At 36.5% G+C, this 144,179-nt stretch overlaps 1 protein-coding gene across 5 annotated transcripts; it reads right to left on the bottom strand.

Annotated features, from left to right (window-relative positions):
• Positions 1–12,499: 12,499 nt before the first annotated feature.
• Positions 12,500–120,055, bottom strand: LOC149571521 (bidirectional amino acid transporter 1). Of its 5 annotated transcripts, none has more exons than XM_089813026.1 (9): positions 119,296–120,055; positions 118,703–118,854; positions 70,982–71,242; positions 54,296–54,314; positions 53,860–54,079; positions 53,580–53,761; positions 41,786–42,075; positions 41,478–41,607; positions 12,500–13,037 (listed from the first exon to the last, which is right to left on the bottom strand). In XM_089813026.1, exons 2-9 carry the CDS (start codon positions 118,822–118,824, stop codon positions 12,690–12,692), a joined length of 1,572 nt encoding a protein of 523 aa, XP_089669152.1. In that variant the 5' UTR covers positions 118,825–118,854; positions 119,296–120,055; the 3' UTR covers positions 12,500–12,689. The 5 variants fall into 5 exon arrangements, with proteins under 5 accessions (XP_089669152.1, XP_089669154.1, XP_089669151.1 ...); XM_089813028.1 differs by having other exon boundaries at positions 118,703–118,851; positions 119,296–119,852; XM_089813025.1 differs by lacking the exon at positions 119,296–120,055 and adding an exon at positions 118,972–119,207.
• Between the last annotated feature and the right edge of the window lie 24,124 nt (positions 120,056–144,179).

Here is a 144,179-nt window from a genome sequence, read left to right on the forward strand (position 1 = left end):
AAAACATTAACTATCTAACTTAACAAAAACTTTATTAATACTACTTACTATTAGCAAATTATAACTTACTAACTAAATCTAATTTTAATCTAACACTTAACTACCCCTATCCCTACCTAACTAACCTACCCACTTGCCTAACCCCTAAGGCCACTTGACCACCACCTCCACTCCTTCCAAGAACCCTACGTGCTGTCCAAGAATTCAAGGCACTGACTCCCCCTATGGTGAAGGTGACATGCTTGTAGGGAGTGTCCTTTTCTCTATGCACCCCTTTTCATCACTCCTTCCAACCTCCTAGGTTTATGTGCCCACCAAGGGGGAAGTGGAAGTGTTTTAAAACAGCAACCAAGGCAACATTAATACGTGTCTTGGCTTAAAACTTTACCTTGCCCAAGCGTGCAACGACCATAATGGAGGAGCAAGGGACTGACATCAGCTATGATGTCAGTGGGGGGAATTAAAGTTTATAAAGTTTAGTGGGTGAAAATGTTGATTGGATAGACATAGGATAAGGTAAGACCCAAGTTAATAGGATTTATTTATTTTCTTTTTCTTTTTTTCTTTGTTTATATAAATTTATAATATTTATTAAATCAAAATAAAGATATTTGAAGGAATCTTTATATGCTCTGTTCAAAGGGAGGGAATTAAATTTTTTCCCATACAAAAGGCAAAGAGTTTTTACTCTTAGGATGGTTTTTTTTTTTTTTTTCTCAAGTCTTATTTATATTTCTAACTATTGAATTTGAATGCAACTTATATTTTCATGGCAAGGGGAGTATATTTTTTTGTCCCTTATTTTTTCTAAGTAGTGAGTTAATAAATCTATTTAGTTAACCAAAGGGGACATCTTTTTTTCCTAATTTGATTTATAACATAGAATTTGATGTAATGCTTGAAAATTTGAATAGGAGTATTATGCTTCCTAATAACTACGAAGATGCAAAATGAAATACCATTCATACACTCAATTTTTTTCTTAACATAGTTTGAAATCAATTTTGCATAACTCTATTTATCAGTATTTCCCCTAATTACAATTTAATTCATGAATACAAATTTGAACCTTAAGAATGTCAAAGGAAAGGTAAAATACTATTGCATCCATTTTCAAATAAACACATGCATATAAAGTTAATCCCATGAAATATCATATGAGCGGAAAGCACTCCATTTTTATTCATTCATCTGATTCAAGGACTCCCTCGGGAAAGAACCAAGGAAGAAAACTAGAGATCATAATCGTTTCAACAATAAGTTTAACAATAACATGATTGTATCCCAAGGGAAAATCTCCCATCACATTTGAATTTAAATAACTCTGAATTTCTTGCTTGGCTCCATAACAAGGTAGCCATCACAAAATCTACAACACATCAAGGTAACCATGGAGAGAAATGAAACTGATCAAAAGACAAACATATTAACACAAAGGCACATTCAAACCATTTACTCCCAACCTAGGTTTACAAAATAGGCTCATCATTGAACCAGACTAGGGAGAAGGTGGATTTTTCCAAATAGGAGACGTCGATCACAACACCATAACAAATGCCCTTTCAAGGCTTATATCGCAAGAACTTTTGTTCTTTCATAGATGCTCTTTTGAGGCTAATAACACAATTTCTCAAAACACAAACATGGTTTGTACTTACGAGTAGGGGCCCATAACACCCTACTTTCTCCCTCTCCTCGTCATGAGGAGAGACTGCACTATCGGAGTCCAACTAAAGACCTCTTGTACATGGTCACTTCTGCCCTATCCGAGGGTGAGTGATGCCAACACACCCATACAATACCCTCGAAAATCAAAAGTAAAAAAAAGAAGGAAAAAATTTAAAGAATTACAATCCATCCCAAACATGTTTGTCATACACACGAACACACATATGCAAAATCCTACTTAAGAATTGAAACACGACATGAATATACGAGCTTGAAGGATTCCTACCTTCACAATATGGTTATGGCAAACTAAAATTTGAGAAGAGTTATCCTTCATTCTCCTTCAATATTGAATTTGCTCTCTAAATCTAGAAGTTGGGTGAACAACATTTCACTCTCAAATCCGCCATTAAAATAGACTCCCAACTCAACCACTTACAAAATACAATAACTCCCCCACTTGACTAAGGTTTCTAGAGTCTTCTAACTTAACCTCACCACCAAAGCAAACTTCATGGTGGAGTTTAACTTATCAAACTCATGATGAAACTTCAATTTTCGCAATAAAGCAAAAATAGGATACTTGGGTGGTCACCAAAGTCAACGAAAGAGGCTAGAGGGGTGGAAAATGCCCCCAACCCATACATATACCCCCTAGGTACTTAGTTTTCATAATATTTGGCCTCTAGGACTATTTAGGGGCCTATTAAATAGCTTGAAAATATTTTGAGTTCCTAAAAACCCTAAGAGTGCAAGCTTATCACTAAACCCTAATTAGGGTAAATAATTCTAATTACCCACTAACTAGTATTAGGTTACTAACATAGTCCAACTCAAATTATTGTGTTACTCAGCTAACCCTAATTGTCATGTTGATATGCATATACGGATCCCAAGTGTCAAGTGACACTATCAAAACACTGTTACAAACATTAAACACTTTATGATTACAAAATGATGCATACATTCAATTTACGATACAAATAAAATATGAAACAACGGAGTGTGCATCTTTCATTAGACTCAACCCTGATTTTCATAAATGGTACATAGAGTCTATCTCTGATTCTCTGTTAGATTTCCTGGCTAATGGTCTTCCACACTAAGTTCACACATCAGTAGTTCAAGAAAAATCACATGCATATATTCAAAACTCATCAAGATAGTTACATAAATCTTTCATATAATTAATTGTTTAGTTCATTGATACTCACATTTAATCATCAATAATTACATAATCAATATAACATAACTTATTCATTAATTCAAATTAAAATACTAGAATAATCATCATTAAGCATGCATATACCTAACATCATAAATATCACCAATAAAGGAATATTGAACTATCTGAATGCGTATAACCTAATCATCGAGGTACCATAATCAACATCATCATCATCGAGTGAAAACACCTCGTATCATCGTTAGTGCAATTTTAATATTTAAACAATTGAGATAATGTAGTAGTTCTTGAATTACTGAGTATTAAAACATGGATGTATCAATTAATCTCAATTTTCATTAGGACATTTAGAACATAAAACATTACTTCATATCCGTTTCAATCTCCTATAACGGATTTAACAAATAATTTCATATTCAATAAGTACATACAAGGAGGGACCTTACATACTCACTTTTCATGCAATAATGCCTTGAAAACATTGTCACTTTTGAAATCAGCAATTTTTATTTGCACGCATTCCCATGTGTTTCGCCTTCATGCATTCTCATTCCATTTTCTCACTTTCATACCATTTTGTTTCGCTTTCTATTCCACTGCATATGTGTATGCTTTCTCTTTGAGGTCACTTTGTCAAATTTGTGAAGTCTCCAATCCATTTTCAAATCTTCACTGCTGATCCGAAATTCACTTGTATAGAGATTCCTTCTGATGATGTATTTGTGTTTTGGGATTTTTGTGTTGCAACGCAGGCACAAGACATGTCCTCACCATCCAAATCCGAAGGCAAAGTGAAATATCAATATGATAAGAAATTGGCTCATGCAACACCTTCTTCAATCATATCTATTTTTGATAATGTGTTGGACACAAAGATTGGTCATGCGGATGTGGCTCATTTTTTACAAAGAGTTGAAGCTCTAGCTAGTAATGAAATGAAGCGCATTAGGAGAAGCAACAATCACCTGGTATCTATGTTTCTTATGGCAGCTATAGAACCTGACTTCATTTATGGATGGGCATGGCAGTTTACTCCCAAGACGAAGACTATCAAAGATGCTAATGGCAAGGTTATCATTAGCCTAGATCTTGAGGTTATAGAACAAATCTTCAAGGTTTCACATAAATCAGAATGTGTTGATTTCACTAAACGATCATCATTGGCCTATTGGAATGAGCAAAAGGGTAATTATCAGAAGTATGTCAACCTTTACTAGTTAGATAATAAAAGAAGAAATTTCTCTAGGTAGTCAAAGATTGTTCATCGGTCAAATTTCAAACAAGAGTATAAGGATCTCATCATTCTTCTTAGTCCAATTTGTGGCCTTAAGGATTCTACTGATTTTGAACCATGGATGTATAAGTTCATGTTTCAAATTGTGGAGAATAAAGAACACATCTTTTGGGGAGAACTCATCAGTATTGTGCCTTGTCAGCAAATATGCAATGTGAGAACATCAGTACCCTTCTACATGAATTATTATCTAGTTTACATTGTTGCTTCCATGGGATCTTTCTCTGGTCCTTCTACCAAAGTAGATCGTCTTCAAGTTCCTATTTGGGATTACTATGACCAGATCACTTTGGCAAATAGTAAATTCCACTATAGAAGAGTCCAAGATGCCTTCTTCGGACATTTATGGTGCTTGTTAGATAAGCATTTGTCTATCAAAAGAGTATTTGATGTAGCATGGAAGGTGAACCAATATCGCTATATTTTTCTTTAGTTTCCCACTTTCACATACTTGAAAGTTGGATATTTCAAAGGTGAGTTGTGTACCTTACCTAGGTATGCTACAAATCGAATCATCTTGATGAAGCTAGCTAGACAGCTCATGGACGTATCGTGTGATCAACATACTTTGCAGAGGCCAAGTTTTAGCATTACCTCAGCTAAGCCTTTGGCTATTGGCAATTATTCAATCATTTCTATGCCTAAAGCAAAGAACATGGAAGCAGAGTTGCAGTTGATTACCTTGAAGAAGTTCAAGCCCAGATTTGATTTTGACTCTCGAGAGATGAATTCTCAGATGAAAAGAGCCTACACTCATGTTCATCACATTGAAGACATCTGGATAGATACAAGGACAGAACTTGACACCATGAAGGTGGATTACTGCAAATCAACCTTGTAGCAGATAATTGATATTAACATGTTGGAAATCCCTTCAGATTTCCAAGTTGAAGATGATGGCGACAATCCTTGATCTGGAGTTTCATCAAGCCAGCTTTGATAAGAACTGTCATTTTCCTATCCAAATACAACAAAAGGAAGGTACATCTATTATGGACAGATTTTAATTCATCTTAGTAAACACCAACAAATGGTTGAAAAGTAAAGGCCTTAAAAGACTAAATCCTAAGATGGGTTTGGATTGTGGAAGTTTTGGTCCTCCTGGCAAGAAATCACAACTGGAGATTACAAGGAAAGATGGTGCCTCATCTTTTGATGCCAAGGGTTCCCTCAAATTCAAATTGAAGGGTAGAAAAGGAACTAAATCATCTCGAGTTCTTGAACCGATTCAAGAATCAGAAGAAGAATTAGGAACAAAATCTGACAAAGGAGATTCAAATAAAAAAGCGGAAATCATGATCATATCTTATCTAAAGCTTGCACAAGCCTGTACGTCTTCTATACATGAAGAGCCCTTTTTGCATGAGGTTGATGATGATTTTGATTCATTTTTCATTGTTTTCACTCCTTCCATTCTAGTCTCGAAGGTTAATATCATGGCTCTTCCTATTTATTCTGTTGCTCCTCGTGTCCCTGCACATAAACAATATGATCACTTAGCAGATGTGTTTGAAGATATTCCAACTCTTACCAATGGTCAAGATTCCCAACTTGATACATCTTTGATAGGACTTGAGCTTTTCATGGCAGAATCTTCTCAGCATGTTCCTATGCCTTCAACAGTACAAACTAAATCTTGCTCCATCACTACGGATATACAGTCTGGATCAATGCCAATGGTCTCCATTGTGCCTTTTTCTTTAGATGAAAATTTCAGCCTACCTACATGGTTGACTAAAATAACAACAAAGAGAAGAAAAGTGGTTGTTTCTCCTGACACTCTTCTTGTTAAGAAGACTAAATCCAAATCTTTGAAAGATAAAATTGTTTCTAGAATTTTGGTTGATTCTAATAAAACCAAATTTGTTGAGGTTGTTAAGCCTAAACCTGTTGAAGAGCTTACTCGTTCTTACTACAAGTTTACTAAGGTTGAAATTGGAAAGCAATCACGTTTGAGTTGCTTGCAAGATGCTCAAGATGCATGGGCTAATGTATCAAAGAACAATCATGAGCTTTGGGAAAAGAAGAATCAGCTGAAACAAGAAGTCTCTTGTTTGAATGAGGTTATCCTGAAACAATCTTCTCACAATGTTGTTGTTATGTCTCAAACGTCTAAAGAGAAAAGGTTGATTGAAGCCGCCAAGTCTTGGATACAAAAAACCATTTCTGGAAGAGTTTGAGCCATCACAGAGATATTTGTCGTTCTTAGGCGTGTCAAAGAGATGAATCAAATGGAGTGAAACTTAATTTCTTCTTTGACTCAGGAAGCAAATAACTTGAACAAAACCCTTGATGATTGGGATGAAATGGTGAAATTCGATTTGGATGCCTTGGTCTCATGTGACATTCTTTCGTCGTGTGAAACGTTCTCCAAATTTCAAGGGCTCATTGGTTATAAAGAGGAGACATTAAGGAAGTTGATCACAAAGTTGCAGGTGGCCCTTGGAGATTGTCAAGCAGTTGAAACAAGTGTTACTTGTGATTTGGAACAAATGGGATGTCGTGTTATTGATGAATCTGGTAATCTTATTGCAATAGAGATAATAAACTCAAAATATACAATCAAGATCAATGCTGATGTAGATTCTTAAGATTTTGGTTCACATACGATGAACAAGTTTGTCTTGTATAAATCCTTGACAAAACACTTGTTAGATACTACGGCAACAGGTTCCAAAATTGTGCAATCAGCATATGAAAATGCAGTGAGAGTTGAAACCATATTGAAGACTATGGAAATTGTTGATTTCCCACAATGCGTGACATCATTGTCAAATTCAAGGCACTAAGAAACAATCTCTAAAATTGTTGTTTTGTTTCTATTTCTTGTTAGTAGTTGTAAAGAATGCATTACATGATAAAGCTTAATTACATATAATGCAAGATACGTGTATGTAAAAAGATGTAGTGCGAGTTCGTGTGCAGTTGCATGTAACCCTTTTATTTTCTTATGTAGTTAGACTAGGTCAAAGTTGGTTCAGTTGCTCCCACTTTTTCCTCCACATTTTTCTACTCCTTGTAACCCTTTATTTTCTATGTAGTTAGACTAGGTCAAAGTTGGTTGAGTTGCTCCCACTTTTTCGTCCACATTTTTCTACTCCTATGCCTATATAAAAGAGTGCCCCCTCATTGCAAAATCATCATTATCTTTATGCAAGAGAGCTCTGGAGAAATTGTGTCGGCTAAACTTTGTTTGTGTAAGCACTATTTTGAGAGAAAGTGAATACAAAGGAGCATTTGAGACTTAACTTTGATTAAGTGAGATTGTTATTTGTGCGGGTTGTAAGCTTTGTCTATAATTCATCCAAGTTTTCGTTGATTCATGTTATCTTGTGGTATTGGTAGTTGTATCTTGTGAATTGAATAGAAAAGAGTTAAGAAGCAATTGGAGCCAGAGCTTTGACCAGGAGCAATTGTGGAAGTGTATAGCTAGTAGCTTTATCTGTAGCTTATACTTCTTTCTTAATTCACAAAATAGTTAGGTTATTTTTACTTTTAGGAGTCTTTGTGCCCTAACTGTAAAGATTTTCCATATAGAAGTATGACCGGACTTAGAGCCAAACCGGTACATTTTCAACTAGCCTTTGAGTTAGTGAAGGTTTATCGGTATCATTGTTTTCAGCTCTTGATAGAAGTGTACTTATAGATTCACCCTACCATTATTCGCTCCACTAGTAAGTGGATTCTTTCTTGAAAGTTAAGAAGAAAGGATATTGGTAACACTTTTTTTACAAAATCTCTCGACCTCTTGCTTACCTTGAGTTGATCCAAGGAATGGTGAGAAGGGGGAGCCTTCCCTTTAAGGTAGGACAGGCTCTGTCTCACATGTTGTGGTTGGTCATCCTATTTTGCAACTGAATTTTTACCCGAAACTGTCGGTTGCAAAATATCTACCCAACAAGGCCTGTGATTTTGACATTAAGTACGTCAAAGATAAGAACAATGTAGTTGTTGATGCACTTTCCAGGAGACCCTCACTAGCGAACTGTTGTGCTATTTCTGAGATTTCAATAGATTGTAAGTCTCAGTTGTTGGTTGAGTATTCTAAGAATACTCAAGCATGTCAGATTATGGATGGATAGCTTCAAGATAGCAGGTACAAGGTAATAGATGATGTGATTTACTATAAGGATCGTATTTACCTATACTAGGATCTAAACTCAAAAGTAAGATTATGGAAACTCTACATGATGCATCATCAGCAAGACACTCAAGATTCTTCAAAACCTATAGACAGGTTAGGGAAAGATTTTCATGGAAAGGCCTCAAGGACGATGTCCTCCAGCATATCAGGGAGTGTCAAACTTGTCAACAGAACAAGTCAGAGCATGAGTTTCCAACCGGGTTTTTATAGCCTTTCCCCATTGCGGTGCAGAAATGGGAGAGTATTTCCATGGATTTTATTATAGGGTTACCTAGGGTGCAGGGCAGGGATTCTATTTTTGTGGTGGTGGATAGTTTAATGAAGTTCACTCACTTATCTGCCATAGCAGCAAATTGGTTAGCCTCTCAAGTAGTTGAGTTATTCTTTCAGGAGGTTTTTTGTTTACATGGTCTTCCTCGCACCATTGTGAACAACGGGGATTGCAAGTTCCTTAGCACTTTTTGGCAGGAATTGTTCATATTAATCGGTACGAAGTTGACACCCAACACACGTTATCACCCCTAGACGGATGGACAGATTGAGATAGTTAACAAATGGGTGGAGGGTTATCTCTAAAGATATGTAGCAGGGCAGCAGAGAGCCTGGGTTAAGTGATTGTATCTAGGGGAGTACTGTTACAACTCCTCATACCACATGTCCATTTAGATGTCTCCATTTCGTGCTCTCTATGGCAGTGAGCCCCTTGTCATTTGTGGGCCTACCTTTGCAGGACAACAAGGCACCACTAACCGAGGACTAGATACAAAAACAGCAGGATATCCTCAGATCTCTTAGGGAGAATATACTATGGGCCCAAAATCAGCAAAAGATGTACATTGATTGTCGTCAGACTGAGAGCAGTTTTGAGTTGGGTGATGTGGTTTATCTCTGTCTCCAACCATACAGGCAGAGTTCCTAGTGGGTCTCAAAAACTCCAACCCAAATTTTTTGGTCCATATCGCATTACTAGGAGGGTTGGTGAAGTCGCATTTAAAGAGTTGAGTCTTTATGATGCGCATTTCATAGGTGGCACATCTTTGGGACATTTGAAATATTCCTTCCTTGTCTCTGTAAAGATGTAATGTCCCCATCTCCATGCTAGCCTTAATGGCGCCTAGTTGGTCTACCTTCCCATCTGGATAGGCTAACGACATGTGATTTAAGATGCCAACTAGTCACAAGAGTTCAGGTTTCAATTGAGGAGATTTTAATTGGGAAATTCTAAAGTTTAAATCACTTTATTTTATTGAGTTGAAATGTAAAGTACTTTACTATTTAAAGTCACTTTAGGTCAAAATGACTTAAGTGACTAAAAGATGAAATAGTCTTTTATCCCACATTGCTAAGATGTTTGTGTCTCCCCACACTTCGAGGTTATATAAGAAAGCTTTTACATTGGGATTGACACCATGAATTTATGTTATCTTCTAAAATCCTAAGAGCTACTTAAATGTAATTGGATTCTTCCTAAGGACGAAACCCCTTAAGGAAATCAGTGGGACTTGTTGCAAACCTAGAATCTCACATTTGCACCTTTGAACTGTGTAATCAAATTGATGTATTGAAGGTATACAAGGACTATAAGTTCAGAGACAGGAGAGAGAACACATGTATCTGCAAGCTATTTCAATGGACTGATGCGTAGAGGTCAGTTCTGGTATTTTGTTGTACGGTAGAAGTAGAAGTAAATAAATTACATAGCTGGGAGAATCACAGCAATACCTTGCAGGTGCCCATTTGCAAGTATGATATAATTATGATTATACTGGCATTGGTCTGATATTAACACGACAGTAATAGGGTTTACATATGAGAATAAACATTAAGGTAACGGTGATAGGATTGCACCCAGTTGACAGTCCAAGCTTGGACGGCATCACTCAGAGCAGGACTATATAACTCGCAGATAATACCTAAATGGCATTTCAGTTCAGAGCTATGCATCTCTAATTCATTCAGAACCAATTGGTAGTGTTGGAGTTATCATTTAAATCAGGTTGGAAGTCCGAGAACAATTACAAGTTAATTCCAGACAGTTCATGGAATCACTTACCTGCCGGCAGCATAGAACTTCATCGGTATTGCATAGAAAGAACACCTTCAGCGGCTAACTTCAGGTTCCGTTTCCCTTATTTATGTTTGAAGATTGTAATCTTGTGTGCAAATAATGTTATTGAACTCCATTCATTACTTCATCGTACTTTCAGTTGAACTGTTCTATTCAGTATTAATCTGTTAACATATTTCCAAACATTGCTGATTGTATTGGAGACCCACATTATTCCAATTTCCTTTTACTTGAGCATACATTAGTAAAGTCGGATTTTGTCATGACCTCATAGTTCAAAACAATGTTCACACACCAACTGTTTGATGAAATGTCATCAGCACAAGTCTAAAGTTTCTGACCATATTAGGCAAGGGTTATTACAAAAGATGTTGAACTTCAATGAGAGATAAAGAAGAAACTTTATCAGAAGAACTCACAATCCCCCATCTTATATGAAGGATTTCCACAACACATCTAATTCAAAATCATAAGAATCATCATTGATACTAATGTTCCGATTTATAATGCACATCTGCAATCATTACATTTCATGAGATTCCATATTTAATCTTGGAACAAAGAACCTAATCCTGAACAAAAACCGCAATTTGTAAACTAAAATTGCATATTGAATTTAAATTAATTCAAAGCGATTTAAGGGGTAATATAATTGCAGATTCCAAAAGCTATGGCCAGACATTTGACCAAGATGACCAAATACAAGACTAGACAAATTCCTTGTTCTTGACAACTCTATCTCGAAAGAATAGAAAATCTCTTGACAACTCTATCTCGAAAGAATAGAAAATCACCTATGGAAAATACGGCTGCATTCATCTGTATGAAAACAAATTTGTTTGGCATAAATTTCTTAGAAAAAGCCGACACCCATTGTGAGTGCTGATGCACATACTCAAGATTCATGAAGTTACGTGATTGACAAGGACAACTCATAAAACATCTCTGCTCAATATACAGATCTCACAGATCATTAAAAGATCTATTAAGATATATCGAATAAATATAGTCAGTGTTGAAGATTGATACAGATTCACATTGATTATTCATTGACCAGTTTTGAACTGTGAATACAACCAATGGTATCTGGTTCCCGGTTTGAATGAACGGACAGGTTTGGGCTGAAATGCCCACCTATAATAGCCTATCGGCTAATTATATATTTGTAATTGCAAACCTTGGGGTTGAATCCTTGAACCGTTAAGAATGTCTCAACTGGATTAAATAACTCAGAAATACGGATCTAAACTAGAGATAAAGAAGCTAGTCCTGAGATGTGGATAATGCATGTGTTTCATAAATTACATTGTTTTCATTTCTCTCAGACTAGAATTAATCCTGCCACAAGGTTCTATTTTGTTCTGCTGAGAGTGGAGAATTCTTTAACTAAATTGATAAGTTTGTGTCTTTACGGGAGACCAAGTCAATGGCTCCCTCAATTTGTTTAAACTTTATGTTTAATATAGGAGAATTCTCTTAAATTCTTTGCTCTTGAGGATTATTATTTAATTTCATCTTTTTAAATGTAATTTTGCTAAATATACTCTGCCTAGACACTAGAAATTCTGTAGAAATCTGTTAGGGTTTGAACCAAAGCTTAACTAGACCACACTGGGATGAATTGATCTTTCTTTGTACAAATATTTTGTGAAGCAATGTGTTGTGATTTTTTAATGGCTCTAGATAATATTGACAGAGTGCCAATTCACTTAGGAAGATCTAAATACAAAGTGTCAACAAAATTGCCATTGCCCTGCAAATACCTCTACGAAACATTCAGCATTGAAAAATTTGGCATTACACTCTGAATATCTAAGCAAGATATTATTAGTAGAAGGCATTTCATTGATACGACATGTAAAGTAGTAAAATTAAATATCTAAATGCATTAGTTAATGATCTAATTATATGCAGTGTGTCAACGATTAAGAGTACCAAAGAATTTTTATAGAATTGTGCTCCTCTTTAGGGAGTGGAGAACAAATGTAAAAATACTATATATTACAATATCTCTCAATTTCAAAATAAAAATTATAATGAGCTTTTCATCTTTGCCAACCATTTGATTCCTACATAAGAACGGTATTAAATCAAAGCAAATATCGACTTGGACCTATTTTTTTAAAGAATTGAGAAGGATTAAAACAAGAAAATAGTCATGTATATGCCATTATAAAGCTCAAGTGCATTCATTGATTCATTTATACAGACTAGTATGTGAATAAAACATACTAGTTTTGGTTCAAGATAAATCAATCAGTACCAAATTAAATACTATTATACAACCAGGGACAGAAGTTGGTCTCAATACAATCTGTAAATGTTCTCCTTACAGTTTTATATTTGACACAGGTCCCCTGAACCAGTGCCTTGCATAGATAAGCCAACTCCCACAAACTAACACAAATAAGCCCCCAACTGCTACAGGTGTATAGTTTAGGGTGTCTTTTGTAACCGGATATGCTACAGGGAGAGAAAATAGGACTGTAATGGTTGCAACCCATAAGACAGCTACCCAGCCTATAAACAGACTGAACTTTCCAAGATTGAAAGGGCCTTGCACAAAAGTTCTACGTGCAAGTGTGATACGGAACAGAGTAGGTAAGGCATATGCAATGTACAGACCAATTGTTGCAATTGAAACCATAGCCTGGAATGCAACGAGGCTAACGAGAGACTGCAAAAAAGGAAGTTCAAATTTTAATCAAAAAATAAAGTAAGGAAATAGTAGTTAGGAACATATACTGAAATTCGTTATTTCTTGCACAGGTTTATTTATTTGTGCACCATCTCAGTGTCCCTAAGAAATGGCTTAAACGAATTAAAACATGCATATGAAATAGATGCAAATATTGTCAACTTGAACACATTTTTTTTATCTTGCCCCTTTAGGAACTCCTAATTCATTTGTAAATGCTTTATAATCTTAGCACCTTTTAATATTACAAGTTTAATAGTAGAAGGACGATTGGAAAAAAATGTACCATTTCTTGAGCAAATTAAGTTCGAGGAACTTAAGTGCTAACATACTGACTAGGGAGCAGGAACCTGTTGCTTCTTAAGTAGGGGCAAAAGATATGAGCGCACACAAGGACAATCGCACACACTCAAAATCAGATGCACCTCAGCCAAGTGTGCCCTTAATTGAGAAGAATACCTTGCGCGCTTGCACATTTGGAAGGACAACAGTCACCCATAACAATTACAGAAAATGGAACATATTTGTTATTAATCTCAATGCAGATACACAATTGCATCTACCTACTTTCTTAAGTGGATATAATGAGGGTTTGACCAATTTTCTTGCATTAGAAATTAGCCTCAATTTTTCTCGGAGGTAAGACAATCTCCAGTTTCTCAATCTGACTTCATGGCCAGTTGTAATCTAAGTACTTCTGCTCAGTATGATTAATGGAAGAATTTTAATGCTAAATCTTTCTTCTATTCCTATGTTAAAATACTCTAACACTTGTCATGTTATTATTCTGCACACTGTCTTAAATATTATAACTTATAAATCCTCCTTTCTGAAGTTGCCCTATATAGCAACGCATCCTTGGTTAAGTGGTCCAGATCAGCTATGGTGACTTTTTCAAATGACAAATTTAATAAATTAGAGTCATGTAATCTGCACAGTCCACGATATTAAATGTTTTTTTTTTTTTTTTTTTTCTGGACTAAAATGTGGGAGATTTTTCACCATCAATGTTCCAGATCATACTGCATGATCCACCATCAAGATATAAGCAATTGCTAGAACTTAGTGCCATATTTCATATAAAGCCATAGGCTGTATCAAGGTTTGTTAAGATATAGGGTAAAAGGTGTTTGACACAAAACTCTTCTCTATATTTGTATTCATAGGATTTCACTTAATTGCCACCTATTCAGATTAAGCATCCAGCAGGGGAACTGAAAATGGTAAAGCTTGTTCCAGTCAAAGTGCATCATGGAAGACAAAAGATTTATTGTAGTCAATGCTTAATCAACGCATCTTTCTGATCCCCTAAACAGATAAATTTATGTAACAAACAAATTTTCTGTTTTTATTGGATAAATTCAACAGTGGAACAAAAAACTTTCCCACAAAAGACAGTTATTATGGGAAGAAAACTAGCCTCACCCTGAACCATATGCAAGAAATCCAAAAGGTAGATCGCAAAGGAAGAACTAGCTGAGTGTTAAACAAACCAAGCACTAAATAAGACCTGTAGCTATTATAAAAAAAAAACTTAGAAAGGCATCAGAGCCAAATTAAGAACCTAAAGAAAATAAGTGTGGCTTGACAGAGATGCTGGAAGAAAAATGCACACTCCAAACCATCAAACTGCTGACTCACCAAGCATACACGTGAGAGGATCCTAGGTTCAAGTCATGTCGAGTCCATGGAACCTAACATAGGATTGGAGCCAATCTAGTACCTCATGCCCAGAAATGTCAGTTGAAGGTGGGTAGGGGATAACAGTTGTTGGCAGAAAACAAGGCACACCTTTAACCACATGGATCAGCAGCTAAAGTTATAGTTCCTCTCAACATGGTGACCATAATTATGCAAACGGTTTTGTACTGAGCCCTGTGCCATAGTACCCACTTGGCAATGTTGGTAGCAAACACACCCCCATCATCATTGACACCTTTCACTTACAGCCAAAAACGTAAGCCCCATGACCTCCACTCTACCCCTAGCAATAAGGGCAACTCCACTGGTTGGCCCATAGAAAGCATCCACCAAAATAGTTGTTTACCATGAATGATGGTTTTGTACCTGAAATGGTGGTTTAGTTTTGAAATTTGTGGTTTTTGGGTACAAATGCAATATTGGAATGTTTGATGGCAACAGGTTACATTCCATCATGTGCTTAGAATACTCTATTTAATGACACCACCGCATGTCATCTGACAGTAGCATCTCTTGCCTCTCAGCCTGATCCCTCTCCAATTCAATTTTGAAATGGGCACTTGAACTCCATAGGCTTTGTTCTATGTCATATTAGCTCAATTATTTGAGATAACTTTTATTTTTGCTAATTTTCTAAGAGCTCCACGATGGTGTGAATAGTCTTCTATTTTGGTATGTGGATTTTCCAATATTTGCATATTTTGTCCAAGCGGTTCAGCTTGGTTGGTTGAAGCAATGAGTTCTCATTGTGGAGACCCTGGTTCAAATTCCAAGAGGGACATTTTTGTGGAACTCTTGTGACACTTGGTCTTCCATTGATTATATTTGTCTCATTGTTAAAGGTGAACTAAGTTGTGACTCTTGGTCTCCCAATTGTTGTTTCTAGTGTGGCTTCTCGTAAGGAGCTCGTATTTGTCTTAGTTTGATGATTGAATAAGCTTGTAATAGTTTAATGTTGTTTCTCAAACGAGCAATAGGTTTGTAAACAATCTATAATATATATAAAATATTGCATATTCTCACACATGATATTGAGCAGTTCTCATTTTTTAAACTTCTAGTGCTCCATTCAAGCTACAATGACATTGTTAGGTGAAACAATTTTGGAAAGTGCATAATTGTTCATTCAAGGACTGACGAAGGCACATGATAGCCTCTTATTCCTTTTGTACCTACATCTACTTCTGTGGTGAAAAATTATATATATTTGTGAGTCTAGATACTCAATTAAATCAATGTTCATGTTGATACTTTCAACAAGAGCATCGAATTCTTATCAGCCCAATTGTTTTAGACTCTTTAACTATCGGGAAAACCATGCATCCATGGATAAAATAATTCAATCTTGCATAGCAACTTATTCATCTTATCCTTCCATGTCTCGGTGGTAGATCTACTTGACAGTGGTAGATCTACTTGGCATGTAACATATGGTGGATCTTATGTTTTGGGTCCATCCATGTTGAAGCAATTATTCGTTTTCTGGTCCCAACAGCTAACCTGTAACGTGTTCATCATGATCATTGGCACCGAAGGTCTTGGAGATTGTGTTGTGCATGTTTTGATTGAGGTGGTCCTTTCATTCCTTTACCACAGCAGGAATATCTTGGTGTGATCTATTTTTCAAATCAATTTTGGCTGACAGGTTTTAGCGTAGCGTCCAATATAAGAAGAGTGAAGATTTCAATTGATAGTATGCATGATGCTTGTATGCAAGTAATATGTGATGTAAGTGTTGAGACAGTGATTACATGTTGAGGTAAGTAGTGATAGACTGCTTTGCAAAATATCGACGACTGTGTTCAATGGTGAATTCAATTTCTTATTTACTAGCTATAAGCCTAATTGTATTAGCAGTGAGTCTTTATTGTACTTCTGGGTAGTCAGCCACATTGGCAATGAGCCTACCATCAGTGAGCAAAACAGACAATGAGCCTAATTGTATTAGCAGTGAGCCTTTATTGTACTTCTGGGTAGTCAGCCACCTTGGCAATGAGCCTACCATCAGTGAGCAAAACAGACAATGAGCCTCTTGTAAAAATCACCTTAATCTGTGTCACCCTAACAGGTATTCATTTCTTAAGAATTAGCTTCTCTGTTTTACTAGCTATAAGCCTAATTGTATTAGCAGTGAGCCTTTATTGTACTTCTGGGTAGTCAGCCACATTGGCAATGAGCCTACCATCAGTGAGCAAAACAGACAATGAGCCTCTTGTAAAAATCACCTTAATCTGTGTCACCCTAACAGGTATTCATTTCTTAAGAATTAGCTTCTCTGTTTTTTACCATTTTGGGTTTCCATGTAAATCTTGGTATTCTCTATGTCAATGTTCTTGTCCTTCTCATGTTTACAATTTTGTAGATGTTTAATGTGCTTAACCATTGGATCAAAAGTTGTTATTGATATTGTTTATAAGTTTACAAAAGAGATGTATGAAGTTTTATAATCTGCATGAAAATAACTAATTTATCCCCCTCTCAGTTATTTGACCTGTTCAACAATTGGTATTAGAGCTTGGTTACTCATTATAGAGATTAACCACTTAAGGCAAATTCAAAGGCACACAAATTGAACATTTCTATGTTTGATGGATCCTACTAGAGTTCATGGAAAGAACAGATGAAAAGTTATTTGGTTTTCATTGGTTACAAAACTTGGAAGCATGTGGAGACAAAGTATGCGTTCCCTCATAATGGCCTTCAAACTCAAGATGAAATCGAAGCATATGAGAAGAACAAGAAAGTAAGGTATGTGATCACTAGTGCTTTATCAAAGACAGAATTAGATAAGGTTATTTCTTTGAAGACTGCATATGGAGTTTAGGAAAGGTTAAAAGAAAATTATCAAGGAAATGATAGGGTTAAGTTATCTAAAAAATTAACAACTAAAAGACGTTATGAGAATTTGAAGATGGAAGAGGGTGAAGACATTAAAAGATATTTTCAAATTGTTGAGAACATTATGAACGAAGTTAAGAATCAGCATGGCACCATTACCAATGAAGACTTAATGGAGAAGATATTGATGACACTACTTGACAGTTACAATGCCAAGATCTTGGCTATAGAGGAGGTTTATGGTCCAAAGAAGTTCATGAATGAGCAATTGTTTGGCAACCTTAATGGCATTTGAGCTAAGGAAATTTGCTAGAAATAAGAGAAGATTTAAGACAACATTCAGGGAAACTAATTCTAAAGAAGAAACTGATGGTGATGATGAAGAAGAGCTAGAAGCTAACTTTGCAAGAAGATTGAAGAAAGGTATCGGCAAGTGCAAAAGTATGTTACCTCTAAAATGTTTTAGATGCGGTAAGATTGGTTATTTGGCTATGAGATGTCCAAAAAGAGGTCCTAGAAAGCAGTTTCGGAGGTTCAACAAGAAGGCTTACAAGGTGGCTGAAGATGCTAGAATTTCAAATGATGAGTTAGAAGGAGAAGACTATTTTATGCTGAAGAAGAAAATGTGGAATCAAGAATTGATATTTCTAACATTTGCATTGAAGTTGATGATGATGGTGAAACTTCTTTGTGTGTTAGAAGAAATAAGAATGAACGGTTGATGATAGTGGTTGTTCTCATCATGTGACGCAAGACAAAAGTAAGTTTGTATCACTACACAAGTATGATGGTGTCCTATTAGATTTGGTGATGATGAGGCAGCATATATTATCGGTAAAGGATCAATTACTTTTAATGGAAAGAATAGCACTGACAATGTTTTCTATGTGCAAAGTTTGTGTCAAAATCCTTTTGAATGTTGGACAAATGTTTTAAAATGGCTATGATGTCATATTCAAGAATGAAGGTTGTGAGATCAGAAAAAAGACTAGAGCAATGATTGTAGTTGGCAAGAAAATTGGTAGAAACATGTACCATCTTAAAGGACCAATAGAAGGATGTTTGATATCATGAGTTACTGATAGTTGGCCTTGGCACTGAAGGATGTGCTACATCAACTTTGATAACTTAGTAAAAATAATCTTATATCATGTCGTTATAGATTTACCGAGGCTAAGAAAACCAAAAAACATTATATGCAAAGGATGTCAGGAAGGAAAGCAAAAGAGAGAATCTTTCAAGGCAAAAGATCATTCATCTACTGGTTCACTAGAACTTGTGCATACTAACATTTGTGATCATACATAAACATGAAACTTTCAAGGTGAGATATTTTATACTTTTTACTTTTAGTGACAATTATTCATGACATACATGGGTTGTATTTTTAAGAGGAAAATCAGAAGCATTTGAAAATTTTAAGATATTCAAGGTCAGAATTGAAAATGAATGTGGTAAGAAGATTAAATGCTTAAGATCTAACAAAGGAGAAGAATTTACTTTCAATGAGTTTGAAACATATTGTGAGAAACATGGCACCAGAAGACAGTTGTCAACAATTGGAACACTACAACAGAATGATGTTGTGGAAAGAATGAATTGAACAATACAAGAGGCAAAAAGGACAATGAGCAAGGAGGTAAATCTAATAGAAGTATATTGGAAAGAAGTTTGTTAGAAAGTAAAGTCCACCAACACAAATAAGAAGTGGAGGGGCAGTGAATCAGTTGCGTGCCAAATATAATTTAAACTAATCTTATCAAATCCAATTTCAATAACCAATATATACAACCACCACAAGATAAGAAACATGCACAGCAACACAAGATTTGTTAACTACGGAAATCGTTGATCAAAGGGAAAACCCCAGTGGGAATGATGCCCACAAGAGGATGTACCAATATAAGAATTGATTGTAAGAGGATATGACCTTGTTAGGAGCCAATTACATACAATCAGTACATGTGAGTCCTATTGAAGTTGATGAAAGATCAACACCACAACTCCCAAGAATCACCTGCATCCAAACACCTATCACAGAAATAGAGAAGCAAAAGCTATGGAGGCTGAAATTCCCAGATCCATAGATGAGACATTCTTGATGAGCAAAAAGAGAGATTGCTATTATCAAAAGTGAATGAATAAAATTACAAAGAGATCAATCTTTATAAAAGGAAATCAAAACCCTAACAAGGTAAAACCTAGGTTGCATGATAATAATTAATAAAAGAATTAATTATTATATGTCTAGAGTTTAGCTTAAGTAAACTAGAGATAATAAGTGACTTAATAATTAAATCAAAATGATTTAATTAATAAGGCAATATCTTATTACTCTGACACCACCCCCCCCCCCCCTTAAGATAAACTTAGGGAGTAGCTAAAAACCTAGAAACTATTGCTGAAAGCAAATTTAGGTCCTGGCAACAAGGCCTGATGAGGTACCCAAGCACAACCAAATCTCTGTAAAGAGGAGAAATAGAGAAAACCACATGGGAAAAACCCTACTCGAAAAAAAGATGGAAAGAATGTTTCAGAAGATAGGAACAAAAGATGATCATGAAGAACACCACTGAAGCATGACGCTGCAAACATTGCCAAATTGTTGATCTGAAGAATCTACACTGTATAAAACATGACCAAGTAGAGAAGACTAAGTCTGAAGAGCTGATCAATCGAAGATGGAAGGTATCTCCATGGCCTCCAAAAATAGGAATAAAATAATGTCTATATGGTAAATGATTCATCTCACCGAAATGCATAGGTATCCAACCACTACAATCGCTTAGTACATAGGATCAAAAAATGAATACATAGCTCACTCCATCGAACCAAGAAAGCAATAGAACCAACATAACCCCCCTCTAATGCTGAGAGGTAAGACATGAACACTGAAATCGAATTCAATATCTCATGCAGAAAGAAGAACTAGGAACATCGAGAGTGCAAAAGAAGTACAACCACCTATACTGATGCGTGTCATTGACACATCATAAGGCTAATGTCGTGGAAGGAACACTCACTTGACAAAGGAAGATGGCGAATATGACCAACATAAAACCCCCCAAGGCACTTTATAATGTAGTGCGAGTACAACAAAACACAAAGATGTTCAAGATCCTGAAATGCAATAGAGTGACACTTTATCTCAGTGCGTTTGCAAAAATACTACAAAAGGATGTCAACAAAAGGCTCCGTGGATTTGATTTACATATTTGCTCAAATCCTTCATGGCATCAAAGTCAGATCTGTTGTAGCTTGTTTGGTATTTGGAGAAAAAGGAGAACGAGGGTTTGATAGATCAGATCTGGAATTTTTCGAGTATTTCTTGAGAAAATAGGTCGCTGATTTTTGGAGCAGTTTGAGGCCAAACGGACTTCACAAATGGATTCAGAAGGCGTCAAAACCCCAGTTTCCATATAAAGTTTGTCCATTTTGGACAATGTTGATTTGGGAGGCAAATATTTTTTGCCCAGAAGGCCATACGGCCTCCTACACACAATCCGAGGTGATTTGTTTTTTAAAAAACAATTTTTTAAAAAAATTAAAATCGGCCCGCAAACTGTTTTCCGACACGCAAGGTGCTATTTTCTGGCGCGGGTGCTGTTTCCCAGCACAAACAATTTTCCTGACCTCCGGCAGAGGCTTTCCAACATGCAAAAGGAACATCCGGCTCAAGCTTCGACACCACTCAAACATTTTCCAGTCGCCGCTACCATTCTCCAACCCACCACCGCCTGCAAACACCGCTTCACCGCCTCTACAGCTCAGACTCCTGGCCCTCCTCCACCCACATGGCATCACTGGCACCTACCACGTATCAAGTGCCACGTCAGCACCTGCCACGTGTCAAGTGCCACGTCATCTCTTTTTGGGCCCGCTACCACGTGGCATGCTACATAGCAAACTTTTTTTGGTACAACGGTCGGTAGGCCATCAATTTTAAAGAAGTAAAATGTTGACATCAACATGATATCAGCATTGCATCATCCCTCCTGCCTATCCTTCAGGTCCTCTTTTGACATACTATTGGTTTTTTAGTCGTATCTTGAGTATACAAAGGTCTTTTTTGATCCGAAAGAAGCATTCGAAAGCTGGCTCCAAGACAAACAATAGCGCAAGAACTTTTGGGTTTTGATGCAGTTCGGTTGCCTATTTGTGCAGTCAAAGCCAGGTGTTCTGTTTTTCACTCCGAAAGGCAAATCTTGAGCATCCCAACTCTGTTTTTCGAAAATGTTATATTTTTGGAAAGTTGGTTCAGTTCTCTTTCCAGAATTGTTGGTTTGTCTTCCAGATCTGCTCCAAGCTCTTTCTATTATGGTTTCTTGCTTTATTGCACTATGGTGGATATCTTGGGTGTTTCAGGTCCGAGGAACGTTTTCGTGGCATGAGATCTCTTCTTTTGGGTTGTACTATCTGTTGTAACAGCTCTTTGCCCTTTCTGATCATTGTTGATATCATTTGTAACCATGTTTATGCAAACGCACTGAGATAAAGTGTCACTTCTTGCTTTTTTGGGATCTTTTTCATCATTATGACTTATTGTACTCACACTATATTGTAAAGTGTCATGGGGTGATAGTTGTTTGCCTTTTAGTGCTCTCTTCCTTTGTCAAGTGAGTGTCCCTTCCACGGCATTAGCCCCATGATGCATCAATAACACGTGTCCTTATAGGTGTTTGTACCTCTTCCTCACTCTCAATGTTCTTGGTTCTTTCTGTTTTGCAGGAGATATTGGCCCACTTTCTCAATTGCCTAACACCTCATCCTAGTCTGCATTAGGGGGGTTCTATAGTTTCTCATGCTTCCTTGGTTCGATGGAGTGAGCTATGTATTCAGTTTTTGTTCCTATGTACCAGGCAGATGCAGTGGCTGGGTACTGATGCATTTCAGTGAGATGGATCATTTACCATATAGACAATTTTTTTTTGTTCCTACTTTGGTTGCAGCCTTTTATATTCAATTGATCAGCTCTTCAGGATTTGGTGTTTCATGTCATCTATATTTCCGAGTGCAGTCATTTGCCTTTCTGTGCCTCCTAATTCGATGCAGATTACAACCTTCTCTACCCGGTCAGGTTCTATTTCAAAGAAGGTTTTTCATATCAGCAGTTACTTTTGACAAAGCTTTGCAGCTTCTACATGCTTCAATGGTCTTCTTCATGATTGCTCTTTTGTTCCTATTTTCTGGAACATTCCTCTAGTTGGAGGTTTTTGTAGTCCTTCACTAGGTTTTCAGCTATCTCTTCTTGGAGTAGAGTTTTTCCACTGGGTTGTCTTTAATTCTCCGCTTCATAGAGATTTGGTTGTGATTAGGTACCTCATCAGGCCTTGATGCCGAGATCCAGCTTTGCTTTCAGCATTGCATTGTAGTTTCCTTGCTCTTTTTGCATTGTTTCTAACTACATTGTTGCTCATCTTAAGAGGCGGTGTTAGAAAAAAAGGTTCATTTAATTTTATTAATTAAATTACCTTTTCTCCCTTCTTGAGTTTTCTCTTTATGTGCTTTTTGCATTCTCTATTTAATAATTAATTAGTAATTATTAAATAGCTTTTACTTTTTAGGTTACCCTTTGTAACTTTTAGGTTATCCTTTCAGGGTTTCGATCTCCTTTTATAAGGATTGATGTTTTGTAATAATCTACATTTTTTCTTTATCTGAGAATACAATTTGCATATTTTTAGAGCAAACCATTGCCTCCTCCTGTCTTTTTCTTCTCTGTGATAGGTTTTCTACATGCAGGTATTTGAGGGCTTCGTGGATTGAAGGATTTGAGCAATACGCAATACAAATCCACAAAGCTCAAAGAATACCTGCATGTAAACACCTATCACAGAGAAGAAAAAGACGAAGAGGCAAAGGTTTTGCTCTAAAAATATGCAAACTGTATTCTCATAAATGAAAAAGATGCAGATTATTACAAAAGATCAATACTTATAAAAAGAAATTGAAACCCGAAAGGGTAACCTAAAAGGTAAAAGCTATTTAATAATTACTAATTACTTATTAAATAGACAATACAAAAAGTGCATAAAGTGAAATCTTAAGAAGGGAGAAAAGGTAATTTAATTAATGAAATTAAATTAACCTTTTTCTCTAACACCCCCTCTTAAGATGAGCAACACTGCAGTTACAAACAATGCACAAAGAGCAAGGAAACTACAATGCAATGCTGAAAGCAAATTTGGGTCCCGACAACAAGGCCTGATGAGGTACCCAATCACAACCAAATCTCTATGAAACAGAGAAATAGAGGAAACCCAATGACAAAAACTCTACTCCAAAAAGAGATAGCTGAAAACTTAGTGAAGAACTGCAAAAGCCTCTAACTAGAGGAATGTCCCAAAAAATAGGAAAAACGAGTGATCATGAAGAAACATCAATAAAGCATAAAGAAGTTGCAAACTCTGTCAAAAAGAAATCACTGATCCGTAGAACCTCCTCTAAAATAGAACCTGACCAAGTAGAGAAGACTATAATCTGCATCGAATCAAGAGGCACACAAAGGCAAACAACTGAACTGAAAGATACAGATGGCATGAGACACCAAAGCTTGAAGAGTTGATCAATCGAACCAAGGAAGCATGAGAAACAACAAAAGAACCCCTTCTAATGCTGACAAGGGTGAGGTGACGGGCAATTGAGAAAGTGGGCCAATAACTCTTGCAAAATAGAAAGTACCAAGAACATCAAGAGTGAGGAAGAGGTACAGTCCCCTATAAAGGCACGTGCCATCGACACATCATGGGGTTAATATCGTGGAAGGGACACTCACTTGACAAAGTAAGAGGGCACTAAAAGGCAAAAAACTATCCCCCCATGGCACTTTATAATGTAGTGCGAGTACAATAAGTCACAATGATGAAAAAGATCCCGAAAAATCAAGCGGTGGCACTTTATCTCAGTGCGTTTGCAAGAATGCATACAAATGATATCAACAATGACTAGAAAAGGCAAAGAGTTGTTACAACAAATAGTACAACCTAAAAGAAGAAATCCCCTGTCATGAAAACGATCCCCAGACCTAAACACCCAAGATATTCACCATAGTGCAATAAAGAAAACACAATAATAGAAAGAGCTTGAAGTAGAATCTGGAAGACAAACCAACATTTCTGGAAAGAGTACTGAACTAGCTTTCCAAAAATATAATGTTTTCGAAAAACAGAGTTGGGATGCTCAAGAAGATATGCCCTCTGGAGTGAAAAACAGAACACCTGGTTTTGACTGCCCAAACAGGCAACCAAACTGCATCAAAACTAGAAAATTCTTGATCCATCGTCTCAGTCTCGAACCAACTTTTCGGCACATTTTTTGGATCGAAAAAAGACCTTCGTATGCTTAATTACAGCAAAAAACCCAACAGGGCCCTCAAAAACACATTAAAAAGGCAAAAAAAAAATTTTAAGAAATTTTAAAAGATCACAAAAAAAAACCGCTTGGGCAAAGCAGTGATCGGGCTAAGCCGCCGATGGAGGTGGTGGGCCAGAGCGGCGGGTATGCCAGAGGTGGCAGGCCAGAGTGGCACAGTGTATTCTGGCAACGACAGGAGTTCTAGCAGCAGTGGAAGAAGACCGTCGGCCATAAATTTTTGATAGCAGCCGATAACTTGAAACAACACCCAAAATCCGACTCTGCAACCTAGAATCCGAATCTGCGCATCGGAAAATGGCTCTGTAGGTCAGTTTTCTAATTTTTTTAAATCATAATGCGTGAAGGTCATACGGCCTTTTAAGCAAAACAAATTTGCCTCCTGGATCAACATTGTCTAAAATGGACAAACTTTATATGAAAACAAGGGTTTTGATGCCTTCTGGATCCATCGTGAAGTCTGTTTGGCCTCAAACTACTCTTAAAATTAGTGACCCCCTGTTTTCTTAGGAATTACCCAAAAAACTCCAGATCTAATCTATCAAACCCTTGTTCGCTTTTTTCTCCAAATACTAGACAAGCTACAGCAAATCTGGCTCTGATACCATGAAGGATTTGAGCACTACGTAATACAAATCCACAAAGCCTGAAGAATACCTACATGTAAAAACCTATCACAGAGAAGAAAAAAACGAGGCAAGGGTTTTGCTCTGAAAATATGCAAACTATATTCTTAGAAATGAAAAAGATGCAGGTTATTACAAAAGATCAATCCTTATAAAAGGAGATCGAAACCTGAAAGGGTAATCTAAAAAGTTACAAAGGGTAACCTAAAAGGTAAAAGCTATTTAATAATTACTAATTATTTATTAAATAGAGAATGCAAAAGGTGCATAAAGCGAAATCTTAAGAAGGGAGAAAAGATAATTTAATTAATGAAATTAAATTAACCTTTTTCTCTAACACCCCCCTTAAATTAATAAGGCAATATCTTATTACTCTGACAAGTCCTTGTTAGGAGACTTTAAATCGTTGCTAGAAGATTCCAACCCTCTTAGGAGCTAAGAAGAAGACAACTGAACTCATCGTTCAATTTGCTTTAGAATTGTTACGCAAAACAAATCTTCAGGATAACCTATCCAAGTATGTGAATTGACCAATACAGCAACTTCTTTGCCAATACAATTCCTTTGAGGTTCTCAATACAATCTCATCATCATTTGCTTGCTCTGATCAAATTCGCATCTTCAACATCAATAATACACATTCACATTTTCACACTTACAACCAAGGAAACAACCTTTCCTTTATACCTTGACCTAATAACTAATTGAGTCAACGTTTTTTCCCCAACGTACAATGTAACATAGGACCTCATTAAAATAGTACAATGCACGTTACATTACATTTACTCATCACAAAGGAATATAACCAAAAAGTTGGTTGCCAGTGAATATATCACATGTTATCCTTCAATAACCTTCACAATGTAATCTCTAGAGTCTGCTACCTTGAACATAGCATCAAGAACATGTCTTCATCCAAGATTCAAACCCACTCAACTAAATTCCATCTCGCTCAATAGATGCAACAACTTCTTTGACAATACAATTCCTTTGAGGTTCTCAATACAATCTCATCATCATTTGCTTCTCTGCTCTGATCAAATTCGCATCTTCAACATCAATAATACACATTCACATTTTCACAATTACAACCAAGGAAACAACCTTTCCCTAATACTTTGACCTAATAACTAATTGAGTCAACCTTGAGGCTTCCCCAATGTACAATGTAATATAGGACCTCATTAAGATAGTACAATGCATGTTACATTACATTTACTCATCACAAAAGAATATAACCAAAAAGTCAATTGCCAGTGAATATATCACATGGTATCCTTCAACAGCCTTCACAATGTAATCTCTAGAGTCTACTACCTTGAACATAGCATCAAGAACATGTCTTCATCCGAGATCCAAGCCCACTCAACTGAATTCCATCTCGCTCAACAATTACAGCTGAATTACCAATAAACTATTTCCTACACATTGGCTTGTAACCAATCTTCACAAATCCAACTGTAACTCATGCAATGTTTTATATAACTTTCTACGAACACAGATATAGCATGAAGAAGTATCCTTGAATACAAATCTAAGCCCGCAAAACTTAATTCCTCATACTCTATCCTTGTTGAACAAATTTGTCTATGTGTTTTATTGAAACTTTGTCTGTCATATACTAGAGAAAATATATATATATATATATATATATATATATATATATATATATATATCTTGACATCAATGACAAACCAAGTCATGAATGCAACACATAAGCAATCAATCCAAGTGCCAACCACTCAACAATCTTCCCCTTTGGAACACTCAACATTCATGCTAACAATCTCCCCCTTGGGCATTGATGGCAACATATGATGAAAAATCATCAATTTGAAATGCTCCACCATTAATATCAATTGCTCTTCTGATTAATATTCTCTCCCATTCACATACTATCCACATATCACTCTAGTTTTGGACATGAGTTTTTCATGTACACTTCTCCCCCATTGACATCAATGACAAAGGTGTCACTATGCCAATCTGAGAATCTGAAGTACTCTCATTATTTAAACCATCTCCAATACAATGTGTGAAAAATGTCAACTGCCAGCAGATGCTATCAACTATGATTGCCCAAGAGTTTTCCAATAACTTTGCCCAAAGTGACTACTCCCTATAGGAGCATCACCAAACATCTAGTCCAAGTGTATGAAAAAGTGCTCTAATTATACTAGATTGATGCAATCTTGCTTCAATTACTCTGAATTAGGTTAGGGAATTGCCCCAAGCATACCTCTAAGATACTCAAAAGTATCATTAGCCAATGGTTTAGTGAAGATATATGCTATTTGCTCCTTTTTGCTGACAGACTCGAATCTGATTTCCTTTTCTACTACCTTCTCTCTCAAAAGTGATACTTTATAGCAATGTGTTTATTCTTTGAATGTAGTACTAGATTTTTTGACATACTAACTATGCTTGTGTTAACACAATAAATAATAATAAGTTCTAGAAAATCAATACCTATATCCTTCAACATCTACTTCATCCAAATGATTTGATTACAATTGTTTTTTACTGCTAGATACTCTGCTTCTACTAAAGATTGTGAAATACAGTCCTATTTCTTGCTTAGCCATGAAACCAATCTTCCTCCCAAGAAGAATGCTCCACCACTAGTGCTCTTTCTATCATCAATGTTTCCTATAAGTGTATGCACATAAAGTGAAATCATGTGATTTGTCATACCATAAGCCAAAATTTGATGTACCCTTCAAACATCTGAATATCCTCTTTATTGCTACTAGGTGTGTTTCTTTAGGATCTGCTTGGAATATAGCCACAATACCGATTGCATTTGTAATATTTGGTCTTGTATGAGTTAGATATTGTAGTCCTTCTATCATTGATTTTTATCTTGTTTGTTTGTGTTGCACTAGGAGATTCATCCTTGATAATTTGCATCCTGTGACCATAGGTGTACCATTTGGTTTACAATTGTCCAAACCAAACCTTGTTAATAGATCTTTGAGATACTTTGTTTGTGATATGAAAATGTCATCCTTATTCTGAGTTATTTGCAATCCCAAAAAGAATTTCATTTTACCAATCATACTCATCTCAAATTCATTCTTCATTTCCTCAAAAAATTTCTCAGTAATATCATTATTTCCACCAAAGATAATGTTATCAATAAATACTTCTATAATTAGTAGTCCATTTGAATTTGCTCTTAAGTACATACTACTATCTGCATTACCTTTCTTCAATCCCAAATTTGGCAAGTGTTTGTCTAATCTTGCATACCAAGCTCTAGGTGCTTGCTTCAAGCCATATAATAACCTTCTTAGTCTACAAATCATATCTTTGTCTTTAGTCAATGGAAAGCCATTAGGTCAATATAAGCCTTTTCCTCAAATTCTCCATTCAAAAATACCGACTTGGCACACATCTGATATACCTTGAAATTTTTGTTAGATGCATATCCCATAAACATTCTTACTGCTTCAAGTCTTGCAACAAGGGCAAAAGTTTCCTGAAAATCAATTTCTTCCTATTGTGAATAACCTTTACATACCAACCTTGTTTTGATTCTTACCACTTCTCCTTGTTCATTCATCTTGTTCCTAAATACCCATTTAGTGCCAATAATATTCTTATCTTTAGGTCTCGGAACCAATTCCTATGTCTTGTTCTTTTCTATCTAATCAAGTTCTTCTTTCATAGCCTCTATCCAATACTCACCTTTACATATGCTTTATCTCCAATTTTAGGCTCAACTTGTGATATCAAGAAAATTTCATCTCTTATCTGATTTCTTGTCAAAAATTCTTTGTTTGTGCTTCCAATTATTTGTTCCTCGAGGTGTTTCCTTGCCACATTGATTGGTCTTCTCTAACTTCAAGTCTTGGCTACTCTCTTAGTTCTCCATTCTGCAAATCATTATTAGTTTCATAGAATAATTCATGTTCAGCATTCTAATTGTTAGGCCTTTGACTAATGTGTGTTTCATCATCAGAATCATTAATCAAGCATCCTTTCTTGTATTCTGAATTTCTCATCAACTTTTACATTTGCACTTTCAACTATTGTTCTCAATCTCCAATTAAAACATCTATATGCCTTGTTTTTCAATGAATATCCAAAAAAACATACTTTCATCAATTCTAGAATCAAACTTTCCTATATCATCCTCTCTTTTGTTTTAACATTTGCTTCCAAAAATTCTAAAATATTTCATAGTAGGTGTATGCCCAAACCAAAGTTCATAAGGTGTCTTACCAGTACCTTCCCTAATATGTACTTTCTTCATTCTCTACTCTACTTTTGAATAACTTGAATTTCACAAAAGCTTTTGATTTTTCTCTAAGAAATGCTACCCACATCATCCTTGTGAAATCATCAATAAAAAAATTAAGTATCTTTCATCTAAAATGCTCTTGTTCTTGTAGGACCACATAAATATGTGTGCACAATCTCCAGTTTGTTTGATACAGTGAGTAACTTGTTTGGAAAAGAGTTCTTTTGTTTTGCCCTCACACATTCCTTGCAAACCATGTTAGCGAATTTCACAATCTTAAGTAAATCTCTTACTACGTTAGTAGTATTGATCTTCGCAATATTATCAAAGTTTATATGACAAAATCTCTTATGCCATTACCAGCTATCATCCACTTTAGCAACCAAACAAGTCATCTCAATAAGATTTAATTGAAAAACATTACCTTTCGTCCTTGTACCTATTCCAATTAGTTTACCCCTCTTGTCCTTAATTATGCATGTCTTCTCAGTGAATTGTAAAAGATATCCCTTATCAAAAAGTTGTCCAACACTCAACAAGTTATGTTTCAATCTATCAACAATGTAGACATCTTCAATGTTAGTTTTGTCATAAGTGTAATAGATCATTTTCCCTTAATAAGACATGATACATTGTTACCAACTCTAACTACTCCACCATCATAATTGTTAAATTCAACAAATTCATTTCTATCACCAGTCATATGATGTGAACATCCACTATCTATGATCCAATCTGACTTTTTCTTTTCTACATGTCATAGTAATGCTTTCTCCTCTTTTGTAGGATTTTCTTCATAGCAACAAGTCCTATTTCATCATCTTCATCATCACTTTCTAGGAAATTTATCTCTTTGAAATCAATTCATCATCTTCATCAACAAAGAAGCAATCTTTTGTAATATTTGACTTGTAGGGCTTCCTAGGTTTTACCTTCTTCACTATCTTAGGACAGTGATATGAAAAACGACCAAATTCTTTAAAAATCCAACAAGCAAAAGCTTTCTTACCTCTTTATTTTATTTTTCATGAGTAATGCAATACCTTCTTCTATCTTTCTTTGTCCCTCTTGCTTAACTACCCATTCTCTAGCATTATCTCCACTTGTGCTTGCACTTATGGTTAATTCTCTTTTGTCCTTTTGTACACTGGTTCTAAAAGCATTTTCTGTTCTGATCTGATTTTGTTTCAACCTCTATTCAAATACTCATAGCATCCCAAACAATGTTTCCATGTTAAAGCCTGGTGTGATAGTAATAATTTCCTCTACAACAACTACCTTAGTCTCATAAGCAAGTGGTAATGACTTCAGAATTTTCCATACACTTCATCTTTTGTAATGGTTCCATCACAACTCTTAATTCCTGCAACAATCTCTGATATTTGAAAATATAGCCTAATTGATTCATCTTCCTGCATTCTAGCGCTATCAAGCATATCCGTCCAATTTTATAATTTAAATTTCTTTCATACTGATCACCTTCAAAAAGAGCTTGTAATCTAACCCAATTATCATGAGCAAATTGCAAACTCTTTATCTTAACAAATTATGATTCAAGAAGTGCAAAGATCAATGCTTCTCTAGCATACATGCTGTCCATGAATTGTTCTGTCCAATCTGCAATGCAAGAATTTAGATCTTTTTCCTCCACTATTGCTTTTCTATCCTTTGTGATCATCCAGTAACCAATTCCCAAGGATAGAAAATGAATTTTCATTTTCTCCTTCCAGTTGTCAAAGTTCTCACCATCAAATTTCGGACTTTCTTTCTTCAATCCCATGGATCACCTTAACCTATTAAGCTTCCTAATCAAGGACCTAATGCTCTGATACCAATTGTTAGAAAGCAAAGTACACCAACACAACTGCGAGGAGGGGGTGAATCGGTTGTGTGCCAAACATAACTTAGATTAATCTCATCAAATCCAATTCCAATAACCAATATATGTAACAACCATAAGATAAGAAACATGCACAGAAACACAAGATTTGCTAACTAGGGAAACCCTTGATCAAAGGGAAAACCTAGTGGGAATGATGCCCACAAGATGATGTACCGATATAAAAATTTCTTGTAAGAGGATATGACCCTGTTAGGAGCCAAATACATACAATCAATACATCTGAGTCCCTACTAGGAGACTTTGAATCCATGGTAGAAGATTCCAACCCTGTTAGGAGCTATTCCAACTCTGTTAGGAGGTGAGAAGAAGACAACTGAACTCACTGAACAAATTGCTTCAAAACTGTTACACAAAACAAATCTTCAGGATAACCTATCCAAGTATGTGAATTGACCAATACAAGTAATTTTGCCCATGTAGTTCCTTTGAGGTTCTCAAAACAACCTCATCATCATCTCTCGCTTTGCTCTAATCAAATTCGCATCCTCAACATCAATAATACACATTCACATTTTCATACTTACAACCAAAGAAACAACCTTTCCTTTATACCTTGCCCTCATAACTAATTGAGTCAACCTTGAGGCTTACCCAATGTACAATGAATAATATAGGACCTCATTAAGATAGTACAGTGCACGTTACATTACATTCACTCATCCCAATAGAATATAACCTAAAAGTCGGCTGCAAGTCAATATATTACACATTAGCCTTCAACGGCCTTCACAATATAATCTCTAGAGTTTGCTACCTTGAACATAGCATCAAGAACATGTCTTCATCCACGATCCAAGCCTTCTCAACTAAATTCCATCTTGCACAACAGATACGGTTGAATTACCAGTAAACAGTTTACTGCACATTCGCCTATAACCATTCTTCACAAATCCAACAGTAACTCATGCAATGCTTTGTATGACTTTTTGCGAACACAAATATAGAATCAAAAAGTATCCCTGAATACAAATCTAAGCCCACATAACTTAATTCTTCATACTTTGTCCTCACTGAACAAATATGTCTATGATATACTGAAACTCTGTCTATCATATACCAAAATACATATATGTTGACATCAATGACAAACCAAGCCATAAATGAAACATATAAGAAACCAATCCAAGTGCCAACCACTCAACAATCTTCCCCTTTGGAATACACTCAACATTCATGCTAACAAAGTTGTGCACACTATTGTGAACACTCTGAACAAGGTTTTGTACCAAAAGAAATATGGTAAGACTTCATACGAATTGTGGTATGGAAGAGCATCTACTATGAAATACTTCCAAATTTTTGGAAGCGCATGCCACATTCGGAGAGACGAACATAACTTAGGCATGTTTGAAAGCAAAGTTGATAAAAGAATATTTTTGGGATACTCTACCAATGGAAAAGCATATCGGTGTTATAACAAAAGATTGAATAAGATAGTACAAAGAGTGAATGTGAGAGTTGATGAAGATTTTCAGAAAACACTAGAAAAGCATTTTGAGCATGAATCTTATACAAAAGAAAAGGACATGAAAGGACAAGATACAAGGAAAACACTTGTATCTACAAGATAAACACCAAGGTATGTACAGAAACATCATTTTGAAAATTAGATTATTGGTGATATGAACAAAGAAGTTATCACTAGGAGCGAAGCGACACGTAATATCCCTGTCATTAAATAAAAACAAAATACTAACTTTTCTTTGGGCTTCTGATTAATTTATGTATATCTTAAGCCCATCTTTTATTTTTCTATACGCGTAGGTGTTTGTCGAGTCATGTGTCAACATGTTGTTTCTCACTCAGGAGTTTTCCTCTGACAAGGCACATATGACCGTCAGGTTAGTTGTAGGTATGCGATTTGGATTATTTTATTGTATTGTGAATTCCTCTTGGCGTTCAGTGTTGTTTTCCATTTCAAAAGTGGAAGATCTTCCCTACTTGGCTATTCCAGTTTCGGTGGGATTCAACCCTCACCCTATTCCATTCTCTATAATTCTTTGCTTCAAACCTAGCACATTTGGAGCACCATCTTTATCTGCAAGTATACTTCTAGTTCAATGAAAAATTGCAAATATTTGTGTTGTTGTACATCTGTGTTTGGTGGATATTTGAATTATATTTGGCATTTAATAATTATCTTGAGTTGCACTTCTATCAGCATCGTTGAAGATGCACACGACATTATTTACACTACATTATATTGTCACTTGGCACAAGTCATTGATGGGCCTCCAAAAGGCCATTGTTTTAAGATCTTTTTATCTTGTTTTCAAGCAATTATCTTGCAACAACAGTCATGACTTTATGGTTTTAAGCAGATGAACTTATGTTTTTATGTATATGTTATATCTATGTTAAGACATTAAGTAGAAGTATGGGTAGTTCAAATATGCTATATTTGCTTCAATCTATGGACAGAAATGGTATAATGAAGTAATGTTACATGCTAATAAATGTTTCCCCATTTATGCTATGTCTTGGGTAGTTTTCCTCTTGTAGCCATAGGATTTGCAAGAGTGCTAATTTGAACTTTACACCTTTTCACTAATATTGATGATGAAATAAATATATGTATGTGGAAGTTGTGTGTTCATTGAATGTTTTGCAGGTACTTGCCACGATATTCAAAGGTCAACATTTCAGCGCTAAGGAAGTCAAAGCCAACTGGATTGCTAAATCGTCGCAAGTGGAGCAAGTCATTATATGCTTTCTGTTGTTGCAGCGCATGAATGTAGCTTCCACAACTTGCTATATTCATAGAGGGTTTATTCGTGGTTAATGGCATTTCCGTTTCAAACTTTATGAGTCTGTAATTGATCCTCATTAATGGAGTGATCATAGAGTTAGTAAGTAGTTGTAGTTTCCTTTAAATAACGACTATTGTAGCTTTGAGCATAGCTTTTGAAGAAGAATAGGATAAGTTGATTTTTATAGCAGCAAAGTGCGATATTGTTTTTAATCAAGTGTAATCTTTCACCATGAATGAATAGAATGAGCAGTTCAAGTTTATTTCTTTTATCTTGATTGTCTTTTTTGTTCACTCATCTAAGGGAGCCCACTTGATGAGTGAACTGTTTCATTAAAATAGATTTCATTTCCTTGTTTGTTTCCTTGCAACATAGAATTTTGTTGCCCCTACAGCCATTGATAACAGAATCAGTGAATTGTTCCTACAGTATAGGTGCATAGATAGGTTTACTGTTGCAGCATTACTTTAAGCTTTGAGTTATATTGTTGTTTCAGTTTCTAGCATAGGTTTCTTTCAGCATTTCCTTCGCTTTAGTTGTAATGACTTAAAGAAGAATTAGAGCATATACTTTGTAGTCATCAAGTTTACGCTCCTAGGTTGACAAATTAAATGAAGTCAGTTTACTATTTTAAATAAAACACATGATGTTGTCTGACCATAGAATCACTGTGAAAGGATGTCCAATCCTTTGTTATTAAGGTATTAAGTTGACCAGCCAATCATCCCCACCCGTATGGTCTGGTAGTCGTATGACTTGCGGTATCCTCTCACCATGTGGCACCTTGATTTCCTACCATTGTATTCCCTCATGTAGCCCATCGTACTCCTTGGCGTCATCCCCACACCGTACACAATCCTCTACATAACCTACCATTCCCCACAGTCCTTTTCACCATACAGCTACCAGCAAACACCGTACACTTGAAGCAGCCCATAACTTCATATGGACTGATCCTCACCTCCTCCCCATACGCCACCATCTCCTTTGCCACCACCATACACACTATCTCTATCACCTCCACCACACACCATCAACACCCCCCGCTTCTCCTCACCTTTCTCCCTCGATCGTACGCCAACTTCATCCATCACCATATAGAGAAGCAGCAGTGTATGTCAAACAACACCCATCATACACATTTCCGATTTTGTGCTGAGATTTCAAAAACATCTGCTAATCATCCAACCAGATCTAGAAAGGAACATTACACAGCGCAAGAACAAGCTTTTTTTTTAATTATTATCAGAGATAGAAAAAAAAACTGTAGCAAAAGCTTGTAATGATCAGAGTTGGATTAATGCAATGAGTGAAGAGCTTAATCAGATAGAAAATAATCAAACCTCAAAACTGGTGCCCAGACCAACAAACAAAAATCATGTAGTATAAAGTGGGTGTACAAAAATAAGCTAGATGAAAATGGAAAGGTAGTGAGAAACAAGACTAGTATGCAAAGGTTACTTTCAATTGAAGGAATTGACTTTGATAAGATATATGCTCCTATTGCTCAAATGGAAGCTATTAAGATGCTCTTTTCATTTATTGCATTCAAAAGTTTCAAAGTTTATTAAATGGATGTCAAGTCTTCATTCCTAAATGGAGAATTGAAGGAAGGCGTGTACGTTGAGAAACTAGAAGGATTCAAATCAGAAAAGGATCTTGATGCAGTATACAGATTGAAGAAGACACCAAATGGATTAGAGCAGAAACTTAGAGCCTAATATGGTAAATTAGATAAAAATATGATCAGTTAAGGGTTCAAGAAAGGATAGGCAGACATCAATCTATACTTTAAGATATACTCAGACAAGATTTTGATTCTTGTAGTATATGTTGATGACATCATCTTTGGAGGTATATGCAAGAAATTTGTTGAAGAAATGCATAAGCAATTCAAAATGTCAATGATCAGTGAGTTGAATTTCTTTCTGGTTTGCAAATGAGTCAGAACAGTAAAATCATTTTCATTTCTCAAGTCAAGTATGTGAAAGAACTGTTGAAGAAGTTTGATTTAGCAAATTCAAAGCTTTTTTGCTCTACTATTGTTACCGGTTATAGTTTAACTAAGGAGGATAGTTCACCAAAAGCAGATGCAAAGAGGAATCAATGATTGGAGGATTATTGTACCTAACTACTACTGGACCAGATATCATGTAGGTAGTATGTTTGGCAGCCAGATTTCAGTAAGAAGTGAAAGAATCACATGTTGTGGCAATAAAGAGAATTTTTAGATATCTGAAAGAACTGCAGATATCAGATATGGTAACCAAGAGAATCAAACTTTACAGTAACAGTATATTCAGATGCACATTGGGTATGTTTCTTGGACAACCGAAGGAGTACCAATGGTGGAGCCTATTTCCTTCGCTCTCGGTTAGTTGCTTGGTCAAGTAAGTAGTAGGATTTTGTAACTTTATCAATTGCTGAATCAGAATATATTGCAGCATCCTCATGTTGTTCTCAGGAATTATGGATGAAACAAACTTTGAAGAAAATAGGAATCAGGTTTGACAAATCACTTTCAATCATGTGTCATAATGCCAGTGCTATAAGCATGACAAAGAATCTAGTAATGCATTGTAGAACAGAACATATTAATATAAGATATCACTTATGGTGAAGGGTACTCCCTTATTAAAAGAAACACATACAACAGAATAGAGAAATAAACAACAAATTGCAAGAACCAAACAATTGCGACAATAGGAACACTAGCTTTTCATTATCTTCAATGAAATGACATTACAATATTCAGAAGTATAACATGCTACAGCCACATGGGCATTTTAATTACATAATTTGCTAGACACAGCCACTACATACACCACTAGAACTTCCCTAGACAAACCTATGGGCCTTCTTTATATACGGAATTTTAACTGTACTAGAAGGTTCTTGAAATTCAAAACCCCAATTTTGAGGGCAACCATCCTTACAGTTTTTTTCTTTACATTGAAATATAAACCAAATAATTTTTGAAACACAAATAAGTGTTTGAACTTTGAAGGAATTTTAATTTTCTATCCAAAGTAGCGCAACTTCCGAAGGCCATAACTTTTGACCTGTTGACCTGATTGGCTATTACAACCACTTTTTGGAAACCTCTCGAAGTGCTCTACAACACTTAATCCACAAAGCACTGGTCCACCCAACTTTGACCCCACTTCGGAGCCTCTAAAGCCTTTAAAACTGAGTTCAAAGTTTTTGTATCCCCATGCCAAAACTGAAATTGTTCAATATCTTCTAAACCAGACTTGATCTTGCCATGAAATTTTAATGGAAGACTTATATAACCAAAGTGAACCTCCGGGGAAGAAATCAGAACATTCAGTGGTCAAATGAAAGACTTACTAAAATTAGAAAATTTTCTAGAAATAGTAACTCTACACAAAGATGGGCCTTATTGAAAAACTATGCATTATTTTTGGGTGATGCAAGATCACCCTTACACCCAGAATGCTCCTACATCACTTTATCAGAGAGAAGGTTGAAGGTGAGATTAACTTGAGTAAGTGACCACAAAGGAGCAGATTGCAGACATATTTACTAAAGTTTTGTGCAAGGATACTTTTGAGTATCTTAAGGGGATGTTGAGTGCTCTTCCCCTTCCTAGTGCTCACTAAATGCATCGGTGTGTGCATTGGTCTAGTATTTTGCATGTCTATTTTTCTCTAGATCAATGCTTGGTAGTTTCCTCTCAGGGGGAGCAAAGTATATTGGCAAGAGGAAGTTTGTCTGGCTCTCTATTGTTGTTGTCAATGGGGGAGAAATTTGGAATCGTGCTTTGTTATTTATGAATGTTTCCGTCAATGGCAAGGGGGATATTGTTAGAATGTAAGGTTAATGTTATCCATGTTGTTGTCAATGGGGGAGAAATTTGGAATCATGTAAGGTTAATGTTATCCATGTTGTTGTCCATGTCGTTGTCATTGATGTCAACATACTCATATTTCAGCCTCTTGGTGTATTGGTTGTGTACCGTAGGTTTAGGATATGCATTGTCTATCACCTAATGTGCACGAATAGTCAGTGTATCAATGGAGGTGTTCACCAATGGATGTGCTTAAAATGTTTTATCTTTGTATGTCTAGGCGGTTGATCTACTTGACACTAGCATATGTACTTGGCATGCAACTTATGGTGGATTGTATTTTTTGGGTCACTACATGTTGAAGCAGTTATTTGTGTTTGGATCCTAGCAACTAACTTGTGACACCGAAGGTCTTTGAGATTGTGTTGAGAATTGTTTTGGCTGAGGCACGTTATTTTGGTCGAGGTGCTTCCATGTTTCATTCCTTCACCACTACAGGAATGTCTTGGTGTGATCTATTTTTCAAATATGTTTTGGCTAACAAGTTTGAGGGTAGCATATAGTATCAGAAGATAAAATATTTCAATTGATGGTATGCATGATGCTTGTAAGCAAGTAATATGCAATGAAAGCACAACTCTATTGAGATAGTGATTGTTGAGGTAAACAGTGAGAGACTGTGTTGCAGTGTATCAACGACTGTTTAGTAAGGATTCAACTTTCATTTCTTATTTACTAGCTATAAGCCTAATTGTACTGGTAGTGAGCCTTTATTGTGTTTTTGAGTACCCAACCACATTGGCAATAAGCCTACCTACAGTGACCCAAATTGCAATGAGCAAAACCGACAGTGAGCCTCTTGTAAAAATCATCTTAACCAGTGTCACCCTAACAAGTGTTCATTTCACGAGAATTAGCTTCTCTATGGTTATTCCCAGTTTCGGTTTCCACATAAGTCTTGGTGTTCTTTGTATTGGCATTTGTATGTTTTTCGTGTTTGGATTTTTGTGGATGTTTAATGTGCTTAACCAATAGATCATAAGTTATTATTGATAATGTTTATAAGTTACCAACAAAGAAAAAGTTTTATAATGTGTGGGAATAACTGATTTGCCCCCATCTCGGTTATTTGGCATGTTAGGGGACAACCTCATGGTTGCTTCTTTATTGTGGTATGCTAGTTATCACAAAGGGTCTTACAATATTCATTCAGTGGATATCGAATACTAGAACTTCTAACTAAACAAACTGCAAAGAGATAAAGGTCGAGAAAGCTAATCAAACTCTAAGAATGTAAGACAATGTTGATGATGGGGTAAGCCTCTAACCAGTCCTTGCTTTGTCATGTCAACTATGCATAGGAGGGTGGTGTCTTCTAAGGATGCAAGACTGTTTTCACATTGTTAATACTCATTTAAATACCCTATGAAGACACAATCTAAATGAACATTTTCAGTAGACATCAACAACTTGCAATTTAGGCTCAAAGTAACCTTACTCTATTACTTACAATCAGCAAGTAGAAAAAGGTATGGACACTAGCTTCAACAAAATCTTCCATTAATCTACTTCTACGTCTAGTCACCATTAAATAAAATTCTAATCCAAGAAAGGAATCGTAGAAACCATGCAATACTACTCCAAAGCAACACAAGAAATCCACAATGAAGACCAACAATGAATTAGCAATCACTTTCATACCATTATGGAAACAATTTCAACAAGTTTATCCCTTTTACAAACAAGAGAACTAGGGTTTATATAGGAGCCCCAAACACAACTAATGGCCAGCACTAATTTGAAGCCAATGACAATGATTAACTCATAGAAAACCCTAAGTAAGGTTGCTACAAACATTTTATGTTCATCTAATAACAATAAGGAACCACCCTATGGACCAACTGGAAAATCCAAAAGCATGAGAACCAATAGGTAGTCACTTAGTAATACAACTCATCCTCGGGAATATTTATGTCTCTTTTTCAATCTTTATTTCAATTCACTTCCTCATCATTAGGAACTCTTCATTGTTCTTGGAATTCTTTCTCCAAATGCTTAGACCTTGTAGTGTTGAATCCTTTGCATTTCCACCTCCATTGTTTGGAATTCTTTGTCTTCTCCATCTTCGGACTTGATCCTCTTTATTTGTGGAGCTTACTCATTTTCCTTGCTTGTGATACTTATTCTCAATCCTCTTGAAGTGGTTAAACTTCCTTTGAATTTGATCTCTTTAAGCCAGTCCCCTCTCATTAGAGTCCTAGTCATTTTCATCCTCATGGGCTCGTCCCTAAACTTGGTCCTTATATCTTTGATTTCCTTGGAGCAATAATTAGTTTCTCCATGTTGATCATAGACTTGTATTTTTTTATGTCCTTAGATATTTGATCATGACAATCTTTCTCATTTGTAAACCTTTCCTCACATAATTTGATAATCCTCGCATGGTGAGGTTTTTCTCTCGCATTGTTTGGGAAATCCTTGATACCTTTATCCATCACCTCCTTGGCTCAGAATCCTTTAGCTTTATTCTTCATAGGGACAAATTGGAGTCCCTATCAACTTGTCCTTGAATTGAGTCCCATTTGATCCTTAAGGAAAATTTATGTGAATAGGGACAATTTGATTTTCCTATAAGACAGCCCTTATTCTCCGAGTATTTAATCAAGTGGAGAATTGTCTTGCATAGAGACACATGAATGTCCTTGAATTTGAACTTGAACTTGTCCATGGACTCCTGTTTTTTAAATCCGGACATATTCATGTTCCTGATTGATCAAGGCTTGATCTTGAATCTGAGTAACCTAAGCTGTAATTATCAGATTTGTCCTGCTCAATATTTAATGCAGGTCTCTTTGCTTATTGAATTAAAATTAAGATTCACAAACTTCTGAACGATTCAGTGCATCGGTTTGATACTGTATGGATAGAAAGAAAGAACGAAATAGTAAAACAGAATTATGGAAATGGATATTTTCCAAAGCAGAGAACAACCCTTATTCATTATTTGTTAACATTACGAAAATTGTTTGTCAAGATACCTGAATGCAACACTATTTTAAGGATGACACTGCAAAAGCTATTTACTGACAACTGATTGGCTAGTAAATGAAAATACAATACTACAGAAATTGCTCGTATAAAGAAAAAGATATAACTGAACTTTATGTACTTACAGTTAGTGCCATGCAAAACGAAATAACAGCTGAAAGCCAAACAGCATTCAAGGGCACCTCGTTCTTATTTACTTTATGCCAGAATTTCGAAAGTGGCATTGCTCCATCTCTTGAAAATGCATATGTCATTCTGGACGGAAATAATCAGATACAGTTGTGAGATTATTCATCTTTTCAATGAAATCTCTGCTCTAGAAAGCCTCAAATTCAGGCATCACTGGAAAAATAAAACTGTAAGGACAGGAATAATCAATGCTTACTGCCAGTAATCAATTAAACTTAACAAAAAAATATTCGTTGGGATGTACCTCGAATTACTTGTTACTGAGCTCAAGCCACAGAAATAAATGGCCACAGCAACAACTCCAAGACAAATTATGCCACCAGTACCATTGCCATATCTGCTCTTAAATGACCGATAGAAAATTTCAGCAATCGCATAACCACCAGCATCATTGTCAGTGTTCAAAACACTGGAGATATCAGTAACTGCAAATGTAATCCCAAGTATATAGCCCCATCCCACGATAATGGATACGACAATAGCACTTATAATTCCATATGGGCCATTCTTATCTGCATCTTTAGTTTCCTCTGACTAAATGTAGACAACAAGAAACAATCAACAAACAGTCATCTTTACGAAACAGGTAATACTCCCCAGAAAATAATATAGCAACTAAGCCTGATGTATTCGTCATTTTTAAATATTTTTAAATTTCACAAAAGTAAAATAGTTGAGGGAAATTTTATCGTAGGAAACAATAAGTGATTATTTGATGCAACAAATATCTGCTAGTGTTAATCAGGTGAAAAAGGACCGCATAAAACGGATGAAACTCTTATGCACACCAAAAACTACACTATCCACTGGGAAGTCCATTTATTGACTTGAAAAAAAGACTTGCAAACAACTGTTCCACAAATAAACATGTACTTCCTAGCATTTTGCATTCAGACAAACACTTTTGTACATCCAATGCCCACATCTCCAAGATAGATGTATGTAGAAATTTTGTTCTAGCTGAGGGAGAAAATGGCTCAATTCACTTTTCGGCATTGAATCAACAGAGGAAAATGCATCCAGGTGTAGCATTTGATGCTCAGCATATGTACAGTTTGTCATGTAAGCATATTTGGAAGAAGAATGCACAAGATACTGAAATATTTTTACAAACTGTAGTAGTTCAAAGAAGCATGATGAAATAGTAATAGTAAGAAATTATGTTTCCTCGTGCCAATTGAAAAGAAACCAAAACATTAAACAAACATATATCCAGAAATCTTCAAACAATCGTATATCCAGAAATCTTCAAGAATAATAGGCCTAAAAAGGGTCATATTCATGACATGAAAAAATTATCTCGCAGTGTTGATAGAAAATTCAATGATGGCTTTAGGAATGGTTGGATAATATTATTTCCATCACTCGGAATTCCCTATTTGAGCACTGATTAAAAGTGAGTATTTGCAAAAAATGGAAACTTTTACATAAAAGAAACATAGACTAAAGCAAGCTCTAGTTTTAGATTCCAATGTCTGGACAGCAAGGGAAGATTGACACATGAAGTTGGACTATGGAATTATCAATTTGCATGGGATGCTACTGAATTGAAAGGCATTTAGCACTGATTTGATATTGGAGTAGACTATGGTTCCCAAATAATTTCCAAATATTTATGTCTTTTAATGTAAAAAGAGACAGCTACTTAAGGAATCCAAGAGGACTTAATTATCCCTCACTTTGTTCTTTTATAAAGATCATTGAAAGATATTGTTGGCTTCTCTTTTTCTCATCCCTTTACTAGTTTATATAACAATCCTAACATTCTTCTGCGTGCATTAACAGTTAAATACTTCAAAAAAAATCTGACTAGGCCAAATATTTATATCCATCCAACATTCACATCATAATCAAAATTTAAAGTTGCATTTTGTCAAATAAAGTCAAGTTCTCTTGTGAATTTTGGTTTTTTTTTTTCAAATTGCTGACAAAATTTGTTCCTTATTACTAAATTGGGATTGTGCTTGACCCAAACTAGGGCATGTAACAATCAGGCATATCACCTTCCCAAGTCAAACATATTATAGTTGGCTTAAGAACATAAGAGGTTCCGTTAAAAATGACCTATAAACATGTCAATCAAGATTAGCCACTAACACCTCCCTTAGTCTAAAGACCATAGGGCCATGTCAAAGGACACCTTCCAATTCTTCGCTTTTTTCTCTTACACAGTTTGGCAGCCATCTTCCAGCCTGACTGCCTCTAACTGCCATCCAAAGATGTAGCCTGTGAAAACATTACCTTATCAGCCAAACTCCGCTCAGCTAGCATACCCTGATTTTCCACTAATTGAGAATCATCCCCCTTTTTCTTGGGACCCTACCAAACCTATCTTCTCCTGCCTTATGCTGTTGATACTTCATTATCCAAACTCAACTCCTTATCACTGCCACGGATGCCAGCAATAGTTTTGTTCCTAGCTGGTTGCACAACCTTATCTAAGTTTTCAAAAAACCTTTGTACCCCTTCACGACTCGTAGCATGAGAATAGTTTTATTGAATCTCACTCTTTTTCTCCACTGTATAGTTAACGGGGGATACTTCTTTCCACTAGGAAGCTATCTTAACCCCACTTTGCTTGGCACATAGGTTAACCATGTGTCCAGTCTACAAACATTTTCTGCACCTAAATGTAACCCCCTCATAGTCCAAAGGCTGCACCCAACGGCCTTGCAAACGTTTAATCAAGATTTCTTCAAGGAGCATATCGAACACATCTATTTCCACCAAAATCTGAACATAAGTCAAGTGCAGGAGATTTGAAGAACATCTATCCACCATCAAAAAATTACCTGAAAGTTTCCTATAACCTCAAAGCAAGAACCAAACCAGAAATGCAAAGGGAGGTTAGGCTCTTAACCAGAGCAGAACCTCATCACAGACTTTCATAGCAAAGCAACACACCAGATGCCATGGCGTCAACATCAGAGAAACTTGTCCTGCCAGCTCCAATAATATTCCCATAAAATCTTGTTTTTGTCCAGAATATTTTCAAAAACTACAATGAAATACCCTCTAGTATCTGGGTAAATTTGGACACACCCATCCAAGATGGGCTCCCAGCTATTAATAATCCACCAATGAATATCTTTCAAGATTGGCCAACAACCCCTAAAATGACCAATCAAACCCAGTTCTGAAAAACTCTAACATTATGATCTATCTCCTTTTCCATTTCTTCCTTTAAATCCATAGTTAAATCTTTGCGCAAAGGTGGGAGAACAGACCCTAACCTCGTATGTCTCTAGTTTTTGTGACAAGTCACAAGACACATGCTTATTTAGTGAGGCCTAAGGGAAAGAATTTGGCCCATGCCCCTTGCATTCTCGCATTGCATCAGAAAACTTCCTCGACGAAAACTTTGTGCCAAATGTCTTTTTCCCTGAAACATTCAAAGACCCCTTGTAATGAAAACCAACGATATTGTCTTGCCCTAACCCAGTCCAACTAGGAGCCTCCATTGAGATAGTTTGTCTCCCATTTAAAGGATGATCCTTAATCACAAATATCCCTACACCTTGTGGGCGGCACAGAGATGCCCCGTCGTTGGCTGCACACTAGCAAAAACCTTAGGATTTGTAGCGATCGCCAACATCATCACTCTCCAAGACTCAATAACATTTGTGAATTTTCTTTAATCATTCAAAAAAGAAAGAAGTAAAATTACAACCCCACTAACTTTGTTACATCCCTTCCTTGTGAACTCTTTAAATAACTGTAATAACTATTTCATGTTAAGTGTGATGTTAGACAGTTATGTAATTTTCAATAATTTGAATTTATAAAATATGATTACAACAATTTGAATTACGTATGTGAAATATTGGGAAATAATTATGATGGATTTCATTATGAATGATTAATACATACATTAGATCTATTAATGATTTGTCATTAATATGATCATGGTATCTAATCCTTCTTTGTTAGCGAATGCAGGAGAAGATCCATCATGCAAGCAGGGGAAGTGTTATCAACGTAAGGGAATGTGAAACATGCAGGAAAGCCATCCAAGTCGGTACAATAACTGTTTAATTAGTCATCAGAGATGGTTGGGAGTCACCTTGGATGTGTCTACACGGTTCCCTTCCCTTTTTATATTAATTATAAAAGTTGGCTTTATAATTAAAAAAATTTCATTGGACTCTTCTTGTTGATTTTGAGGAACAACGATGGTGGTCTTTTTGTCTTTTCCACAGACTATGTATCTAGACATCTATATGCTTGTGTATAGCATATGAGTAAACATATATGAAATGTGTATAAATATAACTAAATGTAAACATGTATTCCAAGGATCATCAAACATATGACTAACTAAATAATCATGCAAAGAATCCATGAGTAATGTCATGTTCTAAAAGGCCAAGGTGGATGTCTCCACAATGAAAGTGACCACTACAGTGATAATGCACATTAAAAAATTATTACACAATCACACATTGAATTAAAGTTTAAATATGTGCTATATATATATATATATATATATATATATAGAGAGAGAGAGAGAGAGAGAGAGAGTTATTCTTGAACCTCTCTCTTGTGCAGCATGATGCTTTATTGTTATAGATTCTCTTTATCAACTGTTGGTTAACATTTGAATTGTGAAGGGAAGTCAGGTGAGGTTGACTCTTGCCACCATGGTCAAGCAGTTACTCCTGAGCCTTCAACTCGTGTTCTTCTTGTTGGATCATTTATTTAGGGAACATCCTGCTTCATTGTGGGTTCTGGATTTTACTCTTTTTATACTAGTTCATGATAGCAGTTCTACATTGTTCTCTTTAATTGGGAGAAGAATTTGCATAGCTTTCTCTGTTGCATTTCAATTTAGGGACATCAATCTTTGGATTGTGGACATGTAACTTGCTCTTCTTATTGTCATTTTTTTGTTCATGCGCATTTGTGTTTCTATAACAGAGAAAGGATCATATGATCAGATGCGTTTATATGTTCATGACAAAGAAAGGATCACTCAACCATCTCCTTTCATACTTTTATAATGTCAGAGGAAGGACCTTTCGAGCATATGCTTTCATATTATTATAATGTCAAAGAAAGATCATTTGATCATATGTAGAAAAGGGTTGTTTGGAATTAATACTTGATCTGTTTGGAGTATGCATTGTATACATTAGCTGATAAGTTAAAAGCTCGGGTTCTTAATATATTCTCCTTAATATGTGCATGGTTTATTTTATGCATTATTGAGTATGTGATAATAGAAATATAGCTTGCTATGCAATACATCCATATTCTTTTTTAACTGTTATTTGACTGAAATCAAATAAGCCATTTATCATCCCGCCCTAAGTATACAATAATCTGCATATGAGGATATCCTAAATGAAACATAGAACCAGGGCATGATATTCAAACCTTTCTTGAGGTTGTGTTTGTACATAAATCTAAGTTCGATGAATCTGGTCATATCTTTATAAAGCGATAACTGAACATATACCGTGAGCCTTATACTACTCCTGTCCTTAGGGCTTATCTAAATGGGTGAAATCTTTGGGTCCCCTATTCTTCGGAGCAGAAAACTACAAACTGATTACTTGTCCAATTAAATCATATAAGCAGAGTTGGTCAACCTAGTGGGTGGAACAATGTGGAATGGCCATGATTTTTGGGAGCACATGATTGCAAACCATCATGATGTGGATATTCAATTAAGAGGTCTTGTTGACTCTTAACAAGTTGAGTGGTGACATTGACTGCACAAAAAAACGTGCATGTACCTTAAAACATTGGCCGAGGTGGTACTATGCTATGGATGGTAACATCAATCTCTAGAATCATTAGGGCAATCTCTAGCTAGGAAGGTCACCTTGATAGGCAAATATACCTACAGGTTGTCTAGCTAAAGCAGCTGTGGATTCTACAACAAGTCTCCAATGGCAACAAAACTAAAGCCATATTCACAGTCCACATGCCCTTGGGAGGGGTCGGGCCACTTCGATGTGGAAGCTGTGCAAGTGACCATTGGGTCATGATCCTAAGATCAAAGGTTGGGTGGCAAAAAACCCTAATGATACTCTCTCTTTTGCCCTATGGAGGTTGAAAGTGAAAGAACTACAGCAGAAATTGAACTAACAAGTTTTCAAGTTCTGTGTATCATTCTTTGGGAGTTAGTTTGTTGTTTACATTTCATAGCAATCTTTATCTGAAGATAGTTTATTTTCATATAGAAGCTAATATTACATTTCATATACAGTTATAGTAACAGAATAAATTGAGTTAAAAGTAGATTCAAGTAAAGTTAGTAACTCCCTTATAGTTAGTCAATGGAATTTCTTATTCATGTTCATAGGAAATGGAAGGTTGTTATTTCAGTTATGTTGTTGAAGCATATTTCCTTTCCTACTAAGAAAAGAATTATTTTCCCATTTATTCTTAGGATAGTATAGTTTGTATGTTACAAACTCCAACTAGTGTTAACTAAGCAAAGTCACTAGGCTTTTGTCACTTGCGCACTATTAAATTTTTTTCCCTAATTTTTCCGTCGATTTATGTTTCTTTGTGTTGCCTTCATGTTTGTATTTAAGTTCTTGGTTATTTGTTAATGTGAAATCTTTGTCAGTTATATAAACACTTCATCATAAAGCATTAGCTTTACCAAAGTTTTTGCAATACTTTTCCTTGAATGTTCAAGTGATGCCTTCCATAAATTGATGGATTTTGTGTTGCTCAAATTAAGTGTTAATTATGTTTGATCCTATGAACAACAAGCCCCAATGATCTGTTTGATCTAGAATCTGAGGCAGGATTTTAATCGACTAGGGTCACTGATTCTACCACGCGGACAAAAGTCAACTATTATCAGGATACTCCTTGAAGTATCCAAAAGCAAATTAAATTTGACCTTTCAAACATGACCCTAAAGAAGGCAGAAGATTGTTTAAGGAAAGTGAATGTTTGTTTCTGCCAAGTTGTGACATATCTTCTACTATTTCCATGGACACTATAAGAAGGCATGATGCTTAAGATGATGTTTAGATATAAAAAGCAAGAAAAGAAGTTATACTTTGGCTGTGGCATCAATGCAAAGTATTAACACTAACTATATTGGGTATAGGTCCATAATACAAGAAGCCTGAAGTTGATAAGTAGGAGGTGTTATCCACAGCCAGTCAAATTGTGACATTATGATCAGGATTAAACTATGTAGTTTTTGAGTCAAACTCCTTGACCCATGTTTCATGAGGAGTGGTTCACAAGAACCCATCTCTTGTGAGGATGAGTCAAACAATAAGCACTCATTGCATCTAGGTGATGCTCACAGGGATGAAGAATTGGAACTTCCTGGGAGGTCACTCATCCCAGTATTGCTCCAACACAAACATGTTTAACTAAGTGTTTATTGGATTGTTAGAAGTTTGATAAACACCATTGCACCTTGTAACATCTATAGTACGATGTGCTACCATGTAAAGTGAGGGTATACCCAAGATATTGCAAGAAAAGTTTGATAAGTTGCAGAATGAACATACAAATGTGGCAAAGAATTATCAAGAACGATATAATTTATCAGAACCACAATTGCAGGTCTTACCCTTGTAAGGCAATGACATTTGTTTAAAAGCCATCTTCATTATTTTAACTAAGAAAAATTACAAAAGTTAGCAATTGACTCTAGTTTTCCTCAAATAGAAAATGATAATCACTCTAAGAATTCCTTCCTCCTGAATTGCTTTTACAATAATAAATCAATAAAAGAGAGAATTATCTCCTTAATTTTTTTCAATCGACAACATTATAGGTACAACGGATAGGTTAATCACTCCCAAAAAAATTATACATCCTTGCCTATTTTGCGTTAGATCTTATATTTTATTTTCAATAAAATAGAATCTTAAGAGTTATTTGAATTCAATGTGCCTAACAGGGCTATCCACCTAGGTCTTGCAAAGCCTTAAGTGTAAGAGAGAACTCGTCGAACTCATTGAACTCTTGTCTCTCTCACTCATTGGCCAACCATTCAATAATCTTGTTATGTAAGAGCCTTGTTGGCTCTACCTCTGTTAGGGCAACACGCTACTATATTCGCTGAAGAATTTGTCTTTATTTGAGCTTTTGAAGTATATACCTTTGTGTTTTTTTGAAAGTAAAAACAGTGCATGAAAAATAAACTAAACCTTGCAAAGTCCAAGCAGAACTATTTCATTTATTCAATAGATGATCATATTGTACATTTGTAGTTATTGAAATCGAGATATGAGATTATCAGCAATTATTGGAACCTAGTAAGCAAACGTTGTCTAGTTGTTTGCCAACTTGATCACAATTCCATACAATGTTATTAAACCTCTAGAGATCTATCTTTGGAATGAAGGATAACCCTCAAAAATACCCATAAAAGTTGGTCTTCTAGGTAATTTGTAGATGTCTGCAGATAGGGTCTTTGTGCTTGCTTGCACTTTACATTTGGGGGTTCACAAGCTTTGGAGATTATGATGAGTTGTATTTGGGTCCTAATATGCCTTATTGTGATCCACAATGAGAAAATTCAATTAGTTAAGTTTTTTAACTAGCTAGTGATGTGGCACATGCTATATCTATGCTACCGTGTTGCCAGCCTTGGACGATGTGCAATGCATTTAATGTTGTGGCTACATTGGAAGACATTATTAAAGGCTTTTAGGTCTATCTCTTGGTTTAGACCACTTTGACCACATTGTGTTGTTGAGGTCATTGCTTTTAGGCTGACCTTATTGATGTTTGTCTTGATGATGGGATGTATATAAAGAAGACCAATTCAGTTGCAAAGAGTCTGGAGTTTGTGAAGTTTGCAAAAGATGCTTTATTGAGGAAGTAGATGCATGTAGTGGGAGTTGTAGAATTAAATGACTACATGAGATATCATGTCAAAAGTATTACAAGCTAGATTTGCCGTTGCACCAAAAGATCGACCTATCAATGCCCAATACAACCACTAGACTTATAGAACATAGGAGGCGATTAAGCCATGTCACAAATCTTGAAGGGGAACGTTGGCGGTTAGTCCAACAATTCCCCCCTCAGCGTTACCCAAGGAGATTCGAACCTGTGACCAAGCTCTGATACCACTTGTTACAAGCTAGAGTTGTCATTGCACCAAAAGATCAACCTGTCAATGCTCGATACAACCACTGGACTTATAGAACATAGGAGGCGGTTAAGCCATGTCACGAATCCTGAAGGGGAACGTTGGCGATTAGTCCAACAAAAAGCATCTATCTTCTAAAAAGATTGTTGAAAGTTGATATTTGAAATCTTATACATTGTGATAAGATTCAAGTATGCAGTTTTTGAGTCAAACTTACTGACCCATGTTTCACAAGTAGTGATTCACAAGAACCCATATTTCATGAGATTGAATGCAACACTTAGCACCCATTGCATCTAGGTGAAGCATTGGCACTTCTCGAGAGGTCACCCATCCCAGTACTACTCAAGTGTGCTTAACCACAAAGTTCCTCCAAGGTCAGATCTACTTTGCTTGCAACCCCATTTGCAAAACCTTTAGCAAGTGTTGTGCCTAATGAACCATTTGTTATAAAGCCCCTTTGCTCATCAATTGATAAGGAGATATTTACACATTGTAATTCACTTTCATGTACTTAGCGTTGAGTATATGAGTCTCCTCAACAAGTCTTTCTTTGTATCTTGCTTTGAGATAGTGAATCTCGAAAGCAAGTCTTGCAATGACCCTCTTTGTAATATTTTCATATATTGAGATTCTCTCACATTAGGTTTTCCATGTAAGTTTGGTGTTCTCTTGTGCATTGGTGTTAATTGTTTTCGGTGTTAGCCAAAAATGTGTTTCCACACCTAATGGTGAAGTTTTAGAAACGAAAACAATTTTAGGTACAATGAGCAACATTTGCAAGTCGTCCCTCATCAGACAACATTTTAAGAAACCATTTTGGAAACACCAAAAATGGGTAACAAGTTTCCAATCTGCATTGATCGTCGCCAAGACAATTAGGGACGGTGGGATGGAATGTCGTTTATGAGGGCAGGACAGAATAAAAAGCATTTTATTAATATTTGCAAAAAAAGTTGCATGCTTGGGCCCCACATATCAGCCAACCCTAAAAACTATAAAAATATTAAAATTTAATCTGTTATAATTTTTTGAATTATAATCTTATGAAATCACATGATTCTATGTTTGCACGATTCATATCGCATGTTATGAACTTAGAAATTATAAACTATACACTATATTTCCTTCCACCTTGCAAAGAGAAAACGACAAACAACAAAGAAATAAGAGTCTATGTGTAGAGAATAAATTTGTGACCACGACTATGAGTGCATAGAAGAAAACAGCTGCAACATTATATGATAAATTGACTTTGAAGTTTCAGACTTTGAGTCTTCTGACATCATATGATACATTGACATAGATAACTGAATCTTGATATATGATATGATGCTTTAATCTTAAGTCTTTAAGTCTTTAACTTTTCATTTTGTTGAAACTTGCAGCCTATGCACATTTTGATATATAATGTGTATGAATTTTGAAATTGAAATTTGAACTCTCATTTGATGTCATCCTATGTTCCTATTCTATGATGATCAACTTAATTCATTTGATGCTATTTTCTATGATGATTCGATGAATGACTTTGATCATTGATTTTTTTATTATGTTGCTATGATGAATGTTACAATGTCTTGTAATTCTAAAATTCATGAATATATTTGAAATTTCAGACTTATATATATAGCCATCCCCTACTCTGGCAAAAAACAAATATGGGAAACCCATTTCCCCACCCCTTATCCTAAAAACTCAAGGTAACATAGATTGTTTTATCCTTCATTCTTGCTGATTAATATTGTGTAATAGAATTAGAGGAAAGAGATTATGTATTGTTAATGACTGATTCACCCCAGCCCCCCTCTCAATCTTTAGAAGTATTCCACATTACCATTCAATGCCTTATTACCATTGTAGGGTGTCTTTCCTTCACTCTCCTATTTCGTTTTGTACTGATATTTAGATAATTTTCCCATTGTACTCGCACATGCTTTGTAAAATCTCCCAGTTCTACTCCTGCATGCTCATAGAATCTTCCTCTTGTTTTGCATGCTTTATCTGCAAGTCTATTTATGAAAAGATGTATCTCTTCATGGCAACCTCTAGATTGTAGCATAAACTCTTGGGCACTATGGATTATTTCAATTTGAATACTCTTTCTATCTACCTCATATCAGTCTTTTTCTTGTGTGAATGATATTCTCTTCTTTTCAATTTATATTGTGTCGATTTCATCTTGCTGCTTACTAAATCATGTTATTTATATCCTTTTTTTTTGAGAAAGGATTGTGTTTGTTAATGTTGAAGCTGACATTGTAGATCATTCTAAAATGTTTTGCCATCCCTGCTAGCCAAGAAGGAAAACAATGCCCTTACAGGCCTTTGATTTGTGTAGGCTCAAATTTCAATAGAAATGAATCGGAAAATTTACACCTTGAAGCATAAACATAAATATAGATAATACTAGAAATTTTAAAAAGACTAAAATTGCAACAATAATACTGACTAATGTGTGGAAGAATAGTCTCTATCATTAAATGTAGCTACCGTAGGTTTGAATCAAGCATCTTCCAGAAACTGTAATGCTGTAAGTAGTTCAATATTTGATTTGAGTGGATGGTGCCCTAATCTAACAAACTTGAACCTTTTTTGAAACTCTATCAAGAATGAATGTTTTTACCAAAATCTTGTTTGAGGCTTGCATGGCCAGTGAGAATTAAATCAATGAGCGTTCAATGGAGAAGCATTATTATCTAGAGTTTTTGTTATAACTATGAGTTGTGTTTTATTCTGCTTATGTTATGGCTTGAGATTAAGCTTAATATTAAGAACAAATAAAGAATTTATATCACTGTGCTGCCAATTTATTTTGCAATTTTGCAGAGCTATACTGTTTAACAAATGCAAAAAATAACATGCTTAGAGTTTTCGAATTGTTACTGACTTTTTCTTCATTTTATGTTATGTGAGAAAACCATAAAAAGCAGTACCAAAAGAAAAATCTTACCATGTGAGCAGAAGCATCATATCCACTCAATGTGTACTGACTCATGAGCAGTCCTAGAATAAATATATAAGGTTTACTATGAATTCCAACTCCATTATCAGTATTGAAGTGTTCAAAAATAAACTCAGCACTAGCCTTCTTTGGAGCAACAGTAGGTATAAGAATCATAAGAACAAAAACACCTGAAAAGAGAAAAAAACTTTTAGTCCCAAAAATTGTTGTATGCATAAACATCAGAATATATTTGCAGACCAATAATCCTCAATTTGCTGATATTTACCTAAAACATTCCATGCAGCAGATAATGTCCCAAAAAATGATAGCCATGTAACAGGAAGACTATTAAGAATTGCATGAGTCAAAAGAATTCCCCCATGAAAACCAATGACAACATACTTGGACGCACTGTATCCACCACCATTGTTGCCTCCTGTACTAAGAAGGATAATCACTTGAAGCAGTTGTGCAAGAGAGAAATCTATACTCGTAGTAACTGCCCACTGAAAGAAACAATCTTAGCAATGATAAATATATGAAAAAGGGAGTCTTTTGAGGTAATAATAACCACCAATTAGAAAATCTGTGATACCACATAACCAATGTACATCGCTAAAATAAAAACTAAATATACAAGCAAAATATGCAACTTCAAATGGTTTCAGCTCCTCATCGTCAAGGTTGAATTTATTTCTGTGGAAGAAAATGTTTTGACCTACCTGACCAACTATGTTAAACCTGCAGGGAACACAAACAATAAAAGTGTTAAAAGGTATCAGATTTTCCTACTAATGTAAACTTTCTTTGAACATTTATCCATGAAAAACCTTACGCAACATCATTTTGATACAATATTTACTGTGAATTTTATACCCCGTTAGCAATTTTGAATAATTTCTCCTATCACAATAATTTTACAATATCCTTGTTGTAAATAGATTTTCCATTCAAACTAACAGCTTTGTGGATATCTCAAACTTCAATTGCTCTTGGGAATATAACCTTACATTATACCAATTATAAAATCTGTTTCAGTTATATGAAGGGAAGCTCATGTGCCTAAGTTTGGGACTTTAAAAGGTTTCCAAATGTCACTGTCGTATAAATTTCAATCCTCTTGTTAATGTTGATTAGAATGTACATATTCTTTTAATTTTCTATCACTTGAATAGTGTTCCTACTGACTTAATGTTCTTTTGCAGTTTATGATCAGAATAATAATGCGATGATATTTCACAAATGTGAATATTTCTGATTTTAATAATACTTCAATTTCTTCAAAATATGGATCCCAAATTTCTGATTGTAAGAGAGATAGATTGAATACTTATAAACTTGCACTTGTAAATTTCTGTACTTATCTACATTCGATCTCTCTTGGATTATATATATAATGTTTAAGAGACATGTCTCTCCACCAACATGTTTAATCCTTGGCACCATTTCATAATCCGTGTCTTAACAAACTGATGGAGATGATAAACATAATCAATATTATTAAGCATAGACCGATTCACAATCGGTGCAACCTGTACAGTCACCACATATTGGTACAGTCATCATACATGACCCAATTCATAACGGTTGCAATCTTGTGTATCGATATTCATTATCGATAACATTAAGTGGATACTCAATATTGATTATATTTGATGCACGATGATAATGTTCAATATAAATATCGACTCAATGCAGATTTATCAATACAGATATATAAATGAAAATTATAACGAAAATCAGATTCTCATGAATGATAATTCACAAAATTAATCAATATAATGATTTGTGGTTTATTATTAAATTATATATGTATGTATATCAAAGTATATTGATATACATGCATAAAATCATAGATCATTTTCTTGATAATTATCATCCATGTTTATCAAACCAACACTATTATTTTAACACTCCCTCTTAGCTAGGGAAGATCAAGTCTATCCAAGTATTCAACAAAATAGATCCATTTATTGTAAGACAAAGAGATCACCTCACCGTGATATCAGGAGATATAAAAATATCAAGTCACATAATATTCCTCGTAACTCAAAATATCCACATTATGGTATGTACACTAACATCAAGTCTCATGATGTCTACCATATGGATATTTAATCATGGTATATCCATGAATGCATTATCCACCATGATTTTCTCATAAAGATCATTATGATCTATCAAATGATATCAAGTCTCCTAATATCTATCAAAAAGTCTAAGGGATTAGTTTTCATGACATGTCCATGGATATCAAGTCACATGATATCCATCATGATAATGAAGTAGATCATTGTGCAGTCGTCACCTTAAAATGTCAAATACAAGTGTTCATTATTTGAAAAGTTTGTCACCTTTCAATAATGTCCACAAGAGCCCATAAAGTCATGGAGTCACACATGACAACAAAGAGATTATACATTAAACATCATTATATATAAGTACAAATCAAAAATAATTGAGACTCAAACTGAAGTTTGACTTACACTTTTAACCATACCAAGATTATTTCAAAAGTGTTCGACTTTTATCCTGGAGAGAGGTTTGGTGAGAATGTATGTTGTATGATCACTTGTACTAATATATTCCTACTGATCAGATTTCTTTTTACCATGTCTCTAACATAGCGATAAGAAATCTCGATTTGTTTTGATCTATCATGGAATACTGAATTCAAAGAAAGCTTGATGCAACTCTGATTATCACAATGGATCATAGCAGGATTCAAGGGCTTGCTAAATAATCCCACAAGCAATTTTCCAAGCCACGCTACTTCTCCTGCTCACATAGAGGCTATAATATACTCAGCTTTTGTAGAGCTTTGTGCAACTAATGATTGTTTCCTACTAATCCATGAGATCATTGTTGATCCTAAACTGAAGCAACACGCTGATGTGCTTTTCCAATAAATCACACTTCTAGCTCAATCTAAGTCAAAGTATCCATGTAGATCTAGGTCTATATTTTTTGTATTTAAGACTATATCCAATTGTACTTCGAAGATATCTCAAAATATGTCTTGTACCAACAAGATGTATCTCTTTTGGTTCATGCATAAACTAGTAAAGTGCATTCAATGCAATAACATATATCCAGTCTTGTGTTGACCAAATATATCAGGGATCCAATTATTTCTCTGTAGAGAGTGGGATCTGCAAATTTTAAGTGTGTTGTTGCTTCCTTCAATTTGTGCAAATTAGTTTCCATGTGTGTAGACATGGATCTACATTCCAATATTCCAAACCTCTTCAGAATGTCAATAATATACTTCCCTTGATGCCATTTGATTGTTGCCAAACTTCTAATCCAAGTAACGTAAAATGCCCAAGTCCTTCATGTCATTTTTTGAAGCTAGATACCTTTTAATTGAGAGATTAGGTGATCCTCTCTGTAATTAACAGGTCATCAACATATAAAATAAGAATTAACATATCACTATCAATTACCTTTAAATAGAGGTTTGGATCGGCATCATTCTTGGGAAACCCTAATCCCACAAGATAGTGAGCAATACTTTCATACCAAGCTCTGTGGGCCTGTTTAAGTCTATATAAAGCCTTCTTTAATCTACATACATGTGATTCAACATTATGTATAACAAACCTTCAAGTTTCTCTAAATAGAGTTCCTCTTCAATTGTATCATTCAAGAATGCAATCATCACATCCATTTGATGTATCTTCCACCATTTGGATGTTGCAATAGCAATTATGGCTTTGATTGAAGTGTATCGGGCAACAATGGGAAAAGTCTCTTCATATTCAATACCCTCTTTCTAAGAGAAACCTCTGGCAACAAACGACACATTATGTTTCTCAATGCTACCGTCTGCAGCATGTTTGATCTTGAAGAGCCATTTTGACAATACAACAGATTTTCCTTTAGGTATTGATACTATGTCCCACACATCATTTTTTACAAAATGGACTAATACTCTTCTGACATAGCAGCTTTCCATACTTGATGTTTGAGAGCTTCTTCAACATAGGTTGGTTCTGATTTTATGATCTCACTCATCAAGGCAACATAACTAAAGAATCTGTGGGGTCGCTTGCTCTCCCTAAAAACTCCCTTTGGTGTTGCATACTTTTCAGCTTCCTGAATCATGTTTCTAGCCCAAAGTGGTCTCTTTTTTTTATTGTTGGGTTCATCTAATGGAGCAATCTGATATTTATTTTCAATCTCTTAGGGAGACTCCCTCTAAACCTCAAGAATGTGATTCTCTTCCATATCTTTAGGAGGATCTTGATATTCTATCTCATTAGAGCTCTTGGATCTCCTAAAAGCAATGTCTTCCTCAAAGATGACATCTCTGCTGAGTTCAATTAATTATTGTCCAAGTATGAATATCCTGTAGGCTTTAGATGTTTCACTATATCCCACAAATACTCCTTTCTAGCCTGAGGGTTCTAACTTAAACTCTATATATATTTTAAAAATTGAATATGCCTTCTCTTCATAGATAAAGAAACATTAAGACTTATGGTTTTTTGAATATTAGCACAGACAATATGATGGGCTTCTTCTGTTATCTAGCATAAAACTCTACATTCATAACCTATGGGTAGGGGTGTATTCTTGCATGGTTAATAATGATACTTACATATAGCCACTAAGGTAAAGAATATGAAGAACGCTCGGTAGGTATCACTCTTAATCACAAATGAAGATGCTCCTGCTCACTAGTGTTAAATGCCTAGTTAGATGTAGGCATTAGCTGAATCAGTGTTTTGGGACTCTGCGAGTCCAAGGCAGAGGCGGCCTTTCCGAGGCAAATGGCCTCTAGGCTCGGACTCGGTCGAGTCCTAGCAAAGTCCAGGGACTCGTCGAGTCCCGACCCCAGGACTCTCCCAAAAAATAAATTATTTTTTTCTTTATACATATATATATATATATATATAAAGATAGAGATTTCTGGAAGATGTTTTCTTTTTAGTGTATATTAATTTTGAAAATGATGTTGTCGGGCTCACTGCCAATATTGGTTACTATCTAGGTTTCATTATGAAGAAGTCGCTTTCTACATTGTAGAGTTCAATAATGTTGTACAGATATTTTCCGATTTACATATATTTGCATTAGAATTCTATAATGATGTATATGAGTTTTTCTTTTCTTTTTTAGACTTACGTGTTCATGAATGTTAGAACTCTCTAGTGTTGTACATAAAGTTATAAACTTTCAGACTTACGTGTATATGTGTTGTTGGCTATGTCCTTTATCATTTTCTTAGCAAAAATTTGTAAGCCAACTATAATTGTTATTAAAAAACTTTTACCATTAAAAGTTGTGTTTCACCAAGCAAATTGATAGACATACTTGAGAGCCCTGTTGATGTCTACAATGCACACATAAGTTGTAACAAATATATATTTCTCAACATCTGAGTCTTCCATGACTTATCTTAGGCGTATTCGTAGGAGGGCATAGGCTACTATGAACCTTAGTCTTCTACACTCTCGCTGATATTTTGATATATGTTTTCAACTTTTGATTCCATGGATTTCATACATTGTAGACATTTGACAATGACACTATGTTTAACTTTATATTATGTTATTCAGTTTTTTTCCTTCAGAAATTCGTTGTTATACTTATGTGATCTATGCAAAATTGTGTATGAGTGTTAAGTAGCTTGTATTTATCTCAATTATTGTGTATTTGATGTTAACTAACTAAATGATGCATGAAAAAATCTTTGAATTTCGTGGATTTTTCAATTTTCTGAGTCCTTGCCGAGTCCGAGTTCGAATAGGATTTTGACTTTCTGAGTCAGAGGCGAGTCCGAGTCTCGTAACTATGAGCTGAATAATATAGCATGGTTGTGATATTCTTACATGTCCCTCTTGACTTTCATATATCTTAGATGGCCAGATGGTTGGGCTTGTATTTTCTTGCTTATTCTTTCCTTTCAAAGTTCTTTGGCATTGTAAAAACTCTTTTGGCAAAGGAGCTTCGGCTAGTCGCTTTTGGAAGTCCGTTAGGCTCTATTATGACTTATTCACTCACTGAATATGAGGGATACAAGGCGCCATCTTTCATGTTCACTTTTGGTTAGTTGGATTGTTCTATGATTGATTGATTAATCTCCTGGCCCTGAGTTATTTTAATGAAGGTTTTTCTGCAGATGCTCTTTCTCCATTTCACTATGGCATTATGGTGGATTTACAGTTGGATAGGTATCTTCTGCAATACAGATATACCTCCACCCTCATGATCTAAATCCTTAAAAGATTATGGTCTTTTAAATAATTTTAAATAAGGCTCCTCCAACGCTTTGAGTCGATTTGGACCAAGGCACGGATATACCTCCACCCTCATGATCTAAATCCTTAAAAGATTATGGTCTTTTAAATCATTTTAAATCAGGCTCCTCCAAATGCTTTGAGTCGATTTGGACCGAGGTTTTTATATGAGGAAAATCTATGTTATTCTTTGAATGAAGCACTCTGGCCCAAACTCATTGAAACTTATCTTGGTACTAAATATACTTTATATTAAGTCTATTAAGTAAGGAACTTTTCCTATGGATGCCCAGGATTTAAAGGAAATCTGGGCTAAGTTATCTAAGTATACCATTATCTGGATGAATGTGATATTTGGTGTAATCCTTTGAGTATATTTGCTCTTATCTGGGGAATTGCAATGTGTCTCCAATTTGATTCAGTTTGAGGCCTTTTCTAGAGGTTTTCGGTATTCCTTTCCTATGGTTTAAAGGAGGTTGAAATTAGAAGTGGTTATTATGGATTGGCTTCCTTTGTTAGATGATTAAGTTATTCTTTTTTGTGGATATTTTATCTTGGTTACTAATCCGACTCTGCAGTGAAGTAAGTTTGTTTGCAGCTTCAAGGAATCTTCTGGCTTTGACAGGATTGGGCAGCAGTCTTATGGAGGGACTTCAGTCATCTATTGTCAGATATGATAGAACCACTGTACCGGCTTAGTGAAGCTTTAAATTTTGTAATTTTGTTTGTTATAAATTTGGTCATGTAATGATAATCGATAGATTGTCAAACCAATATTATTTTGTAAAAAAGATGAACTGATAAGTAATGATAATTGAAAGATTGTCAATTTGGACCATGATCCAGCACGGTAATATTACATTGTATTCTGATTTCTGGACTGAATATTCCTGGGCAAGACTGGAGGCTTTCTTTACTTCATTTTTTTGTACCGGTGCCTACACTGAACAGAGTTGTACTTGTATTCTAATCTTTCTTTATTCAATAAATATAATTCAGGCCTTGGCCTTTGATCAATTATAAAAAAGGTGCAATCCCATATAATATGGCAACCCACAAGTGGTAAATGATATATATATACACACACTTGCTTATAGGAACAAATAGAGGAGGATAGGAAGTGGGGAACATTACAAGAGGTATTAATGTAGAAATCACAACCAATAAAAGAACTAGCCTAGCTGATTATGGAAGAAAGAAGTGAATAAAATATGTCAACAATCAATCTGGAGAAGAAGACAAAAAACTTGAATGAAGGACTCAATACACGTCCACACAAGGAATCGCATTAAAATTATCATTCCCAGTCTATCCTCTACACCTAGTGGGTCTAAGATACATACCTATTGAACAGTTATATACATCTTATAAACAACCACCCAATCTGCAAATATCATCTCTACTCAGCTAAGTTCTGGCCATATACAGACAGAGGAAATCATTAGAGATTTCCTTATGGAGATATCGAATATCAACCACTGGGAACACAATATAGAAGATAATAATTAATAACTCAGGAAGGAATGGTGGACGGTTAGAAGAATATATATGACAGGGGCTTATAATTACAGAAGAACTAATTAAGAGATCACTACATCAATTATTATATAAAGAGGTGCAATCCCTTGTAAGAAATAGGCAAGTCATTGAGCTTTAAAAGTTTCATCAAATTCGATAATAATCAGGGATGTGTATAAATATTGAAGACAATCATTTCTGGGATGACTGGGAAAAACAAAAAGGAAAGATACCTGTCTTTATATCTGAATACTTGTAAGAGCCATTTGAAATAACAGTAACATATTCACCCAATCAGAGGAAGGTACAAATGATCCTAAGAAAACTACATATGCTTATGAATTACTTTGGGAGAGTTTATGGGTGCAGATCAATTAATAGAGAATACAAATAGCAAATATGAAATACTTTGGCACTCTTCATAAGGAAGAGATAGGTAAGGAGTGAATCATATATACTACTAATATGAGTCAAAATATATATAGGATGTGAATCACTTTACATATATATTGATTGAATCAGAAATAGAAAGACAATGTTGGGCTAAGTATAAGAAATTGGGGTTATTGTGCCCACATTCTAAAATACCCTGAAAGGGGGCATTACATGGGCAGACACAAAGATATATATAATCAGAATATAGAGAAGAGGGGAATAATTCATCTCTTATCAATTCATTCTTATTTCTTCCCATCTGAGTGATTACCATACTTGGCCTACAACTGTTGGTAGGCTTTTGAATTAGAAAAGGCACCATAATGCAGGATCGATAGTACAGATTGGAGACAACATGCATATTGTTATCAGAAAAAGCCAACAGGATCAGTTAGTATCCAAAAGGTTGCGTGATGGTTGAGTCACCCCTTCGGGATATATATGTATATTGTCCGATTGAACTATGAATCAGCATTATAGTTGTACTCATGATTGTATACTTTGTTTATATGAATACAGTACTATCTCATTCTGTGTCATAATCTAGTCTCTGAATGCAATAAATGTTCGTTTACCCTGTATGGTAAACTCATATCTGTTGTTAAATTACAACTCTATATCAGAATACTCGTCGTATCACTATAAGCAGTAGTATCAGTTCATTATTTATATCAGACTGACATATTAAATCAAAATATAAAGAAGCAATAAGATATTCATAAAAAGACAGTAATCGAGTGCAAGTCATAGGCAAAAGAAGCTTTTTACAAATAATCAGTCCCAAAACACGGACAATTGGACATGGGACATAACAATAGTTTCCTAGTTACAATACAGACTCAGTTGCTTGAGGCAGATTGTTGGTGTTGGTAGATTGTCGAATCAGATTAAGCCAATCAACACTTGTAATCAGATTGCAAAACCTGAGGAGATAAAGTTTGCCATGTCTGTAAACAAGCCGCCTAGAAGGATGAGTCCTAGAAGACTAGAACAGGTGATGGAGGATTTCATGAATGAGATAAGGACTGAGATCCACAATGCTTTGGATGGGACTAGAAGAAACCATGATACAAAAGATGATTTTGAGGAAGCTACTAAAGATCTAGAGACAGCTGAAGTTGATGTTCCTGTCGAGGAGGAAAGATTATTGAAAGCTATGGCACAAATGGGTAAGAGTCATAGAATTGATGTTGCATGCTTTTTTGGTTCTTTACATGTGGAGTAATTGATAGATTGGATTAATGACCTAGAGGATTACTTGAAGCTAGAAGATAGTAGAGATCCATAGAGAGTTAGGTTAGTACAAACTAAGTTGAAGGGTCAAGCTGCGTTATGGTGGACAGAATTGTAGTAAGATAGTGAAGATAATCGCAAACCTAAGATCACTGATGAAGAGTTAAGGTTTCTAGACTTAAGGCCAAGTTCATATCAAAGGATTATGAATTGGAATCGTTTAAGAGATTGAGAAACTTGAAATGGAAAGATTTGACAGTTGAGGAGTATACCGAGCAGCTCTATAAGATGACAATCAGATCCGGACATTAAGAGTCATCTAAGAAAAAGATGGAAAGACATGTTAATTGTTACATCCCAAATTTTGCCCTAAGTTTTAAATTCATTATAGCCGTTGGGTTAACGAAATATTCCTTTCCTGATATTGTGAAAAAGTTAGTTAATTATAAGTGTATTAATTTATTTCTTTCCTAATCATGTGAAGTGAGTTAGTTAATTAAATATGTTGTACCAACTGACGAGTTATTTCGTTCATCATCATGTGAAATGAGTTAGTTATTATAGACGTTGATGAAAATAATCAAGCAACCTATAACTGTCATTAGATGATCGACAATTGTTTGATTGGAATTAACGATCAATATATTTTTGAGTTAATGTCTTGGCAAGTATGTTTTTGCTTGGGTGATTGCAGAAGGAAGACTGAAGAAATGGGAAGCATTGCTAAATGGGATGATCGGAAGGGGATGGTCGATTGGTCCAGTCATCAAGATCGGCAGGTATGACCTAAGACTACCTTGGAAAGGATACGAAGACTTGACAACATATTGCATTATGGGACCGCATTAGCTATTAGAAAAACAATATAATAAAAACTTAAAATAATCTAAATTAAAAATATAAAATTCATACCTTTGAAGATTTATTATTGGAATCTCTTATTTTATCATTATTATAACCCTTAAATACAAACACATGTCTATAAAAATGGAGTGACACCAATAAATTATAATTTAATAATCTAATGATGCCATTTCACCAATATATACACATGAGTGTATAAAGACTGCATAATAATATTAAAATAAAAATTAAAACTCTTCAACTCTTCTTATTTCTTTTCCTTCTTATTTCTTCCTTCTAATAATTCGAATTTGTGATGTATAGGAATGGCCTTCTTGATAATTGAAGGTAGCCGAAGAGCCAAGGCCAGCCATTTAAAAGAACATCATTATTCGTGTTTGTGACAACTCTTCTATGTACTGCACTACTTTCACCCTTACGTCCGCCTGTTGCTCAGTCAGCTGAGTAAATATCAGAACGACCTCAGATTCAAATTATACCATTCCGTTTCAAGTCCTTTCTATCTTTTTCTCTTACATCCGACATCAAGTGCCGAGCAAGGGACACGAGGAAGTTTATCAACTCCAGTCGTGGGAGGAAGAAACAACTTGATTCGGGTCACGTGAGTCATGCTATGTCCATAACGTAGCCTGTCTATTTTGTCTTCCTTTCTATCCGCATTGTTATATCAAGTCTGTGGTAAGTTTTTGTGCTCTTTCCGTATTGATGATATTACTGCAATCGGTTTTGAATACTGGTCTAAATGTAAAGAACAATACGCTAACCATAGTATCTTTAGACGAAACCATCATAAGGAACTGATATCATGTCCCTTGCTTTACTATTAAAGAATCATGAGATTGTCTCAGTTTTGTTATATGGAGGATGGAAAAACTGTATCAAAATCCATGAATCAAAGATCATGTCCATCATATTATATTTCTTTCCTTGCATTTAAATAAAAGTGTAAATGATGTCATAATGATCAAACACCAAGGAACTCACCAGCAAGGATGCCATTAAAGGTGAAGAGGTGTAAATTAAGAGGAGATGGATATAATTTCTCAAGCACCTAGGAATCACCGATAGGAAGCCAAGAATGGTGAAGAGGTGAAGATAACCTACAAGATTCAAAAATGAAATCAGTTAAATAAGTAATAGAAAAATACATAATAGCTCATGCATGTTTTAGTAATGAAATACGTTGTCAAGTCGAGTGGTGGAGATCAGGTTTACGAACCCAACTTTGAAATCCTTGGCCAGGGTAGATATAGGTAGATGTGTCGATCATGAGATCTTTTTGTTTGTCCAAACGCTTCAGTTATGTAGGAATAACTGATGGGACACTCAAACCACCAAATTACTTGGATGGCTGGACTTAAGAACATCCCAAGCCCGATCCCGAGGTAGGGAGGATCGTTTTATTAAGTTAAAATATGTGGAGATAAGTATGGTCTGTGGTTGGGAGGTTAAGCCTATGTCAATGCTTCTCCTCTCACCAATGTCGAGGCTTGAACAACATGTCAAATGGTTTCTCCATTGTTACTGTATGTTTTCTCTTGCACCTTGACCTTCAGTTTCATAGTAGATTAGTTAGATAGTCGTTACTTTATTTTTCATCTTTTCATGTTATCAGTTAGTTTGAAGATATCAGATGATAAAGAATATAGATGTTCTCACTTTCAGCTAAACATGATATCAGTTAGAATGAATGAAAAGTTAGCAACGTATTCGTTTATCTATTTCATTTCAGCAGTTGAAATATAATTGGCAAGTAGATTAGGAAGCAGTTACTTCTTTAGTTATAATGGATAATAGAAGTCCTTTTCATGTGAAGTAGAATGAGTTATGAGTTAATTAAAAGATTAAATTGGTTAGGAAAATTCATTGTTACAGAAGTTACTGTCTTTCTAATTGTAATTAGTTAATAGAAATCATTGTCATGTAATTGGGATTAGTTAAATATTTGTTTTAAATTGGCTAGAAAAAATTTGTATGTTACATTAATTACCTGAGACTTAACATTCAAGATGAGTTAAGTATGTTGAGGATTAATGCAATTGAGGATGCTTATCAATATGTTCTGAAGGCAGAAGACAAGTTGAAGACAAGACAAGTTACCCCTAGGGTTAGGGCTAAACCAATTGTTGATAAGGGCAAAGATAAACTAGTGATTGGAGAAGAACCTGATCAACAAAATCATGAAAAGGGCATAGGCAATAGAGAATTCTAAGGTACTTGTTTCAAATGTGGGAATATTAAACATAGAGCTTTCCAATGTTTAGTTGGTTCTAGTAAAGGAAAACAGAACTTAGTGGAACATGAGGAACAAGCAAAGAAAGATGAACCTGTTGGAAGGGAAGTTGCACCTGAGATGGGAGAATCTTTGGTACAAAAGTTATGATTGAGGAGACTCAAACATCCTTGTCCTTAAGGGATAAGTTTGTTTTAGGATAATCATATGGTGGAAGTGAAAAAATAGTGTTGGGTTAATTTCAACATTGGACCTTACCAAAATGAGGTATTGTGTGATGTGGTTAACATGAATGCTTGTCATGTTTTGTTGAGTAGACCTTGGCAATAAGATATTGGTGCTATTCATGATTATCTAAGGAATGTTATTTCTACCATGAAAGATGGCAGAAGATTTACTTTACTTCCTTTGAAGGAGGAAGGAATGAAAGTTAAGAATCTAAGTATGAAGAGAACTCACACCTTAGGACATCGGACTCCTTCGGATCAAAAGGTGATGGATTTGTAGCAAGTGGCTTAAAATGTTACCAAGGTTGTACATTTATTGAGAAATCTGACAAGAGAATGTGAATCGATGAACATAATGATGGGTAACAACCAAATGATGATATTACCTTAGGGCACTCGTGAAATGATATATGATAAGTAGACTCTTGCGGTCGATTAGAAAACATTAACTTATTGAACAATGTCATAGGTGGAGACAAACAGAAAAAGTTGAAACAGGTAATAGTTGGTAATTGCATAATTGATCGAGGCCAAAAGACTTGTTATGGTAATTGATCAAAACAGAGCATGTGGAAGCAACTGGGGTAAGATACTAGACGATGGAGTGTATTCTTTAGGATTTGTGGATTGGCAAAGGCAGCACATTCATTTCCTTCTTGATGAAGAGGATAAATGGGTCAAGAATGAGCATGTGCTTTATGTTTTGAAACCTGTCAGATATTCATAAGTTCCTCTTATGGAAGATCTTCTATTAACTTGGAGTGTTTGATGCAAGAGCATCCTTGGGTCATTGGAAATCTTGCATCACCCAAAAAACATTCCTTTTGATTTATCTGTTTACAATTAATTTGGACAATTTTCCTATTGTTTTAGGTTGCGATCAATCTAGTTAGCTTGTTTTCTTATGTGATCCATACGGCATGGTCTATGCATTTTGGAGATCCTATGCCTATCTTTGCATCTCGTTCCAATGTTTCCAAATGAAGTTATCTTAAGATTGGTTTCGTCCTATACTAGCTTACTTGTTCTAACGATTAGGGTGGCAAATTGCAACTTGCAATGAAGATTCGCAATATGCAATGCTTAATGGCATTCTATGTTCCAATACATTTGATCGACCCTCCTGTATGTTCACACGGCACAATGTATCTATTCGAGGTTGTTCTTATGGATTTGGGTCCTGACCTTTCTATTGTAATATTTTCTTTTGTCTTTAGAAAGTAATGGTCGAATAAGTCAACTTGTAGTCAACGATCTTGTATATAAGAAGGTCAGTAGTTCTTGTTTGAGTAGTGCTAGATGGCAAAACTACTAGATGATTAGAAGAGATTCAATAAAAGTAACTAGGATAACTTGGATCTGTTTAAGGCTTCATAATTTTGTGATGATCAACTGAATGAGTCTTTGAAGACAATGAATGAACTTGTCTTCTTGTAGTTGTATATTGACAATGGTGATGTAACATCTAAATTTGTAGGCCAACTCGATGATAATGCAATGATTTTCTTCCTTCGGTATTAATTGCTTGTTAATTTGTTTGAGCATTTTCATTGTGGTTTAATCTAACTACAAGGTCAGATATTTCCTTTGGAATGCTCTCTCCTTGACTGTGTCATGTTGGATCTCGATTCAATATAAAGATCGGTCTTGAAATTTACAAAGTGGTTAATCGAATGTCAAATCGGCAAACTGAAGGTGACTAAAGATACCCTGACACATAAATTGATGGGACATTAAGCATTGTGGGATGATAGATCGAGGCAATCGCTAGAGGTTATAACCGAAGAAGGACAAATTCCACAAATAATGTCGAACGAAAAAAAGGGAAGGGTGTTGCCCAAGAAGTGCAACCTAGAAAGAGGTCCAACTTGCACAATGAAGAACGCTAACATAAGAGGCAAAGATTACTCAGAACTCCATCACCGCCTAGTAGGAATCTGAGCTTACAAATTATTTAACCTTTCACAAGGGGAGAGGTTGAAACAAGCAAGAGAAGGATGTTGTAGGAAGATCAAATGACTAGGCCAGTGCAAGATAGAGAGAGCATCAATGCTTATCAAAAATCTGTCCAAGGAAGAGATAGCGAGCAAGAGTTGTTGAGGAAAGCACTGGGGCTATGTTAGAAAAGGAATTAGTAGAGATAGAAGTTTCTAAGAAGTGGAGGTTCTTGATGCAACAACACGAAGTCCCATCACTAAGGAAAAAATTAATTAAGGGATGTTGCAGGGACGAGAACAATTGTCAATCCATGATCAACATATGCTCATTCCAGATTGGTTAAAGAAAAGATTTCAAAGAAGACGTGAAAAGGAAATTGACCTGGCATTGCAATTACAAGAAATCTTGGACCGAGACAACAGACAAAAAGAGGACAAGGCGAAAATCTTGCAAATTTTATCAGGGGTAAATCTAGATATAGGACTCTACAGATTGTACTTGCAATACCTACAGTTGACAAATCTAAGCACCGGATTTCTCCAAATGAGTACAATGTGATAGAATTGGATCTAGAACATACCTCTAGGGAGCAAGTAATAGAAGAGTTTGATGACTTCGTCCAAGCAATGAAGGAGAATATGAGGAAGTTAGAGGCTTATACCAAATGGTGAAAAGTGAGAATAGGGCATTGTGCAAATATCCAAACAACTTATCTAGGAAGGGAAAAAAATTCAGGCATTTGTTCCTCCCATAGTTCTTCTAGCTGAGTCAGTGGAAAGCCTTGAGAAAACAAGACAAGTTTCCCAAAGTGCAGAACCTTGGATGGAAGACATCCAGAAAGATGGATATAAATATGTTGAAGACATGGTACAGATATATGAAAAGACATTTACCATCTTTTCCAAGATACAATGCATAGATGAGTTATAGGAACTTAGGAAGACAAGCATATTTATCAAGACGAAGTAATCTCACACCTGCAAGCCTTAATGGAAACTCCCAAGAGCATGTTGACCCATGGTGGAGTGATAAGGGAAGAAGAAGCATATGTTTTCGCCTACTGGTATAGTGCATATTCATGCCAAACGAGATGTTTGAAAATTTCAATGAAGAATCCGCTCATTTGAGAAAGGTGGATGGAAATATTCAGAAAGGAATCTCCAAAACAGTTGTAGCCTTATTGACACAAAAGATGACCAAGAACGACATAACTATAGTTAACCTAAGAAGAAAGATGGAAGAGTTCTTTCAATTAAATTTCTTCTCAAAAGATGACTTTAAGAACTTTTCTATAGGGTTGAATGTCATGCTCACAACCCAAGACTCAATGCCAGATTGGGAGAACAGTTTGAGAAAGTGTGAATGAGAAATAACCATTCCAGAGTTCAAGTGAGAATCGGCTATAAGTGTCAACATAGATGAGTTGGAGATGGTGCTATGCAGATTCCAAGCATTCAAGGATCCTAATCAAGCTTAGGCTATTCTTGGTGGAGGAGCATTTAATGCATAGTGGGCAATAATTTCACATCTCTCGTGTTGAAAGGGCTAACATAGTGGCCATTCATTACCCCACTAAGAGTGTCTTCTTTCTGATTGGTTCATGTGGACCCATAAATTAATTGTAAATTCTCTCACTTTGCCCTATCCCTATCAAAGCTGAAGTGGCAAAATCTAGGCCAGTGATTTTGTTTAAATCTAGGCTCGTCATTGTAATCTAAGACCTATATAAAAGCCCCACTTCTCATTTGTTAGTGACGAAATTTAGAGATTGTAGTTTATGGTCTACTGAGATACTAAAGTTATCATTGAAGTTTGGTGACTTCTTGATGCATCTTGGTGCTCGCATGTTCCGTTTGTCGCTTACTTCGATTAGATATGTTTCCAAGTACTTAGATAAATGTGATTGATACTAGTGTTATGGTGGAATCGCCTTGCTCATACCTTTTGTCCATAGGTGATTCCTAAGCACAATGTAAGGTTGGATCTAAGTCATTATGTCAATGCTTCACTTCTATCTTTAATGCACATTGTGATGGTGTTTATTCGGGTCTGAAAATTATTTGCACAACCCTTGAAGATTGCACCAACTTTGCATAGTTTTTTAATTTGGCAAAGCGAAGTTTGGTAGATTTCGTCATAGCAGCTTTCATCTCTTTCTACATACTATGAGAACCACAAAAAAGTACTTGCACTGGAATATCATTTGAAAGCTCCTATAACCAATATTGTTTGAAGCCAATTTGAGAAATATAACATAAGACCCCCTGTGTTACCAGCATATCACATTAACCATTGAGATTATCCACAGTCAAAAAGCGACACAAAAGAAACTCTAGAGTCAATTGTATGGTTTTCACAATCTTATCATACACATGATTTTGATCAAGAGAGGATAGAATATCTCAATATTTTATGCTATTGTTGATGGGTCACAAAACACGCATTAAAACAATCATGAGTTCTTTTTTAGGCTGGTATACTTTACTCCAAAATAGATAGCAACTACTGATATGCAAAACAAAAAAACTACTTAATATTCAACACAGGGAAAAAATTATCTCAGTAAAGAACAGCAGCAACCACTTATTTTCATCATAAAAGGTAAGTGCCTTTTCTACCATTCAAAAAAGGCTGCCATTAACAAACACTTCACATTGGAGATCATTATTAAAGGAAAGTTCAATATCATAATTTGAAAGGTTTCAAAGGTCTTACCAGCCTGTTATCCATGAGGCAAACGGAGCCCATTCCTTTCCAGCGAGCATGGCACTCCAGTAATAAAGACCTCCAGATGTAGGATAAGAAGAGCAAATTTCGGCCATAGCAAGACCCACAAACAGAGTAAAAAAACCAGCAATAAGCCATCCATATACCATAGTTGCTGGACCTCCAAAGGTGAGCCCCGTATTATACAGAGTCGTTATGCCCGTCAAAATTGATATAATTGAAAACGACAATGCAAAGTTTGACAATACCCTGCATGAAAGAATGAGAAAATGCATTCATTATTTTTGAGATGCAACAGTATTTTCACAAGATACAATAAACAAAAAGTTGAACAAAGAGATCCTCTGCATCAAAACTACCAGAGAACTTTCCAACAGGAAAGGTCTTCTCCAAAATAGTTTAGACACTTCAATGAATCAATGTTAAAAATTACTGCAATTTTATTTTCCTGGCCATTAGAATTTAAATGGTACATTACAAAAACAAATAGAACTTCATTTTTTTGTGGCCTTTGAATCAATATACTCCTCCTATTCAAAGAAACAAAACAAATCATGATAGCAAGCTATTGATTTTGCACTTCAGATGCAAAGCCATTTTTATTTGGACAAGAGAAAACGTGCTAGAAAGGAATGTAATTTCTCAAGCATTAGTAATTTAAAGTATCAGGGCTGCAAAGAACTTCCAAATTTTTTATAGGAAATGTCTTATGATGATTTTAGACCTAAATAAATAAGCTCAAAGGGCCATAGACATTAAACAATTAGCAAGATACCAGCATCCAAATGGTATTTAGTCGCAACCATGGGGAGTGTAGAAACATTCTTATTCCCACAAATTTAAGAATTGAGAAAAAAATTTAACCAGAACTGAAAGAACTGTTCCATAAATTAACTAAAACTTCATGTATGGGCTATTTCCAGGAAAACTGATACATCCACATGAAACATTCCCATGCTTCTATACTTCTATACTTTATCAGAAACTCAATCACTATAGTTCAACAGAGAACAGAGGCAAATAAGGATTTTATTTCTCCTGCATTCTTGTTGTCTTTCAGTCTCTCATTCTTCCATTTTGAACTATAGAGTACTCAATCAACCAATCAGCTGCAAGCAACTGCTCAGAAGAAAAGAAAAAACAGTATGTCATTCTCTCACCAATGAGAATCTTTCCCAGATCACCCGCACTAACTGAATAGTCTCATACTAAGATTCTATTCAAGCCAAACAATAACACAAATTTATCTTTGATTTTTACATAAAAACTTAAAAGAGTTCACTAAAGCTGGAGGAGACTGTTCTAAGCTGCTGCTGCTGCTGCTAGGGCAAGGAATCAGCTATCAAAGATGATGAACATTGGACTAAGTTTTACAAACACTTCTTTCAGCTATAGCTGTACATTTCGAGGCATATAACAAAAACAAAACATCCTTCTCCATGGAAGTAACTTCAATCTATTAACCACTAGGACTGTCGTTGCGCCAAAGATTGACATGTTAATGCCCTATATGATCACTAGACTTATAGAAGACACAAGAGGCTGTCAAACCGTGTCCGGAGTTCAGAGAGGGATGCTGGCCTACTACCAACAATCCTCCTCCTAGTGTTTACTCGTCGCAGCCTGCAAGGATTCAACCCTATGGCCAAGCTTTGATACCACTTCATAACTGTTAGGGCTGCTGTTGCACCAAAATATAGACCTGTTAATATCGGATACAACCACTAGACATATAGAAGACACAGGAGGCTTCTAAACCATGTCGCGAGTCCAGCAAGGGATGCTGGCCCACTGCCAACACAATCCACATTCAAATGCTCGAATCAAGCATTGTCATTGTCCTCAGAGTCAAACATGGGTCAGTGGCAGCAAGTAGGGTCATCCCCAGGCTGAAGGCTACAGCATCAACACATCCCTGAAGGTGTTCCAACTTCCTCCTATGATTTCATACCATTTATCGTACCTCTATTTTTTTGTGATTAGCTGTTTTTTAAATTCCAGAACTACTAGATTCGTGTTATTTTAAATGAACTTCTAGAAACAGCTACCAGAGAAGTCAAGATATGGTTATCAAAAATGCCATGGATGTTCCTTGTGCTCAAAGTCTTCTCAAAGTTGTACATGATGCCATCCATCATCTTTGTCATTTGGGCTTATTTAAGGAGTATTCCTCTCCATTGCTTGATATTGAATGTCAAGCAATTATCATTTCAATTTTCAGTCATTATCTTTGTCAATTTTCATTTCAATGTCAATGCATTTGTTAAGACATAATCTCAAAGTTAGGCTCCTTATAAGCCCATGAATGTAGAAAATTGACCCCTTTCCCAAACTACAAACGTTGAGCACCATAGCAAATCCCCTTTTGTTCTAACCTCTAGTTAGGACACTTTCCCTCAGTTTTTCATCCCTAGGTAGCTTACAACATTTCAAGGTCCTTCTGCTAAAGAGTAGAAGAGAGAAACATGGCATTTCCTGTTTACTCAAGGGCATCCATTTTGTTCTTAGCAGCCATATAAGCCATTCAAATTCTATGGCCTCAATTGAAAAACCATTCACAAAAGTCAAGTAGGAGAAGCCTTCACATCATAGGTATATACAGTCTTTTAGTGCGCATTCTACGTGTTCCATTATGACCCCTCTCATGCTCACCTATTCAACCTTACTTTTAGGCCCACCTCACCCCAACTAAATATAGAGAACTGAATGATCTGAAAAATGGATCAGTCCTATCCCAAACCTCATGACAAAAAACTCAACTTCAGAAGGCATGTTGAAGAAGGAAGAGAGAAAATGGCAAAGAAATGGAGAATTTTAGGCACTTTATGAAAATCTGCCAATTTGCAACGAGTGAAAATTTCATACAATTTTTGTCATAGGAAGCGACAATATCAACAAGGCTAAGTAACAATTTTGTCAAGCAGCAGTACTACAATCACCCACAACTTCTAGAACAGCCCAAATGTGACCCAAACACTTTTCAATTACTCATTTGTTCAACTCTCAATGATTTTTGGTGTTCTTTATGGCTTTTTAATATCTATGTTATAAAGTACACCCTAAAGGGCGCTCACATTCATACCGAGTACGACTACTTGTTCTCTTGAGGGTACACCTGGGATATTACCAGGTGTAGCTAGGTGTACCCAAATGCATTAAGCATCAAAAAGTGACAAAAGACAACATTTTATGACCCTTTTTTGCATCCAAAAACTGCAAAATACCCCAAATGTATCAGTTTTCTCTCTTTGCTCTCTTTATCATTTTGTCAAGCAGCAGTACTGCAATCACCCACAACTTCTAAGACAGCCCAAATGTGACCCAAACACTTTTCAATAGCTCATTTGTTCAACTCTCAATGATTTCTAGTGTTCTTTATGGCTTTTTAATATCTATGTTATCAAGTACATCCTAAAGGGCTCCCACACCCATACCGAGTATGAGTACTGTTGATGCGAGTTTTGTATCACTTACATAACATATTAGGATTTGAATATTCAATATGGGATATCAAACATGCAACTCCTCTCTTGAAAAGTTATTACTCATGAAGACATAAGCAATAGCTCCAATGTTCCTTACACCGTTGGATACTCGCTCAGTTTTATCGATGTGATTTGTTGATAATCACGTAGGCGGCCTTACGCTATTCATTCGAGGATGACTTGGACTTTGATGGGATGAAGGTGATGGTGGCTCGGTTTGTGAAATGTGTGGAAGCAGATAATGTTGATGGTCGCAATGATGGAGGGTGTGTCTGCGGATGATGATGTTGATGGGAAAGCGAGGGTTGTGGAAGGTGAATGGATGAGTTTTATCACCTGTTCTACTCTAACTTTCTTCTCTCTAAACTTCAACTACCCAACTACTCACTATTCTACTCCTACTCCTATGAATGGAAGGTTAGCAAACGGACGGGGATCGAACCTAATAAGAGCTGACCAACGGCCTCACTTCCACAGGTGCAATGATTCTAAGGAAAAATAAACTAGTTTACCACACAAAGCTTCCCAACCAGCCACTAGGATGCTAGTGGCCTAGTATTGACCCCTATCAAACATTTACCAATGCTACCATACAACTATCCATCTACTTTACTTTCACTTGAACAACTTAAACAACTTGAAATGAAATCTAACTAAGTGGAAGTAGAAAACATGCAATAACACCCAATGTTCTTGATCAACATGCCAATCGCAACAATGAAAAAGAGAGCATTTTGGTATTATCTTCGCAACAATTTCTCCCGACCCTTTACAAATGAGAGCAAATGACCTTTTATAGAGGCCAGAAATACAATGGACGGTGGAGATCAAAACAAGATCAACGATCCAGATTGGATCCTCAAAACCCTAATTAGGGGTGCCACCCCATCGGCCAATGAGAAGCTGCCACCTCATCAATGGACCAATGAAAAAAGTGCAAAAAGTGGCAACCAATGAGAAGGCACCAAAATGGTGGCCAATCAAAAATAGACACTTGTCCTATTCTAGAAGAAAGGGGAAATTTGCCACTTGGGCTTATATCAAATGATCTTCTAATATAAATCTTCCCTTTTCTTTCATTTTCTTAGCTAAGGCAATGAACTTAGCTAGCCTTTCGTTAACTTCTTCCATAGGAGGACAAGATGTGTGCTTCGCCTTGAGTTCCACTGACTTCGCCACGCTGTTCACTGCTTGTAGTATCTTTTCGTGATCCTTCTCATATTCTTTTGCAAATCCAATAAAAGCGCTGAGAGAGGGAAGGGTGCCCAAATGCTTTTTCTTGATAGCAACCTTTCCTAACTCATCTAACCTCAATCCAAAATTTGTCTCATTGACATCCTCTTTTCTGATATCTTCAAAACCAAGGGCTACGCCATTGTCACTCATCATGGTCATAGTGGAAGTGTCAATACCTGGGCCGTGATGTGCAACTGCCTTTTGTATGTCCTTTTATTGTACCACCATTGGTATTAGTTATTCGCCTCATTTTCGAGAAGAAGAGAGTTTTGGGCATCATATCCTCTTTGTCTTTCTTAGTGTTCGCCCGCTTGGGATTCTTACTTGCACTATCATCCTCCATGCTTGTCGCCCTATTATGGGATGGTAGAGTGGTGGACCAAAAGGCAAGAAGAACCAAGCGGAGCAATCCTTAGCCTAGAATGAAAGATGGATATCTCAACTTAAGCACTCCTTGCAACTCTAAATGATTTGAAATTACCTCTACCTATAGCCAAGGGGGATTGTCCTTCCTTCAGTCTGTCCCTCATCCGTATCATGTCCACTATATAGATATTGGTGTCGGTTATTCACTTCATTTTCGAGAAAAATGAAGTATTGGGCGTCATATCCTCTTTGTCTTTCTTAGTGTTCGCCCGCTTGGGATTCTTACTTGCACTATCATCCTCCATACTCGTCGCCCTATTATGGGATGGTAGAGTGGTGGACCAAAAGGCAAGAAGAACCAAGCGGAGCAAACCTTAGCCTAGAATGAAAGATGGATATCTCAGCTTAAGCACTCCTTGCAACTCTAGATGATGAAAATTCACCTTAACCGATAAACTTACAGCGACTTTCCGGAACCTAGGATATGACTTTCAAGAAGTTCAAATCCCTTTGCAAATCAAGAATTTACCATGCAATTCACCTCCAAATAAAATTACCCAACCTAGGGCAAAAATCGCAGCCTCTTGAAAAAAAAATCAGAATTTTATCTCCCACAAATTTTGGCTCCCATAAATTTTGGCTCCCAGAAAATTCGGCTTCCACAAAATTCAGCCTCCACAAATTCCGGCTCCCACAAATTTCGCCCAAGTCTGAAAAAAATCTGCTCCTCCACAAAATTCGCCCACATGGAGAGGAAGAAATGATTTGTGAAAATGAAATGGGGAGGAGACTCCCTTTATAGCCAATTTTCTTTCTCCATAAAGCTGGCCTACATGGTCTAGGAGAAAACAAAAAACAAAAATTAAATTCAAGTTAAGGCCCACAATTAAATACTTAGCTTAAAAAAATTAATTTTGCCAAAAGAAAATTGCACTTTTAAATTTACAAGTTAGCTCCAATTGCAAAACGAAATTGAATGGTGCCTTGAGGGTGTTAAATATTTCCATGTAATGAGGATTTAGTAATTAATACGTCATTAAATTTGGATTTTAGCAAACCAAAAGCCATTTTTTCAATATTAAATTACTAAATTCATTAAAAACAAAAAGTTTTCATGGCAAATTAATCCAATTAAAGCCAATTTTTTGCAATTTTCTACCAAATCGATTTTGCCAAGCTAAAAATAAAAATAAAAAATTAAAATTGCATTTAGAACCAAAAATTGATTTTTTGCAATTTTCCACATTTCAACAAAATTAAAAATTTTCACCAAACAAAAATTTGAGATTTTCCAAAAACTTAAGTCTAATTAAAATTTCTCTTTTGAGAATTATCCAAATTTATAGAGTTAAAACCAAATTTTCAAAAGAAAACGTCTAAGTACAAAATTCACAACTTTATCCTACCAAGTTGAAGTTAACTTAGAAAATTATTCAGCCTAGGGATAAAATTGATAGCTTTGGAAAATCAAGTTGAAACTGGGTGAAAATAAGCTAAGCCTCCCAAATCTGTCCTAAAGGTGCCAAGGCGTGACATTTTCAAAACTCAAAATTGTTGGACAATCCAAAAATTTGCCAAGGCGATTAGAAAAAAGGGGGTCCCCAAAATTTTTGGGGCGATGGTGTGAAAGCCTCACAACAAGTACTTGTTCTCTTGAGGGTACGCCTAGGATATTACTAGGTGTAGCTAGATGTACCCAAATGCATTAAGCATCAAAAAGTAACAAACGGCGAAGTTTTATGACCCTTTTTTGCATCCGAAAACTGCAAAATACCCTTAAATGTATCAGTTTTCTCTCTTCACTCTCTTTTATCATTTTTCTTAAAAAACAGTTGGGAGACCCCCACTAGTTATTGGGATCTCTATAAGAAGTTTGATTACATTAAGGGGGTCTTGAGGTGAAACCAAACTCAAGAACTTAGAAAACTAAAACTATCACTAGTAAGTGCCAATAAATAAAGATAATTATTAAACATTTAACTCTGGATTGGTCATTTAATTATCATCTTTATCACTACCATTTTGGCATGTAGCATTGATCAATGATGGCATATCATAGATTTATACCATCAAATGTATTTAGTTTACAATTTTGATTTATATATATATATATATATTGGACACATGCGCGCGTTGTATTCAAGGGCCAAAAAACTTTCCCATAGAGGCTTACTGGGTTCTCATACCCATACCCGTACATGCAACTTAGGTTTTTATCAATACATTGATCTATATGAAAAGCCCAAAAACACGGGGTTCTATGAATTGATGGAGATCTTTGTTAATGTTATAGTTTAATCGAATAAGCATAAAATGTAAATATAAATGATATATAATGTATATCTCTTTATTATGGAATATGTGTGTGTGTGTGTGTGTGTGTGTGTGTGTGAATAACTTGATTTGACACATACATACATACCTTATCAAACATACATACATCATACCGACCTTATCAAATATCAAATTTCAAATATTTATAAATATATTGTAAAATCAATTATCAAATCATTTAAAACACGGAGTCAAATGTTGGTCATAAAGCTACCTAACTCGGATGATTAATGGCAGAAATAATTGACTGTATATGTGTTTAAAGCGGTACTGCAACTACAGTCACATCCTTTGGAGAGGAAGATGCTGAGACACGTTAATGAATGGTCATGCCTCCCACATAGGAGACACCATCCATTCATGGACAGGTCTCCCGCAAATATGTGTAAAATTGTAAATCATCCTATAATAATGTGGTCGACAGGCAAGCAAGAAGTAAATACACACATTTAATAAGCCTGCCACGTGGAGTCAGTCTGTCGAGTGGTGATAGAAGATTGTTTATCACTTGTTATAAGTTGTAAATATTAATATATATGAAACTATAAGTATAAACAATCTTCAATTGTAAGTTTTGCATACCTTTTCAGACAGCATTAAATAAAATTCATGAGAGATAATAATAGTAATTGATTGTGATAAATTTCATTGGAAAAACATTAATACTATTTGTCTGTGAGAAGAACAATATCTTATCGAAGAACTTAGTAAAAGTTTTACTTATATAGATCAAATCAAATCTGATACTTCAACAATCTCAATTGCTAGAGTGGATCAAAAATGAGTTCATAGTGTGCAATGGATTGTATAGGTTGATTCAACTTGTCAGAAATCTCTTATTAGTATTCTTAGGGACTGAATTCTTCAAGATTCGGGATGCTTTTGTGTGCAAGTGGACTAGAACTATAATTGCCATTGAGGATATTAGGTGAGTTAAAAGCTCACATTTGATGAGAGGTTCATCACGCTCATGGAATTCTCCTAAGTGAACCATTTGTCTTCACTTTATGGCAATTGACTTGATCTATTCTCCGTTACCTTGAAGTTTCTGAATTTGACAGCATTGGCATTTTTCCATCAACATTTCAACCACGCTCCATGATCCATCATTAGGATGTAGACAGTATGATAAGAGAGTTTTAATGGTGAATAGAAAAACATTCTAGCTAAATAGAGGGAGTGTCGTTGGCACAGGAACCAAGAAACGTAGCTGAAAAGGAGCAGTCAACCCTTTTTTGGTAAAGATAGAAATAAGAAATCAAAAGGAACAATAAAGAAATACCTGAGCTAAAATACAATAGCATATCTGAGAATTTTAAGACAACATAAAATTGTGAATAAGCATGCATGCATACATATCTGCGTAGATGCAACAAGAAAATAATATGTGGCTAAAAAGATCAATCCTCTATACCTAAAAGTGCAAGCAAGATATTAAAATGCTTGCAAAATAACTAATGCTAAAATGATCAACTTCAGTTCTGATGTTGGACCATGGAGGTTGATCTAAAATATTGAAGGGAAAATGCATAAACAATCAAATCCAAAAACTTCAAGCTAATATCATGGACCATGGAAATTTGTGACTTTTACCTAATCTACAAGTTCAGCTTAGTAGATTTCCATCATAGTTTTTACAGATCAGAGAAGCTGGCAGAAATTTCAAATGTCATATCATAATGCAAGCCACACAAGAATGCAAATAAAAACAGATTGAAGGCACTAACAAGGAAAGGCATCCAGTATCTTCACTATCAAATCTACATTCCATTTCCCTCCTAGAAAGTGATATCAGATTAGCAATTCCTGAATCAAGTTTACATTTGCACTCCTCTAGGCTAGATATATTGTAAAACAGAATTCTTTATTCCTCTAGATCCAGTTAACTCCTTTGAAAATGATTGTGATTAAGATTCAACAATAAATCTATCCATCTGCATTTTATAGCATTCATTTCATACACAACAACATAAAATATTAGAGTGTGAGAGAAGATATGGGTGGTGCACACAATGTAGCAATTATCACTTCAGAACTTGAATAATTGACGATGGATAAGGTAAATTACCCATCTATGTATATAGATATAAATTTTCCTAGATATTAGATGGCTATTTCATTTTGGCCTTCAATGATATATAGTCGGCTTTTATAGATATACCAAATCATAATATAGGATTAATAAAGTTGTTGGTGCAATATTTTATAGCATGTACTTTATCGATGATTACTTTTATAATATGTTCGATCCTAGGTAGCTAATAATGGCATGTGTTGTTCTTGATTAAGGCAATTATTTGCCACCTCTACTCATCAATTATTGATTGATGGCAATTACGTGCCACCTTTGCCTCTATATGATTGATTAACTCTCCTCTCAATTGATGTTAACTTGTATCCCCATCAAGTACCACCACTATCTCTACTCAATTGAGTTGAATCCACTCTTGACTTCAATTAACTCGTCATCTTGGACATGTGTCACAATTCATCTCTTGACCCAACTCATTGGATTAACTCCCCTCTCAATTGATGCTAACTTATATCCCCATTAAGTGCCACCGCTATCTCTACTTAATTGAGTTGAACCCCCTCTTGACTTCAACTAAATTGTCATCTTGGACGTGTCACAATTCCTCTCTTGACCTAACTCATTGTCTTGGAGATACAGATATATAGATATATATAGAAATAAATATATATGTATATATAAACCAAACGAAAACAATAAATGAGAATAGATAGTTATTTCTTTCAAATTGTGTCGTTTATTATTCTAGGCAAAAAAGGCTTTGAGTTTTGAGTTTATTTTTCCTTCCAAATCTAACATGGTATGAAGGTAGCATTATTTTAGAATTGATTTGTTTTATGCTTGTGGAGATTGCTAGGATTTTAATAGCATGTGTACCAAGTGAGTGGTGGTGTCATTTGAGCTTGGCATTATAACCAAAAGTTTGCTAACGGGGTAACAAGTAAAAGTAAATGAGTGGTTATTGGCCACACATCAACTTTTCATTTGGTTCAGTTTAAGGGACTTACTATTTATAGTATGTCAATTATCCTAGCAATTACTACATTTGGCAATGGCTACTGAGGGCAATCATGGCATAGTGCAGAGTGTCATCAGTTATAGTTTCTTGCTACCTTCATTTGGAGTGTTTCTTAGTATTTACTATTTATAGTTAGTTAAGAGGGTTGCTAAATTTAGCAAGACACTTGATAACCAGTCAAAATCCCATTTGTAGTGGCAATTAATGGTCCACTTGGGAATTATTAAAAAAAGTATAATTAATGATATTAAATAACTTATAATAAAGTTATTTAATTAAGTCACATTGATGATCATTTAAAAGGACAATGGGGTAATGACCCATCAATTAGTTTTTTAACTAACTTTATTTTATTTTAAATGGTGCCAAAGTCAAAACTATGGAAAAGTACACAAAAGTTATGTAAGTTATATAACTTTAAATGAAACAAAAACAAATATGGTGGAATACATCTTTTATCCCACATTGGTAAGGAATGTGTTTGAGCTCTTACAAGAAAAGAATGAAAAGGGTCGTAGAAGCTCATTCTCATATATTGAATTGATCATTTTTGTGCATTGATACTTGGTGAATTTTATGAGTTTCCCTACCAAAGGTTTCAAGGAGTGATTGCAAATTTGGAAGCCATTATTACTCAACTTTGAGGTGTTGAAAGATTGCACTAAGATTCTTGGTCATGCTTGTCATTGTTCTACATCATCCTTTCAGAGGCTTGTGCATTTACAAGGGTCTTATCTTATCATTCAAGGATCAATTCGATAATATTTAATTGCAGATTGAAAGAGTTTTGAGAGTAGTCATTGCCAAATTTTATTACGACAATAGATAAGTTTATATTATTAGTTAATGGTTATCTATTTGTAATCTATTGTAAATATTAGAATGTTTCTAATATTAGTTAGCTTGTAGTTATCTATTAGCTTTCATTATCTTTCTTTTAGCTAGAGTAGAATGTTTCTATTCTTTACGATCGTTTCCTAAGGAAACATTGTTTTATTCTTTTGTATATATTGACCTCTCAGTCTCTGTTAGTATCAAGTAAGTATTTTACCAATTACTTTGTAATATGGTATCAAAGCCAATTTTTTGAATTTTTTTGAAAAATATTATAATTTCTTGTTTGAAATTATCAAAGCAAAATTATTTTCTATGATATTTGCTTCTTACGACCATTTTTCTGCAATTGCCGTCAATTTTTTCTACACATTTCTGGTATTCTTTGTGGTTTTGTTTTGCAACAGGACCGACCACTTTGTTTGTTGATAACAAAGGCATTATCAAGTTACCACAAAATCTAGTCTTCCATGAACAAACCAAGCATGTGGATGTTGATTGTCACTACCTGCAACAGTTAGTTGAAGAGGGGACAATTGACTTGTAGTATTTTCCTACCACAGATTAGACTACAGACATTCTCACCAAGCCTCTTGGTCCTAATAAGTTTGTCAAATTTAGACGACAACTTGGTCTTGTGGATAGATTAACTATTAAGGGATAGTATTATGATGATAGATAAGCTTCTATTATTAGTTAATGGTTATCTATTTGTAATCTGTTGTAAATATTAGAATGTTTCTAATAATAGTCAATCTGTAATTATATGTTAGCTTTCTCTAGCTTCTTTTTAGCTAGAATAGAATGTTTATATTTTTTACGTTCGTTTCCTAAGGAAACATCATTTTATTCTTTTGTATATATTGACCTCTCAGTCTCTGTTAATATCAAGTATTTTACCAATTACTTTGTAATAGATTTTATATCATTTTTCTTTTACCTAGCGTGTGCCTGTAATATGCAAGATTGATCATCATTTTGAGAGCATATATCAGTGATGTTTGGGGGTTTATTGTGCAAGTTATCCATTGAATACATAGAGCGATCAGGTTATTATTGTTTTCTGCAAGTTGAAAGACTATGTCAGAAATTCATAGCCACGTCCCAGCTATCAATGAACACATGTGCTCATTGTGAGAAGAATCGATCTCTTAAGAAGGTTGTTTGGTGCATCTTTCAGAGATATTTGACATCTTTTATCATTGTTCACTAATTCTAGGCAAAAGTTATACATTTTCTAATCTGAATAAACATTCAATGACCTGGAAAAAGCTACACCAGTCACCATTGTGCCCAGATTTACAAATAAATAGTGTATTCTTCATTCCAAGTATGAGTTGTCATTGGTAAATATTGTGTAGCTGACGGGTTGATGTCATCGGTAATTGTTATGTAGTTGATGGGCCCCTTCGGGAAGGTTCTTCGAGATGGTATATGTACGACTTTGGATCATAGTTGTAATCATCATTGAAAGCATTATGTAATCTCTTTGGCATATATGCAAATAATGAAAGGAGTACTGTTGTGTTACATATTCTTGTCTATTGTCTGCATGCATTAGTAAACCGTTTACTCCATATGGTAAACATTTGGCATCGTTGCCCAATGGACCTGGAACGAAGGTAGAGGAATGAAGACTAATGCAGAATCAGCTTAACAAGGATAGAAATAAGATAAAGGGAAAAGATAGAATAGGCACCGCACAAGAGATTTTAATTTTGGCACAACAGGCCGAGCACAGATGGAGGTTTCAGCAGATTGCCGACGGACACCAAAGCACCGAGGAATTGTTGGAAGAGACTCGACAGTGGATTAATTTGGTGGAAGAAACACGGGAGGAATTTTTTAACCTATATACGCCGAGGGAAGAGAATCCAGACGGAAGGGAATCAACTCACACGGCTCGGAGTGCCAAAGGAGCACAAGCGTGGAGTGAACTCTTCGTCCGCGATACACTTCTGGAATGAACAACTTCGCTTGAGAAAAACCCTTTTTCACCAAGTAATGCAGCTGTTGGAAATAAGACGACTGTCCGAAACAGCATGGGTGTGCAGAACAGAGCGGGCATATAGAACAGCGAAAGTGTACAGAGCAGTGTGGATGTGAAAAACAGCGCAGGTACACAACAAGTACCTCCAACTTGAATAGTAATGGCTGGACCAAAGGAAAAATTGCCAAAGTTTGATAGTGATGGAACGGCTGATCTAATCAGACAATATAAGACATGTGAAACAATTTGGATGGCGAATGGCGTAACTGACACAAATAAATGGGTCCGACAATTTCCAACAACCCTAAGGGGTGTAGCAGTTGATTGGTTCGCCGACGCTGATCCCTAAAAATTAACTACATGGGCAGGAGTTAAAAAGGAGTTTATCACCGAATTTCAATTGCTCCGAGACGACAATGAGATCGTAGCAGAAATCTACACCACAAAGCAAGGGAAAAATGAAACAGTCTGTGTATATGCCAGAAAACTAAAAAAATTAATAAATAAAATGGAAAGTAAGCTGGCAGATGGGTTGAAAAAGTGATGGTTCATTGAAGGAATACGCTCGAAGTTAAGGAAGAAAATGAAGATTGTGCCACCATCATCATACACCGAAGCATACAATCGAGCGATGGCCTTAGAGAGCGAACAGAAAACGAAAAAGAAGAAGAAAAGTAGCTCATTCGACTCAGACGATGCGTCTTCAAAAGAAGATAGTAGCGATAACGAAAAGGGCAACAAAAAGGTCTAAGCTCTCTAGAAGGATATGATCAAAATGATGAAGGAATTTTAAAAAATGCAAAAAGAGACGAAGGGAAACGAGTTATTGTGCACAAAATGCAAGACAAAAGGTCACACAAAGGGATCCTATCCGAAGAACCAGTTCTATGAGATCTGTCAAGTTATGGGATATTCCACAAAAGAATGCCCCTTCAATATGAAAACAAGAGGACATCAAAAAGTGCTCCTGACACAAGAGGCTTCTGCGTTAGGAGGGAGCGGAAACACTAGCAATGACGATGCCACTTTGGGTGGGTACAGAAATAATAGAAGAGGGCAAAACAACAATACCAACAATAATAATGGGGGCCGGAACCGAATTTAGTACGATGTGAACAACCGCCCGATGGTTCAATGTCGAGCATGCAATTTGTGGGACCACTTTGCACGAAATTGTACATCAATGAATACACCAAAGTTGTTATGCCGATGGTGTGATCCTGAAGATCATGAAGATGCCAAGTGCCTGAAATCAAGAGTGAATCTGATCAGCATTGGCGCGGACGAAGAAGTCTTGGCAATCACATGGAAACAAGCAAAACTATACCCCGACCCGACGGCAAAAAAGAAGAGATTGGAAGAAATACAGGCAGAAGTTGAGAAAGCAACGTAGGTAGAGAAATCACAATTGAAGGACACTACCGGTACCTCAACAAGGAACTGTGCAGAACAAAACATCCTACGACAGATATTACAAACTGAAGTACTAATCAAAATAAACGATCTGCTGCTCACAATGCCTCAACTTCGATTGGCAATTACAAACATCGCTCCAGCTACTAAATTACCAGAAGAACATGGAAAGGAAAAGGAAAGCGAAGCAAGTGCAGCGAACCCGATGCTGTTAGCCCTCACATCAGGACGGCATCCAGCAATCGTCGAAATGGGTATATTAGGAATGGTCCTTTCAGGCACAATTGTGGATGGAGGTTCAGGGGTAAACGTCCTACCAGAAGATAACTAGAAGTTGGGACAACCGACATTGTGGCCACCTATATTCCAGTTGCTCACAGCAGACCAGCACGGGATCAAACCGTTGGGAATCCCGATGGCACAACCAGTGACTATTGGAACACAGTCATTCCTACTCAACTTCATCATCATCCCACTGAAGAGGAGAGGATATGACGCCATTCTGAGCCGAGGATGGCTTGTACAAGAAAGGGTTAAGCATGACTAGAAGAAGAATACACTATCAATAGAAAGCAAGGGACGACGATTGATTATTGATTTACACACACAAATGGTGAGCAAAGAAGTAGTATCATCTGATTCTAAAGAAGAGGATGAAGGAAAGCAGCGATTGGAACCCAATGAGGAAGGAGTCCTATGGTTGGAAGGTGGATCGACGGACAATGATTTGGATTCGGTGAACGGCCTTTTCCACTAGCAGATGGAGGATTACGAACTCTTTCCAAGCTGTAATATGTTAAGGATCGACGAAAAGAGAGAGAAAAATGAATGTCCGAAAGAGTACAGAGAAGTGGAAGAAACAAAGGCGATTATGGCTGAAGCTAAAGGCAACAAAATGAAAGATTCTGCCGTCTAGTAACGGACCGTGTGGAAAGAAAAAGTTACACCGCACCATGAAATTAGTAGAAAGGTGCCGACATCAAGGAAAACACATCATACAATCTGCACAAGAAACAAAGAGGAAGGGCTTAATATAAACTTTTGTAGTACAGAGTAAAGGTTCTAAAATCAAGAATACAATTATTGACGGCAAGGAGTGGCAACCGACAAAATTCATGGTATCGAGTCTCAAAAACAAGCTTGGAGATATGGAAAGTCTGAGGAAGGGATGGTATAACTTAAATAAACTTGATGAGCAACGATTGCAGGCACAATGGGCCACGGAGGTGACACAAAACAGGCACAAAGCACAGCATGATAAACACCTAAAATTAAATAAGTTTCAACTGGGCCAATTAGTGTTGAAGTATAATAGGTGGAATGAAATCAAACCTGGAAAGTTCAAAGTCAAATGGGTAGGACCATACAAGATACGGGAAGTTGGTGATAACGAGGCAATGAAGTTATGGATGATCGACGGGAAGGAAGTACTGGACACGGTGAATGGGTCAAAGTTAAAAATCTATCATGAAGGGAATACTCCCCCATTGACGAACAAATAAAGAAAGAAATTGAAAAAAAAAAGTTATTAAAGCTTATCGTATGGCCACCATACGATGTTTGAAGTACCCCACCGCACGGTACGGTGTTTTAAGTGCCTCCACTATACGGCAAAGTGAGAATACCTAGCAGACAATAAATGTAAGTCGAAGTATGGAATCATCGTACGGCCCTCTTATATTATATGTTGGCACCATACAGTAATCAGAAGCTAGCGAGGGGTCGATGAAACCACCATACAACAATTTGATGATGAGCGATGTATAGTAATTTGAAGTAGAAGATGGGTCTCTGAAAGCAACCGTACAACCAGATAGAACAATTAAAACTTGTGACAAACGGAGACAAGGAGTGGAAATGCAAATAAAGGCCATACGGCTGGCGACGGCAGGACAAGCATGTTATAATCAACCTGTACAGTGTAAAGGAAGGAGGATGGGCAAAGGGCAACAACCGTACTGTGTACAGAGTTGGCGAGGAGAAAATTAAAGCCCGCACAGTGGCAAGCCAAGGCAAACCTATTAAGGGCAGTTCGTACAGCATAAAGGCCAAACCGTACAAGAGAAAGGAAGAAGGTGAGTAAGGAACACAGACCGTACGGGAGAACCAGAGTAAGGAGGTAAAACGAGTATCGTATGACCATCAGGAGGGAAAAGAAAGGGAGAAGCGTACGGCCAAGGCACGAAATAAAGGAAGAGCCATTTTCGTACACCAAGCAGGGAGCCACTTTACTGGATGACTAAGACAATCATAGAAGATATCATTCAGCGAGGAAATGATGTAGCCATACAACAGAAAGATAGAGGAAGGAGCAAAAAAAAAAAAACGACAACAAATCAAAAATGTCCAAAATGAATAACGCATGATGCCCAAGGGAAGGGAAAGACATAAACAAGTAGTAAGACATAAGCAGTTGCCAGAAAGAGTGTGGGATCAGAAGAAAATCACAAAAATTGGTGTGTTCTATGGACTTTTGTGTGAGTTTGAGGGTGCTGATTTGGTCTTGGCGGCAAGGGCGCTACCCCTCGACTCTGCCCTATATCGTGACAGGGAGCATGCCTGGGGCTCTGCCCCAAGACCCCACGAGGGCACTACCCCTCAACCCCGCTGGGGGCGATGCCCCCTAGACCCCAAGTCGGTGTAGTTATTAGTCGTGAGAAGTGTGACCAGTTGAAGAGACCTGGAGCTACTGCAAGCATAGATTGTCTATGTACCAGAGGTAGAGAGAACACTAGAGCAAGCATTTCGAGAGGGGTGATACACTTTGAGGCACTTGGAGTAGGTGTTGGGTGTGAAGCTGTCTTAGTGGATGCATAGAGAGCTCGGGAGGAGTTGATCATCCGGTTGAAGGCACTACCGCGACACTTGGCTCAGGGTACCCAGGAGTTGGAGGTGGAGACGACATGGGTGGCTATCAAGGTCAGCTAAGGAAACAATATTATGTTAGCAAAGGCTGCAAATGCAACGTATTTTGGAGACCAGTTTGATGTAGGCACGAAAGGAATGTGAAAGTGGTGTGACGAAAACATATCTTGTTGTAGTTAGTCAGTTAATGTATTTCGTTTTATTAATCTCTCTCAGATATTTTGTAATTGTTGTCCGGAGACAACTTTTTCTTTTGGGGGGGATGATGTCGTCGATAAATATTGTGTAGTCGACGGGTTGATGTCGTCTATAATTGTTATGTAGCCGACGGGTTGATGTCGTAAAAGTTCTTGTTATGTAGCCGACGGGCCCCTTCGGGAAGGTTCTTCGAGATGGTATATGTATGACTTTGGATTATGGTTGTAATCATCATTCAAAGCATTATGTAATCTCTTCGGCATATATGCAAATAACAAAAGGAGTATTGCTGTGTTACATATTCTTGTCTATTGTCTGCATGCATTAGTAAACTGTTTACCCCATACGGTAAACATGAATCTCTGCAAAGTATTGTAGTACTTGTCATCTAAGTGTATATTTTGAACTGTTGGGTAAAAAAAAAAAATACATTCCATTAAATTATTAATTATTAACAATAGTGACATAATTGTCAATTAGTTATATTTCATTGTACTTGCAATTTGCTTCATTTGTATAACTTTCAAATCTTGTGTGATAAGTGTTTGACAAAATGTCAAACCACTAGAATTGAAGTTAGAATTTGCACAAGTTCTTCTAGTGGTATTGGAGCAGTTTCCTTCTATCCTGTTGGGGGTCGGGAAAAAGAATTTATTTTTGGCCTTCTTGTTGTTAATTGAGTGACCAGCACTCTTGCTTGCTTCAATTATGGGAAACACTAGAGAGAAAATTGCATTAGAAGCTGATATGATTTTTGAAGAATAGTAGATCATCTCAAATAAGCTTAAAAAATTAGATGGTTTTGATGGTTTCTTATATTACTTGCTTGTCTTTAATTCGGAAGTGTCTAATACAGTGACATATATTCAAGGGAAGTATGGGGAAATGATAGAGAAAGGTTTATTGATACTCCTTCAAGGAAACCCATTGAATCAGTTTTGCATAACAAACAACTTAGGAAGGAAATCTGGAAAGAGTTCTTCGAATATGCAAAGAGGTGTAATGTCCTCTTTTTAGCATGACCATGATAGTGGATGGATTTAGGCTATTACTGGGTTCTTGTAGACTAATACTAGTGAATAGAGGACCACGATGAGGGTTATGGCTCTGTTTGCTAGGACTTACTATTTTTAGTGTTACATCCCAATTTTTGACCCAATTTAAAATGTTCATATAGCCGTTGAGGTTCACATGAAGTCAGTTGACAGTTAAATTTGTTATAATCCTGCAAAATGGTAAGATGGTTACTCATTATAATTTCATATGAAGATAACATGCTAGTTGATTATTTATCATGAACTTATGGAATTGAAAAGGCAATTACCCATTATGATTATTTATGATTAATAACTTGTTATGGTAATATGATTTAACTGTGGAGAATTTCCTTGTAGAGAGCATGTCAAAAGGGTGGAAGCATTGTCAGAAAAGAATTGGGCACAGGAGCATCACCATCACTAGGCAAATGGGTATGAATTATGAATCACCATGGTTAAGGACCTAACACCTACATAACTGGATACATACATTAGACACGCATGAACTATTAGATAAACATTAAAAACATTAATGATCTTAATTAATGTACATTACTTTATTGGATTATGGTTGACATTTCCATCACTTCATTATAATACATGTTTTTGTACATGCACATAGATATAAAAATAAAGGTGACACCATAGTATTATTTTTATACAAAATCTTATCTATTTAATACGTACATTTAAATGCATGTACAAGAAGATAAAATAATCTTCCTGATGAAACATGTATTTAGATATACATATTTAAAAGGTACGACCTGGATAAACATTTAATATGGTGTCATCTTAATAAAATATATTTACGTGTAAGTAAATATCTATGCTTATAAATTATCCTTTTGATTTATAACCTTCAAGTTCTTTTTCCATATTTATTTATTTTATTCTAGAGGACGAAATGTACATTTGGCAAATGATATCGGTGAAAGACAAATCTTTTAACTCTTTATGAGTTACGGCTTCTTGGAAGCCTTTGATATTCCGAATGCCTCCTTATTAATGGAAATCGAGTGAGGCCATTAATAGACTCTCCTTCCACAATTTCACCCTACTCTTTACGTTTTTCTTTTACCTATATATTGCAAGTGATTCAGACTAGATGTAGTCGATATCTGTTCTGAGTTTTCCATTTGGAATTACTCACGACTAAGGAACTGGCTACTTGAAATCAAGCCAAGGCTCACGTCCAAGGAACCGGCTATTTAAAATCAAGCCAAGGCTCACGTCCAAGGAACCGGCTATTTGAAACCAAGCCAAGGCTCATGTCTTCCATCTTCAGACCAGGTTATGTGGTCAGACTTTCATATTCAGATTGTTATATGCTTTTCTTAAACTATTTTCATATTTGCAGCAAGAAGGAATGTGTCATAAAAATTTCATACATTACTTCTGAATTACAATCGAATGGATATTCGATAGTCCAATCTCTTTATGTTGTTGAGTCAAGACCAAATGTGCATGACATGTTCATACATCTCTGTTTTGTTGAAGTATATCCGAATCAAAATGTATTTCCTTGCAAACTCATTAAGATCTTTTCTTTGATATTGATATTCTGAAAATTGCAATATTCTTACCCTAGTTGGGCCCAACAAATGAGTTGGATTACTCTAAGATTTAAACCACCTGGGACTCACCCGGCTGTATGACCAAGGAAAAGGGTGAAAAGGTGAGAAAGGAATCTGCAACAACATGGAAACAAAATTAGATGTGACAAAAACAAATTATATAATTTAAAAGGAATCATATGATAGCTCATGCATGTTCAATTCATTTTTTGTTGTCAAGTCGAGTGGTGTCAGGATGCTCAATGGCTAACAAGGTGTTCCATGTCTATTTCGGGTAGGGAGGGCCTTTCTAGTTAGAGAAAGTGTGGAGATAAAATTTAAGGTCCGTGGTTGAGAGGTTAAGCCCATGACAATGTTTCCCCTTTCCATAAGATGCCAGGACGTGCATTAGACAAAAAAAAGTTAAACATTCAAACATTTATTAGTAACACGTAATTTACCTTTATGATTAATTTATATTGTTGAATTCAGTTGTTCCCTTTCATCAAAGAAATCTTTCTCGTCAATGTAATTGGTAAACAGTTAAATCGGTTGATCTTCCAACTAAACATGGAATATATTTATTTGCAAGAGATAGGTCTATCTGATGGATTGTTATTTCAGTCTTTCATTTATAAGAATATTGATTATAGCATATCTTCTAATCTTAATGTTACTACCATAGCTAGAAATAGAAAGAAAAGGAAAGATACAGTGGTATCTGACGCCCTAAATGATACAGTGGTATCTAATGCCTTAAATGATACAATGGTAATTGATGCCCTAAATGATACAGTGGTGTTGACGCCCTAAAAGATACAATGGTATTTGATACCCTAGATAATATATTGGTATTTGTCATTACGATAAAGTAGTATAACTATTTGTTCCTTAAGAGATATTTTATAGACTAACCTGGGTTTTGCAAAAGCATCCCTACACGGGTTTTGGTTTGAATACTACAGTATGTAGGTTTTAAATTCTTGAGTAAATTCATTGATGGTATCTTCAATTGTTAGTTATGAGTTTTTTGTTTAAGTAATTGTAACTGTTAATCTCATTCACATGAACATAACTGATATAACTATCTACCTATGAATATGAAGTAATAACTGTATATCTTTGATATGTTAGTTGTTAGTTAAGACTTGGGAAAAGTGGTTGTTACATGTAGTAAGTCAATGGATGGTTCTAATGAGCTCAAATGATATAGAGGAGTTGGATGATGCTCTCAATTTTTATTTTTGGCTTCAAGAATATTGGAGGGAGTGCCTATTTTTTATAAGTCACCTGCATGGTTCATTCATCGTCTTTCTTCATCATGATTACTCGTGTGCTACAAGATTTTGATTTTAATGCTTCTTTTGTTATTTTCGCAAGACAGGCATATTGATTATTATTTAGTTAAATACGCTAAGGTTGTTATTTTTGTTGGTATTGTATATTGGTCACCTTAGAGTTAGTTCGTTGGAACCAAGTTAAAAAGTATTAAGTCATGGGCATAGGAAACAATGATCTTGTGTGTCAGAATATCATGATATTGATGAAAGGTCATTTTTTGAGCCAAAGGGAGTTAATAAATTATATTTTTCAAATATGTGCCTAAGTATAAAGCAAAGGGCATTTAAGTGAAAAGGGTCTTCATGAAGCTAATTGTTGGAATGATAAGGAAGATTTATTTTGTTATAAAAGAAATGGCTTGTTGCAAATGAAATCATTCTTGACAACATTTTTATATTTTGGTAAATTTGGAGTTTGAGGGTTTGAGCTGATAAATTTGTGAATTTCTTTCATACTTAGCTTGCACTTTGAATTGATTTTCAATTAATAAGTTGTGCCATCTATTGTTATTGTTTGGATTAATTTGTTGAATCGAAACATACTAGAGAAGCATGTTTTTGCTGCTATAATACTTAGTATTGGACGCTATTTGAATGCACATTGAAGGGCTGTGATCATCAATACAGAAGCAGTGTTGAAAATTTTGCTGGCTGCAATCTCTAATTTGGAGAGTGTTCTTGTCATAGGGCTGTGATTGATCTTCAGAAGGCAGTGTTTGAACATATAGAGGTTCCATTTGTTATTAAGGGCAGATTCAGCATCAGCAAGGAACCCACAATTGAACATCTACATTTGTCAGGTTCTCTATTTAATAAGTTAATTGCATATTGCATTTGCCATTGTAAACATTTGCAAATTTCTTTTAACAAATAAAGTTAGTGTGGATTGTGAGCATTTACTTTGCATTTCAAGCTTTGGCATTTATATATTTGAAAAACCAAGAAAACACAAATTCTTTAGCATAGATTGAGAGTGCGCTAGCAAGGCTCATTACAAGAGGTTTGAAGATAAAAACAAAAATTCAGTTTTTTGCAACAGCAGTTTGAACTCTTTGCATTATCATACAGCAGTTGTTTCACTTAAAGAACATGCTTCCAGTTTGTTGCCACATGAGGAGACTCAAGTTTTGGGTGTTAGAAATGAGATATGAGATGCAAGTGTAGGTCACAACAAATCTAATTTTATAAATCAGACCTAGAAAAATTATTCAGAGAATTTGTCTATCGGTAATAGGTCCCAAGACCGTGACTTGCATGGACTTACAATTACATGGGAAGCGGAAGGGTGCAAAGATTTTGTCAAAAAAGCAGCTTCACTTTATTAGGTGAGTCATTTGTCAAGGTGATTGGCAATAGTACCTTCGTCAATGATGTGTGCGTTGAAGACAATTCTAGTTATGTCGAAGACATATAGTCTAGTCATTAGAGAAGTTTTATAATTATGAAGACGAGGTTCCCAGCTGCTATATACGCAACAATCCCGATCCTGAATGCAGTAGATATTGTTGTGCATGGGTAACAGCTGATGAACTATTCATGGGTTTGAAAAGATTGATTTGTGAAAGTTGGTTAGACATTTTGAAAGCAAGACGAGAGAAACACACATTTATGAGAGATGTATATATTTATGGATCACAAACAATCAACTGTGAATATAAAAAAATAGGAAAGGAAAAAAAGATGAGTAGAAACATGAAAAATGACAGAGATGGACATGAAATCCCACGCTTGAAAACTACATACACTGCCATAGAAATCAAGCAAACAATCCCTTGAACCCAGCGCAATTAATGAACTGGAATAAAAGTCATTGGACCCATGCACGAGGGAAGTGTTGGCAAGTTGGCTAGGTTAGATAGTATGAGGTTGTCATTTATGGCTACATATACTTAGTATCAAGTGAGCAAAGTATCGAGATACAGTTTTGGCAATTAGACTTAGAAAATTGTCTAAGTATTACACAGTTTATCTGACAGTACCATTAGAGATTTGCTTGGCGCGGTTTACAGAGGCAATATTGGCATGTGCGCTCTTAGCTACAACAAGTACAGTATGTCAAGATACCACATGTATGTGCGCAAGGCGGTACGGACAGAGTTATTGTAGTTTTTCCAATTGCAACAATGAGTCAACTGATCAAGATAAAGATAAGGGATCGAGTATTGTATGTTAAGGAATTGTTTCTTTTACCGAAACAATTACTTGACCAAACCTAAGTGGGCAAGATATAGTTTTGCATTTTGGCAAATGTGTAAAGGTATGAAGGTCAACAATGCCAGTTATTATGAAATATCAGGTATAAAGGAAAGGTTTTGAAATGCGAAGTCAAGTGTAAAAAAAAGTGTGAATGTGATGTAATGATTGTGATGATTTGCGAATTATTTTGTAATGCGAACTTGTTATCAAAGCAGTGCAAAGATAGAGTATGCAAAGTTGGCATAGTGGGCTATAAAGATCAAATCAGATATTGAAGATATCAACAGTTGTAAAGAGGTTTTTGTATCTACTATTTTTGTATACTGAATATCATTGTATATTGCATGTTTGGTTAGTGGCTTAGCTTGCATACATTCTTTAATTGTATTAACAACTCCTAATAGGATTAAAGCTTCTAACAAGGCCTAATCCTCTAACAAGGACTGAGACACTATACGGATGTAATAGACTCCTAACAGGGTCAATATCTTTCACAAGATACTTTTGATTAGTGGATCATTTTGTGGGTACCATCCCCACCGGGGTTTTCCCTTGGCCAAGGTTTCCCTAATTAACAAAATATGGATTTATGTGTTGCATTACTTTATGGTTGTGTTTACTATTCAACTCAATCAGTTTACCTTCATATGCAAGTTATAAGATTGTTAATGATATCCATAATTGGGCAAAAATTTGTGAAATACTGATTCACCCCACCCCCTCAGTATTTCCTATTTCTAACAAGAAGTATGTGCCTATAGAATATAGTGCACGACGGACGACTATCGAATCCCACACAATAGGGATGAAGCATAAAGGTGTTGCTAGATAAGTCCCGAGCAAAAGGGTGGACCCTAACTAGTACTAAGAGCATTGGGTCCCACACACCAAGCAAAGGGAGGTGACCATAGATGATGAGGCGGCAGATGGAGAAGAGTTCGAAGTCATAACAGTCAAGGAACATTTGGAAGGCAATACGTGGATTAGTGAAAAGGATTACTTTAAACTGATTTTTAAGCAAGAAATTCCGACCCTAACAACTCATAAGCCATGTGGGTAAGTTGGACCTGCTAATGACTGATCATGGCCATCGAACACGAAGGGTATTTCAACTCATAAACACTCTATTCATTTACTATTATAAGACAACAATACACAATAACATGTATTTGGGTTAGCCGAATGGACATGATAAACTTATTGTGTTTCATTCTGGAAATAAAAAGAGGAAGTGACATATTTTATTAATGATTTGTTAATTAAATATAATTATTATATTCATGGAGTCTAAAGGTGCCAACTTCTGTAAGAGATGTCTTTTTACATAGAATGAAAAGATATATATACAAGGAGTTTATTTTGAAGAAAATATTAAGTGAAATTCAAGATAAGGAAAGAGATAAGTATTTTCTCATAATTATATTTTGAGAACTACCTTTATTTACTTCTTGTAGTTAATCTCTTGTTTGTATTTCTATGCGTACTATAAGAGTTATTTGCTTTAATCTTCTCCATTCTCTCCAAGGATATTCTTGCAAGAGAGGGAAGATTGATATCAGATTCAGAGAGAGTCTGACAGTTCATCAGAGGCAACATTGGATGAGGAGCTTAGAAGACTGATATTCAGAGGGTATCTGAAAATCCATGTGTGAGTGCATGATTTTAATGGGCCTACCCCCTGTGTACATGAGGAAGTAACAACTTCCAAATGATTATCACTTGTATTTGTAGAAGTTATTGGAAGGTGGTGATCATTCAATAACTTAATCTTCTATTATGATGGACATATTATGATGTCTAAGTAGATCATGGTAGATGATAACTTGCATGGTGGATTAAGTTCATTAAACAGACCATGGCCTTCTATTGTGATGGATACTTATAATGTCTAAGGAGATCATGATAGATGATAACTTGCAAGATGGATTAAGTTCCTCAAACAAACCATGGCCTTCTATTGTGATGGACATCTTATGATGTCTGAGATAGATCATGATAGAATATATCTTGCATGGTGGATTAAGTTCCTTAAACAGATCATGAATGTTTCTATGGTAAATATTATTGAGGATACATTATCTATAAACAATTTATAGTAATTGGAGAATATCATGTGACTTGATATTCTAAGGCCGTTACTCTTGATATCATGAGATGATATCTAAATGGTCGATATCATTTGATCAAAGATATCCTTTAAACTTGTCATTTCTGATTTTACATTGAGGTAATATTATATCTTGCGTTTATCCTCCCTAACTAACTCCATTAATGTTATTGTAGTTTCAGTCAAATAAATCCTATGAGAATATTGTAAATATACATATATATAGAATTATTATATATGAGATAAGAAATTAATATAACAAGACTATATGGGAGCTCATATTCTCATATATTGAATTGATGATTTTTGTGCTTTGATACTTGGTGAATTATATGAGTTTCTCGAACAAGGGTTTCAAGGAGCCATTGCAAGTTTGGAAGCTTACTCAACTTTGAGGAGCTGAAAGATTGCACTAGGATTGTTGGTTGTGATTGCCATTGTTCTACATCAGACTTTCAGAGGTTTGTGCATTTACAAGGGTCTTATCTGATCATTCAAAGATCAATTTGGAAACATTTAATTGCAGATTGAAAAAGTTTTGTGAGAAGTCATTTCCAAATTTTCTATCCTACTTCCTTTAGCTAGCACTTACCCATAATATGCAAGATTGATCATCATTTGAGAGCATTTATCAGTGGTGTTGGGGCTTTATTGTGCAAGTTATCCATTGATACACAAGGTGATCAGATTAGTGTTGTTTGTTGCAAGTTGAAAGGCTATGTCAGACATTCATAGCCATGTCCCAGCTATCAATGAACCCACATGCTCATTGTGGGAAGAATTGATCTCTTTAGAAGGCTGTTTGGTGCTTGTTTCAGAAGTATTTGACATCTCTTATCATTGTTGACTAATTCTGGGCAGAAATTATATATTTTCTGATCTGAGTAAACATTCATAATCTGCAAAAGGCTACAACAATCACTATTCGTGCCCAGATTTACAAATAAATAGTCTATTCTTCATGGTGGGTATGAATATTTGCAAAGTATTGTTGTACTTGTTATCTGGATGTATATTTTGTACTATTGGGTAAAAAGGAAAAAAATTACAATTCATTAATTATTAACAACAGTAACATGATTGTAATTAATTAGTTATATTTTATTGTACTTGTAATTTGCTTCATCTGTATAACTTTCAGAGCTTGCATGATAAGTGTTTGACATCTGACAAGATGTCCAACCACTAGAATTGAAATTAGAACCTGCAGGGATTCTTACAACCAACTCTCTACCTCGCACACCAAATTTATGTGCGGACTACAATGTGGGATGTTTCATCTCATACAACTGGAAACAAGGAGTTTGCAAGACGAAATTAAGGTCACACTATATTTGTTAGAGCTACAAATTACTTGAGCGCAAAAAAAGAAGAGAAGAAATGTTTGGGCGGCTATATAGGAGCTTGCCTCAATCAACCCCAGTTTTGGTATTTCTACCTCCACAAATAACCAGATTGGATTTGGTAAAAAGATATGATACCAAGAATGATATAAGATCTATAAAATCATGCAATGCTAGATAATAGAAATGGATTACTAGAATTACAAGGATATCAATTATATTTTGAAAAGGACTAGATGTAGGCAATCCAAGTCTGCCTAGAAGTTTCCATAGGCCTCTAGAAGGATTCCAAATCTACGATAAGATTAAAAGCCTATTCTATAGTGATAAAGCTTACAAAGCTTCAAGAGTTGCAAGGCTACGACAGAATGTGTGCGTGAATGGATGAATCAATGAATTCTTTCTTCTTCCCAAGCAAAAAAAAATTTTGCCCAAAATGGCACGTCTCAAAAGAGTATGCAAGTTGCAACTAGTAACAAGAGTATTACATTGCTTGATTCCCAAGAATGTAATGTTCCAACAATTGTTTTAACTATGGATTTTTGTAAGATGTGAGCACTATTGTCCCATAGAATCAAACCCAAAATGCCAGAAACAATTAATGTAATCAAATTTCCACAATCCATTAGAAATAAGTAATAGTGCTAGTACATGTATATTTTAATATCTTCTTAGTAAAATTAAGATATTCCATAATTTCCATTTATCAAACTAAAGAGGAAATGTCATGGAACCTGACATTGGAAGAAATCTCACCAATACAAGAACTAATAGTGGATCTGGTATGGATGTACTTTCAAAAGATACTTAGAGATGTCTGGCCATGTTGACCATTTGGCCCCCAATTTTTCAACTAATGGGCGCGAATCAACAAGTATTAAGGTACTTGAAGTTTTAATGGGACAAAATGGAACGCCCCACTAGAGAACCCATGAGAAATTAACCCAACTTTACACTATGTTGATGGAATAATATTTTTTCTTAAATGTTTAAACATACATCGAACAATTCAAACGTGCACACAAGTACAACATAAGTTTGCACAAATAAACTTAATAATTATAATCAAAGTGTAATTTATTGAATCAAGTGCAAATAGCATTGCATGACTTCTATTTTAATTATATTAATATTTTTAGCATAATTAAAATGTGCAACTTGCAATTATAAGTGAATATCGAAGTTCACTTAATTCAATTATGCATTTTTTATTCAATTTTAATTTAATATCAACTAAATCTTCAATGAATATCTTTAAACTTTATAATTAAATCCAGTGTGACACACCCAGTGCGGGTGCGTCACGCACCCAAGTACCCCCACCGGCTGATTTTGCGCTGCCACACTAGTCAAGCACTCAAGTGGGAGGCGAGACTCGGGTGCGTGGCGGGTGCGAGGGTGCTCCCAGGGTGCTCACGAGGTGCAGCTAGCTGTCATTGATGTCAAAGTCTTAATTGGATAGACATTAATTGGATAGAATTAGGTAGCAAGTCTTGAATGTACAATCTGGTAGCAATAGTACTAAACACTAAGAGAGAGATGATATCAAGACTCAAGAAGAGTACTAACATCAATAAAAGAAGATAGATGAAGAGAAAATATAAAGGTTGAACATATGCTAAGAAATAGATAGCTATAGTAAGCAAGGAATGATAGAATATTCTTGCCCCCTCGGGATCAAAATTGAAATGAGGTAGAGGGAATGTAGAAATTAGAAAGATATAATAAAAATGAGATAAATCAAGGTCCATGATGACATATATTCTATTAAATACCAAGAGTGAATACAAGGAAGTGATCGATAGAATGCCCCAATTTGACTAGAGTTGACCAAGAAGTATAAAGTATGAAAATTAGGTCAAATCAAGTAGAAAGATGATATAAAAATGAAATGAATTGAATTGAAGTGGGTAAGAAGTATTGAAATGATGAATACATGAAAAAATAATGATGCCCTAATGAAGATTCAAAGATTAGACCTCAAAAGGTTAGTTAACTACATAGAAAAAGACTAAATTTTAAAATTCAATTTTGACCATCAAGATGAACTCATAGTTCATTTTTAATCTTGAAAATGGATCTAGAACATCAAAATTAGCCAGGGGTGCAATTTTTGCATAATTCTGAGGGGTTTTAAAAATTGGTTAAAAATGTGTCAAAGGACTATATAAGGGGTCCAACAGTCATTTTCAATTCATTGTCTATTGTGAATTTGAGAGATTTGAGTGATTCAAGAGAGAGAGAGAGAGAGAGAGAGAGAGAGAGAGAGAGAGTGATGACTTTGGTAGGTATTCCAAACCATCAACAATGATTCAAGCATAGCCAAACTCCATAGTATGAGGCCCTCACAAGTTTTCAAAAATTTGAGCTTTTTCGATCATTTATTGCATGTTTTAGCACATTTTTTATGCATTTTTTAATGAGTTTTTTGTGAAATATCATCTGATACTTTAAAATGATCATACACCTATTAAGACAAGTATTACATTATACTTCTAAAAATGACTTTGTATTGCATGGGTATGAGAAATTGTATCATATCAAGAATACCCAACAATTGCATGACACCATGCGAAGTATCACATGACATAAAATTATCGTACTCATATTATGAGAACTATCGCATGACACATTATCAAAAAAAAGTATCACACTACTAATGTAAAAAATATCACACAGTTGATTCTTGAGCATTTACTCGTGTTTAGGAGTAGAATTTTGATCATGTTGCTTTTGTTTTCTTATGTGCTTAGGTATATGTAGCTTTATTTGAGCCATGATGATGGATAGTGACATACCTCAAATTCTTGTTTTGGTTATGTAGATAGTTTTTCTAGCATTTCTTATTTGAGCCCACAAGGTGGTGGGGTTATAGGTTGTACAACATCTAGATGATGATGGGAACACAATGATAGAGACTATGGAATTTGGTTGGCTATTGTAGATGCCCCATATCTGGGAAAACCATGGCCTATTGACAACTTTAGCCAAGGGGTGACACAATAAGCATAACTATTGGAAATATGGTCAATTAGATGTCTTGTTGGGTGTCATTTATGGAAACATACACTCAACATTTCATTTATGCATTCAGGGACAAAAAATTGTCTAAGTATTAGATAGTTTGTAGGAGTATAGTGAACAAATCTTAACAATGCAAAAAATGCATAGAGAATTAGCTTTGGCATAGTTGAGGAAAGTTTTGTAACATTTTCATGATGATGTGTACTAGCACACATGTATGTATGATCAATACAATGCAAGTTACAGTAAGTTTAATTGTGTTGGTAGTTAACAGTGCAAAATAGAGCATAGTAGAAAATAAAGTTGTATGACTCTAGGAATTGTTTTGATTTCAAAATAATTACTAATTCATGTTAATATGACTATGTGGATATTATTTTATATGATGTAAAGCATGTGAAGACATGGAAACTGAATGAGCAACAATTTTTGAATGCGCAAGGTATAAGTAAAGATCTTATGTTACATAAATAATGAGAGAGTGTGTTGTACAGTGAATGTGTGTAATGTGTAGATACTGTAGAAGTTACATGATTGGATGTGACATGAAAACTATTGTGAGAATAATTTGTGAATTTTGCAAAGGATTGCAAGAGCAAGAAGAGCAAGAGGAGCAAGAGGATTTGATTTGGCAAGTGCCTCCTCAAGTTCAAAGTAGGTTTTTTTTTTTTTTACAACTTTGTTTTTAATTTTAGAAATCAATTTATAATTTTTAAATTTAGTATTTAGATTTACTTTCAAGTTTCAACTTTAAATTTTTTAATGTTTCATTCTTGAATCTTGTTGATAGTAGATAGTTGATAGTTCTATGATTTTTATTATCTATATTAATTTTTTCATTGTTCTTAAAATTAAAACTAAAAAATATGTTGAAACGTATTTAGTATTTAGTTATTTTTACTTGGGCTGAAATGTATCATGATCATTTTTATAATTTTATTTTCATTTTGTGAAATGCAGTTTTATAAATGGCATCTAGATCCGGCTAAAGTGGGGAAGACATATAAATTAATGAGACAAGTGCATCTGATTATGACCCTAAGCCCGAGGGAAGTGATCATGGGGTTAATGTAGATGAACAATCTGAGGAAGACCCTCCTTATGTTGCACCAAGGGTGCCTTCTATTGATTTCCCTTTAGAGATTTTGGCAAAGTATGCTAGGGGTCCTCATGATCCAAAGTCCCCTCTAAAACAGTTTGCTATGAAAATTATGTGCCCTACACCTTCGGGCCTTCAGGTGGTGGGACAGGTAAATGGAAGTGTAATATATGTGGCGTAGAATGGTTTGGCAGCATTACAAGAGTTAATTCACACCTTTTTTGGACTGGTTATGGTATGAACCTATGCATATTCTTGTCAAATCCTGAGAATGTGAAATATAGGATTGAAGTGAAAAACTATGGGGCATTCCTGATGATATTGATGTTCCAGTGCCTAGATCTTTGGCTGCTAGGCAACAAGTACAAGGTATACAGCAGTTATGGGGACAGCAAGATACATCTACTCGTATCTTGGATCAAAGAGCAGGAACTATGTCACCTACACCATCCTTTTCCTCACCTACACACAGTTCAGCAAGGTATAGCAATAGGGGGAAATGGAAGGCAACAACAAGTCGTAGTGGTAGTAACCCCATTTCTCATTTATTTAACATGCACGCAAGGGAACGGTTAGATGATGTTGTTGGTGATTTCTTCTTTTCCAATGGCATCCCTACACATGTGGCTCGATCTCCCTATTTTGTGAGGATGATGTCCATGGTAGTGAACGAGGGAGAGCCATCACATGTGCCACCAAGTGATCACAAGTTGAGGATTGCAGTGTTAGATAGAGCCTATGACAAGGTTGGGATCTTGATGGAGCAAATGAAAGCATGTTGGATGGATTCAGGCTACAGCATTATCATCGATGGGTGGACAAAGATTACTCATCGTCCACTCATGAACATTATGGCTACATGCACCGAGGACCCATACTTTTTGAGGGCAGTTGATTGTTCAGGGCATCGTAAAGATGCTGATTTTCAATTTCATGTGCTTAGGGAAGCCATTGAGGAGGTTGGACCACAAAAACTGGTCCAAGTTGTGACAGATGCAGCACATGTGTGCAAAGTGGCAAGGAGGATTGTTGAGGCAGCCTATAGGCATATTTGGTGGACTGCATGTTGTGTGCATGCCATGAACAATGCACTCAAAGACATGGGGAAAATAGAGTGGTTTAGAAAGGTGGTTAATGATGGGAGAGAGGTGCAGATGTTTATCTGTAATCACCATACATCACATGCACTTTTCAGGAGCTTCCCAAACAAGCAATTCCTAAAACTAATTGAGACCAGGTACGCATCACATTATATTCTCTTGAAGAGAATGATTGAGTTGCAAGAGCCATTGCAACTCATGGTTATGACACAAGAATGGAATCAATGGCCTGAGTCCAAAACAGAGCAAGGGAAGAGGGTAAAGGAGACAGTGAAAAGTGATTAGTTTTGGAGTGATGCAAAATACATAGTCTCCATCATTACTCCAGCGTTTCAGGTGATTAGATATGGAGATGCAAATTCACCTAGCCTTGGAGAGGTTTATGAGTACATTGATTCCATGCTTGGGCAGATGAGGGCTACTATACGTGAGATAGACCCCACTATAGCATTCTATACAGAGCACATTGAGCCTATGATTCACCGCAAGTGGGAGAAGCTAAACACTCCTTTGCACATGGCTGCCCATGCATTGAACCCGAAGTGGTACATACGTAGGCCTAGTAGAGTCACACCACTTCAAGATGATGAGGTGAAGAATGGGTTCTTTCAATGTATTGTTAGGATGTATGATACTCAGACTGCTAGTGAGATTCGCACCGAGTGGTCCGAATTTGCTAGTCTTTCAGGTAATCCTTAAATCTTGATTCAGTGCTCTAAACTCCTTATAATTATAAGTTCTTTTAATTGATATAACTTTATTTAAGTTATTTTAATATTATGTTTTAAACTTGTAATTTGTAGGATACTCGGATATTGCAAAGGTGGATCTCAAAACTATGGCTCAAAAGAATCCCATTTTGTGGTGGAAATGTCATGGGTTGCAGAAGTCAAAGATCACCTCACTAGCCGTCTGACTGCTTTTTCAAGTTTGTAATTCGGAATTCCATTCCTTTATAATCTTAACTTTAAGAGTTTTACTTTACTAATTTTTATTTATGATTCATCGATTCAATGATTTACCATTTATCATTTGTTACAAATTGTATGAACGTTTGTTTGTAAGTTGTAACTTTCAACTTTGTTATCTCAAGTGTCTAGCTCCTCAGTTGCAGAGAGGAACTAGTCCACCTATAGCTTCATTCACTATGTTAAGAGGAACAAACTTACCTCTAAGAGAGCAGAGAAGTTTGTTGCTATACATGGTTTCTTGCAGCTCAAAGATTGCAAGACATGCGAGTACAAGGAGAGCCCTGCAACACGATGGGATGTGGAGCCAGAGGACAGATTGATGAGGATGACAATGTAATAGAAGCCAATGAAGGGCTAGTTGGTGTTCCTTTAGAGGATCTGGATCTTACCCACAAGGAGTCTAGTCGTTACAGCGATGAGGACTTCAGTATAGGGGATGATTAGAGAGCACTTGGGATGATTCCATTCTCATTATTGACATTTTTCCATTTTGTTGATTGTATTCACTTTGACATGGCTATGATACATTATTTCATTTCACTATTTCATGCTACTCAGCTCATTGTCATCATGAGCATCTTTATGATATATGATATTCATACTTGAACAATGAATTTTGAATCTTGCATCTTGAACTAAGTTAATTTGTTAAATGGTCATTGGTAATGGTTATGAAATTTCAAGTTTCAAGTTTGAACTTATGATTTGTGAATCACATTTCAATTTTCTCTATTCAACTATATTTGGTACGTTATATAATAATAAATATAATATATATTTAAGTATCATTTCATAATTAGCATTTTCGGTCATATATATTATTATATATACTATGCAACCCCCTCCCCCCCCTCCACACCCCCGCCATTCTCCCACCATCCCCAAATTGAGGCCCTTTTTTTCCCGCACCCGAAACTTGTCTCAACGTCCCCCTGCACCCCCATGCTGGTGTAACATTGATTAAATCCTTTTATAAATATGAGCATTTCATTAATACTTTATAATTAAATATCATCATATTAATATCTTCAACATTTTAGAAGGTTTAATTATTTAATCTTTATAATTAACCTCTAATTAATTTTTTAATAAATCTTTTGCTGACATCGCAACAAAATAACACATTGACCTTCATGTATGCATACAAAAATCTGACCAAATCAAAATGCAGAAAAAATGCAACAAACATAAGCATGCTCAAAGTATGCATACAAAAATATGACGAAATCAAAATGCAGAAAAGATGCAACAAACATAAGCATAATCGAACAAGGAAAACCCAATCTCTTTTCAACAACCACCATACTCTATCAAGGAATCTAGCAAAAAAAAACACTCACATAGAGAATTGCTAACTTCATGAGCATCAAGGTAACCAGAGATCCCAGTATCGTACCACAAGTTCTAGCACGAATCAAGCCTCAATAGCAATTTCACATATGAAAACCAACTGGCAAAGCAATATCCCAAAACAAGCTAAGAGAAAATAAAGACATATTGTTTAGTTTTCAATGCAATGATTCTCAAATATAAAAGAGTTATGTGACAATGTTTTTGTTTCAAGTTTACTACAAGACACCTAATCGGCTTACAAACTCCCAGAGTTCCCAATGTAGAAACTCGGGCTGTGATACCACATGTAATGCCCCACCACAGAATCCCTAAACAGTCTCAACCAATTTAAAGAGAAATCCCAAAACCTAGTGTTTCAAAACAGAGAAACCCTAGAATAAATGAACTCAGCTCAAAAATCAATTAAAATATTTATTATTAATTGTCGTCAGTAGAAACTATGTAGCCGACGGGTTCATGTTGTCGGTAAAGATTTTGTAGCCGACGGGCAGATTAGTATTGTTATGTAGTCGACGGGCACCTTTAGAAAAGTTCAGCGGGAAGTATTTATACCCTGTCTAGGATCATTGTAAATCATCTTATCTTATGCTCTGTATGTAATCTCTTGGCATATGTGAATAATAAAAGGAGTATTGTTGTTATTGTTCTTGTTCATTTCTTGTGTGCATTAATCAATTAATCTATGCAATAAACATTTGGTGTCATTGCCCGATGGACCTGGAACAAAGGCTGGAATGAAGACTGATGCCGAATCAGTTAAACAAAAATAAGAATAAGCTGAAGGACAAAGACGAAATCTGCACAGCTCAAGGAAATCTAATTTTGGTGCAGCAGGCCAAACGTAGACAGAGGTTGCAAAAGATTGCCAACGGACGCCAAAGTGCTGAGGAATTGTTGGAGGAGACTCGACAGTAGGTGGAATTGGTGGAAGAAGCAAGGGAGGAATTTTTGAACCTGTATTCGCCAAGGGAAGAGAATCTAGACAGAAGGGAATTAACTTGCACGGCTTGGAGTGCCGAGGGAGCACGAGCGTGGAGTGAACTCTTCGTTCACGATACACTTCCAAAACGAGAAGATCCTTCTTCACTAGAGAACACAGCTGTTGCAGATAAGACAACAGTTGGAAAGAGTGCCAGTGTAGGAGTGCAGAGCGCCGGTGTGGGAGTGCAGATCGCCAATGTGGGAGTACAAAGTGCCGGTGTGGGAGTGCAAATCGCCAACGTGGGAGTGCAAAGCGCCAGTGTGGGAGTGCAAATCGCCAACGTGGGAGTGCAAAGCCACGGTGTGGGAGTGCAAAGCCACAGTCTAGGAGCGAACAGGGCCAGTGTTGCATGACCGAACAACGCCCGTGCACACAATCCAGTAGTGATGGCGAGACCAAAAGAAAAGTTGTCGAAGTTTGATGGTGATGGTACGGCCGATCTGATATGACACTATAAAACATGCGAAATGATTTGAAGGGCGAATGGCATAACAAATACAAACGAATGGGTCTGGCAATTTTTGGCAAGCCTACGAGGTGTCACAATTGATTGGTTCACCGATGCAGATCCCCAAAAATTAACCACTTGGGACAACCTTACGAAGGAGTTTACCACCAAATTTCAACTGCTCTGCAACGACAATGAGATCGTAGACGAGATATACAACACAAAACAAGGGAAAAATGTAACAGTTTGAGTCTACGCCAAGAAATTAAAAACTTAATATATAAAATAGAGAATAAGTCGGCAGATGGGCTACAAAAAAGATGGTTTATTGAAAATCTACGCCCGAAGTTGCAGAAGAAGATGAAGATTGTGTCGCTGTCATCATACACTGAAGCATACAATCGGGCCATGAACCTGGAAAGTGAGCAAAACACAAAGAAGAAGAGTAGCTCATCCAAGTCAGACGATGATGCCTCCTCGGAAGAAGAAAGCAGCGATGATGAAAATAGTAGCAAGAAGGTTCGAGCTCTCGAGAAGGACATGATTCGGATGATGAAGGAATTCAAGAACATGCAAAAAGAAGTGAAGGGAAGTGAACTATGGTGCACAAAATGTAAGGCGGAAGGTCACACAAAAGGATCTTGTCCAAAAAACCAATTCTACAAGATTTGCCAAATCATGGGAGATTCCATAAAAAGAATGTCCCTTCAACATGAAAACCAGAGGACCTCAACAAGTGTTCCTGGCACAAGAGGCTTCAGCATCCGGAGGGAGCGGGAACACAAGCACGGAGGGTGTCACGTCTGCAGGATACAAAAATAATAGACGTGGGCAAAACAACAACAATGCGAACAATAACAATAACAATGGTAGCTGAAGTCGAATTCAGTACGATGCGAATGGACGGCCAATTGTTCAATGCCGAGCATGTAATTTGTGAGGCCACTTTGCTCGGGATTGTACAACAACAAACACACCAAAATTATTATGCAGATGGTGCAGACCTAGCAATCGTGACAATGCCAAGCGCCCAAAGTTGGGGGTGAATCTGATCACCGTCGAGGTGGACGAAGAAGAGGTGTTGGCAATCACACAGAAACAAGCAAAACTATACCCCGACCCGGCGGAAGAAAAGAAGAGGCTGGAGGATGTACGGAAGGAAATTGAGAAAGCAACACAGGCGAAGACATCTCAGTTGAAGGACACCATGGGCACCTCACTAAGGAATTGCGCCGAACAAAATATTGTACGGCAGATACTACAAACGGAGCTACCCGTCAAAATCAACGATTTGTTGGTCACAATGCCTCAACTCCGATCGGTACTCACAAACATCACACCAACTGCTAAGTTATCAGGAGAACCAGGAAGAGGGAAGGAAATTGCCGCCGGTGGAGAAGACCCAATGTTGCTAGCCCTCACATCCGAACAACATCCGGCGGTCGTAGAGATGGGAATACTCGAAAATGTGCTGACAGACACAATCGTCAACGAAGGGTCCAACGTGAATGTCTTACCTAAGAATACCTAGAAGAGGTTGGGACAGCTGACATTGTGGCCACCTACATTCCAGTTGTTGACAGCGGACCAAAACAACATTAAACCTCTTGGCGTCCTGATGGCACAACCGGTAACAATTGGCACACAGACGTTCCTGCTTGACTTTGTCGTGATCTCGCTGAAGAGAAAAGGATACGACGCCATTCTGGGCCATGGATGGCTTATTCAAGCCAAAGTTAAACACGAATGGAAGAAAAACACTTTATCACTTGAAAGCAAAGGGAGGAAATCCGCCATTGATTTGCACACCCAGATGGTGGGAAAAGAAGCTCTATCATCAAATTCTAAAGAAGAAGATGAAGAAAGGCAGCGCATGGAACCAGAACAGGAGGGAGTCCTGCGGTTGGAAGGAGGATCAACAGATGACAATTTGGATTCTGTCAACAGTCTTTACCAATGGCAGATAGAGGACTACGAACTATTCCAGAGCAGCAACGTACTGACAATTGAGGAAGGGCACAACAGAGATGAATTTCCAAGAGAATTCAGTGAGATAAAGGAGGGGGATGCGCCGCTGGATGTAACACCCGCCCATACATTCAGTGAGGGGGAGCCCATCAAATACAATGAAGCCACACTGCAAACCATGAATTTGGGAGATGAGGTCGAACCTAGGAACATACTAGTGGGAGATCACTGGGACCCAGTACTGAAAGTAGCGGCATTCAAGATATTGTTGGAATACAAAGATGTAATCGCATAGAGTACCGCTGGAATTGTGTGTGCACTGCATCCTGCTAGTCGAAGGAGCAGTATCTGTACGGAAGCGACCCTACAAGATGAATAAGAACTATGCGACACAGGTTACAGAGGAGATCAATCAGATGCTGGAAGCCAATATTATTTTCAGGGTGCTGACAAGTGAATGGGTGTCACCCATAGTAATCTCACTGAAGAAGGACACCACCCAGATCCGGATATGCGTTGATTTCAAATGCCTTAATGCAATCACGATCAAGGATCCATTTCCGATTCCATTTACAGACAGCATCTTGGAGGAGGTAGCTGGACATGAGATCTACTCATTCATGGATGGATTTTCTAGATACAAATAGATTTCAATCGCAAAAGAGGACAAACTGAAGACAAAATTTGTCATAGAAGATGGGGTGTACACATACAACAGGATGCCATTCGGCCTGTGCAACACTCCGGCTACATTCCAATGAATCATACTGCACATCTTTGACAAAATGTCCGTCGGGAACTTCAAGGCGTTTCTAGATGATTGGTCGGTATTCAACACCGAGGACAAACATCTAGCAACACTAGGCGAATGTATGGAGAGATGCTGACAGGCACGCCTAGCCCTAAATCCGAAGAAGTGCAGGTTTACGGTTCCGCAGGGAAGGTTGCTCGGACACAGTCTGTAAGGAAGGATTGAAGACAAATTTGGACAAGGTGAGAGTCATATTGGAGATGCAGCCATCCACCAATGTAACGGAGGTAAAATCTTTCCTTGGAGACATAGGCTATTACAGATGGTTTATCAAACATTTTGCCAAGGTATCATACCCGCTGGACAGGTTAACGTGCAAAGGAGAATCATTCAGATGGGAGAAGGAACATGATGAAGCATTTGAAGCGCTAAAGGTATGATTGGTTACGGCACCCATCTTGACATATCCGGATTGGGATAAGGAATTCCATGTTCATGTTAACGCATCCAACTATGCAATCGGAGCAACCTTGGCGCAAACAAGCAACCACGGGTTGGATCACCCGATATGCTTTGCCAGCCGACCGTTATCAAAAGCAAAACAGAACTACAGCACAATGGAATGGGAAGCATTGAGCATAGTTTACACAATACAAAAGTTCCGACACTACTTGCTGGCAACAACATTTGTATTCTATGTGGACCATCAAGCTTTATTGTACCTAGTAAATAAACCGGTCATCCAGGGAAGAATCAATCGGTGGCTCTTTTTGCTACAGGAATTCACCTTCAAAATCATTGTACAGGCCAGGAAGAAGCATATCAGCGCAAACCATTTGTCGCGGATTAAAACAAGTGAACCAACGGATGGAGGCGTGAATGATGATTTCCCTAATGCACAGCTATTCCAAATTGCAGTACTACCAAAATGGTATACCAGTATTGGGGAATACCTGTCCACGGGACAACAACCTAGGGAGAAGCCAGGGAGTGAAAGACGGAAATTGGTATTAAGGAGCTGTACATTTCAATTGATTAATGGACTGCTATACAAAATGGGGCCGGATCACATTCTCAAACAATGTGTGTTGGAGGAGGAAATACCGAAAGTATTGAAAAAAGCATGAGGGACCAACAGGTGGACATATGGGACCTGACACCACAGCGAGGAAGATACTATTGGCAGGATTGTGGTGGCCAACGGTGTACGACACACGGGAATGGGTCGTCGATTGTAACACTTGCCAACGAGCCGGGAAGCCACTGAAGAGAGACTTTATGTCACTTAACCCCTCACACACACAGGAACTCTTCGAACGATGGGGATTGGATTTCATTGGACTTCTGAAGGTGAGCAAGACTTGAAAGTGCTGATACATTGTTGTCGCAATGGAGTACCTGACCAAGTGGGTGGAGGCACGTGCACTACCGGATAACTCAGTTGTTAGCACAGCAAGGTTTATTTATGGGTAGATCATCACCAAGTACAGGGTTCCATTGCAATTAACAAGTGATAGGGATGGACACTTTGTTAACCATGTTATCGGACTGCTCACCACTGAATTCAAGATCTGTCATTCATTATCGAACCCGTACTATCCGAGAGCAAACAGACAAGCCAAAGCTACAAACAAGATCCTAGTATCAATTATCTACAAATCTTGTGCGATCAAAGGTGAAGATTGGGAGGAAAAACTACCCTCTGCTCTATGGGCATACCGCACAGTGTACAAGGTGACAATAGGGCACACACCGTTCCAGCTGATGTTCAGGCAGGAAGTAGTGGTACCAACAGAGTTCATGATACCAAGCCTAAGGATCGTGCTGGAAAATAAGCTAGGCAACATGGAAAGCTTAAGGGAGAGGCTGCATAATTTGAACAAACTTGAGGAGAAGCGATTATTGGTGCAGTGGGCCACGGAGGTGACACAGAACAGACATAAGGCGTGGCATGATAAGCATCTGAAACTGAATAGGTTTCAGGGCAGTTGGTACTGAAGTATGATGGACGGAATGAAATTAAACCAGGAAAGTTTAAGGTCAGATAGATCGGACCATACCAAATCCAGGAGGTAGGTGACAATGAAGCAATAAAATTGTGGACCTTGGACGGGGAAGAAGTGCCTCAGGCAGTCAACAAGTCGAAGTTGAAGATGTACCATGCCAGGAAGATTCTGTCGTTGTCGCAGAATGAGCAAGTCCGTACGCAGAATGGCAAAGTGTGGAGAGAAAATTGAGCTGTTCTATTTTATTTGAAAAAAAATTGGAAAAAAAAAAAACAGAGTTGGAAAAAAAAAAATTTTAAAGTTAGGAAAAAAAAATAATAAGAAGAGCGAAAAGCAAAGTGTGCCCATGGACACCTCTGCGGACTATTGCCCTGCAAGCAGGTTATCCCACAGGACATGTTCCGCGGGTGGTTCCGCAGACACCCTCGCGGGTGTCTTTTTTTTTTGGTTCCCACAGCCTCTTATTGTTTTCTTGCGGACACTGGTTGATTTTCCATGGACGTCGATTGACTCCCGCAGATGTTTTTCTATTCTTCCGTGGATGATTTTTTCGCGGATGCTTCTGCCTTCCGCGAGCTACTAGCTGTGTGTTCTCCCGCGGATAGCCTTGTACTTTCGCAGATAGTTTTACTCCCCCGCGGGTGGCCTCATTCTTCCACAGAACATCTTTATTGCCGCGGCATTGTTCTTCTTTTCCGTGGAAGGCTTGCGAGCAGGTTAACTTATATCCCCGCAGGTTGCAGCGTTCAACATTCTGGGAAGAAGCAGACCTATGGAAGACATTGTGTTATTTCTTTCCCTCGGGTATTGAAAGAATAGCCGTTCTTGGAGACATATTCCACTGAGGAGACTGTTGTCCCTGCTTCATATTTTGGCCTTGATAGGGCATAGATGCTGGAAACATTCTGAGATGGGAAGTCAGTGGTGTTCGATCTCCTCCATAACTAGGCATTTCGATCTGTGGTGAAGTTACTAATGGTAGTACATTTGAGCTAGGCATGGATTTTATACGGTTTGCAGCTTGCTTTGTATTCTGGTTCAACTGTTGAGTAGAGGAAAGATTGGGACTGCTTTGGGAAGAACTGCTAGTGGGACAAGAATTTCGGCTTCAATTTCCAACAAAAGGAATTGCATTTACTGTTCTGTTCATGTTGCTAATGGTTTGAGTTCTCTCACGGACGATTGTTTTGCATTTGCCACGGCTTGGTATTTCCTCCTCATCCGCGGACGTGATTGGGTGGATTTTCTCTGCATCTTGTCTTTGTTCTCCTACGACTAGTGGCTCCAATTGTTGAAGATTTCTCCCGAGGTTATCCAATGTCTTATTTCCCCACGTGGAAGGTGTGCTTCTGGCTTGGTGATTGGTTACTGCAGGTTCTTTTTGCCTCCCCCGCGGCGCAAGAATTTTTTATATAACGGAAGGAGGAGCCTTATATTATAAAAGGAGGAAAGAAGCCATTATTATATGGAATCAGCAAGAAAACGGAGGCAGTGGAAGAACCAGCTGAAGGCAAGTATGGAGAAGAATGCCAGGGTTTTAGCTTTTGGAATCCGCGTTGCAAGGCCATCCGCTTCCAGCAGCAAGAAACAGAAAGTAAGGGCAGAACTCACACATCTTACTATTCAATTTGAAGGGCTCAATGGCAGCGAATGCCAGAAATGGTGGCAAGAGATTCCAGACACAGAGGTAATTAATCCAGCTTCCAATTTTTTCTATCCGATTGTTTGAATCAGTTTTGCAAACTATGATAGAAGCGTATAATTGGCACAGTAGAACCAACACATTTTTGTACAAAAAGCATCAGATGACGGTTTCTTTTAAGTCTACGGATTTCATTAGGGTTTTTGGCATCCCTGGTCCTAGAGGTCGGAAGGTGGAAATCAAGAATCACAAGCTCTCTTAGGAACGAAAAGAACATTGGATATGATTAGTGGGCTGCGACCTTACACCCAAGGAGATGGAGTCAGTGATAAAGGGGTCTAAATGTAGAGGGCTTCTGCGAGATCTTATTCGGGAAGGCCACTGGAGGTGCATCATGGATGTCATCAAAAGCAAGTTGACAGGGGCAACTCGAGCTTCAAATATAGCATTGTCACAAATTGTATTCATGAATGGCATCATGAACGGCACGGTGTATGGTTGGGCTACAGTTCTTGCCAACAGGATGGAGGAATTCATGACACTCCAGCACCGCACATTCTTTATGCCGCACCATGCAATTGATTTGTTTCTGGAGGCAGCAATTAATTACATACCAATGGATGATTTTGAGGCTCCTCCGTTGGGAAAGTTGGCACAAGGAGAGCCTCCAATATTCTATTGGCAACATTTGGACACAGGTGGAACAACAACGGGGAATAAGGTACTCCAGGAATTGGAGGCCTACGAGGACACAAACAACGGATGGGAGGACACTTCATAGAGCAATAGCGCTGAGTATGAGGAAGAGAACACTTCTGCGGAAGTTGGCAACAAACCGATAGTCAGCGTGTCCACATTTTTCAGCCCGTCACAGTTGCCAACCTCGGCACACTTGTCCACCTCCACTTTGCACATTCCTCCTTTTGGTCAGCGTCATGCACCGGTCATGACCCCACCGGCAATAATAGATGTGGTCCCACAGACAATAGCAGAAGTCCTACCGGCAGTGGCAGACGCTATCCCCCAGCTGATAGATGTTGCACCGGCGGCCACCTCAGTGGTTGCTTTTTCGACGGCTGTGGTAGATATTTCATCTGAGGGCTTGCCTATCCAGGATTGTACGCCAGACCCTGTTGCACTAGCACAGCCAAAGTTGATAGAGTTGTCGGCGCCAAAGTCTGAACCCTAGGTCCGTTTGGATGTGATTGGTTCAAATGCTGTGGTCACTATTTCATCTTCCTTGTTGACGGAGGCACAGTCAAAGCAGCCTAAGAGAATGGAGGTGATTGATAGAGCGAGTGAATTTTTGAGGCAGCAGTTCCGACTCATTCCTGCAGAGGTCGGACCGTCCATTCAGCCTCCGAGTCATGGAGGAGTCCCTCCAGGACCAACAGCCGTATCAAAGCCGCAAGAGGTGGCAATTCCACAATCGGAGGGTGTGCTCAGGAAGGAGGCGGCACCAAATGTGGACATGGTTACCGCAAGAGTGGCAGAGACGGGCAATGATGGGGAATGGACCATGGATGATGTGTCGAAGGAGGATTATGGGTCAGACGAGGACAGATGCAAAGATTACCTCAGGGCTATGCGGGTTGCGCTACAGAAGGGACACAATGTGGCATTGCAGGCTATGACTCAACGGAGAGAGTGGCATTTGGTTCAAGCTTATATCAGGGGGATTTGTCCGCAGCGGTTCCGTTCATGTTTTGAGGACAGAGGTTGGCCAGCAATTGAGACACCGAAGATGTTGGCAGAAACTGGCGCACGAGATAATAGGATTGTACAAAGAAGTCTACTATGCTCATAGGCGTGCGGAGGCAGATAGGGAATAGACAGGGTCGCAGCAGAGAGGTCTCTGGTAGCAGAGGAGGTTAGGGAAAAGGTAAATGTAGATTGTGCCAGCCAACAAGCAGCATGGGCAGCTGAGCATGCAGCACTGTTACAGGATAAGGAAGCAGCTAAGCAGGAATTACAGTTAGCAAAGACCCAAGCTATGGATGCAGTGCTTCTCCTGTAGAGATTAACACACGGATTCAGAAGGATTTATGCATCCGGATGGAGCAGGTCTATGAATTGCGCCGGCAACAGCATTCTTCAGGATCACAGCCTTCTCTCTAGTGTATATTCTTTCTCTATTGTATTTTGTGGTCTCCTGTTTTTGTTACTTTTGAAGTCGCCAAGAGACGACTTTTCTTTTGGGGGGGGATGATGTCATTGGCAAAAACTATGTAGCTAACGGGTTCATGTTGTTGGTAAAGATTTTGCAGCCAACGGGTAGATTAGTATTTTTATGTAGCCAACGGGTAGATTAGTATTTTTATGTAGCCAACGGACCCCTTCGGGAAGATTCGGCAGGAAGTATTTATACCCCGTCTGGGATTATTATAAATCATCTTATCTTATGCTCTGTATGTAATCTCTTGGCATATGCAAATAATAAAAGGAGTATTGCTGTTGTTGTTCTTGTTCATTTCCTGTGTGCATTAATCAATTAATCTATGTGGTAAACATTAATTTTTAACTCAACTTGAGTTACTCCACTAAACTTTTAATTAAAGTTCAATTTTGTCTTTATAAAATATCTAGGCATTCAAAATGCATGATTTGATTATATTTAAGGCTTGTTTACATAAAAGGCCAAACTACAAAGCCTGATAACATAAAAGGCCCAATTGCATTGAAAATCCTAATTATGAAGCCCAACTACTTCAAAAGGTGCGATTATGTCATACAGCCAAGGTATATAATACGAGCATCATTCTCTCACATCATACAAGTGTCTCATCTAGAACAGCAGCATCATAGTGTACAACATCATTTGGTGAAGAATGTGCATTTGAGTGTAAAGTACACAATATGACAAGAAGGGAGTGGTATCCAAACCGTATGGCAACCTCATCCTCTTCACACCATATGGCACTTTCATTTTGCCTTCAAAGCACAGACGATTTCTGTTTGCATCGTACAGTTATTCCTCTCAAGTGTTTTACACCATACAGTGCTATCCCTTTTTACCCACATTGTACAACAACCATCATGCTCTTGGATTGTATTGCATCATCTAGTATGGCATATATTGGTTCGTATACAACTGAGGATAGATATATTTGGAGCTACCATTTGACAGAACTTTATATTCAGTTATTTTAGGTTTGATCAGTGGTATATATGTGCATAAGGTGTTCATTATTTTGTGTAACGGATTCAAATGGATTCAATAATAAATGTTAACATTAGATGTTGATGTTCAATATTTCACATAAGTATTACATAGAGAGGAATTTCAAAAAAGTGTACAGTACATTAAATCATTAAACGGGATATTACATTGCAATAATTTTAGAGTCAGCATCCCAGAGTAGCATGCTCAATAACAAGTCCCACAGTCACAGACCTCTGAGGTCTGAGGCTTCAAAGATATCGTGATACCAAGAAAGTGTTATTGCATAGAGCACTTCATTGCATTCCTGTCTATATATAATAAGGCATCCGCACTAAAATCATACAAAGAAACTACAACATGCTCTGGTAGGTGCAACAACACGTAATTTAGAATAATGGAACAGCTAGTTGTTGTCCTAATAAATTCTATTATATATATTAAAATTTAGAAGTACCCACAAAACTGAAAAAAATCAATTGAAATAGTTGCTGATCTTGCAATTTGTTTAAGCATTAGAAAGTATAGTACAAGAGAGCAAGGGGTTACAAAACAATTAATGACGAAGGTAATTGGCTTTAGATGTGTCCACAAAATTGCAGAAACTTATGTGGAAATGTATTTATCTTGCACTTTCTGAAGCAATAGACATTACATGTAAAGAGAGAGAAAGATTTTCATAATTTGATGGAAAATCTATTCTGCTTCAAAATGCTTTAGAGAGTTGACGTTAGAGTTAAACACCTTAATTTTTTGACAGGAACACTATCAGCGTCGAAATACCTCACAGAATTTAATAAAACCACGCTCAAAAAATTAATGATTTTGTAATTTTGAAAGGACGTAGAGACATTAACAGTTGTACAGGAAATGTCTTCATCTTTAAAATAAGTTGCAGAATTTAGACAATCCATGCTTTAAAAAACTAATGATTGTGCATATTGTGATGCTATATTTTACAGCATAGAATTTCAGATTTGTAGCAGAAAACTATTTCAGCTTTAAAATCCGCCACAGGGTGTTTTACAGAGGCTAAAAGCTGTTAATTTTTCATTTTTATTGTTACGAATGTGTTAAAATTTTAAGAATAATTCACTCTCTACTCTCGAAGAGGGTGGAGTTTGCGATTAAGCACTTCAGCAACACAATAAGAGTTCTAAATTTGATCTGTTCAAGGTCCATATAAAAGGTTGTGTGCGGGAAGGCAACAGGATTTTGGAAACAACCCTCAGTCCAATCCACGAAGAGGATGAGTAGCTCATTGAAGCACCCCCACCACAAATTGTCCCAAGTTTGAGCCTAATTGCCCATGCTAAAGAATTTAAGTCCTAAATTTGAGTCTAACTATCCATAGGAATGAACGTCCTAAAATGTTAATAATTTGAATTATTCCAAATTTAATTCAACACTCCAGAATAATTCCAACGGAGACGTATGTAGATAGCTTTGATATGATGCATTGAATTATGCGAAAATCATGCTAAAACGCTGCTAATTTCATATTCTCAGATGGTTAGAGAACTCACTAGTGAAAATAATTGAGAAAAACATCAGCTTGGAAATGTTTTATAGAATTTTCACAACTCATAAAGAAGTGTTCAGCATTTCACTAAGGTTCTAGTACAAGGTTCCAAAATCAATTTTTTTAAACTGAGTTCACTTTTAAAACAATCGACAGAATTTTAATTAATGCGTGCTAAAAAGCTAGAAACTTTGCAATTTTGAAAAGCTAGAGCACAACAATCCAAAGCTAAAAACGTTATCTTTAAAAATATACTACAGGATTTTAACGAAAACATGCTCAAAATCTGGTGATTTTGACTCTTTCCAAGCAATGAAAGGTAGAGTAAAATACGAGAGATCGCGCTTGAGTTCTTGTTTGTAGCCGAGCTCATTGAGACGAGCGTGCCCTGAGTCAATCACAGCAATGCCATGTAAAGTCACATTTCCTTCGCTTTCTCCGTCCTGGTATCCCATCCTGACGGCAGAAGCCTCCTCTTCCTCCTGCTGCAACAACAGTCTCTCATTCAACATCTCTTTTACAAATGTAAACCCTAATCTTGAACCAGATAATAAAAATTTCTTTCAACGTGAACGTTTTCCTATAGCTCTGATGCGTTCTACCACTTCCCAGCGGCACCGGCTACGGTGCAACTTATTTGCACCGAGCCTCTTGTACCGTCAGAATGCCCTGCCCTTATTCAGACGCCATATTTTGCCTGCAGCTGACACAGTTCTGACCCGGCTGTGGTAGCTTAACCAAAAAGCGACAACCAAGCCTCATGTAAAGTACAAAATTAAAGTAACAAAATGTTCTAAATAGATTTCTCCGTCGTATTGCTACAAGCCTCATGTAAAGTACAAAATTAAAGTAACAAAATATTCTAAATAGATTTCTCCATCGTATTGCTACAACTACCATTCCAACACAATTACTTTTCTCCTCACCTCTGTTTCTTCCCTACGGAAACCGGCAAAACAAGCTTTCGAAATCCAGGCCTTCTGTTTCTGTAGTTTTCTGCACCTCTACAGAAGTCCATTTATGTCTTTCAGATTCGAGGATCTCCTCGCCTCCGCTGGCACAGGGAGAAGAATCTTTGACTTTAACATGTGCATTCTTTAATAGAATTTGAAGATTCCATGCATACTCTTTTGAAATAATAAGTATTTTTGTATTCGTGTGAAAGGAGGACTCGCTGACAATCGATCTCGCGCTGCTTTCCCATTAAAACGCCTTCCAACTCAAGGTTTGAAAAGTCCAATAAAGATCGGATGAAGAAAGAGACAATTGATCCACGTGGGATTTATTTTTGCCGTAAATAATTCGAAGCAATTCGAGTATGACTGGCAATAATTACCTGGCCGAGCAATTTGTAGTTATTCGCAGGACTTCTAAATGCAGCGGTTAAAGAGCCGCCAAAACTGTGTTCAAGTCAGAATTTAGGTTTGAATATTTGGAATTTGCAGGGTATACTATTTTCCTATTACGTCATTTTCAGACTAATCACTTGCTGTGCAAATTTCTCCATGATATGTGCACCTTGAAATGTCAAAATAAGAATAAAAATAATTTAGCAACATCGTGCAAATTGCTTCCACATGCAAATTTCTCTATAAAATGGTGGTAGGTACAATGTCGTTATCTAAACAATGGTCGTTAATCTAACGTAGCTATCGCCGAACCTTTTGACTCGCGACTTACGCGCTCAGTTTTGGTTTTTAAGGCTACTCTACTAAATGCAGTGCACTAGTTTAAAAAGCAAAGCGATATTAACAAAGAACCTTAATAATACAGCGGAGTTTGGGGCGGCATCAACAAGCAAACGGAATAAAAAACTTATATAAAACGGTAGTGCATTCTACTTCTTTTTGTGCATTCTTTCTTAAATAAATTTTATTCTATTTAACTACTTTTTGTACTTTCGTTTTTGTTAATTAATTTTTTTTCAATATAAAAGTTATAGAACAGTTGTAAGCAACATGTTAAAATTAAAAGTCAATAGATATAATGGAATATCTTTTCGATTTGGAAAATAAGTATCATTTTTTTTCTTTTTTTTAGTCTAGTTTTTAGAATTTTTCTTTTGTTATAAAAAATTGGATATGTTATCAGCAATCTAAAAGAATATTTCAAATTAAAATTTTGGGATTTCAATTTCTATTATCTTCTTCTTCTTTTTTGTATTAGAGAAGATTTAAACTCAATATCATTTAACCTATTTGGTCGCAGGCATAGGAATGGAGAATAGGCATGTAATATTGGGAATAGGAATGGCTATTCCAATAACAGGTATTTTTTGGAATGGGTATAAACTCATTTTAGAGTCAAAATGGGAATACGTATTCCTATTCCCTATTCCAAGTGACAAACCAAACAGAAAATGGAAAACGTGTTCCAACTTTTCTATCCCTATTCCAGCAACCAAATGGGCCTGGTCGCGAGCATAGGAATGGAGAATAAGCATGAAATATTGGGAATAAGAATGGCTATTCTAGTAACAACTATTTTTTGGAATGGGTATAAGCGCATTTTAGAGGCAAAATGGGAATACGTATTCCTATTCCCTATTCCAAGTGACGAACCAAACAAAAAATAGAAAACTTATTCCAACTTTTCTATTCCTATTCCAGCAACCAAACGGGAATATGATGGGAATATGATGGGAATGGTCATTGAGAATTAGAATATATTTTTGAATTCTTTGTTTGGTGTGTGGAATGGGAATGGGGAGTAGGAATACGTATTCTCATTTTAGCCCAAAATGAGCATTTGTCCATTCTAAAAAATACTTGTTATTAGAATTGCTATTTCTATTCTCATTTTAACTTTCTCAAATTTGATTAAATTTTCAAATCCGCTTTGATTTGGGGTGAGCGTTGGAACTCTGTTGAGGGACTAGAAAACATAGTCCAATTTGGATAGGCACATAACCCGTGTGTAGAAGCGTGCCCATGATAGGAGAGGCCCCAGCAGATGCATCTGTAAACTCTCTTTCACCACTGCACATAGGCTATTGCCTTTGTTGTTTCAATGGCAATCTGTCGCCTTGCTTCCCATGTCAACTCCTTGTCTCACAAGTGCAGATGCTGAAAAATTGTCTCATTTGGCACAAATTTGTATACCAGCAATAGAAATTGACTCTCCATATAGCAACCCAGCAATTTCACTACATTCTTGTGGCTAATATGAGATAGAATTATGATTTCGTTGATGAACTCATCTAAAATCGATTTGGGCTTTTTAATTGCAACATGCATGTCGTCCACAAGAACTCCTTTGTACACAGTTGCAAAGCCACCTCTTCCTAGTGCCGTGAAAGAATATCTCTCCCAAATGTCAGTTTTATTGAGGCATGATTTATCGATCTGGAGAGATAAATAAATTGCCCAAAGCAAAACAATTTAGGGCCTGCAAGGGAACAAAGCACATCAATGAATCTGAATCGGCTGTCTATCAAATTCTAATTTCTATCTTGCTGAACCAAACAGAGACAACAAATTTCTATTATAGAATAGCAATTCTAGAATAGAAATTCGAGAATAGCAATTCTCATTTTGCAATTCCTATCCCCGCAACCAAACGAGCCCTTAGGGTCCATTTGGCGAATAAGAATATGGGAATAGGAATACATATTTTGGAATTGTTATTCTAGAATAGAAAATAAGAATACATATACCTACTCTTGTTTGGTTCAGTTGAAATTTGATGGGAAATTCACAGACCCAAAAATTTATGTTTTACAAAATAAACAAAATTGGAATAGGAATATGTATTCCAATTGCAAATGTTCATTTTTGGGCTAAAATTGGAATATGTATTCATATTCCCAATTTCTATGTGGTGCACCCAAATAGAGAATTCAAAATTTTAAGAATTTACATATGTGTATTTCATTCATATTATTGCTGCCAAACGGGCCCTTAGGGGTTTACACTATAGACTTTGTAGTTAGACAAGTTTTAGGATTACAAATTCTTGATAAGCAATGTACCAAGAAAATATTGTTAAACATTCAATTGTTCATAAATACAAGAATATAATGTATTTAAGATAATCAATTATCAAAATAGTTTGTATTTTCATACAAAACACAACTTCTTTCAATGATGACCAAATATTATTTTTATTGAATAAAATGAATAACACAATTATAGCTGAGAGAATAGATTACAACATAGCTATTGAAGAAGCGGTACCAACAATAGATCAAGAAATATGACCTTGAGAACTACCTCATCATGATGACAATTATACCTAAAATAAAATAAATCTATAATGCATGTTCAGGACATTGGAATAAAGTCACACAAAGCAACCTTCTTAAGACCACAACTTCCAAAAGTTTGAGATGGAAAAAATATAGAAGCCACACAATGTGAAATATATAAGCTAGGCAAAGAAAACCTCAAATGCCTCAAACTACAACCTCTAGTACTAATGGAGTACAGAGCAACAAGAACAAAATCTTGCAAGGAAAAAGAAGTGATCAACGAAAAGAAATTCTTAAGCGTCATTTCGACATTCCTCTCTTCCAACCCGATGTCTTCAATGATATTAACTTGGTGAAGTCTGTCAAATAATCCTGTAATGAGAGCCAATGATTTCTTTCTTAAAAGAATTAAGTTGAATTTTCACCTCACTCAAGAAGCTTTGGAGTTCATGGTTATTCTAAGTGTATGTCATGTCCCCTTTTCAAATAATTAAAAATAATAATCTTTTCTAGGCAGGCAGGCCCAAAAAGGTGAAGTTTCAGAAAAAGGGGATAACCTTTGGAAGCTAATGGACTAATAAATGAAAATTATTATTAAAATATGTTTTATTAACCCCTCTTGGATGTGAGTTAGGGTTATGCCCTCTTTTAAGAAGTTTGGAGGCATTTTGGGCTCATTCCAGAACTTGATTTTTGCGCATTGCTTTGTTGTTCTTCAGAGGCTGCCAAACCTATGAAGAAGGAGACCCAAGAATGGGAGTTTGCAAGTTTCCAGGAAGGCTAAGGATGGGAGTTTGAAGGCATTCCATGTGCATGCTCATACAGAGTTTTCCTTTGTGCTGAACAGTGCAGATTTGTGGATTTTCGAGTGTGTTTTTTGTAAGAGTTTGGTGTTTCCAGTTGAGTATTTCATATCAGTTTGGGTTGCTGCTATATTTAAGACTTTTAGATGTTAAAATAGAGCTGAATATATGTATTTGGTCATGATTATACTTCTGTGATAGATTATCAGTGCTTTTGTGGTATTTTTGGCTATTTTGTGTTGTTTTTGGGAGCCCGATGAGCATAGTTTTTGTCCTACGTTTGTGAGTTGTTGTGTAAATGCTATACAGATCTAGAAATTTCATTTTGTAGTCCGTTATGCTGCTGAAATTTTTGTAAAAATGTCCATTTTCAGATTTATTAATAATTTGTGAAGTTGTGAAGTTTTTGGCACTATTTCGAACGTACCCGATTTGGGGTTTATTGAGAAATTGGTGGATCTTTGTAATATTGGTTGTTTGATCTTAAAGATCTGATTAGAGGCTTGAAATATCATATAAAATCATAAAAGGGACATTTCAGTGGTATCAGAGCTATGATCTTGCCAGCTTGAGGGTTTGTAGAAGTTTGCATGTCAGTTTTGACAACTACCCAAATCTTGCATGTCATAATTTATGGTTGCATGTTGCTTCTAATCAGTTGCATGTCAAAATCTATGGTTGCATGCTACTTCTAATCATTTGCATGTTAGTTCTTGGTGAATTTGGTGGTTGCATGTTGCTTCTAATCAGTTGCATGTCAAAATCTATGGTTGCATGCTACTTCTAATCAATTGCATGTTAGTTCTTGGTGTTTGAAGAAGTTATAACCTATTGGGGTTACACTCTACTTTATCCAGAATGGATAGGTATAGTACAGAGTCTTAGAGGACACGATCTTGGACAATTGATATCCAGAGTCAGAACAGTAGAAAGGATGGTTATTTAGACATTCGAGATAAACTTAAGAAAATAAGCCATGACATGTTTGAACAGTTGGTTGAGCACCACCGTATGATGAATGACATGTTGTCCAACCCAGCTAAGGTGGATAAGTTGACTGGATTTCTATTTGGCAAATTTTCTCACAGGGAAAATGACACAATTACCAAGAACTTGCATGAGTTTGAGAAACTAGCTTATAGCCAAGAAGAGGTCTCAGATTCTACTCTGCCACAGGAGATAGTGGGTTTAGATGATGATTATGAGGATGTTGTTGTGCATGATGGTGAGATACCTGGTAGAGATGAGCAGACATTGAGCATTCATGACTTTGCTGAGAAAGAGTACTAGGCATAGTTAGATGCTTCATCACATGAGGTTGAGGTAGGTAGTACTTCACATGATTTGTCCAGCCAGCTGAAAATGAACAAAGACAGTATTGTGACTTCATTATCTCATCATGACAGGTATGTGGAGTTAGTTGGTATTGGTCATATTACTCAGGTGAGGAGTTTTCTTGAGTTACCAGCTAATTCTAGTTTATAGATATGGACTCGAGATTGTTATATTGGTGTTTGGGATTCAGTTGACTGGAGATCTTTAACACTTTTTGGTAGCAATGTTTGTTTGGGTGCTATCATGGATTTGATTAGCAGATTGCACGGTGTTGTCTTTTCTTGTGCCAGCAGCTTGTCCAATGTTGGTATTAGTTTTTATACACTGGTGTTGGGCTTTGTTCATATATCCAGTCGACCATACTTGTTGGAATGTGTTGATGATCTTTCATATTTGGCAGTGTGTACAGATGAGTCCTAGGATCATATTGGCATTGATGACATCCAGGAGGATGCAGTGGGCAGTTTTGAAGACTTAGTTTCCTTGGGTACAAAGGAGTTGGACAGCAGTTCTACAGTTTTTGATACTCTGTATGTAGATATGAGCTTTAGAGTTGATTCACAGGATATGGATGGTAATACTCTAGAGACTAGTAACTTTGAGGATACTCCTTTAGACAGTGCATCAGAGGAGGTTTGTAGGAGACAGTCAAGCCAGTGCCATCATGTGTCAAATCAGTTGAGAGTTAGTGAGCAAGACATTGCTATCGCTTGCCAACATTTCGATGTTGCTCGTCAATTGTTAGCAGTTTATGGATGGGGTTCTCCTACTAGTGATGAGTAGGGAGGCAGTTATCTTTCCTTGACAGAGTTCCACTCTTTATGGGAGGCTATCCAGATTCTGAGACAGGATTATATGCAGTTGGTAGCCGACAGAGATTATCTTATGGAGTGGGGTAGTACATCATATGATGCATTGTTGGCCAAGGAAGATGAGGTGAGTGAGCTTACTGAGCAGCTTGAGGTGACTTTTGAGATTCTTGAGAGTACACAGTTGGCTTTCAAGGAGTCACAGTTTGATTTGGCTAAGGTGACCATGGAGTTAGAGCAACTACAGTCTTTACTAGATTCTGTACAGTCACAAGTTGTGGTGTCTGATGATCCGAGGATGTCCATGGTTGAGATTGTCAAAGATAGCGGAGATGGGGATGCATCCATCCTTGATACTAACATTGGCATATCGAGTTCATCCCCACTAGAGTCAGGTTCAGTTGAGTTGGGTGCTGTAGCAGATTGTTGTGGTATGCCTGACATGGTGGTGACCTCTAGCACTAATGGCACAAAGACTAGAGATGTTGTATCAAAGACCATGTGTGATGTTGGTGAGCCGATAGTTGGCATGGTTCTTGCTAGTAATACTACTCCCTTGGCGATGTCTTTAGAGGTAGTAGTTAGTTCCAACTTGGTTAGTGATCGATTGCAGTTAGTTACATCTGGATTGCAGTCTGAGCCACTGACTGAGATTGGCGCATTCTATCAGCATTACATTGTGAGGTATGCTCATAAATTTACCTTTGATGACCATGTTGATGAGATGATGATACAGAGATGTACTTTGGTTCCTAGTGCTTATCATCAATTATGGGATAGTTTGATGCCTCGAGATGAGAGTTGTGATGGGCACGACATGGCGATAGGTTCTACAGTTGACAACTTGATAATAAGTGACTTAGAGCAGGAGTTTCGGAGTGATGCTTCAACGAGTGTTGTTATTGATTCTACTCCTTTGGCTATGACATCTCCTGACTTAGCTGGTGATCAGTCACAGTGGGTTGTATCACTTGTTCATGGAGAGCTATTAACTGAGGTTGGTTTTTTTTTATCAACATTATATTGCAAGGTATGTACATCAGTTAGCATTTGATCCTTGTGTTGAGGAGTTGATGGCAAGCAAATTTGTTTTGGGTTCCAATTCTTGTTGTTTATCTTGAGATGACTTTTCACCATCAGGGGTGCATGGGAGTTATGGTTATGAGATAGTGGTCAGTGATCTACAGAGTTGTGTTGATTTTAGGAGTTGTACAGTGTGTGGATTCTCCATACTTGGTACAGTTTCATTCGGGAGCATTCACCATTGTTGCAGAGTTGGATTGTACATTCTGTATAGGCCAATAGAATGCATTGATGGTATTTACTGTGTTGGTAGTTTGATTTGTCCACTTTACTTGGGTTTTGATGTTCTAAGAGTTTGTGTCTCATGCGTGGGTTTCTGACTGTGGAAGTTGTGACTTTGGAGTTTGGTTGAGCAGTAATTGTCAGTTTGATTATGGATTCCTCTTGGTTATATTGCAGAGGATATTGCAGGAGCTTGTGTTAATTGACAATAGTATAGTTCATGACTACATTTGGGATCCAAGTGGATTGATTGGTTTATTTTTCAGTTATTGCTTGAGGACAAGCAATATTTGGAAGGGGAGGACTTGTCATGTCCCCTTTTCAAATAATTAAAAATAATAATCTTTTCTAGGCACGCAGGCCCAAAAAGGTGAAGTTTCGGAGAAAGGGGATAACCTTTGGAAGCTAATGGACTAATAAATGAAAATTATTATTAAAATATGTTTTATTAACCCCTCTTGTACGTGAGTTAGGGTTATGCCCTCTTTTAAGGATTTTGGAGGCATTGTGGGCTCATTCTAGAACTTGATTTTTGCGCATTGCTTTGTTGTTCTTCAGAGGCTGCCAAACCTGTGAAGAAGGAGACCTAAGAATGGGAGTTTGCAGGTTTCTAGGAAGGCTAAGGATGGGAGTTTGAAGCCATTCCATGTGCATGCTCATACAGAGTTTGCCTTTGTGCTGAACAGTGCAGATTTGTGGATTTTCGGGTGTGTTTTTTGTAAGAGATTGGTGTTTCCAGTTGAGTATTTCATATCAGTTTGGGTTGCTGCTATATTTCAGACTTTTAGATGTTAAAATAGAGCTGAATATATTTATTTGGTCATGATTATACTTCTGTGATAGATTATCAGTGCTTTTGTGGTATTTCAGGCTATTTTGTGTTGTTTTCGGGAGCCCGATGAGCATAGTTTTTGTCCTACGTTTGTGAGTTGTTGTGTAAATGCTATACAGATCTAGCAATGTCATTTTGTAGGCCGTTATGCTGCTGAAATTTCTGTAAAAATGTCCATTTTCAAATTTATTAATAATTTGTGAAGTTGTGAAGTTTTTGGCACTATTTCGGACATACCCAATTTGGGGTTTTTTGAGAAATTGGTGGATCTTTGTAATATTGGTTGTTTGATCTTAACGATCTGATTAGAGGCTTGAAATATCATATAAAATTAGAAAAGGTACATTTCAGTGTAATATTAAAGGAAAGTGAGATTCTCATGTCTCGATGATGCAAAGATACACTTCTGGAACACTTCTCAAGGGACAATCAACTCAAAAAGTCACATCATAGGGCTCTTGCTTCATTATAGCATCAATCTTCTACATAACCATTATGAGATACAACTTCCCACATCAATTATCATTAGTCAAACATTGTTTAATTCTTTATCACTGAGGACAACATCTTGCTCCCACACCCATTCATAAACTTCTTGTAACATAAGAGCTTCTAAAAGGATTACTCAATCCTCTATTCTCAGCTTACTCCACAGTTGATTGTACTCCAACTTGAAGGATTTGGTCAATACAAATCCACAAAGCCCTCAAACACTTGCATGTAAAAAACTTGTCATAGAAGAAAAAGACAAGAGAAGGCAAGGGTTTTACTCCGAAAATTATGCAAATGTATTCTCAGAAATGAAAGAGATAAAAAATAATTACAAAAGATCAATCCTTATAAAAGGAGATCGAAACCCCAAAGGGTAACCTAAAAAGTTACAAAGGGTAACCTAAAAGGGAAAAGCTATTTAATAATTACTAATTAATTATTAAATAGAGATGCAAAAGGTGCATACAGTAAAATCTTAAGAAGGGAATAAAGTGAATTTAATAAATTAAATTAAATTAGTGCTTTACTCTAACACCCCCCTTAAGATGAGCAACAATGTAGGTACAAACAATGTAGAAAGAGCAAGGAAATTACAATGCAATGTTGAAAGCAAACTTGGGTTCCAGCAATAAGGCCTGATAAGGCACACAATCAAAACTAAATCTCTATGAAATGAAGAAATAGAGAAAACCCAGCGGTAAAAACTCTACTCCAAAAAGAGATAGCAATAAAAAGAAAGAAGGAAGGATTCATCACTGAGACCCCCCAAGGACAACTTCCTTCACTGCAAGCATAGAACACAACTGAGGATAATGCGGGGATGCAAAAGGTTTAGTGAAGATGTATGCAACCTGCTCAGCAGTAGGAATGTACTCCAAACTCAAGGCATCATCCTTAATGAGATGCTTGATGAAGTGCATGTGAAGCTCGATGTGCTTGGTCTATTGATGCTCAATTGGGTTGCGTGAAATGTGTATAGCACTTTGATTGTGACAGTATAGAAAGGTGGGACTATCAAGAGAAAATCCAAACTCTAGCATCAACTATCGAAGCCACAAAACCTCTTGACTAGCCAATACAACTGCCCTATATTCTACCTTTGTAGATGATAATGTGTGAGCATGTTGCTTCTTGCAAGACCATGTGATAGGACCATAACCAAGACAAAATACAAAACCAAAAGTAGACTTGCGATCATCAATATCACCAACCCAATCTGAACCTATAAAACCAACAATGTGAGGATCTCTTGATGTGTAGTGAATAGCATAACATGTTGTACCTCTAATATACCTCAAGATATGTTTGGATGCTTGCCACTGACTCTCATGAGGATCATGGGAGAATAGAGAGACAAGTCCAATTGCAAAGGAAATATTAGGATGTGTGTGTGTGTCAGGTACAACAAGCTACCCACAAGTTGTTTGTATAGTGTGGAATCCACTGTAGGAGTAGAGCAAGTGGTAGATAAAACAACACCTACCTAAAAAGGTGTGGGGGTAGGCTTGCAATCAAGCATGTTGAATCGCTGAAGCATATCAAGAGCATAATTATGTTGGAGTATGGCTATCTGATCTAAACACTGAACAACCTGTAGGCCCAAAAAATAGTGCAGAAGTCCAAGATCTGTCATCTCAAACTGCTCTCTCAATGATTGTTGAACACCTTGTATCATGAAGACTAAGCTTCTTGTGATGATGAGGTCATCAACATAAAGCACAAGTATCAATAAGTCAGCCCCATTACGCTGAATGAAAACTATAGGGTTGGAATGACATTGAGTGAACTGTGAAGCAAGCAAGAAGGAATCCATCTTCTCATACCAAGCCCTAAGGGCCTGTTTGAGACCATATAAAGACCTCTAAATTCAACATACCAATGAAGAGTCCTGCACAAAACCATAAGGTTGTTCCATATAGATCTCCTCATGAAGGTCTCCATTAGAAAAGCACTCTTCATGTCCATTTGAAAAACTATCCATCCTTGTGAAGCTGCTAGAGATAGTACAAGGCGAATAGAATTCATCTTGGCAATAAGGGAAAAGGTCTCAAAGTAATCAATACCCTTAACCTATGAAAAACCCTTTGCAACAAGACGTGCCTTGTACCTATCAATAGAACCATCTGCAACATATTTAGTATGGTACACCCAATGATACTGAACCAACTTTCTTCCTTTCAAAAGAGGACAAAGATCCCATGTGTGGTTATGTTGAGTATAATTGATTAATTGTGTATTGTCTTTGATGTTACACAAAATGTCATATCATTATCAATCAGTGTATGCCAAGCTCACTTGGGCATTGAAGACTGTTTTCTATGGCTACCGAGCAATCTAGAGTTTGTCTAGCTCAGAAGGTAGTGTCTACCGAGTTCACTAGGGCATAAAAGGAAAGTTTGCTAAAGATGAGTGTTAATTGAGCTCACTCGGTTAATGAAAGAAACGTTGGATGGAACCAATGTTAACCGAGCTCACTTGGTTACCAAAGGAACTTTGCTAGTATGTAGTGTTGACCAAGTTTTAGTTGGTTAATACAAGAAAATAATTTATGGGTTAATGTCTACCAAGTAGGGTCGACTAACAAAGGATTTTCTTATTTTGGCATATTGAATTTAATTGTTTTATCTATTGGTTCTAGCCACCCTGAGAAGATGAATATTAGTTATTCTATGTTGTATTTGAGTCGACTTAACAATATGAAAGATATAAATAAAAGGTCAAGTTGAGAATTAGAGTGTGTGAGTGTGAATATGAATGCATGGAAGATTTTGAAGATCTAATGATGCAGAGAGGAAGCAAATTAGAAGGATAAGAAGAATATCCTTGTGAAGCTAAAAGGATACATTCGATCAAGAAGGATCAAGTACAAGCTAGAATTGAGATCTGTAATCATCAATTTAGTTGCACCCAAATCAAGTCATGCCATTGTTACTCTCTAACCATTGTAGCGATGATCTAAATCTCTTAACAGAGTTAGCTTAACAACTATTTGTAAATCCTCTAACAAGGTGGCAGTTCTATTGAATTGTCTAAAGACCTCTAACAAGGCCACTCTTTATAGGGTGATTAAATCCTCTAACAGGGTCACACCTAATAGTGTGTTTTGTAACCTTTAACAAGGTTGGCTCCTAATAGGGCTCACTTCGAAAGATTGGAAATAGTAACTAGTTGCAATTGGTGGGTTTTCCCAAATTGGGTTTCCACGTTAAATCTTGGTGTCAAATGTGTTCATGTTATTTCTTTTTTGTGTTTGCAACTAAGCTAAAGTAATAAGTAATCATAGATAACATCTTAAGATTTACATGTTAAGTAACTACTGAGCATTCTCAGTGTTTACCGAGTTACAACATCTTTGTGTGTTTACCAAGCATCAGTAGAGTTTAGTTTTCAGAGTTCATTATTTTGTTCTGACATCTAAGGGATTTGGGATTTATTTTTGTAGTAATTGATTCACCCCTCCCCTTTTAGTTACTCCTCTTATATTTCCAACAGGTTATTCATCAAAGGAGAGTACTCTTCATCCATAGCCCTGTTGTCGCCTGCCGAAAACTCTTAGGATCATTTAAAATGGCATGACTCAAAAGGGCACTACCTATAGTTTGATCATGAGTGCAACGAGCATTTGCAGGATCACCTACCAAAGGTCCAGCTACATCAACAGTATCACGAGCTCACTTGGGCACTCATGAAACATCTAGTGGAGGTGGTAAAGGGGGATTAATATCAAGATCTTCCTTAGAGGATGCATAATCCTGTAGAGGAGTAGAGGAAGTACTCGGTAGTGAGGAAGAAGCTGAAGATGGAGGATCCATTAGAGGATAGCACTCATCAAACTAAACATCTCACTAAAACAAGTCATATCTGGGATCAGGATCAAACAACTTGTACGCCTTCACATCCTCACAATAGCCAACAAAAATGAGTGGTCGACTCTTCTTCTCCATGGCTTTCTGCTGAGCATCTAGAATAAATGCCCAAGCCTTATTACCAAAAATGCAGAAAGTAGAAGTATTGGGCTTGACATGAGTCTAAGCCTTCTCAGGAGTCAAGTCTCACAATGCCTTATGAGGCATCTACTTCTTAATATAGTTGGTATAATTGATATCCTCAGCCCAAAATGAAGAACTCATAGCACACGACTACATCATACAATTAGCCATCTCCTGTAAAGTCTTGCTCTTTTTCTCTGCAACCCCATTCTATTGAGGTGTATAGGGAACAAAGAACTGATGTTGTAAACCATGCTTAGTAAAAAAATCTCTGAAAGACTGATTCACATATTTTCCCCCATTGTCAATGCATATATGCCTGACTGAAAGACCAAACTACTTCTGCACAAATCTCTTAAAGACTCAAAATGAATCAAAGACATTAGACTTGTACTTCAAAAAGTACACCCATTTGTGTCTAGAGAAGTCATCAATTAAGGTGAGCACATATCGAGCACCTAAAAAAGATGGAGTGGGAAATGACATAAGATCACTATGTATCAACTCTAATGGTGCTTTAGCACATGTAGATCTACCTACTATAAAAGGATCTCTATGATGTTTTCCAAGTGCACAACCTTGACACACACCGTTAGTACAAGAGATCTAAGGTAACCCAATCACTAGCTCTTGTGTACTCATCTGCTATAGATATTTGTAGTTGACATGGCCAAAGCACTCATTCCAAAGCTTGCTCACTGTGTCTACATGAGCAATGAGAGAAACACCTATAGAATCAGAGCTCTCAAAGCCATTGAATTGATATAAGTGAGACTGAAGATCAACACTTCCTGTAGCAATAGCCAAGTTAGGATCATGAGGTCTCGAATAACCACATCATGTGGTGAGAACTCAACTATCCTGCCAGAGCTTGAATGAAAAATTTGAAAGATAGATAGGAGGTTTGTAGAAATGGTTGGAACCAAGAGAACATCCTACAGTGAACCACCTTCTAAAGAGATAGTTCCTGAACCTGTGACTGAAAGCTAAGAAGAATCACCAACTGTAATCTGTGTAGTAACACTCTGAGCAAGTGAGGTAACCAAATCATGTGAGTATGTCATATGATAGGAAGCTCTAGATTCAAGAATCCAAGAAGTTGTAGAAGACAATTCTCACACAGTAAGAGTGTGTCCTTTTCTTGTAGGTGGAGGTGGAAGCTTCGAAGAAGTAATACTGGAATGATGCATGGCTTCTTCTAATGCCTCAAGAAGTTTCCAACACCTGGAAACTAGATGTCCTTCCTTGCCACAAAAACTACAAGGTTCACCTAAGTACTTCTTAGTCTTGGAGGAAGACTCACCAGACTTAGAACTATTACCCTTCTGAGAGGGCTTCCAAGCATCTAATTTGGGAGAAGGCTCGAAGGAACTCTCACTGCCTGTTGAACCTGACTTATGCTTCGACTTTCCTGTAGATGTCTGAGCTACCAATGTCTTCGTCTTAGAACCAGTCATAGTATCCAACTGTGTAAGCTTTAACTACTCTCTAGTCAAATGATCACAAAAGACCTCAAAAGAAGGCATAGCAAATCTATTCCCTAAAGAATCTTTGGTGGAACTGAATATGGAAGCAAATATTTGAAAATTCCCTCAAAGTTTAGAGAGAATCAAATAGATGCACTCAACATCAATCTTCATCTTTCCACAACCCTACAACATGGATCTTCATTGATAAAACTTCATCAAGAAGTCATCAATAGTCGAAAAGGAATCCAACACAAGTGATGTGAGCTCTACATCTATCTGAAGTTCTCTAAACTCATTCACAATACCAAACAAGCCATGCAACTTGGTCCACATTTCTAGAGGAGTATTGCACCTATCCAAATGAAATTGTATACTATATGATACCTATAATGCAATCAATCTGATTGCTTCATACATTTTGTTTCGATGCTACATGATCTCATAAGGCCTCTAAAAAATAGGTTGCACGACATCTAAACATGACCACAACCCTTTTGACCAAAGAAGTCGAGTCATCGAGATCTTCTCAATGTAGTAAATGTGAGGGTTCAAAAGTTTTAGAGAAGAAGTGGTCTCGGCCATTGTTTTAGAAAGGGATTTTCAAGTTTTTCGATACACTAATATAATAACAAAAAATAATATAAAACACCCCCACAATGCAATAAATCAAACCCCAACTTACAAATAGATTGCATAAACGAGAGAAGAGCAAAAAAGCATTAAATATGAATCACAAATACCTAGTGCAAAATACTGGTGAAATGATAGAGAATCTAGAAAGTGCTCGAGAAGATCTTTCCAACACTTTTTTTTGAATGGAAAACAGAGCTATAACAAAGAAGTTATGCCCCCTAGAAGATAGAAGTCATCAACAGACTTCAAGTGCCAAAATGGGTATCAATATAGAAAAAAAATCCAAAAATTCCTCCTCCATCATCTCTGTCTCTGAACCAACTTTCCAACACTTTTTTTGGATTGAAAAAAGACCCCCTTATGCTCAAGATATCTCAAAAAAATTGACAGGGCCCCCCATTGAGCATAAAAAAGATTTTTTTTTTTAAAATAAAATTTAAAAGCACCACCGATGGTGTGGTGGTGGAGCCACTTGTCCTAGTGGAGCTCGAGTGGAGGTGGAGTGCAGTGGTGGTGGCGATGTTTAAAGGCGATAGCGCATTTAAAGGCAACAATGGTGCGAGAATCTTTGTGGCGGTGATCGAGAATCTTTGCGACGACGACCGCAAAGACTTTTGGCAGGGTGGAAATGATGAACGGTGGCCGACAGACCTTTGGTAGTGCCGAAAAGCACTGCCTGACACCAAAAAAGGGGGCTGCAGGCCAAAAAATGGCCTGCGGCCCTTTTTTAGTTTTTGAAAAAAAATCACCTCGTTTTGGGCAAAACAAATTTCACTCCTAGATCAAGGTTGTCCAAAATGGACAGACTTTATATGGAAATAGGGGTTTTGATGCCTTCTAAACTCATCTATGATGTCTGTTTGGCCTCAACCTACTCCAAAAATTAGTAACCCCCCTTTTTTCACAAAAATTTAGCCAAAAAACTCTAGATTTGTTCTGTCAAACCCTCGTTCTCCTTTTTCTCCAAATAATGAACAAGCTACAACATATTTGGCTCTAATACCATGAAGGATTTGATCAATGCAAATCCACAAAGCCCTTGAACACATGCATGTAAAAAACCTATCATAGAAGAAAAAGACAAGAGAAGGCAAGGGTTTTTTTCTGAAAATTATGCAAATGTATTCTCAGAAATGAAAGAGATAAAAAATAATTATGAAAGATCAATCCTTATAAAAGGAGATCAAAATCCGAAAGGGTAACTTAAAAAGTTACAAAGGGTAACCTAAAAGGGAAAAGCTATTTAATAATTACTAATTAATTATTAAATATAGATGCAAAATGTGCATAAAGTAATATCTTAAGAAGGGAATAAAGAAAATTTAATAAATTAAATTAAATTACAAATCCACAAAGCCCTCTAACACTAGCATGTAAAAAACCTGTCACAGAAGAAAAAGATGAAAGAAGGCAAGGGTTTTGCTCCGAAAATTATGCAAATGTATTCTCAAAAATGAAAGAGATAAAAAATAATTACAAAAGATCAATCCTTATAAAAGGAGATCGAAACCCAAAAGGGTAACCTAAAAAGTTACAAAGGGTAACCTAAAAGAGAAGAGCAATTTAATAATTACTAATTAATTATTAAATAGAGATGCAAAAGGTGCATAAAGTAAAATCTTATGAAAGAAATAAAGTGAATTTAATAAATGAAATTAAATTAACACTTTACTCTAACACAATTCACTATTCAGACTCACTCTTCCATGTTCCTACAATAAAAGTTTATTTTGTGATAACTCTGTCATATGAAAATCAACATACATATTAACAAATCAATTACTTAATCAACTCTCTCATTTTGTGTCACACTTGACAAAATTGCTATTTAGCCTTGTTGATATTGTCACTTCCTATGACAAAACTTGCATGCAATTTTCACTTGTTGCAAACTAGTAGATTTTCATAAAGTGCCTAAAAACTTCCATTTCTTTGTCATTTTCTCTCTTCCCTCTTCAACATGTCTTCTGAAGTTGAATTTTTTTGTCATGAGGTTTGGGATAAGATTGGTCCATTTTTTAGATTATTCAATTCTCTATATTTAGTTGGGGTGAGGTGGGCCTAAAAGTAAGGTGGAATAGGTGAGCATGAGAGGGGTCGTAATGGAATATGTAGAATGCTCACTAAAAGATTGTATATACCTATGATGTGAAAGCTTCTCCTACTTGACTTTTGTGAATATTTTTCCAATTGAGGCCATAGAATTTGAATGGCTTATACAACTGCTAAGAACAAAATGGAGGGCCTTGAGTAAACAAGAAATGCCATGTTTCTCTCTTCTACTCTTTAGCAGGACCTTGAAATGTTGTAAGCTACCTAGGGATGAAAAATTGAGTGAAAGTGGAAGTGACCTAACTATAGGTTAGAACAAAAGGGGATTTTCTATGGTGCTCAATGCTTGTAGTTTGGGAAAGGCTTTAATTTTCTATGTTTATGGGTTTATAAGGAACCTAGCTTTGGGATTATGTCTTAACAAATGCATTGACATTGAAATGGAAATTGACAAAGATAATGGCTGAAAATTGAAATGATAATTGCTTGACATTCAATATTAAGAAAGGTAGAGGAATACTACTTAAATAAGCCCAAATGACAAAGATGATAGATGACATATGCACAAATTTGACTAGACTTTGAGCACGAGGAACATCCATGGTATTTTTTATAACCATATATTGACTTCTCTAGTAGTTGTTTCTAGAAATTCATTTAAGAATAACATGAATATGGTAGTTCCAGAATTTAAAGAACAAATAATCACAAAAAAACTAGAGGTATGATTAATGGTATGAAAATAGGTGAAAGTTGGAACACCTTCAGGGATGTGTTGACTATGTTGCCTTCAGCCTGGGGATGACCCTACTTGTAGCCACTGACCTATGTCTGACTCTGAGAACAATTACAATGCTTGACTTGAGCATTTGAATGTGGACTATGTTGGTAGTGGGCTAACATCCCTTGCTGGATTCACGACATGGTTTAGCAACTTCGTGTGTCTTCTATATGTCTAGTGATTGTATCTAACATTAACAGGTCTATATTTTGGTGCAACAACAACCCTAACAATTATGAAGTGGTATCAGAGCTTAGCCATAGGGTTGAATCCTTGTAGGTTGCGATGAGTAACACTAGGAGGGGGATTGTTGGTAATAAGCCAACATCCCTCATTGGACTACTAACACAGTTTGATAGCTTCTTGTCTCTGCTATAAGTCTAGTGATTATATAGGGCATTAACATGTTGATCTTTTGATGCAAGGACAACCCTAGTGGTTAACAGATTGAAGTTACTTCCATGGAGAAGGATGTTTTGTTTTTGTTATATGTCTGGAAGTGTAGAACTATAGTTGAAAGAAGCATTTGTAAAACTTAGTCCAATGTTCATCATCTTTTATAATTGATTCCTTGCCCTAGAAGCAACAACAACTTAAAACATTTTCCTCCATCTTTAGTGAACACTTTTAGGTCTGTATTTAAAAATAAAAGATAAATTTTTGTTATAATTTGGCTTGAATAGAATCTTAGTATGAGACTATTTAATTAGTGTGGGTGATCTGGGAGAGATTCTCATAGGTGAGAGAATGGCACACTATTTTATCTTTTCTTATGAGCGATTGCTTCCAGTGGATTGGTTGATTGAGTATTCTATAGTTCAAGATGGAAGAATGAGAGACTAAAAGACAACAAGAAAGCAAGAGAAATAAAATCCTTATTTGCCTTTGTTCTTTATTAAAATATAGTGATTGAGTGTCTAATAAAGTATAGAAATATAGAAGCATGGGAATGTTTCATGTGGATGTATCAATTTTCCTAGAAATAGACCATACATGAAGTTTTAGTTAAATTATGGAATAGTTCTTTCAGTTCTAGTTAATTTCTTTCTCAATCCTTAAATTTGTGGGAATAAGAATGTTTCTATATTCCCATGGTTGTGACTAAATACCATTTGGATACTGGTATCTTGCTAATTGTTTTATGTCTATGGCCCCTTGAGATTGTTTATTTAGCTCTAAGATCATCATAAGACCTTTCCTATAAAAAAAATTAGAAGTTCTTTGCAGCCCCAGTGCTTTAAATCACTAATGCTTGAGAAATTGCATAACTTTCTAGCATGATTTCTCTTTTCTAAATACAAATGACTTTGCATCTGAAGTGCAAAATAAATAGCTTGCTATCATGATTTGTTTTGTTTCTTTGAATACAAAGAGTATTTTGATTCAAAGGCCACAAAAACATGAAGTTCTATTTGTTTTTGTAATTGATCATTTAAATTCTAATGGCTAGGAAAATAAAATTTTAGTAATTTTTTACATGGATTCATTCAAGTGTCTAGACTATTTTAGAGAAGACCTTTCCTATAGGAAAGTTCTCTGGTAGGTTTGATGTAGAGGATCTCTTTGTTCATATTTTTGTTTATTATATCTTGTGAAAATATTGTTGCATCTCAAAAATAATGAATGCATTTTCTCATTCTTTCATCCAAGGTATTGTCAAACTTTGCATTGTCATTTTCAATTATATCAATTTTGACTGGCATAATAGCTCTCTTGTAATGCCTACCCCTAGTTGACTTTTTTTTATTGTATTGTCGGATTCTTTTAGGAATGTTTTATGTTTATGTTTATGATTATTGGTACTAGGTTACTAGATTAGATTAAATATATTTCACATTTAGATGATTTATGTGATGATTCACTTAGTTATTTCATGTGTTCAAGATTATTTCTATGATGATATATGTATGTTCACACGTCATTTTTAGTTATTGCATGATGTTAGTTAGATGAATGATATATTGTTGGAAATATAAGAGGAGTAACTAAGAGGGGAGGGGCAAATCAGTTACCAAAAAAATAAATCACATATCCCTTAGATTTTAATAAAAATCAAAACTTTGATTAAATTGTATTCTACAGTAACTCGACAAACACACATGCACTCAGTTTACACTAGCAAATGTTGCGACTCGGTAACACTAAAATGACTCAACAACTATTTAGCATGAAAATCTTAAGATATTATCTATGATTATCCTTATTTAACTTAGTTACAAACATATTAAAAAAAAAGCATGAACACAAGTGACACCAAGATTTAACGCGAAAAACCAATTTTAGAAAAATCACCAATTGCAACTAGTTACTGATTTTCATTCTTCTGAAGTGAGCCTTGTTAGGAGCCAACCCTATTAAAGGTTACACAAAATAATCTTAGGTGTGACCTTGTTAGAGGATTTGATAACCCTGTGCCTTGTTAGAGGTCTTTAGACACTTCAATCTAGAAATGCCACCTTGCTAGAGGATTTACAAATAGCTGTTAAGCCAACTCTATTAAGAGATTTAGAATACTACTACAATGATTTAGAAAGTAACAATAAGATGACCTGATTTCTAATGCAATTGAATTTTTGATTATAGATCTCAATGCTGGCTTGTATACTCAATCCTTCCTGATCGAATGTGTTAGATTGTGGTGACTAATTAGGAAAGAACTGTACACACTTCATAAATAGTGGGGTTCGAGGCATCGCCCTGAATTTTTTTTTTTTTGGGCAGTAGCCGACATATGGCCGACATGTTATAACCCTAAAGCGGTTTAATACTTGTATAAAAGGGCTTAGGGTTGGGTATTTTTCATAATGTTGTGATACGAAATTGGTTCTTGCGGTGGTATTGAGCTGTAAGGGATTACGGACTGTAATCAGGTTGTAATCACTGGATTGCAATAAGATCGGACTTGCTGTTTGGTGGACGTAGCCCAGGGATTGGGTGAACCACGTTAAATCTTGGTGCCTTATGTTCATTTTTGTGTGTTCTATTATTTTTTGTTATTGGTTATATTTGCATGTAGTTTTTATTTCTATCCGTGGTTTATCCTAACAAGTGGTATCAGAGCAAGGTTGTCTTTCAGTTATCCTTTGTAGGAAAGTCTCACGGTTAAGTGGGAGTCTCACAGTTGAGTGGGAGCGATGGCAGATGAGGGTAAGTTGAGGGTTGACAGGTTTAATGGGCAAAACTTCCAGTTATGGAAGATGCAAATGGAAGACTATTTATATCAGAAGGATTTATGGAAGCCGTTGGAAGGAAAAGCCAAGAATCAGGGAACTATGTCAGAGGCTGAATGGGATCTTTTGGATAGAAAGGCACTCAGAAGCATTCAGTTATGCTTGGCACCATCGATGGCATTTAATATTACAAAAGCAAAGACGACAGAAGATTTGATGAAAACCCTAGCGACACTGTATGAAAAGCCCTCCGCTTCAAATAAGGTATTTCTCATGAAGTGTTTATTTAATATGAAAATGGCAGAAGGTGGATCTGTTACAGATCATTTAAATGAGTTTAATACTATTACTAGTCAATTATCTTCTGTGGGTATCAATTTTGATGAAGAAATTAGGGCTCTCTTGATTTTGTGTTCTTTACCTGAAAGTTGGAATGGCTTGGTAATGGTGGTGAGTAATTCTGTTCCTGGATCTAGTACCCTAAAATATGATGATGTGATCGGTGTTATTTTAAGTGAGGAAACTCGTAGAAAATCCTCAGGTGGATCTACATCAGGAAGTGCTTTAAATGCACAAAGCAGGGGCAGAACGACTGAAAGAGGAAGTAACTCTGGAAATCGTGGGAAATCAAGAGGAAAGTCAAAGGGGAGGAGGTATCAATCGAGAGGACCAAATGATTGCTGGTACTGTGGGAAACCAGGGTACAAAAAGAAAGATTGCTGGAATCGAAAGAAAAATGAAGGAGATAAATCAGATAGAGACAAGGAGGCAAATGTGGTAAGTAACGAATCCAAAGAGGATCCTTTGCTTTTGTCTTTAGAGAGTGTTGATGATTCATAGGTTTTAGATTCTGGTGCTTCATTTCATGCTACACCTCATAGAGGTTATTTCATTGATTATGTCCAAGGGGATTTTGGGCTTGTTTATTTGGGGGATAATGAACCCTGTCAGATTGTTGGAAAGGGAAAAATTAAGATTAAGTTGCAGAATGGGAATCATTGGCTACTACATGAGGTAAGACATGTTCCAAAACTAAGTAGAAATTTAATTTCAGCAGGGCAACTCAGTGATGAGGGTTGTGTAGTTACTTTTAATGATAAAAATTGGAAGGTTTCAAAAGGTTCCCTTGTAGTAGCAAAAGGTGTGAAAGTAGGCACCTTATATATTTGTATAGGTCATATTGTTCTTTCTACTTTGATTGTTTCAGAGAAACATGAATATTCAGGAACAATTACTGCAGTTGAGCAGGGAGAACAAATAGCTGCTGTAGATTCTGATACAATGCTATGGTACAATAGACTTGGGCACATGAGTGAGAAAGGTATGAAAGTACTTCATTCAAGGAAAGTTTTACCAGGTCTAAAATGTGTGAATATGGATTTCTGTGAAAGTTGTGTATGGAAAACAAAAGAGAGTAAGTTTTGTAAAGACAGGGAAGGAAAACAAAAAGGAGAAATTAGAGCTTGTGCATACAGATGTATGGGGACCAGCCAGGTATCTTCCCTTGGTGGATCTCATTATTATGTTACATTTATTGATGACGCAACTTGAAAAGTATGGGTTTATTTCCTTAGACAGAAATTTGATGTATTTCAAACTTTTAAGAAATGGAAATGCTTGGTTGAAAATGAGACTGGTAAGAAATTAAAATGTCTCAGATCTGATAATGGCGGTGAGTATTGCAGTCATGAATTTGAAGATTATTGCTCCACTAATGGTATTCGTAGACAAAAAATTGTTCCAAGGACTCCACGGGAAAATGGAGTGGCTGAACGCATGAATAGGACTATAATGGAGTGTGCAAGGAGCATGAGGTTACATGCTGGGTTGCCCTTACACATGTGGGCGGAGGCTGTCAATACTGTAGTATATTTGATTAATAGAGGTCCCTCTACTCCTTTGGGTTGTGGTATTCCAAAGGAAGCATGGACTGGTGAGAAGGTGAGTTATTTTTTTCTCAAGACCTTCGGTTGTGAAGCTTTTGCTCATATAGACTCTGAAAATAGAACCAAGCTAGAAGCTAAATCAAAGAAATGTGTCTTTGTTGGATATGGCATTAATGAATTTGGTTATAGGCTTTGGGATTTTGAAAATCTTAAAATTATTAGAAGTTGAGATGTCATATTCAATGAGAAAGTGTTGTACAAAGATCTATTGTAGCAACATGAGAAGAAAGAAGATGATTATGTAGTGCTGGATGATACTCCAAAAGCTGATGTTCCAGCCATTCCTCATGATGTGCAACAACTGCAACAACAAATACCACACACACCAGTGAATGTTAGACGGTCAACAAGGCAAATTAGACCTCCACAAAGGTTTTCTCCCTCTTTGTATTCTATTTTACTTACTGATGTTGGTGAACCTGAAAGTTATGATGAAGCTATGCAGGTGGATACTAAGATTTAGTGGGAGTCTGCAATGAAAGATGAAATGGACTCTTTGCTGAAAAATAAGACATGGGATTTGTGCAAGTTGCCTACAGGTAAAAAGGCTTTATAGAATAAATGGGTTTACAGGTTGAAAGAAGAGGAAGGAGGTAAGCAAAGATTTAAGGCCAAGTTAGTTGTAAAAGGATTTGCACAGAAAAAGGGAATTGATTTTGATGAGATATTTTCTCCTGTTGTTAAAATGACTTCTATTCGTACTGTTTTAAGTCTTGTGGCTACTGAAGATTTGCATTTAGAGTAGATGGATGTTAAAACATCCTTTCTTCATGGTGATTTGGATGAAGAAATATATATGGCTCAGCCACAGGGTTTTGAGGTCAAAGGTAAGGAGAACTTAGTGTGCAAATTGAAGAAAAGTTTATATGGCTTGAAGCAAGCACCTCAGCAATGGTATCTAAAATTTGACAGTTTTATGCATGAGCATGGATATAATAGGTGTCATTCAGATTACTGTGTTTATTTTAAGAGGTTGGATGATGATAGCTACATTATTTTATGTTTATATGTTGATGATATGCTTGTAGCTGGGTCTAACATGGATCATATTAAGGGGCTGAAACGCCAATTAGCACATGCATTTGCTATGAAGGATTTGGGGGCAACAAAAAAAATCCTTGGTATAAAGATTTGCAGAGATAGGAAGAACAGAACATTGACGCTATCTCAAGCTGATTATGTTGAGAAGGTGTTGCAACGTTTCTCTATGGAGAATGCTAAAGCTGTCAGCACTCCTTTACCTGGTCATTTGAAATTGACTAAGGAGATGTGTCCCAAGACACAGGAAGAGGAGGATAAGATGTCCAAGGTACCCTATGCTTCAGCTATAGGAAGTTTGATGTATGCTATGGTATGCACTAGGCCAGATATTGCACATGCAGTGGGAGTCGTTAGCAGGTATATGAGTCATCCAGGATTTGAGCATTGGAATGTTGTCAAGTGGATTCTTAGATATTTGAGAGGAACATCCAATAAGTGTTTACACTTTGGGGGCTCTACTACTGATTTATAGGGCTATGTTGACTCAGATTTGGCTGGGGATATTGATACCAGGTGGAGTACTACAGGTTATGTCTTTACTGTTGGTGGGGCAGCCGTGAGCTGGGTTTCTAGGTTACAGAAGATTAATGCTCTCTCCACTACAGAGGCAGAGTATGTTGCTGCTACAGAGGCAACCAAAGAGATGATATGGCTTTAGTTCTTCTTGGAAGAATTGGGACATCCTCAGAAGGATAATTATTTGTTCACAGATAGTCAGAGTGTCATTCATCTTGCTAAGAATTCAGCTCTGCATTCTAAGACCAAACACATACAGTTGCGGTACCATTTCATTCGATCAATTTTGGAGGATGGACAGTTAAAGCTGGAGAAGATACATACCAATGACAATCCAGCAGATATGTTGACAAAGGTTGTAACAAGGGAGAAGTTGAACTCCTCTTCATCTTCGGTTGGTCTTTTAGACTGAACATGAATAAAAGAACAGTAGAGTCCAGGATGGTTT

This window comes from Cupressus sempervirens, chromosome 2, assembly GCF_028749045.1.
Source record: "Cupressus sempervirens isolate cs-2001-9-10 chromosome 2, ASM2874904v1, whole genome shotgun sequence".
NCBI classification, from domain to species: domain Eukaryota; kingdom Viridiplantae; phylum Streptophyta; class Pinopsida; order Cupressales; family Cupressaceae; genus Cupressus; species Cupressus sempervirens.

Excerpts from the sequence above, each read along its gene's own strand:
- LOC149571521 (XM_089813024.1), bottom strand. The coding sequence starts at position 118,881 with ATGTTGAATGAGAGACTGTTGTTGCAGCAGGAGGAAGAGGAGGCTTCT. Across the intron at positions 42,076-53,579 it reads ATGATGCTTCTGCTCACATG|TCAGAGGAAACTAAAGATGC; the intron begins GTAAGATTTTTC and ends GTCTACATTTAG. Across the intron at positions 13,038-41,477 it reads CGTTTTGCATGGCACTAACT|TCTCTCGTTAGCCTCGTTGC; the intron begins GTAAGTACATAA and ends CCTTTTTTGCAG.